This window comes from Musca vetustissima, unplaced genomic scaffold (genome assembly GCF_032173495.1).
Source record: "Musca vetustissima isolate MV318-11 ecotype Yass unplaced genomic scaffold, APGP_CSIRO_Mvet_v1 utg4715, whole genome shotgun sequence".
Taxonomy (NCBI): domain Eukaryota; kingdom Metazoa; phylum Arthropoda; class Insecta; order Diptera; family Muscidae; genus Musca; species Musca vetustissima.
The window spans coordinates 819-104,022 of NW_026874466.1; the positions used below are offsets into that span (position 1 = coordinate 819).

At 32.5% G+C, this 103,204-nt stretch overlaps 3 protein-coding genes across 3 annotated transcripts; 2 read left to right on the top strand and 1 right to left on the bottom strand.

Annotated features, from left to right (window-relative positions):
- The first annotated feature begins 22,065 nt into the window (after positions 1–22,065).
- Positions 22,066–23,562, top strand: LOC133333836 (uncharacterized). Its single transcript, XM_061542150.1, has 3 exons — positions 22,066–22,107; positions 22,294–22,908; positions 23,374–23,562. The coding sequence occupies exons 1-3, from the start codon at positions 22,066–22,068 to the stop codon at positions 23,560–23,562; spliced, it is 846 nt and encodes a 281-aa protein (XP_061398134.1).
- Positions 23,563–25,075: 1,513 nt separating this feature from the next.
- On the bottom strand, positions 25,076–50,340 carry LOC133333846 (uncharacterized). The gene is made up of 5 exons (XM_061542160.1): positions 50,164–50,340; positions 44,395–44,676; positions 44,201–44,317; positions 25,800–26,053; positions 25,076–25,740 (listed from the first exon to the last, which is right to left on the bottom strand). Exons 2-5 carry the CDS (start codon positions 44,570–44,572, stop codon positions 25,120–25,122), a joined length of 1,170 nt encoding a protein of 389 aa, XP_061398144.1. The 5' UTR covers positions 44,573–44,676; positions 50,164–50,340; the 3' UTR covers positions 25,076–25,119.
- Positions 50,341–65,146: 14,806 nt separating this feature from the next.
- Positions 65,147–100,627, top strand: LOC133333857 (protein WBSCR14 homolog). Its single transcript, XM_061542170.1, has 15 exons — positions 65,147–65,528; positions 66,303–66,409; positions 77,238–77,311; positions 81,410–81,526; positions 94,945–95,077; positions 95,147–95,233; positions 95,391–95,480; positions 95,542–96,061; positions 96,126–97,435; positions 97,515–97,924; positions 97,992–98,234; positions 98,297–98,424; positions 98,492–98,615; positions 99,228–99,357; positions 100,489–100,627. The coding sequence occupies exons 1-15, from the start codon at positions 65,185–65,187 to the stop codon at positions 100,620–100,622; spliced, it is 3,951 nt and encodes a 1,316-aa protein (XP_061398154.1). The 5' UTR covers positions 65,147–65,184; the 3' UTR covers positions 100,623–100,627.
- The last annotated feature ends 2,577 nt before the right edge of the window (positions 100,628–103,204 follow it).

A 103,204-nucleotide genomic window follows, 5' to 3' on the forward strand; every position in this document is an offset into this window, starting at 1 on the left:
TAATGGCAACACTTTTTAATTTGGAATTCATCTATCAATTTCAAATTATTTGAAAAATAAATTCCATAACATTTTATGCATGTCGAATGGCATATTTTTAAAAAATAATATATACTTTCTGCAAATAAATATCTTCCTTTTCATTGCTCTTAAGATATAACCATACATACAAAATATATTTATTTATATTTAGACTGAAAACTTCAAGGTAATAAACGTTTTGTAATTATTGCCACTGAACACGTGTTGTGCGTACATTTCAAAGGAGGATATTTTCATTTAAATTTTGTCAAAAGTAAAATTATGAAAAAATTGGAATCATATGTCTGCATGAGACTACCTTGTGTAATTATGCCAATTGTGAGGATTTATTTGACATATATGCGAAGGGTGCAAGTATATTTTATACCCGAGTATTTTTTTACACCCTAACAACAACAGTTGTTTGATTTTGAGATTTGTCAAGTGGCAAATTATACTCAGTTCTTGTTGTGTTGAGTCGTTTTAAACGGCATATAGATTAGAACTTTTTACGGGGTTAATCTGCTTTATAAGGATGTATTTGACATATACGCAAATGAATTGACAATTGAAAACCACTGGGTTAACGAAATCCGGTTAAATGTAAACGTACTATTAGATCGTTCACCTTATTTTCGTGGAAACGAGTATTGTTTATGGTATTGCAAATGTTTCTGTACAATGTTAGGAAAAAGCTTCATACATTGTAATAAAAATAAAATGCTTTAAAAGTTTTACGTTTAAAAGTAAAACTTTTAAAGCTCAAAATTATTTATTTAATTTTACCAAATCAATTTCATAAAAAATTAAGCAAAAGTAGGCTCAAGTTAACGGCAAAATGATTCTTCTGAAATCAAAACATTTAAATCAAAAACATGCGTATAACACAATCAAGTTCATAATCCACTAGTTATTACTTTTTCTTCGTTCCGATCGTTGTGTTTACGCTCTCGAAAAGCATAAGGCAAGTGGCTGAGTAGTAACAATACTTGATGGGCAGAGAACAAGAGAGCAAGAAAAGAAATTTAATCGAGTCGATGAATCAATCCACGAAAATGTTTGACGTGTGTGGTACGGTGATCACACCGATTTGGCTGTGCGCACACCAATCGAAAGAAATTAAAAATTTTTAATTTTTCGTTGTTGTTCAAATAATTAATATTAACGGTCGGTTACAATCCCAGTAATTCTTAAAAACTACCAAATAAATTCCCAAATACCCTAACTATTTGTTCTAAAACTTGTAATAGAATGTCGAAACTATTTCTGCCTAACTTCAGTCATATTTTATACATCCGTAATTTTTTAGAATATATCTGTCTTGTTGTAAATCCACATTCATACTGGTAAGACGTACTCCAAATAAAAGAAGTCATATTCCAAACAACCTGATTCTGCCTTGTGATTTCTTTCGTCTATTGTTTCTTTCCATTTCATTGCTGGAACTCCGTTCTATATTTTTGGTGGAGACGAAAAACAAAAGCAATTTTAAAGTAATTAACTCCTGACTTTGCATCGCCTCATCTGGTGTTCCATTTCGATTGCAGTTCCTTGGCACAGCCACATTCAGACGAACATTTTGGTCCAATTCGAGCCGGATCAATAGAGTGGCTATCACAAGAAGTTGCGCGCATTACTCTCTCATATTTCAAATTCCACAATTCCTCAAGCAGCAGTACTCCATAATACAAAGCAGGTTGGTTTGCATTGTTTTTTGTTTCCCAGTTATTATTTGTTATTGGAAGAGCGAAGAGTGAGTTGAGTCTAATTACAACGTGGTTACTTCGAGAAAATTGTATACAACCTCAACAATCAAAAGCGCCAAAAATATACAATTATTAGAACACTACGCAAGTTTCATAAAATATGTGATAAAAATCGTATCAAGACAAGGGATATTTATAACCTAAAGAGCGTCGAAAATCAAGGTATGGTACGGATATCGTCATCCTGAGATTGGAAAGGTACACAGTAAGTTGAAATTTAGACTTATGTCGTGAACCAATTTTATCATCGTCATCATACACACATTTTGTCCACATATTCATCTTCTGTTAATTATATTCAACGACGGTTATGTTTATATGCATTGGACACTTCCCCACGTGTTCATTATCAAAGCCTATGTTAACTATATGTAATTAACATAATACCCTGCCATTTCTCTTACAAACAATGTATGTATGACACCTTTCAATTCACAGCATGCGTGTGCCTTCGCCTCTCTTATATAGATAGTGCATGGCTGTCTCTATTCCATTTCCAACGTTCCTTATTCTCCCTCCTACCCTCCGTTAACAAAAATCCCTCCATAACCTATTAATTCTTTTTTTTCAATTCCCTTTTATACTCTCAATTCTCACAACGTCTTACACATTTAACCCTCCTATTTTTATGATTACTTAATGTTATTAGTAAATACGTTTGTAGTAGAGTGAGGAATTCAACATCATTCGTTATCAGGCATACATAAACAGGTTGACCATACAAGGGTTAACCTCATGACTGAAGCTCACTTCATTTTATATTTGCACTTAGAGCTCTCTGAGCGAGATAATGCAACAACAATAAAAAAACTCAAGTTCTCTTTAAAAGAGTGTCATAAACAGTTTCAAGTTCTCCAACGCTTTTCAGAGATTTCAAGAAACATAATAAAGTCATTGACCGCAATCAAATAATTGTATCGATCAGCTGTTTTATGACGTCACTCGTCAGTTAAATACCTACAACGATCATTACACTCAAGCTTAAAAGTTTTCTGACGTAAATTTTTAAAATTTATAGGCCTTTATGTTTTAATAACCATCGATGATAATACATCACAGTCCGTAACTATAGCATAAAGAGATAAGTTTATTTCTCCTTGCATCTGCAGAAAATTTAAAGACACCAACGAGTATTCGCATTTTCATATTTGATTCTATCAATCGTCTATAGTGTGTGGATCTCTCCGAATTTCCGTTCTTTTAACTTTTGTTCACTAGTCCAATCATGTCTTTGGAAAAGTTTATACGGCTCTCCGACCGATTAGTTGAGTTTGAGGCTGGTCTGAACGACAAACAGTCTCCTCCCATCTCTCAATATGTCCTCGAAACCCACAAAGAGGAAGTAAGGGATATTTGGGGGCGCCTCAAGCAAGCATACGAGCAATGTCTCCTTGATGCGGAACTCGAAGCTAACGACGATCTTCAAGAAGAAGGGTCTAGGGCGGACGATAGTCAGTCAGCATCCGAAATAGAGACAATAAAATCCAAATATCGCAGCGCTTATGCAACATATTGCCGTTGTATAACCCATGTGGGTGAAATGTCTCGCGATTTATCTACTCCTTCTATACCAATTCCAGCTCAACAACATGGGTTCAAACTTCCACCATGTGAGATTCCAACTTTCAGCGGTGACTATCCCTCATGGCCGTCATTTCGGGATATGTTTACCGCTGTTTGTATTAATAACCCTAGACTTAGTTCTGTGGAAAAATTATTTCATTTAAACCAAAGGACAAAAGGGGAGCCCAATGATATCGTCCAAAAGGTCCCTCTTACCAATGAAAATTTTGAATTGGCCTGGAAGAATTTATGTTCACGTTATGAAAATAAGAGGGTACTAGTAAACATCCAGTTGAAAAATTTATTCGGTCTTCCTGTCATTCAAAATGAAACTAGCACATCACTTAAGAATCTTCAACGTGATATGAACTCATGCATATCACTCTTGAAATTGTATGAGATTGACGTGAGATGCTGGGACCCTATTTTCACATTTGTTTGCTCCAATCGTCTTCCTGACGTCACACTGACCTTGTGGGAACAGACATTAACGGACAAAGCTAGTATTCCAAAATGGTCAGAACTTGACTCATTCCTGACCAACCGCCATAGAACGCTAGAGTCTGTTTCCGAAATACGACGTAAAACATCATCGGGTAACAATTACTCACAAAAACCATCCTCCATAAAAAATAGTCCAAAAACCATCAACTCGTTCCAAAATAATGTGGTTGACTCTAAATGTAAACTATGCCCAAAAGAATCCCACGTAATACGGAAATGTCCAAAATTTTTACAAATGGACATTAACCAAAGAATAACCGAAATTAAGAAATTCAACCTTTGTCTAAACTGTCTTTCAAAGACACATACAATTAAAAATTGCCCCAGCAAGTTTTCCTGTTACAAGTGTTCTAAGCGACATAATACGCTAATTCACCGTGAAACAGAAAACGTGAAACCAAAGAATTGTAGTACCCCCTCGGCGCAATTACAAACTCATCTTCCAATGCCTTCAACCATACAGCCAATACAGTCCACTACCACAGGAAGTGAGTTCGTTCAAAGCTGCTTTGCTAGCCATTCTCAAGGGATACTACTCGGTACTGCAGTCGTGAAGATAATTCACAATGGGTTAACATATAACGCTAGAGCATTGGTAGATTCTGGTTCTCAAGGCTCCTTTATATCCGAAAAGTTATTTCATTCTCTTAAACTTCCTTTCAAACGGACTTCAGCCCAAATATCGGGTTTGAACAACACCATCAGCGCAGCAGTCCAAAAGGAATGTAATTTTCTTTTAACTTCCACCATAGACGAAAAATTCAAAATTTCCGCAAATGCTTTAGTGGTTCCACATCTTTCGAGTAGCCTTCCATCAAAAACGGTAGATCCTGAGTCGCTTAAAGACTTGCCTGACATTCCTCTGGCAGACCCTCGGTTTTACGAATGTTCAAATATAGATGTCCTCCTTCCTCCTTATCATGCTCTCTGGTATAAAACATCGAGTTTGCGGTTCTCTCATGGCACAGGAGACGGTTTTCGGCTGGATCCTTACAGGACCCATCCCTTTAAAATCCATCCGAACCTTTTCTACCATTGTCTCATATTTCAATGAAATCGCTTTGGACAAGCAGATTTCACGCTTTTGGGAGGTGGAAGACCTTCCAAAGAAGACTTTTCTTTCTCGTCAGATCAAGAGAATTTGTATAAAACCACTACAACAAGAGGTGTAGACGGCAGATATATTGTGAGTCTTCCATTTAAGGATACCATTCAGGAAATTGGTAATTCAAGAATGAATGCTATGGCACAGTTTTTTAGAAACGAGACCCGTCTCTTAAACTCTCCCGATTTCAAGAACGAATACGACGATGTCCTTGAAGAGTTCATACATCTAAATCATATGTCCAAAGTTATACCCACTAATGAAAGTGAACATTCCATATCCTATTATTTACCACATCATGCTGTCATAAAGCCTGATAGCACTACAAGAAAAGTTCGTGTTGTTTTCAATGCATCAGCTCCTAGTTCCACTGGGCTTAGTCTAAACGACTTTCTCCATACGGGTCCCACATTACAGAATGATATTGTTGTATTGATCCTTAGATGGAGACATTTCCCTTGTGTATTTAATGGAGACATAACTAAAATGTATAGGCAAATATTAGTCAAACCTGAGCATACCCCCTTCCAACGCATAATTTATCGAAAACATCCTCAAGAATATATTCAAGATTTTGAACTTAAAACAGATACGTTCGGGGTAAATTGTGCTCCTTATCTAGTCATCCGAACAATCCTGCAACTAGCGGACGATGTCGAATCCCAATATCTATTAGCCTCTGATATTTTGCGAAATTCTATGTATGTAGATGATGCCAGGAATCAGCATACCAGAGCGTTAAGTTCAGCTGGATTTTCGATGCGAAAATGGACCTCCAATACAAGGGAAATTCTTGCCGATGTTTCTTCTAATCTAATTTTATATGATGGTTACCTGGAATTTAACTCCAAAAGCACCGCTAAGACATTGGGAATCCGTTGGAACGCATCAACCGATTCCTTTTTCTTTTCCGTAGCACAATTTAGTGAAACATGTAGTCATACAAAACGAAATGTTTTGTCCCAGACTTCGAAATTATTTGATCCGGCTGGTTGGCTAGCACCCTGCATAGTCATGCAGAAGATCTGGGTTGAAGGTACGGATTGAGATGAAGAGATTTCTCACGAGTCCCTATTACAGTGGAAATCTATCTTAGCTCTGTACCCACAAATAAATGCTATGCAAATTCCAAGATGGTTTAACTATTCTCCAAATTGCAAGATCCAATTTCACGTTTTTAATGATGCGCCCGAAAAGGCAACAGTGTTTCTACACACTTAGTTTGCAGGAAAACCAAAATTGCCCCTATAAGGACCATATCCATACCACGACTAGAACTCTGTGGAGCTTCTTTGCTAGCTGAAATGATCGATAATTTCGTTCATCAACCGCATATCCCAAAGTATTCATTATATTGCTGGACTGATTCAACGATTGTATTATCATGGCTATCAAAACCACCTTGTTTTAGGACAACCTTCGTGGCAAATAGGGTTTCCAAGATTATAAATGTTTTAAATCCGTCAAACTGGTATCACGTACGTTCTGAACAAAATCCTGCCGACTTAGCCTGCCGTGGGGTCAGTCCTCCAGACTTATTAATGAATTCATTATGGTGGGCCTGAATGGCTTCAAAGCACTGAAGAAAACTGGCCTAAAGTGGCAAATATCAAACCCATTGAACATGAAATCGAAAGAAAGACTATTAAAGTACATCTGACTTATTTTTCCAATTTTGATGACATCCTTGAAAGATTTTCCTCGCTCCCAAGAGCGGTTCGTGTGGTGGCATACATTTACCGCATCTTTCACTATACCCATCCCAAATTTCGCCACAATCAAAAATCTAATTATACGACTATATCTTCTTTCGAAGTACGAAATATTCAACAGAAGCTAATTATAATGACACAGAAAGCTTATTTCCAGAAGAATTTGGGGCTTTAGAAGTAAAAAACGAATTGACGACTTTCAGTTCACTCCTCATAACAATAAAAATAAAGTTATCATAGAGTTTAAAGAAATTACTAAAAAGTTTTACCTCAAATTTTGCGAAGTCTTGAGAGCAAAAATTAATTTTAAAAATGAAATGTTATTATGGTTTACCAAGTTTACGGCAGAACAAGTTGTTTCGAGAAAAACTTCCATTAATAGTAAACATGTTTCTAAACGAGAATAAAACCAGTGAGCGGAGCAGTGTAGTTGGACGGTGCCGACCATATGATACCCTACACAACTTCCACGAAAATCTAACTTTCTGTGGTACTATATTCTGAGCTTGGACTATAAATCGCGATATTTGCACCCTCTTGACCGACTAGAGGTCAACAAATATTACTTATATTCAGTAAAGCTCTTCCAATTACTTGTCGAGATTCCTTTCACCGTGGGTTCTGTTGTGATGTTTGGCTTTCAATTGTGGCCTATAGATCGACTCGAAAAACGCAAAAAATAAGTTTTCGGTTCACTTCATCCCAATTTTTTATATGTGATCATCACCGAAAATTATAGGGGTTGTCCTTGACCATATCTGGATACTCATGGAAAATTTTAAAGCGATCAGGTCTATATTTCTGGTCTATAGTGTGTAATTGGTTACTAAATAATATATGATAATATATATTTAAGTGTATCTCCCACATTCGAGTACATACGAAAATATAATTGGTATCAATTTAAAGGTCAACCACTCCTCTTGGATATTTTATCAACTTCTGGGGTCTATGTCCTTCAGGGGTAAATATAAACGCTATATAAAGGAACAGATTACATATTTGCTTGAAATCCTATCTAAACGAAGGATTTACTGAAGTCATCTAATTCGTGCTGCTACGATTTCAAAATGTTTTTCTTAATTGATTATTTTTATTTCCACCTAAAACTAAAAACGAAAACAACAGACGTATAAGTACGTAGTACAAATGAATTTGTATGTTCTATTTTGTTAATTTTTATGTGTTTATCTTCTATATATGTATGTAAAAATTAATTCTTCATGATTGTTTTTGTTAATTGTTAATAATAATAAAATTTTATTAAAAATATATAAAATGTACAATCTGACTGAAAAAAATACACTTTTTATTGAAAGCCAGTACAATTTGGATAATTTCATTTCGCATCCCTGCTTTGGCGACTAGATAGAATATCCAAAGTTCATTTGGGTTCCGACAATCGTGTAAGGGTAGTAGAAGTTGCCACAGAAAGAGGTAGTATATCGAGACCCATTACTAAACTGGTCGTGCTCCCAATTAACGACTCTTCAAACAACAAATATGCGAACCATAGCTACGTGTGTAGACTATGTAGACATACCCATCCACCTCGGAGATGTAGACGATTCCTTGACATGAGTGCTATAGATAATCTCCAAACCGTTAACATGTATGGATACTACCGTAACTGTTTGGCTCACACGCACTCACAAGGAACCTGCTTTACTACCACCGGATGTAAGTATTGTAAGAGGCCCCATCACTCGTTGCTACATACCAACCACAAATTGGAAAGTCGAAACAAGCATGACAATAGTAGGGATAAGTAAATCGTCTTTCGACTAATCGATTAATCGACTTTTTGTATTGAAAAGTCTAAAGGGCTAAGCAGAATGCTCGCGTTGAGCCATCCGTCGCGTTATATGTTATCGAAAATACAACAAACACAAGGAAACGATATGCGTTTGTGTTATCGTTTCCTTGTGGTTGTTGTTTTTTTGATAACACATAACGCAAAGTGGCTCAACGCGAGCATCCTGCTTAGCCCTTAAAAGTCGAAGTCGACTTTTGATCTTTGAGAAAATCACAAAGTCGACTTTTCAAGATCGACTTTCGACTTTCTTCTGAAATACTTGGTTTATTATCACAAAGCCGAAATTACCCAAAAATTGCACTTTCCGGAACTTTACATTATCTATTCACAATAATTCATATAAAAAATCAAATTTTTAGTCAATTTTGCAGAAGTCAGTAAATGAATTCTTTAAAACAAGCTTTTCTTATTTTTCATTTAAACATTTTACATTTAAGAAAGATTTATTATATGCATATGTACGCTTATAAGAAACAACTTTCTTATATCCGATAATTTTATATAAAAAACGCATATAAGAAAGAAATCTCCGTTTTTTTGAGTTTCTTATATCCGATATCTACTGTATATACCTTATGAACAATATGGATCAAAAAATTTAGATATTTGTTACATTGCATTTTATTGACAAGTCCGGATCAGGGATGCGAAATGAAATTATTGAAATTGTACAGGCTTTCAATAAAATGTGTACTTTTTTCAGGCCGATTGTACTTTTTATATATTTTTAATAAACATTTTATTGTTATTATCAATTAATAAAAACATACATAAACCAGTGAGCGGAGCAGTATAGTCGGACGGGGCCGACCATATGATACCCTAGACTACTTCCATGAAAATCTAACTTTCTGGGTTTCTATATTCTGATCTTGGCAATATTTCGCGATATTTCCACCCTCTTGACCGACTAGAGGTCAACAAATATTACTTATAATTAGTACAGATTCTCTTCAAGGTGGGTTGTGGCCTATAGATCGACTCGAAAAAACATCAAAAATAAGTTTTCGGTCTAAAAATTATAATCTGATCATCACCGAAAATTATAGCCGTTGTAGTTGACCATACCTGGATCCTCATGGAAAATTTAAAAGCGATCAGAGCTATATTTCTGCCATCTAGTGTGGTAATGGGTTACTGAATACCATATCAATACGTAACCAGCTGCAAATATTTAAGTGTATCTCCCACATCCGAGTACATACGACAATATTATTGGTATCAATTCAAAGGTCAACCACTCCTCTTGGATATACTATCAACTTCAGGGGTAAATTTATACGCCATAGAATACAAATTTTGTCATTTTTCACACAAAAGTCGGGTCCATTTAATCCGCTAAATATTGACCGATCTTTATGAAAACAGGCATGCTTATTCTATGGCCCGATTCACTTCTCCATGTAATGTTCGGACCATAATATCGGCCTCTAGAGCGACCAGAAAAACCGACAAAAATTTAGTATTTGGTCCATTACATCCCCTAAATATTAACCGATCTTTACCAAAAACAATAGGGGCCTTCATTGGGCCGAACCTATCCTACATGCAACATTTCGTGAAGATTGACCCATAACTGTGGCCTGTATCGTGTATACAAATTATAATGGACAGACGGATGGACGGACACACATGTCTAGATCGGTATACTTAAAGGTGGGTCTAGGACCAATATTTCGCGGCGTTACAAACTTTTGGGGCTGCACAAAGCTATAAAACCCTGACAACATAGATGTGTAGGGTATAAAAATACAAACATAATATGAACACCTAAAAATTAACAACAACAAAAAAGTCTTATATATAATATGATCAATTAAATAAAACTTTTTTGCAGCATATTCGTATGTATCGTAAGAGCACGACTTCAACAAATCCTTCGTTTATATAAGATTTGACGCAGTCGTAACATTTAATCTGTTCCTTTCTTTGATTTTAATTATATTTTCATATGAAAATGCCCTTTCCACATTTGATAGTTTCTACATGCATTCAGGCATCCTCAGACCGCATTTCTAAATTGATATTATTTGAAATTTTTAGTACTTGTTGTAAGAACAAAAATAACAGTTTGTAAAAAGGATTTTCAAACCCTTGAAATAATAGAATTGAACATTAACTTTTGTAAATCAGCTCCGAAATCAATGAGTGTAAAATAATATTGAAGTGATTCCCACTGCCCAAAATCATTTCAATAGCTTCTTGACGTAAACGCCATCGTTTATAAATAACATGAATATCTGTACCGAAATATTCCTGAAACTTTGAAAAATCACTCCTCTCATAGAACTGTTACAGAAACTATAATTAATAGTTTTACTGAATATATCAATCTGATCGGAATACTGAATTTTAAATCGGCATAGGACACTAAGTTTAAACTGTAGCATATTGATCTATTCGTAACTACAGCGGTGGATGGTGATTCACTTCATATTGTATGTTTAAGCACTTATAATAATTTTATGTGAAAATAATTTGATACAATTTAAAAATAGTGCTAAATAAGTCATTGGGGTGCTATTGTATTTTTGACTTCCAAATAGTGCTAAAATTAGTACAATTGTACCAACTTTTGCATCCCTGGTCCGGATTAAAAACTTAATATGTCTGTATGTCAAATATTGTGAATTACATAAATTGGCAACACATATATTTACCTTATTTAGTGATCCCTAAGTTGATCATTTACAATATGATGTATATGTAAATAATGTTAAAGTAACCATTAGACACATAAGTAATTATTAGAATAAACTGGATTTAGAATTATCTGGAATAAGCAACTAGGAGATAAAAGAATTTGAAACCGTAGTTCGTTGTCTCAGTTATAAAGTTTTCTCAGTTACAAAAGTTGTCTCAGTTATAAGTAAAAGCTCTCAGTTGTTAACGTGTGTCTCAGTCTGTAAAGTATTGTTGTCTCAGTTGATAAGTGCTGTGAATAAAGTTTGACAAAGTGTGTTTTAATTTTTCTGTGGACATCAGTGGACATTTTTTAAAGGAAATTTTCAACATTGTAACATATTTATATGCAATTATGAATATAATCTTTAGAAAATATACATTTTATTTTTCAAACCATTGAATTTATTTAATTTATTTTTCAAACCATTTGAAATTGATAGATGAATTCCAAATTAAAAATGGTTGCCAATATTAATTTCTCAAATGAGACTACCTTCTGTAATTATGCCAAGATTCAACATATGCATCCTAACCAGTGCTGCCAAAATTTTGTTGAGAAAAAAATGCTGGATTTTTTTTTTTTTTTTTTTGAAAAAAAAAATCTAGAATGTTGTAAAATTTAAAAAAAGTACTTAAACAAATAATGACATCTGTACTTCTGAATTATGCATTACACCCTCTTACTACTAATTCTTTTGCAACCTAATTTGTTGTAATTTGATATGTGGGGTTATCCATTTTTTATTTTTGATTCAAATCATCTTCCTAAAAAGTATCGGTCCACATTTTGCCAATTTTTTTGAAATGAAGCCAAAAACACCGGCAATTGTAAAAAAACAACAAAAAATAACAATGCAAAAAAAGTGCTAGGATATATGGGAGCTATAACCAAATCTGAACCGACTTTCACGAAACTTAGCACATATCATTCTAAACTTTATTTATTACGATATGTTTGGTGCTCCATTAACATAAAATCGGACGGAAATATATATGGAGCTATATATAAATCCGAACCGATTTTATCGATTAACACAATTAACACACATCATTTTATACTTAATTCAGTACGCTATGCTAAATTTCGTGGAAATCGAAAGGTATATAGAGTCTTTGATGCACATATCTATATCTGAACCGATTTTTCCCAATTTCAATAGGTTTCGTCCTTGGGCTGAGTTTTATCTAATTCGGATCATAAATGAGACCTATATTTTGTTCACAATTTAACATGGACAGACGGACGGACGGACTTTCATGAATCGACTCAGAAAGTGATTCTACACACACACAATTAGCCATGTGTCTATCTCGTTTCCTTTTTCCCGTTACATACATATGCACAAAGCCATAGTACCCTGTGCCACAGTGTGGTGAAACAATAATATAATTGATATAATATTTTTTTTTAATTCGTGTGCATACTAATGTATTGTACTATAAGGAACTTAAAGCACGTATAAACTGTGATAATTGATAAAATATTTTTTTAATTCGTGTGCATACTAATGAATTGTACTATAAGGAACTTAAAGCACGTATAAACTGTGATAAACTGCTTCATTATGATTAATTTGGCATTTATGTACGCTTAATAGATCTTGATATCGCGGCAATTGCGCTTTTAAGTACTTCAGTTCTGTATTTTTGCAACTTTTTTTCTTTTGCGATATTTGCGTTTATTTTTATATCTCTCATTATTTATAAATGATTTTCCCAGTCACATATGTTAATGTATACAGATGATTTAAAGATTTTCCATTCAGTTAATAATAATACAAAACCAACAAATATTACAAGCTGATCTAAATAGTTTCAATAAATGGTGCGATATAAATTTATTAGAACGAAATATGAAATGCAAACATATGTAATTTTTTAGGATAAACAGGATTAAAACTATGTGTTAATTACATGATCGGAGAGTTGAATATTTTGATTCTATGACTGATCTAGGAATTCATTTAGATAATCGTTTCGATTTTAGAGAAAATATCTCCCTTTTGATCTGTTAGGATTATAAATAATTAGGATTTATTAAGCGATGATGCAAAGAATTTGCTAGTCCCTTAGTTATAAAGCATATATATATATATATATATATATATATATTTTGTTCGCTGTATTTTAGAATATGGATCCGTCTTATACAATTCATTCAAATTCTATATAATCGGCACAAACGCAATTTCTTTTATTTTTTTTGCGATGATGTGGTCCTGCTGGATTGGGGTAAGTTTCTAACGACAATTGCAGACATCTTGGAGGGTGCACTTTCAATCCTTTCTAATTGGGCTTGCACCAAAGGTCTTGGTGTAAACCCCACTAAAACCGAACTGGTGCTCTTCACTAGGAAACGCAAGATTTCTAGTTTCCGTCTGCCATCACTTGGAGGAGTGACTTTAACCCTTTCTGAAGAAGCTAAGTATCTTGGCACCATCTTAGACCGCAAATTATTGTGGAATAGGAATGTTGAGGAACGCTCTAAGAAGGGATAGATGGCACTCTATTCATCCATAGGCAAGAGCTGGGGATTGAGACCCGAAATTATACACTGGCTGAATACGACGATCGTGTCGCTCATACTTACCTAAAGTTGGCTTGTTTGGTGGCAGGGGGCTAACAAAAATATGCTGCTGACAAAATTGAGCTTAGTACAGCGATCGGCTTCAATCCTAATCACCGGAGCATTAAGAAGTACACCAGGCAGCCTTGAACGCATTTTTGAATCTCCAACCATTGAATATTCTAATTAAATTCCTGGCTGCCAGGTGTTCCCTGAGACTCCGGGAAACGGATGCCTTGAAATCGCTGAACTATGGTCATGCCAGCATCCTAAATATAACGCCCCTTAAGGGGAAAAGTCATATCAGTGACTATATTCCCCCTCATAGGGACTTTAATGGCATCAAAGTTGAATTTCCTAGTAGGGAATCCTGGACTAGTGGCTCCTTACCTCTGTCAGGTCTGTCAATCTTTACAGACGGGTCTAAGATGGAGGAAGGCACTGGCGCAGGCGTTTACTGTAGGGAATTAGGAATATACAACTCATATAAACTTAACAATAACTGTAGCGTTTTTCAAGCAGAGATTCTTGCAATCACAAAAGCAGCCGAGATATTAAAAGCACTTAATGCCGACATCACGGGACCGGCGACTATAAACTCGAAAGCAGTTCATGATTGTAAGTCCGCTTTGAATGATATACGACAGATAGTTGGTTTATGTTGGGTTCCAGGACATAACGACATTGAAGGGAATGAGATAGCCGACGAGCTTGCTCGAGGGGGCTCACAGTCGTCCAATCTTCTGATTGAGAGATCTGTGAAACCTCCCATCAGCTATTTCATTGGCAGAATCCGTGCGTTCCATTGCGAGGTAGTTGGTAACAGATGGCTAAGGGAACCTGTTTGCAGAATCTCAAAATCTATCTGGCCTGAATTCTCTCGAAAAAGAACGTCTTCGCTGTTGAAACACAATAAGAGGGTGATCGAAATCGTTGTGGGGATTATAACAGGTCACTGCAAAATTAGATCTCTCACTTCTAAGTGGGACTCCAGTGGAGAGGATTGCTGTCGTCTATGTGAGGACGAAGAAGAACTGGAAACAATTGAACACATCCTCTGCAAATGTCCATCGCTGATTAGCAGATGACACAAACAGTTTGGAAGATATGAAATTGATAATCTATTCTTCTTCTCCAAAATAGACCCATACTGAATTCTAGGCTTTGTCAAAAATTTGACTTGGCTAAAATAACCTCTCTTCCGCTCCTTTTCTCTCACTATCTTTTCTCCCTGCTCTTCCACTCTCTCTTTTCTTTACAGGTATATATACATAAAGGATGATCACAATGGACATAGTCTCCGAGTGGACGGTTGTCACAACAACCTTACATCCCTAACCTAACCTAAGGCCATCTCGAAACTATCAGCTACTACAAATAAAGTATTTTTCTACTAACTGCTGACCTCTTCCCGTACTGCAAGAATCTACTACTTTTTACTTCGATAACGAATTTTCCTTTATGCCATCGAAAGAAAATAGTAAAATCTAGTAGATTCTTGCAGTACCGGAACAGAACACGAAAATTAACTTTAACTATTCAAACAAACAAACACATTACATTCAAAACACAACACCTGCCTTGATAAGAGAGTATAGATGTTTTACTCTCACATTTTGCCCTCCCAGCCATGGTTTCCAAACGCTCCAACGTATCAATATTATTGGAAACCCCGCAAACACACACACACTCACCTCATCACCTTCTTAGAATCCTCTCTAAAAGAACAATTAAAACATATTAGTTATGGTAACAAAATCAACACATATTACATTTATTCTTATAATATAAGCCTTAAAACTAAAAAACCTGTCTTGGATTCTTCAACCCCAGATCACTCAGTATATCAATGAAACAAAAACAAATTCGATATTACAATTTCCTCTTTGAAACGCTAGAGATTCTTTTAAATAACACTTTAAAAACTACTCATCAAGTCCCTATTATAAATGAGCTCGTTTATAATGGTTGAATAGGCCAATCCGGCGTTAAAACTACATATGACGAATCCCTAGTCTTCCTTCAGAGAATTATATGATCTTTAAACACTTAAAAACAATCTGGAGTCAAATCACAAATCCTTACAAATTCAAATAAAAAGTTGACATACACAAGGACAACACAAGATACACTTAAATAATTTGTCTTATAATAATTATCAAGATTAACGAATTTTAAAAATATTTCTTTGGGAATCCCTTTAAGGGTAAAGGCATGGGTTTATTCCCAACTCATTGTAGGTATTAAAATTTATCGCTTTCTTATTTTTCTTTTGATATGCTTCCAGATAACCGCCTATCTTAGCTGAGTAGCACCGTTACCTCTGTTCCGGCCAAAAAATAAAGGAGGATTTAGATTACCATCGGCCACACAATATTTGGTTTATGTTGCTGCTGGCAAAAGCAAGGCCACACATCCACATACACAACACAAACGGCTCGTTGGAGATCCAAAAAAAATAATCACTGACCTCCTCTTGGGAATACCGGAGGCCAGTAGCAGATTGGTGTTGGCGTTTTTCTGGGGAACCTACCAAAAAATATCTCCCATTTATACTCATATCAAATCACCTCATTATAAGAAAACTCACGGTAATTTTTTGATTCCACCGGTTAACAAAAATATCATTAAATAAAAACGTTTACACATATATTGACTGTCGCTGTCTTTTTTTGGTATTTATTTGGATTTTTCTCAACAGTTTTGTGGTGCACTCAGACCTGTGACGGTTAATCCTAGACTAGAGCTATAATCTTGCTCCTACCCTTATTTATAGAGTCTACATTTTCCTCCATTTTCATCAATTTTCCAATAAGTTTTTAGGAAAATACATTTAATGGCGAATGTTGCACTAAATGGCTACCCTTTTTCAGTGTTGATAAAAACGCAGTAATAAGTACACTGAACACAGCCTTATTTTTTTATTGATGTGGCTACACTGTTCGTTTCCTCAGTCTCTTCAGTCCGGGTTTCACATGCAGAGCGCGCGCGTCAAATAATTTATTGGTGATTTTTAATTTAAAGAAAATATATATTTTTGGCGGAGTCCACCAATCCCTTTTATTGGCCCAAACGAGTGGCTGTGTTTCAACCGTTGCAGGCGAAACATTTTGAATAGCGCCGCCCTAGAAAAAAGGAGTCATTCATCCCACCCACGCAACACAGTTATAAGTAAAAGCTCTCAGTTGTTAACGTGTGTCTCAGTCTGTAAAGTATTGTTGTCTCAGTTGATAAGTGCTGTGAATAAAGTTTGACAAAGTGTGTTTTAATTTTTCTGTGGACATCAGTGGACATTTTTTAAAGGGAATTTTCAACATTGTAACATATTTATATGCAATTATGAATATAATCTTTAGAAAATATACATTTTTTAATTTTTTAAGAAATAGGCCAATCGACATGCATAAAATTTTATGGAATTTATTTTTCAAACCATTTGAAATTGATAGATGAATTCCAAATTAAAAATGGTTGCCAATATTAATTTCTCAAATGAGACTACCTTCTGTAATTATGCCAAGATTCAACATATGCATCCTAACCAGTGCTGCCAAAATTTTGTTGAGAAAAAAATGCTGGATTTTTTTTTTTTTTTTTTTTTGAAAAAAAAATCTAGAATGTTGTAAAATTTAAAAAAAAGTACTTAAACAAATAATGACATCTGTACTTCTGAATTATGCATTACACCCTCTTACTACTAATTCTTTTGCAACCTAATTTGTTGTAATTTGATATGTGGGGTTATCCATTTTTTATTTTTGATTCAAATCATCTTCCTAAAAAGTATCGGTCCACATTTTGGCAATTTTTTTGAAATGAAGCCAAAAACACCGGCAATTGTAAAAAAAACCAACAAAAAATAACAATGCAAAAAAAGTGCTAGGATATATGGGAGCTATAACCAAATCTGAACCGACTTTCACGAAACTTAGCACATATCATTCTAAACTTTATTTATTACGATATGTTTGGTGCTCCATAAACATAAAATCGGACGGAAATATATATGGAGCTATATATAAATCCGAACCGATTTTATCGACAATTAACACACATCATTTTATACTTCATTCAGTACGCTATGCTAAATTTCGTGCAAATCGAAAGGTATATAGAGTCTTTGATGCACAACATACATATATATGGGTGCTATATCTATATCTGAACCGATTTTTCCCAATTTCAATAGGTTTCGTCCTTGGGCTGAGTTTTATCTAATTCGGATCATAAATGAGACCTATATTTTGTTCACAATTTAACATGGACAGACGGACGGACGGACTTTCATGAATCGACTCAGAAAGTGATTCTACACACACACAATTAGCCATGTGTCTATCTCGTTTCCTTTTTCCCGTTACATACATATGCACAAAGCCATAGTACCCTGTGCCACAGTGTGGTGAAACAATAATATAATTGATATAATATTTTTTTTTTAATTCGTGTGCATACTAATGTATTGTACTATAAGGAACTTAAAGCACGTATAAACTGTGATAATTGATAAAATATTTTTTTAATTCGTGTGCATACTAATGAATTGTACTATAAGGAACTTAAAGCACGTATAAACTGTGATAAACTGCTTCATTATGATTAATTTGGCATTTATGTACGCTTAATAGATCTTGATATCGCGGCAATTACGCTTTTAAGTACTTCAGTTCTGTATTTTTGCAACTTTTTTTCTTTTGCGATATTTGCGTTTATTTTTATATCTCTCATTATTTATAAATGATTTTCCCAGTCACATATGTTAATGTATACAGATGATTTAAAGATTTTCCATTCAGTTAATAATAATACAAAACCAACAAATATTACAAGCTGATCTAAATAGTTTCAATAAATGGTGCGATATAAATTTATTAGAACGAAATATGAAATGCAAACATATGTAATTTTTTAGGATAAACAGGATTAAAACTATGTATTAATTACATGATCGGAGAGTTGAATATTTTGATTCTATGACTGATCTAGGAATTCATTTAGATAATCGTTTCGATTTTAGAGAAAATATCTCCCTTTTGATCTGTTAGGATTATAAATAATTAGGATTTATTAAGCGATGATGCAAAGAATTTGCTAGTCCCTTAGTTATAAAGCATATATATATATATATATATATATATATTTTGTTCGCTGTATTTTAGAATATGGATCCGTCTTATACAATTCATTCAAATTCTATATAATCGGCACAAACGCAATTTCTTTTATTTTTTTTGCGATGATGTGGTCCTGCTGGATTGGGGTAAGTTTCTAACGACAATTGCAGACATCTTGGAGGGTGCACTTTCAATCCTTTCTAATTGGGCTTGCACCAAAGGTCTTGGTGTAAACCCCACTAAAACCGAACTGGTGCTCTTCACTAGGAAACGCAAGATTTCTAGTTTCCGTCTGCCATCACTTGGAGGAGTGACTTTAACCCTTTCTGAAGAAGCTAAGTATCTTGGCACCATCTTAGACCGCAAATTATTGTGGAATAGGAATGTTGAGGAACGCTCTAAGAAGGGATAGATGGCACTCTATTCATCCATAGGCAAGAGCTGGGGATTGAGACCCGAAATTATACACTGGCTGAATACGACGATCGTGTCGCTCATACTTACCTAAAGTTGGCTTGTTTGGTGGCAGGGGGCTAACAAAAATATGCTGCTGACAAAATTGAGCTTAGTACAGCGATCGGCTTCAATCCTAATCACCGGAGCATTAAGAAGTACACCAGGCAGCCTTGAACGCATTTTTGAATCTCCAACCATTGAATATTCTAATTAAATTCCTGGCTGCCAGGTGTTCCCTGAGACTCCGGGAAACGGATGCCTTGAAATCGCTGAACTATGGTCATGCCAGCATCCTAAATATAACGCCCCTTAAGGGGAAAAGTCATATCAGTGACTATATTCCCCCTCATAGGGACTTTAATGGCATCAAAGTTGAATTTCCTAGTAGGGAATCCTGGACTAGTGGCTCCTTACCTCTGTCAGGTCTGTCAATCTTTACAGACGGGTCTAAGATGGAGGAAGGCACTGGCGCAGGCGTTTACTGTAGGGAATTAGGAATATACAACTCATATAAACTTAACAATAACTGTAGCGTTTTTCAAGCAGAGATTCTTGCAATCACAAAAGCAGCCGAGATATTAAAAGCACTTAATGCCGACATCACGGGACCGGCGACTATAAACTCGAAAGCAGTTCATGATTGTAAGTCCGCTTTGAATGATATACGACAGATAGTTGGTTTATGTTGGGTTCCAGGACATAACGACATTGAAGGGAATGAGATAGCCGACGAGCTTGCTCGAGGGGGCTCACAGTCGTCCAATCTTCTGATTGAGAGATCTGTGAAACCTCCCATCAGCTATTTCATTGGCAGAATCCGTGCGTTCCATTGCGAGGTAGTTGGTAACAGATGGCTAAGGGAACCTGTTTGCAGAATCTCAAAATCTATCTGGCCTGAATTCTCTCGAAAAAGAACGTCTTCGCTGTTGAAACACAATAAGAGGGTGATCGAAATCGTTGTGGGGATTATAACAGGTCACTGCAAAATTAGATCTCTCACTTCTAAGTGGGACTCCAGTGGAGAGGATTGCTGTCGTCTATGTGAGGACGAAGAAGAACTGGAAACAATTGAACACATCCTCTGCAAATGTCCATCGCTGATTAGCAGATGACACAAACAGTTTGGAAGATATGAAATTGATAATCTATTCTTCTTCTCCAAAATAGACCCATACTGAATTCTAGGCTTTGTCAAAAATTTGACTTGGCTAAAATAACCTCTCTTCCGCTCCTTTTCTCTCACTATCTTTTCTCCCTGCTCTTCCACTCTCTCTTTTCTTTACAGGTATATATACATAAAGGATGATCACAATGGACATAGTCTCCGAGTGGACGGTTGTCACAACAACCTTACATCCCTAACCTAACCTAAGGCCATCTCGAAACTATCAGCTACTACAAATAAAGTATTTTTCTACTAACTGCTGACCTCTTCCCGTACTGCAAGAATCTACTACTTTTTACTTCGATAACGAATTTTCCTTTATGCCATCGAAAGAAAATAGTAAAATCTAGTAGATTCTTGCAGTACCGGAACAGACCGTATGCAAATAATGACCCCCTTCGCCGCCTGTTTGTTGAATTTAATAAATTATACAATATTTTCGATCTTTCTGATAGTTGTAATATCGTAAAAAGAAAAATTATATTACATTTAAATACCTAATATAATAATACTATTTATTGTATTTTAAATGTTTGTAGTTTTTAGTTTAGTCTGTAAGGATTTTTGTAATCTATAGACTTAATAATAATAAAAACTCTGATTCGGTCACATAATTAGAGTTATATATATAGTGTTTTAATTGACCTTTTTCATATACCATATATCTAAATTAAGATATTTTCAATGATATTTTTTATTAATATTCCCTTTAGCATTATAAATCAATTTGTTTTAATATATTTTTTTTTTAACATTGTGATATTTTTTCCCAAATAGATCAGTACTTATAGCCTTTTTCACCCTTGTACTTTCTCACGAATACTTGACAATTTCCGAGGAGAACATAATCTCCTCGCATAGCGTAATCAAAGAGATTATGTTAAGTATTGGAATCTGTCCATTAGCGTGTTTCAAAATATATGGTGGAAAATCGGCTAACCACATACGAGTATTCATTACAATTTTGTTGTGCAGTCCGTCTTATTAAAGGTCTATCGATAGATGAGAACATTAATCTGCTACGCGCAAAATCGTTACAATGTAAAAAGAAATTCTGTAGGTTATCCTTAATATCTTATTTCTTCTGTTAATTTGTTGATTTTAAAGATTTTGCGGTAAGCCGATTTTGACATACACCTATACTTTTGATACTGTCCAATCTTCTTTGTTTCTATTAAGAAGGAAAGATTGGAAGCCATTTCTTCCATTCGCATTATTCTAGTTACAAAAATGAAGAAAATATACATATGTTTTAAATTAGTAAAAAAAATATGACTTCGAAAATCGTGTTTGAGAACTTTCTTTACAAATAAAATAGCTTAAAATCATATGATTGGTTATATTCATTTAAAATATATTTCGAATAACAAAAAATAACGTTATTGTCCGGAATAGCACTGCCATATAAAAATTCCAATTTCCAAATACAAGTGTGTTTCAACGTTTCGGACATGAATACAACCATGTTTCAAAAGTGACTATTTGTTGGTATGACTGGGTGGATGCGACAACAGCTGACTACTGTGTTTTGTTTTTTATTGAAATATTCCAGAATTTAAAACAAATGCTCAATCTCCCAAATCAGAGTAAAAATGCAGCAATCGAATGAAGTATCACCTTGCAATGATGTAAAGGTAATTTCCTTCGATAAAATTCAAACATCTTTTCGAAAATGGCCAGATCCATAGGTAGGGCAAATTGAAGTGATCCAAAAATTATTCTTACAATAGAACAACGCATTAAAAACAATTCATGGACCATTTATAATATTACTATTATACGAAATACTTTCACAAACGTTCATACATATATTTTTACAGATAAGGAATCCACCCGATGAAACTAATATTTTGGATTTGAATGACGACTGCTTGCTGGAAATTTTCAAATACTTGACTGTTCAGGAGACCTTTGATGTTTTACACAAATTGGGAAATCGCATTGATAGTATTGCTCTAAAACGCATCGCCCGACTCAAGTCTCTCAGTTTTAGTCTTAGAGACCCTCCAGAGTTCACACCGTATCAACTAAAAGTAATTGGCAAAACTTTAAAGACACTAAGAGTCACCGTGGGCTATTCACTAGATACTGATAAGTTCATTTCCATGTATCTGAATCCATTGTGTTTTCATGGATCTATCCAGGATTTAACACTGAATTATGTACAATTCAATGATGCTTATCAGCATTGCGTTTTGAGGTTAGCACCACATTTGCAACATTTGGATTTAAATTTTTGTCAACTAACTGATGAATTATTACAACCAATTGTGGAAAAATGTACCCGATTGGAAACACTTTCGATTATCGGCAACTATGAGTGGAAGGGCAAATCTTTGTATCACATTAATTCACCAAATATGAAATGCATAACACTGGAATTAAATGATATGTGCAACGATGAAGTGGACGCATTTAAAGCCAGGAGGGGACAGGTGTGTCTGAAAGTGTACGATAAAGGTCGTAACACGTTTCGAACTATTATCAAGGGATTTGAAATAAATACCCTTATATTTTCCCTTTAATATTTACATAATTTATAATTGTTTAGATAATAAAATCCGATATTTAATCTTAATATAATACTATAAATATATTTATTAATGAATTATATGGGAGAAACTTCAAACACATTTTATGTGGATGTAGCATTAGGTCAGTAAAACAAAACATTAAAATGATTTTTGATAGGGACATTTTTATAATATCCAGAACCATTGACATTAAAAATAGGAGATGGTCATATCGGTCAGCGTTTTTGATATATCCTATTTTCAATCGTTCGAGGGATAATAAAACTACATTTAAATATAAGTATATTTTTCTTATAAATGTGCTATCTATGCAGCCATCTTTTTTGTTGTTTCTCCCATAATTTTAAAATAATGTCACGCTAATAGTTCCCGAATCGTTTACATTCACAAACCCTGGAGGAAAATAAAGATCTGCCAGCAAGCGCCATGTTCCTACTTCTCATCATATCGCAAACGGAGAGGATGATGGGGAAGTGGTGCGAACCAAGAGAAATTACCGGTTGCCAGGAACATGTGCTTGGTGATGTTGTCCATGGTGATGTTGAAGCAGCTTGATGAACCAGGAGTAGAGTACCGAAGTAAAATCCTCAACTTGTCATTAGTCACGCTAATAGTTCCCGATGCCTGGAAAATGGGCAGGGTGCTCCCGCTCCAGGTAAAGATGCCAGCTAAAGTGAGTCATACAGGCCGATCTCACTTTTGCCGCCAGTAGCTAAGACACTTGAGGCACTGGTACTCCCTAGTATTCGTTAATGCCACTTAGTTGCTGATCATTAACATGGGTTCCGAAAGCAGCACAGTACAACGACAGCTTTGCACGCCATTTCCACACATATAACGGAAAGACTCAAGAACAGGCCGTGTAGCAGGACAGTTATGGTGGTGCTGGACCTATCAAAGGCTTTTGATACCGTAAGTCATGCCAAACTGTTCGAGTACGTCGAGAGAACAACCTTCCAGCCAAGTTTGAAGCGTTTGATCGTGAATTATATGTGTGGACGCCAGTCGTACGTGGAATTCAGAGACAGGAAGTCGAAGGCTCGAAGAGTTAAACAGGGAGTTCCCCAGGAAGGGGTGACATTTGCGGAACTGTTTAGCCTCCACCTTTCTGAAATTCAACGCCAACCGTAACATACGCAGATGATTGTACGATCACGGCGCCAGGAACCAAAACTGACATTTGCTAGAGGCTGAACCACTATATCGTGGATTTTGCAGATTTTTTCCGGGCGAGGAATATGGAAATATTCGCCACTAACGGCCACACTGTTTACAACATGGACAGCGGAGATGCGGCTATCTTTAATTCGAGAATATCGTGTGAATACAATCCTAGGCGATCGCCCGCCTATGATAGCTGCAGAAGAGCAGCAGCTGCCACGACAAGCCAAAGTGATCTTGGTACAATTAAGATCAGGATGGGCACGAATTGACGGCGCGGTCAAAAATATCTGCCCGGCTTGTGGTTATGTTCCACATGACAACTACTAAAAAAATATCTCAGGAGTGCATGTTTTACTTTCTATAAAATTGTCTAACTGTAAATATCTGTAAAATATTCAGATCAAATTGATAGAAAACATCATTGCAAAACAATTTCAACAATACCATACGTAATAACATTAAAACACCAACATTCGTATGTGTAAACCCTTTATTTATTTATAAAATGAATATGAAACATATTTTCTGATGTAAAAATGAATTTTCTTACAGATTTCTTTCAATAGGGTTTCTATCGAATAAAAGATGTTCCACGAGCATGTAAGGTCTATTCTATCGAACTGGCAAAATAAATTCAATGATCTTTAAAAATTGATCATGTCATCGGTGCCAAGTTAGATAAAATAAACAAATAACATTTTTAACATCGATTAAATACGCTTCGGACATTTGTATTGAATAATAAAAGAAGTCATAGAGAAAAATATAAAAATTTCGGGACATGTGACATCATAAATATAAAACTACGAAGAACATTTTGCAAACGACATGCATATATAAGTAAATTTAAAAAATCTTAACGTAAAAATAAACATAAAATAAAAAGTTGTATGAGAATGGAGATTTGATTTCCAGGAGACTGTACTGCAACAATAGAAGTGTGAGGATTTACAATTTCTTATTCAAATAGAATTCTTTAATGAGCGTTTTCAAATATTTAGCTTCGCGTTTACGCTCAGCCAACTGACTTTTGAGCTCCTCGTGGCGTTTTGTCAATTCTTGTTCCTCCATGAGAATTTGTTCCATTTCCAACTTCTTCTTTTGACGATAACGAGTAGCCGCATTCTTATTCTGTTCTTTCTTCCTGATCTTGCGATCCTCAACACCACGGCCATAGGGGCGAGTTCTTTTTTTGACCGGTAATGGTGACGATGCACCGCTTGATGTCTCACTGAAGTTTTCAGCTGACAGTTGTTGCAGTGGCGAACAACTGCCTGAAGATGGTAGCCATTCGTCGTCGGTGTATTCTAAGTGGGATGGAGCTGAAATTGATGATTGTGTTTCGCTATCCTCAAAATATTTGTCGGCAGCAGATTTCAAAATGTCATCAATTAGTTGTGTATTGAATTCAATGTCATCCTCAGAGCTTGCATCTGTCGTTGCAGTTTCTTGGTGATTGGACGAACTGTTATTCCAGTTAGCAAAGGTAAATTGTTGTGTTTGCGGAATTGGTGAAGTTGGTTCGGAACCACTCAAATGATTTTGCTGTAAAACATCATTTATCTGAAAGTAATGGAAAGCACATAAAATATTGTTTTCTAAATTTTATTATTTAATGCCAATCTTACGTCTATTGGTATTTGATTGGCTGCTGTCACCGCATCCAAATTGGTTGGCGATGACGATGTTGGTATTGGCGACGAAGCTGCTGTTTGAGGCGGCGAACTTGGCGGCGTTAATTGTGTTAAAACCGAAGCATTATGATTGGCAAAACTGAAGTGATGTACTTCGGTTGGAGTTTGTACCTTTATCGCCTGAATGGGATTGACGACAGGGCTTTCGATTGAATTATCCAATAAAGGAGTTGGCGAATAAAAGTTTTCTGTAAAGTACACAAAAGAATCACAGTAAGTTAGAAAAGGTTTTAAATATATATATATATAACTATGCTATCAATATGGGATTTTTATGAAAGTACAATTACAACAAGGTAAGACAAATAAAAGATTCATTTGAGTTATTACTAAATTAATGAGTTATTACTAAAAATAAATTAGTGATCCGATTTTGCAAGATTATCGCGCGTAAAACTGTGTTGTGCTTATTAATTGTGAAACCTCATTATGTTTTCTAGTTTGAAATTTGGGCATGTTAATTGCCCAAATTTCAAATCATTAACCTGTCTATCGAATCATTCCGGAAGGAACCAATACTGCACTGACAAAAATAATTTGTGCATTTCCCTTGCAAAAACTACAACTTTTTGTGTCTGTTTATAAGTAAATATGACGGAAATAGAACCCACCTAAGGACTTTTTTAGGTGAACTTTTTACCAGAATTGACAAGTGTTGATTTGGATTTACAAATGAAGTTAGACATAAATCGTAATTAAATATATAACATCTTCATTTCAATGCATCAATTATTATAATTATTAGTCTACTGTAAATTTAGAAATTAATATATTCTGTTCAGAGAAATTAATACACTGCGTATCATAACTATAGACGCACCCCTAATTCAATTGGTATGTTAGTTGAGAAATAAAATGGACCCATTAAGTTATTGTTCACAATAAAACGATCAAAAACACATATTCTTCAACAAAAATAATTAATTTATTCTTTATGGTTTCGCCGAATTCTGCACTTTCAAAATTGCTGGTGCTGCATAACTATAGACGCACTTTTACAAAATTAATTTTTTAATACTTAAATAAAATAACTTTTATAAATAATGGGTAGGGCCTTCCCTTATTTTGAATAAGTTCAAAAATTTTATCCATCACACTGTTGATCAAAATTATTCGCAAGTCTTCATCGATTGACCGCCTTTCATCGAAAATCACTTCTTGGAGGTAAAATACAGTTTGGTATTGGAGGTTTTCTGCATAGACACGATGAGTCAAGATTCCACACATGTTCTCGATCGGATTCCTTATGGGTCCATTTTATTTCTCAACTAACATACCAATTGAATTAAGGGTGCGTCTATAGTTATGATAGGCAGTGTATATTCGATATTAATGATATATTCCTCCCCGACTTCGTATCATGGAAAGCTTAGTAACACATGCATAAACAAATGTATTTGTTGTTCTCCTTTTGTAATATATACTACATCGAATACAGTAGTGGGCATTCGTTTGAGCGCATATGATTTTTTTGAGATTTCCCTATGAAAACATATTATTATATATATATTTTTTTTTTAAATTAAATGGTGAATTTATTTAAAGTATCGAATATCAAATACAAACCAAAAATGTTTTTATACACTTTTTTAAATAACTAAAAAAAGGCATATTTTGTAAAAAATAAAAAAAAACTTAGTCCTGATTTATATTAGGCGAGTATACTTGCGGCAATTATTATCGTTCCCTTTTGAACTTGCTTCATGCGTCTATACAAGGCAATTCGGTGTCGAAAGTATTTCTTTTTTCATTTGATGTCAATAGTTTTTTTCACATTTAAATAAATATAAAATGTCAACAAATACGAAATACACAAAACGAATTGCCAGAAAATTGTTGGTACGAGCAATTTTTTCCATTTCTATTCCCCTTGCCCCTCTCTCCTATAGTCAAAGACTTGCCACAAGTAAACTCGCCTAATCTAAATTGGGACTTAGACTAGAGTGGATACAAAATATTTGTAAGCTGTATGTCAGGAAGTAATTCAAAAAAGAAAAATTAAAAAGAATAATAAATTATTCATATTTTTTGTATAAATGGGATCGGTTAACTATCATATTGTACGGAGATAAATATCATGAATTCTATATGGAAATATTTTCTTTCTACTACAAAAATTTTAAAATTAATAAATCATTCAGAGTGCCAACAAGGACAATTCCAATTTTACTTTAAGAGATAAAGGACGAATTCAAAAGAAACCAGCTAAATATCGATATTCCGACAACAAAATTAGGAGATTTTTTCAGCTATATGTTACAATATGTAACATACATTTCAAGGTATTTAGAGTCTACTCCTTAAATAAGATGGACTAAACTAATGACCAAGCTACGTGTAAGGAACGCTTACAAGTAAAATTTGTGGAATTCGATAAATACGTATGACATGGACAAATAAATTATAAATTATTATATTTTCTGACGAGAATAAGTTGTTTTTGGAAGGACCAAATTATTATAGTTGTAACATAAACGATATGTGTAAAAAAACATATGGTAAGATCGAAGCCGAACTTCTGGGGGGAAGTCATATGGTATGCGCTTCATATTCATACGAATATAAGCTTCCACTTTGTGATGTGTCTACCAAAATAGATTCTGAAATGTGTATTTAATTATTTGTTTGTAAATTACCTTAAATATACTGTGAAGGAATGCTGGTAGTTATCAGCATAAATGCTGTCCAACATTTTGTATACTCTATGTTAAACCGTATTCTATCTGTTCCCTAAAATAGCGATGGACATGCTGATTATTAATTTAATGGCAACGATATTTTGAAGTTTGTTTTTAACGTAAATTTATTTTAATTTTTGGTCTTGGAGGCTTATGTACTATTGAATGGAATAAATAAATGAGCTGCGCTCCTTCCGCTCAAAAAGTATATGAAAAATGTTTTTGGTTTGTATTTCATATTCGATGCCTTAAATAAATTCACCATTTTGTTAAAAAAAAATATATATAATAAAAATGTGTTTCCTAGTAAAATCTCAGAAACATCATATGCGCTCAAACAAATATCCACTACTGTATAAACGTAAAGTTCAATTAAACATTTGACATAATCAAATTCGGTTGTGTGGGCATAAGTCCTTACTGTTTGATCAAACACATATACATAAAATAGGATGAATATTTGTGTAACAATTTGTGTCCCCCGATTATCCTTTTCGGGAAAAAATACTACCTAAATTGATTATATATATAAATTAGGTGCAACTACAACAAAACGTTCAACCTTCAGATGAATGATAAATTTTGAGACCGACAGGAATAATATTTAATTGAAAATATGTTTTTACATTTTATAGGTGTGGTTATGATAATTTGATAACTATACAACATTCTAAACTGATTTTCCACATTGATCCAAACCCTGTAGCGCTATATATATGCATGTATATTTTAAGTTGATGCTTGTTTTGCACAGATTTAAAATTAAATCAATAATTATTTTAAAAATACAAAACCAGATTTCCAATAAAGAAACTTTACTTGTCTTGATTTTATTTAAAAAAATGCAGCACGCAACTCGTGATCAAGCTTTTAAATAATCTATGGATGAACAATGTACTCCAATCAAATGTATGTATTTGTTTATAAATATCGGTCGGAGGACAAAACTTTAACGACGTAAGCGGCGTATTCAGCCAAGAAACCGAGATTAAAAGGTTATCGCAAATGCATTGGCCCCATTACAACAAACAAAATGCGTATTTGCATAACCCGCATTCACAAAAAAATCACAGCCGCTATGGATGCTGACCATAACAATTCGAATGTTTTATTGCAAATACTATGAACGGCGTACAGTTTGTCGAAGGTCAGTTTGAAAGCAATAATTTATAATTTTGATTTGACGATTATTCCAGTAAACCTAATCAAATTGCAATTACTAAATGAATAACATCCTGGTATTCCAATACATTGTCACCTATGATTTTGAAGAAAACATCGAGGAAGTCAAATGTTGCACTGATTCGGTTGTAAAAAGGCTAGGACATAATGATATTTAGAGTGCATGAAATTTTAAAAGTTCTGATTGTAATGTTTCTCGACATATAAATTCATTGTTGACATCAAGTTAAATTTCCTTATATTTAACAGCCCATGGTATCAAGGTGTATTTAATAAGGTGTATGCATCAGATACAACTACAAATATTTTACAAAAACAACATTGTTCTTATAGAAATTAAATTGTCATGCTGACAATAAGTTTTTGACAAAAATAAACAAAAACAATTATTAATTTATTTTTGTCAAGAACTATTCTTTTAGGAATTATTAATGAATTTGAGTATTCTTGGGTTATTGGCGGTATTAAGCGAATGAAAAATAAAGTTTAAGAACTGGTCGCGATTAATTTTAAATTTCCCACATGCAGCCCATGGCTCCTTGTGATGTTGTTTATATATCTATTTTATATATGGAGTGGCTTCAAATTTTGCCTTCTTAAAGAAAATTGTATGTCCTTCAATTTCAATCCCCGGCCAAAGACTAAATCATGTAAATTGTGTTAACCGTATAAAATCTTTCTATAGGAGTATTTAACATCCGCCGAGGATTGTGACAAGCACCAAGGGACCGATTCCAATATAGGCTAACATAATCTCCTCGATTTCATGAGTAGCTGGGATTAATGGACAGATTTCCACACATAGCATAAAATATGTGGACCAATCGGCGAACGGGTTATAACTGATTTAAGCATAGGTTTCCTTTCCGTCCGCCTCTATGAAAGTATTTTCTTTAATTTTTATTATTAAAAAATACTACATTTAAGGGTCGTACCTAAATTCATGCGTATGCGTACAAATTTATTCACCTCAAAAGTTAAATACACGTATTTCAATGAATGTTACCCAAATACGCATTGCGTATAAAAATACAAGTTGAAAATTTTCAACATTGACAATGCGCATTTTTGAATTTTTTGTTTTATGAAAATAGAATTTCAGTCATTGAAAAACATTTTTCTCTATACATGTAAACATTTTTCGATCAATTAAAAACATATTTTCATCCATTTTCGCCGTTTTCAATAGGCACAGATGCAAAGTCCTTGCGTATTTGGGTAATACGGACCTCTAACATACCCTATAAAGGTGAGAAGGTGAGTATTTTTGTACGGAGCGCAATAAATTAGGTACGACCCTAAAGACCATTTTTGAAATCGAAATGTAATATTGAAAATGTTTTTGACAATTTACTTTACAAACAAAAAGGAAAAAAAGTTTGAAACCATATGATTGCCACTTACGCCTTATTAAATACGCCTTGCATGTATAATAATAGAAGGTAACAGCAAGTGTTGTTGTACAACAAACGATACAACAACCACATGGAAATTTGTTGTTGTATATTATACTAGTGTCAACGTCATTTGACAGAAAAAATGTAAAAAAAAATAAACAAATTATATTTATTTTGAAAATGTAATATTTTCGAATCCTCGAAAGAAAATTTGAAAAACATGAATGAAAATCTATCAAATTTATATTTCTATCGCTTCCACAACTTTCGTATAATTGAACCATTGCCATTTATATGTGAAACACATATGGAAATGCTGGGAATTGCGAGTTATTCCATGAAGAAAGATTTGCTTCCTCAAACTTTCCCAGCAGGCACATTTAATAAAGAACAATTTTAAATTGTATGCGTTCCTAATTTTCCTGTTGGGTGATTATTAAAAACATAATTTGTCAAATTCATATTGACACTAGTATTACGTTGGAAATAAATCAGCTGGGATTTGCCGTTACCTTTTATAATTGTACCATGAGCCCTACCTAAAATTCAACTAGCTCGTTCGACGTTTTTACCACAAAAATAGACCACATGTATTTATATGAATGTTACCGAAATACGTCGAACGTACAAAATTTCAAGTTGAACAATTTCAACTTTGACAGAACGTATTTTTAATTTTTTCTTTTGTTGAAAATAAAAACAAAACATTCAGAAAGTATAAAATTTCGAATGGGAACTTAAAATATTTGGATTAATTTAATAAATTTTCAATTTTGTTTTGCGGTTTTTATTATTCGCTTGAAGATATGGATTCGACGTATTTGGGTAATACGACCGTACACAACATTTTGCCACTATGGCAAAATGTTGTGTACGGAAGTTAAATATTTTTGTACGTCCCGTTGGATTTTAGGTAACGTTATAACATATTGAATATATATAGATATAACAAAATGTTAGATATAAGGACATTGAACGATGTTGACAATGAGTTTATACTATGTCGAGAAAATTTAAGAACATGAACTTTTAGGCAAAAAAAAATACGAGTATGCCCTTTTTTTATCCGAATCAATGCAGAATAAATCATGTGACCTCTTGATCTTGTGAAGTAATTGACGCCTTTCCAAAATAAAGAGTTTTGTAGCTATCGCCCGAACAAAATTTTAATAATATCTTTGAGTCGCAGCAAGATTTGGCTAATTTAGCAAAGAATGTCAAACTTGACGTCAGTACCTCCACTGACTTCGATGTCGAAAAGATACGACAATTTTTAAACACCTATAAGCTACTAAAAACTTTCAATTAAATTGAAAAAATCTATCTTTTTAGGAAAACGTCGTAACCGACTTCCGGGACGATGACCTGAATACCACAGCAAAAAAAAGTAAAAACGAATATCACACAAAAAATATATAAATTAAATATTTATACTATTATGTTAGGATCATAATTTGCAATAAAAATAATTATCTCCAAAATAAGAAAAATATATACGAAAATGAGATCTCGTACCAAATACTCTCACGCAAACAATTTAAGAGCGTTTGATAACACAAGAGAGAATTAGGCTACTGCTCTTTGTTACTATTTAATAAATAAATTAACATTTCATTGTATATAAACATTTCAGTTAAAAAGAACACACAAAATAAATAAATTGATAAGAAATCATCGTTTAATAATATTGAGGTCAATGAAAATGTCAATTTCTCTTCTTCTTTTTCTTTTGGGATTTTTCAGAAGAACGTAAAAAAAATCCCGTCATATGGGAGAAAATGTATAAAAAAGTTGATGTTTTAAAATACGTTTTATTGGCATTATTGGGAAAACAACATATTTAATAGAAAGTATAAATATTACACGGTAGCAATAATAATATCTTTGCGTTGCATAAATTTTTTATTGCAAATTTTAGAACGGAACAGATATAAATGTTTTCTAACTACTACCGAGTTGTGACTGTTAATTCGCAAATCACTTATTTATTGCTCCTTTAGTATGCCTGCCTGTGTACAATTTTCCAAATAATTCTATGAATATAGTACACATAAATCAAGTTGATTTTATTAAAATTGGCATTTGTCGAAAAAGCTCATTTGTAACTTGCTCGAACTTTTTACCACCTGTTTTTCAATTTTTTTTCTCCCTCTAATTGCAGTGACAACAGGTAACCGGTTGTTCGGAAAAATGCTTTACTTTAGTTTTGATTTAGAATTCAAAAAAGCAGATCGGGTGGGTTCTACATCAACATTCTGCAATTTGCATACTTGTTTGTTGTTTTGATACATTTACAAATAAATATGACACCAATGCCATCAGTTATAAACCAACATAGACATGTTCGTAGTATATATTAATAGGTGTGTTCGTGTACAGAGTAAAATGTATACGAATTATTTCTGGATATTGATCCTTTACGCAAAAGCCTGTAAAAGAGGGTGAAGCAGATTTAATATGTAGTTGTGTTTACCGAATACCATTTGCTAATTAGTCGACTATTTCTGGCAATATGTGAACCTTTTTTTTTTAAATTTTAAGTAAAAATTGCATTATTCAAATTTCTAATTTTTTATTTCAAATTGCTCAACATATATTAAATCCTGTTGTCAATTTTTCCTGCACTTTCCGCAATACTATATAATTTTTAATGGAAAAGTAAACGAATACACCTTATGTGGTTTCGAAGGAAAAGTGATATAAAATGTGTTCTTATGTTAGACGTGGAATAAAAAATCGCATTGGAAACTAATCAATTTAGATAGTATGAAATAAGCATGTTCATTGCTGGTATAATACGCCAACAACGAGCATGCTTTTAATTAACAATAACAGAATTATACCGCCAGAGTATTATTTACTATTCGACACTGAAACCACTGTGCTTAGAAAATCAGTTTTAGGTTTTTATTTGCATTTTAAATTTACTATTTGTTTTCGAATTGTTATGGTTGCAGGAATAACAAGAAAATGGGCCACTTACAGTTAAGTTCAAAAATTAAACTCGCATAGCATATTTGAAATGCATAAAACATAAATCAAATCTTAAAAATTCCATCCATTTATGCATCACAATGATCAATAAAGAAAATCATAATTCGTGTAATGATAAAAAATAATAGTATTAAATCAGTTCGCATAACTGTTATGTCTGAAACTGTACACGCTACTACCGTGATAGTAGTGCAGAATATTTTATTAATTAATTTCTGAGTTTTTATTTCTATTTAGCTTTTATGGTGTTGTTTACATTCACACAACTATCACTAAATTGCTTATTGTTTTTAAGTGAAGTGAGGGAAAAACGGAAGCTGTATGTGACGACGAAGATTTTGTAGTTCTGACTTATGAGCTAAAAAGGCTCTGCAGACATTTTTTTGTTTTATTAACGATTTAAAAGTGTGATTGAAATAAAATTATTGTTTAATTCGGGAAAAACACATTTACATTGTGGTCTAACTTATTTTAAAAGTAAACTTTAATCACAAATTGTCACATAGTCTAGTTTGTCAATACAATAAGTAATAACATATCTTCTCTATACATCTGATATAACAAATACATGGTGATATTATTGTCAGACTAGATAAACTGAATTGTGGCGCAGTTCACTCAGGTAACATGCAGCGATACCTCAATATTTTCACCGCTCAAGAATTATTTAACCGACAATGATCTTTCAATATATACGGATCTAAGATGAAATGATTCATATATGCAGATGGACACATGGTTATAATGTACATAGATAATCATTCTGTACTTAAAAGCTTACTTCCAAACCACTGCAATATAACCGATATAATTCTCGACAGCTCCAAAGTAGTCTGTGAATTCTAATATATATCTGACCATTCTTCAATTTCCTGTCTCATTTAACCTGAAACGGCACAAAACCCATCTGACAAAAAGAAAATATTTTGGCTCATGGGTGAACACTGGAACCAAATTCCTAAAATTCATTCCCCTCATTGGAAACATAACCAGTAACAGCACTTCAACTAACCAAGCTTTACCACCATGATGAACTCAATGGATCATAGCACGACTTCGCCTATTTAAAAAAAACTCTTTTAACACGATTTAATGTAGAAATTTTGTATTCTCAATTAACGAATGTTTGCTATATAGAAAAATATTCCATCATAAATTGTATTTTTGATTATATTAGAAATGTTATTCTCATGTAGGTGTGGTGTAGTAGGAAAGCCTGTTTTAATATAAAATTTATTATGAATATTTGTTTTTGGAAAAATAAAAATACAAACACACACACAATACTTCAATAACAATAAAACCGGACAAACAGCCTTTGTTGCTCTGAAATTGTAACAGCAATGCAGCTGCACACATTCTATTTAATGATGCAGATAACGTTGTTTAGCTTCTACTGTTGCCACAACAACAGATGCGAGTTGCTATGCCTATTTTAGTATGATTAATAAACAAGAACACTTTACACAACTCAAAGTTTATAGGATTATCAGCTGAAATAGGTGGGACAGGTCATAAACACATTGGGTGATATCAACATTTTACTCGAGAGTGGAGTAAAGAGCCTTCAAAACTCTATTTATATAAACTAAAAAGTTCATATTTGCATATTATTGTTCCTAACGGCAATTTGTAAATGCATCCCCCAACATACAATTGAGAGACCGACAAATTGAAAATATTTTGTAATAATATTGATGTATAAAGTGTTCTTCTAAAGGGTTCGGTGGTTCAACTCATTATCTCGAAAAATAACTAGACAAACAGGCAAAATCTCAAATAGTTTCTAAAATCATTATTTGTATTTTGCTGTATTTGTTTCTTGCCATTTAAGTTTAAATATGTATAAAATATTGATTCATATTGGAAAACTGGAGGCAGAGGACAGAACTTGTTATGTGATAATGTTTTTGATTTTTGATACTTATTAAAAATGTATGCTATAATTCTAAAGTTTTTGAATATATTTCTAAAAGTTAGTGAAAAACTCAAATTGAGTCGAGTTCTATTTTAATGATTTTCTTTTTCATGACGGTGATATTTTAATATTCAACTACGATCAAATTAACAGTTTCTTGGTATTTATAATCGTAATAAAATTATTTAATAGTAATATTTCTTATTAAACTCTAATTGGAATGGAAGGACATGTTTTACTAACCATAAGCATAAGGTAACATAAATGTATTCATATTTGCAGCAGCGGCGTTGTTGTCGAATTGTTGCAGATTTGTTTTTTACGAATGAACGAACGAACGAACGAGAGTTTTAACAAAAAATTAAAAATAATAATAATATAATATTAAAATTTTAAAAATATAACAAAGAAATAAACAAAAATATAGAGATATATGAATGTTTATATGAGGAATAATGGAAAAACAAAATTCGAATGTAAAAAATGTAAAATATTTACAATTACAAAAGAACAGAATTAATAATATCGTCGATATTAAAAACACTTAAAAATAATAATAATAATAAAAATAATAATTGACAAGACAACTGAGAATTGAGTATAAAAATCACAGAATTTTTTGTATGATGAATTTTGTTGTTTTGGTAAATTAACCTTGAGTAAATTGCCAGTGGTGGTGTTAGACACGAATTACGATTTATTATTGTTGTTGTTTATTTATTTTTGTTCGTTTAACAGTGGGATTTGTTTTGTTCTGAATTGTGGTTGTTGCTAATGTTGTATTTACTTATTCGGCAATGTGAAGCATTAGATAATAATAGTAATAAGTATTGTTAGATATGTATATATATAAAAAAAATAACAAAAAATAGTTATAAGAAAATTAAATGTCTTTGAACAAAACTGTTTATGTTTAGTAGCAGACAAAAACAAAATTGCTAACTTTTGTTGTTGGGAAGCTTGGGTTGGTTTTTGGCAATATAAGTCGCGTTGCCGTTACCGTAACCGTAACCGTGCAATCAGTTCTTGTTGATGGTTATGTTGTTGGTTGGTTGGGTGGTTATTGGGGGAGGCGAGTTGGTGTCTGCTGCTACCGCTACTGCAAAATATTTAACGCCGCTTCACCAGTTTTTGCGAGTTGAACACAATTTCGCGGTTCCAAGTATAACGGTATCCACAGTGAGGTATCATGCTCACGGTGACTTTGTTAAGGTTGAACACTTTGTCGGCGTCGTTTTCGCTTTCGTAGATAATAACAGGTGCGTAAGACAAACGACGATAACGCGACAGTTTGACTTAACTACTTAACGACAACGATAAGTAACCAGACAATCCGTGGATTTACATTAAACGATGCTCTCTAACGGAACAATTCTCGGCAGGATAATTGTTTAGGGCCCGTGAAGCACTGCATATAAGATATCCGAAGAGGGTTTGTTTTTTATTTTAAGCCGACTTAACTGTTGTTTTGTTTTTCTATTTCTATCTGTTTGTTATAGTTTTTGTCGTTGTTGATTATTTGTTTATATAAAATAACAACAGAATCACTTTGGACGAAATAGTCGTCACACAAAAACACGCGCGCCTGCACAAAAAATTATTTCTATACGACGACGAAATCTCCAACAGCGAAGGTACTACTTTTCTTTTTATTTCTGTAGCAGTTTATTGTTGCTTTTGTTCCGAGTAAGGTGTTCGGTTATTAAAATCCAGAGTTGCTAAACGCTCAATTCAAAACGATTCCGAACCAAATTAAGAGCAAACAGCACGAACGATCGTAAGATTGAAACTGAACTCGTGCCGGAATGTTGTCTTTGATTTTGAACGGGCAAAAACAACAAATTATTCACACAAATACATGGATGAATGAATGGCCGTCTGGCACCAAAAGCAATAACAAAAGCTCGCTTAGAGATTGGAATATTAGTGATAAAATCTCCCTTCGCTCGCAGCTAACTAAAGGCAGCATTGGCAGCAGTAGTTTGTCTTGTCAGCTGTGTCGGATAGTTGTTTCTACACTAACAACTACGACTACTACTAATTACTTAAATGATCGAGCATCACACCATGACCACCAGCAACAAGTAGTAGTATAAACTATTTCAATTCTCGATGTTGCATACAATCTCTCAATAGGTGTATATTCAATGTGTCTATGTTTTGCATGCATATGTTCGTTGTGCCACACTCAACACAATAATATTGATTAGAAATTTATTTTAATAATATAAACATAAGTATGAATGTGTGTATAAATCAAAAAAAAAATGTTGATACATTTTCTGCTGGTATTTGTGACATAGACAAACGTTGTTAGTAACAATGAAGAGAAAAAAGAGAGATAGAAAGAAAGAAATCTCAAAAAAAAAAAAAAAAAAAATGGCAAAAATGTAAAAAAAATCCGATACTATATTCTGAATCATAAAATTATTATGTACGAAAATGTAAAACAAAAAAGGTTTTGTTTTTGCTACCTTATTAAATATGACTTTGTTTAGTTATAAAATAAGAAAAATATTAGTCTACTTCAAATTCAAATACGAAAACAATGTTTTCTGTGATCACGACATCATTTCGTGAAAATATGATTATTCTCAGATTTGTTTTGAGAATAAATAATAAAAATGTTAATTAATGCTTTGTTAGATTATATTAAATTTTTGTCAATGGGTAAATAACTTTCCTACTTATCATTGAATTAAATTTTGCAAAATAAAGAGGCATATAGAAAAAAAAAAAACAAATTTATAATAATAAGAAGAATGTGTAAACATTTCATAACACCTATAATCATTGTTTATGTCATAAATAATGTAATGCAATTAGATTCCATAATAACTTATATTCATAGGGAGAGCGAGTGGGAGAAATAGACATTTTATAAAAACGACAAAAGATTTACATTCAAACGCAAAAAACGAATAGAGCAATAATATATTTTTTTTCTACTGAAAAACAAAGAATACAAGCTTGCATCTCATAATTAAAATGAATGTACTCAGTGGATTCGATTGCTCTCGACGGACGTCTCAATGCATATTGCTCTCGACGGACGTCATTAGTATTATGGTTTTATTATTTCAACCGATGTAACACCGACACTAATTAAAAAACACATTTTGTCCTTTCTTCAACCGGTCTAAATAACCTGAGTTTTGTGGGTTACAAAAGGCAGCTCTGTCTGCCTCTTGCTAAATATACATTAATAACACATTAAAATGAGTTGAGGAAATTACATTTAAACCTCCAAAAATATGTGCCTGTTTCAACGTTGTACCACACCAGGCAAAATATAACATATTTGTGCAAACCAAGCAGAAGTCATCAAAAGTTAAGATAACAATATACACAGCTCTAAAAATAAAAATGTAAATTTGGATATGCATTTTTGTAATACAGAAATAAGTTTGTACCAGTAACCAGCATATTTTGTATTTATGCTCAAATAAACAAAAAAAGTATAACTATTTTCATACTTAGTTATACTATTTTTTTACATTGAATGAAAATTTCATCAATCTAATTTGAATTTTTTATGGGGCTTTTTAACATGTCCATTTAAAAAGATTTGTAACTATTTATATTAAATTGAACTACTCTTCATCCGGATATTTTTTCTAAAATGTAAAGATTGAACATTCTTCATAGGATTTTTTTTAATTGTTAAGAAAAATTATTTCTTATGTGTTTACTTTTAATAGTATATGAAATGTCCGTAAAATGAATAGAAATATAAAAATGATATAATAATGACTTTTAGTCAAATGGTAATTTTTCACTTGCAGTATACATCTCTTTCCTAGCAAGAGTATACATCATATCTCAACTGATATTTTCTTTTGGAACCATTTGGAGGGCTTGCCGGCTACAAGATTGAATTATATAGCATATCCATACGTGGAAGAAAGTGAGTACAAAAACACTTAAAGAGGATTATATGTCGCAGCCGCAAAGATGGTGTATGGGACACATAAACACATATCAGTCGAATAGTAATAGATATTATTACTATAATATTCGAGAAAACTACAAAAAATATTTTATCGACATGAACAACAAAGAATAACAATTTTTTGAGAAAAAAAATTTAAAGAAATATTTTAGTACAATTTTGGTGGAATTATAGTTTTAGCAGGTTCGCTCACAAGAGAAAGTGAAAATAGTGATGCACCCACATCCCTTCATAAAACATGTCTGAAATTTGAAAAAAAAACGAAAACGCCGTTCATCGACATTCGAACCCATGACTTGTTTTCATTTTTAATTGATCAATTTAATTAAGTCACAGTTTTCAAATTTACAACAATCCAGAAGAAAACGTTGTTTTCTTCATTTAAAATGTAATGTTGTTATCACAGCAGCAGTAACAACAAACACAACAATAATCACACCAATCAAAGCAGGAAAAAGTTGAAAGTCTGGTTAAATCGGTCGTATACTCTCGGTTAAGTTCGTCTGTTCTCGTCTGTTTGGCTCATCGGTCTGTCCGAGTGTCTCTTGAGATAGTATTATCAGTTCACCACATGCAAAAACAAAGCAATACAAAAAAAAAAAACACGCATACAAACAAGTCGACTATACACAAGCAAATGTTTAATTTGCTACTCTTCGAATGCGATACATATTTCAATTGAAAACCAATACACAAAACAAATACAACAAAAATGTTGATATGCAAATAAAACTGTATTGTCATGAGTAGAGGAGATATATATATATATATATATATATTGATTTCTAAACCAATTCTACGAAATGTCGAAAATGCACCTAAAATTGAAGCACGCACGAAATCGTCACTTTTATTTCTTTTATTATACAAGTTCATTGACCTCTGACTTGCTACGTCCTTGACAGAATGCTAAATACCAATAACATCCAAGAATGTATTTATTATAAGATATATGTTACTTTTATCAGCATCTTATGAAAAATAAGCTCCCTCATAACAGTCCCTAGACAACGGACATGAATAAAATATACAAAGTTTGAAATCATTTGCACCCAAAACAAATCGTTCAGTCTGCTGCCAGACAAAACAATAGTAAACAAACATTAATTTGTTGTTGTATCTTTGCTTCTATTATTGTCAATGAGTGTTGCTAAGTATGCAGTAAAACAAAATAAGAAAAAACACAATTCCCATTTTTTATTCAAATCACGTTTAAGCAGACGACTAGAGGCACAGTGCAAAAAAATATTCGCTCCATGCAATGTTTGTTTATGTAATTGCTAATATGTGTGTGTTGATGTGATTTCATTGAATTTATTAACAAAAACTTAATCAATATTGTAGTGTCCAGACAGAGCGCATGAAATCGATTGATATGTTGCTAATTATAGGAGTCTTCATCTTTCTTTCCTCTCTTATGGCTGTGGGCAGTGTGTGACATATTGTATTTGTAACTTTAGATTTCATAGAAATAAAACATTTTTTTGTGTATATGAATATAACAAAACAATAGCAATAATTTATACAAATATTTTTGTCATATTAAATCTACTTGTAACCCAATAAATTGATGTTAAAATGCTATCTAATTGTAGGATTTCTCATTTTAAGCTACTGGTAATAAAATAAATTGTATAATTATCACAACTTAAACTGATTTAAAGATACCCTGAATGCAAACATAATAACAATATCTCTATGAATGCAGACGTCCAAAGTCCAACGTTTGCTTGTGCATAACTTGTTTAGGTATGCAATAAAAAATATTTGAAATCACACAATAATATTCTAAATAAGATTAAAAAATTCATTTGTATAATAGTCTTCCAATATTTATTTGACAATATATACGTCCTACATTAGGATCCGCTGTTATATGGTGCATACACCAATAGTGGTAGAGTGTAACAACATTTTATCGATTGAATAAATTAAACAATTTACATTTAAAGTCATTTTTTGAATGCATTGAAACTATTTTCTAATGATGGTTACTTTCATACCCATATAAGATCCAAACTTCCCAATCTTTAGTTATGCCATATGTTATGTACGGACTTGAAGTGGAACTAATTCTTTCAATAAACGCAAGATTCTGTCCTTGTTTTAAAGCATTTTATGATTTTTATATGGAAATCGTGCTCGTGCAAGTATGATTCCTTTTGTTATTTGTTTCTTTGATGTTCATTTGATAATTATTTGAATCTAAGATATATCAATTTTTATACCAGGAGGTAAAATATGGCGCAACTGTTCTGATCAACAAAATTAAAATTATAAATAGTAGTAGGAATATTCAAATACTTCTTCAAATTAGATAAGGAGACCAGATTTTGGAAATAAAAATAGATGGCATCAAGAAATAACTATACAATTTATTTGAAAATAGATAAGATCAAGAAAAAAAATATAAATTTACTTGAATTCAATATTTTTCTTTTTAATATTTTACAGAGCCAATTTGTAAAATAAATTAAAATAGTAATATAAATATACAGTGAGTGTAATAAGTATTTTGCCTCAATACAAATTTGACAAAATTCTAATATATACGCCTAAAGCCAGCATACTAAAGATGTAAAATGAATTATGTATGATGGGATATGTTTGTGGACATATTTAGATCTTATTTCTGCAAGAATCACTGCGAAAGACCTATTGGTCTCGAAGATATCGGCCAAAATCTATACCAACCAAAAAATGATTATCACAAAAAAGTATTTTGCTTTTTATTAACATTTTTGAAAAAATCATTATATAAGAACACGCTTTGTCTTTTTATAGTTACCATTGCGGGCAAACACATACTAAAAGCGATTTGGCGACGATTCCAATAAACCACTGCATTTTTTCGAGACCAATAGGACTTTCGCAGTGATTCTTGCAGAAATAAGATCTAAATATGTCCACAAACATATCGCATCACACATAATTCATTTTACATCTTTAGTATGCTGGCTTTAGGCGTATATTTATTTATTTATTCATTCATTCAGTACAAGTTCAATATATGCCTAAGAATAATTCAATATTAATAATAAATTCAAAATTTATACATTTATTATTTACATATTAGAATTTTGTCAAATTTGTATTGAGGCAAAATACTTATTACACTCACTGTATGTATATTGTATATTGCTCTGTTCACATACCAGTAGGAATCTTGTACTAATCGAAATTGTTTTAGATTTCTCTTTATATATTTCGAAAGGTAAAAGTGAAAACACTAGATTCTAAAACCGACAATAGTGTGTCGAAATTTCATAAAGCTTGCAATAAGAAAATAAGTAAACATTTTAAGCACAGCAAAATATTTCCTATATGATTTGACAGACAAAACAAAATCTCACAAATAGATGACAGATAGAGAACATAACTTTTATAGATGACAGCCAGTTAAAATAGATGATTGTCCTCTAAAAAAGAGGACGTAAGGACACCTTATATTAGAGCGATCGTTTGCAGTTCGTGTAGCGAGATTGTGGGACATACATAGTAATCTAAGTGACTTTTCCATTCATCCAAATACTTTAAAAAAATCGAAGTCGCTAATAATTTTTATTTATGATTAGTTTATGATTTTTTTTTATTTTAAGAGACTGTGTGTTAGGCTCTAGATTTAAGTTTGTTATTAATATATAGTTTTAAATATTATTTTCTTAAATGCTTTTCTAATGTATATCTTATCAACAGGGTTGTCCATTAGGACATTGGTTGATTGTTAATAAATAAATAAAATAAATATAGTAATGGTACATTTTCATAGTATTGGATTTAGTAAATCCAGTGACAATTGCCGCCAGTAAAATTGCCTAATGTATTTTTGTTATATATCAAATACATCCCGAAAAAAATTCTAATAAACATGCTGTTTAAAGCCGGCTAAATTTGATGAAAATTAATAATCGAATTTCATTCAGATGTTTGTAAATTGGTTACAAAATCTACATTTAAATTTAAAAATGCCTAAAAGTATGCTCTTTTATTTTGCAGTCATTTTGCAGTTCTGCTTTTTTACGGTATATGAAAAAAATATTTCTGCAGGTCCTTCACCCGACCTGAGAAAATGATGATTTAAATATATTGATGTTATGTTTTTGACTCTATAATATTTAGATATCTATATCTAGATATATGTATATCTGTTTCGTTCACCATTTGGTAATTATTAGTAAAAATCATTAATGGGTATGTCTGTGCTGATAACATACCTTCTTTTAAATCGTAAAACTCCATTATTAAATCTTCATCATCTGGCAATGCTTCGACCAAGTCGACATCATGATGTTTTAATTCAAAGTCAATTTGAGAGGGAAATATGACCATGTCTATGCAATAAGAGAAAATTAAAAATTAAATATTTTTGGAAGTTGTAATAAATAATTGGTATGCTGCACACACTGACCGTTTGCAAAATGTTCATCAGGGGCGAGCCAATTCTCACTAAGATCTTCACATACGGGAAGTAGCTCGCCATTGGGAGGCGAAATTGGTTCCATTTTGCCTTCCCAATACAGATCCTGAGGCAATGCTAATGATTCCATGGTTGTCATATTGTTCATGTCCGTTGATGAAGTTGTCATTAAATTTATAAGATGTTTCAGATATTGATGTTAATGTAAGATGTAAATACAAGGGGTCTTGTCCTAATAAGACGCTTTCCGAAGCTTTGGGAGCCATGGCGGCCCTGAAATGATACGAATAAATTGAAATATATATTATAGATATATAGTAATATTTTACAATAAACCATTTCTTATCTAATTGGTTTTTGATGCATAGTTTTTTTATGTTCGAGTTAAGATTATTGATCGATTTAAATTGGTTGGTTGGTTAAATGTTAGTGGTACATCCAGCACATTGAGCACTGGACCTATGTAATAATTATTGCGAAATTGCATTTGCGAATGACATTTGCTATAGATTCAATTAATGTAGCTGTGGTCGAAGTCTACGAATTGTTCTCCACAACACATCTTCAAAGTTTTAAATTTTGTAGACGTATTCAATATTCAAAGAATTAAAAGCAAAAGAAATAATAAAGACTGACAATTAACTTTTGGTATTCTACGATCCGAAAGCAGGGTCCCACTAGAACAAAGATTGTAACATCAGTCCGCTTGCATTGCTTTATTAGGTCTGCCAAAAAAATTTACATATATGGACATGTATAAGTATATGGACATTTCCGGGAAAAGGGAAAAAAGTTAAAAAGCATGGTACAATTATAAAAGGTAACAGCAAACCCCAGCTGATTTGATTCAAAAGGAATACTAGTGTCATATGAATATGACAAATTATGTTTTTAACAGCCCTGCCTGCGTATAAAAATATAAGGTTGAAATTTTTCAACAATAAAAATGCGTATTTTTTTAAATAGAATTCCAATCATTGAAAAATTTAATTAAGAAAATGTTTTCATCCATTTTCTTCGTTTTCAATTGACACACAAGTAAATAAGGTCCTTGCGTATTTGGGTAAAACGGACGTTCAACAAACCATATAAGGGTTAGAAGATTGATATTTTATTACGCAACGCACTGAATTTAGGTACAGGCCTTAAATGTCCTCCTTTATTCAATTTACTCCATCTGCCTGCTGGGGAATTTTAAAGCAGTAAATATTTCTTCATAGAATAATTCGCAATTTCCAGCATTTTAATATGTGTTACGCATATAACTGTTAATGACTTAATTAGAGAAGTATTAGAGGAAAGCGATAGAAATCAAAATTTGAAAGATTTTCATTCATGTTTTACATTTTACATTTATAAAATAAATAAAATGTAACTCTTTGTTTAGATTCTTCTTATTTTGTTATACCATGCTAAATAAGTAAAGTAATTCTTCTTAGCTAAATTTCTAAAGTAATGTATATAAATGTAGATACTACAGAAATAACCAGAAAGGAAAGTTGAAATCAGACGGGGCCGACCCTTTCAAGACTTTATCCTGTCGATAGAACAGGCATAGAATCTTTGAAGTACCATTGACATGCAATAGTACGAAAGTAAATATGCGATCTGACAGACTTGCTACTATTTACTATTCATTCTAGACTCAATTACCTACGCTGCACAAAATTTCATGTGGCAGCTATATCAAAACGGTTTTATCAAAACATTATACACTTTATTCTAGTCCCAATTGAGTACATTCACAAATTTTCGTCTCCATAACATAATATATACCCTGTACCACAAACTTTTCTGTAATCGTAACCTTCAAATTGTACGAATTCTACCATCAGAATTATTTTTGATTCTTGTAAAAATGAATATAGAGAATAATTTAAAATGATTTTTCTGTCGATTTTTGAATTTGGTTTTCTTGATATTGGACTTAAATTTTTCCGAAAGAATGTACTGTATCTCCCGAAGTCAAGGATGTGGCGATGTCAAATTTTGTGCATATCCTATTTAGGATAGTTGCATTAAATCTGTGAACAGAAATTTGTTCTAAGATTGCGGAAAAAATCGGGGCTCAAAGGGTTAAATAGTATTCATTATTTACAATTACTATATATATTACTATCAGTAATATGAACGTCCGCCGCAAATACTCATCAAGAAAATACAAATGTATGTCAATACACCATGAATACAACCTTGAAGTGTTAACAGTACAATTTTAAGCTAGTTTCATATTCAGAGTTTACTACAATCTTTTAGCCAAAAAAACCTAGCACGTCTAAATAATCAAGAAATACGTGCGTTAAACGACTCGAAAAGATACTGTTAAAATGACAAATAAAGCAATGCAAGCGAAAAAGTTTAAAATTATTGTTGAAAGTGTCAGATGTTTTACTACCTATCACTCTGGATAAGTAAAACGCATAAAAATATGTTTTAAGGGAAGTTTTTTTAGCACCTCAAAATATTGGTCCCTGAACCATATATTGATATGCCGATCGTCATATAGCTGTTATATATAATTTAGCATAGAGTTTGGTATTTCGAAACATTTATAAGGTATAAATGTACCAAACACTTATTTTTATTTTATTTATTTTATGATATATGAAACAAGAACTCTTAACTCAAAATGCCGGCATCATTGTTGGAACCCACTGCTATTTGAAAGTGTTAATAAAATATTTATTTTGTAGAAAAATAAAAAACAAACCTAATATCAACTATAACGGATAAAATATATAATCGTTCTATTTGTTTTTATACCGATTTATACACCATGAGACGAAAAATAGCTTAGGCTAGGAATTCAAGATAAGGCTATATTGATGAAATCAATGAATCGTTAATAAGACGTAGGGTAAACGCACCTAATTCCGGCATGTACCAATAGTCGGCATCTGTTTTATATAACTTCAAATAACTAAAAAAATCCTATAACTAAATATGAAAAATACCTTGAAAAATCTTCAATAACAGTACAATATATCTCTGTATAAAACTTCGTCGAGCTAAGTTCATTTATTCAGTCAAAAATTGGCATTTGGTCAATGAGGTTTATCAACATTATCGATAATTCATGTTTCTTAGTGGTCATAACTATTTCAAAAGACTTGTAACTATACTAAAATTATATTTTTTCACAAGGATCTTCTTCATAATAGTAAAGAACATAGTGGAGAATACTTTAGAATTTAAAATCATTAAAAAATATTTCTAATAATGATATTTTTATCGATGCCGACCTTAGGAACAACAAATATTAAGGTTTTCCTATAGTCGGCATATGGGTGAATAATAAGCACCTTTTCGATCATTTTGGCTCAAAATGGGAACAAATGTTAAAAAAGTCCTCTAAATAACGATTATATTATAAAAATAAGTTTGAGTGTTTTTATATAATAGAAGACACGATTTTAATCTCAAATTCTTTTAACCTCTGAAATGCCTTATTTAGCCATGCCGAGAATTGGATAACAGGTTCCCAATGTCGGCACCATGTTTAATAATTGTAAGATTTTAATAATATTATTTTTTATAACTTTTTCAAACAACACTGATGGAAACGTCCCATAGTAATAATTTATTATTGCAAATAGCAGAAAACCCGATTAAACTATTCAGAACCAGTGTCCTCTTTTTTTGGTGAAGGATTTTGTTTTCTGTTCTTCAACTCGGCGACAACAACTTCAAATTCCTATTATTCACCATTTCATGAATAATTCATATCCAGTTCGCATAGCACGCTTATTCAATTATTTGCCTAATGAGTTGAAAGATTTTAGCATTACCCCGGCTACATACTCTAAACGTCTTCTTAGACATTTCGATTAGTTTCTTTTTAGAATCATCGATAGTCCATTATATGCACTATAATTTTTAGCGCAAAGCGGTTATTTATTTTTTTCATATCAGTTTTAAAACATAAGATATTTGAAGTTTTTGATCTCATTTATTATTTTTTTTTTTGTATCTTATTAAGTTACTTTAATTTTTTTTGTTCTAAGTTTTTTTGGACATTTCTCAATGTCCATGTTTTTAGAGTAGTGCCATATATCAACGATTTTGCATAATGTATTCATAATAATTGGCCAAATAAGGCTTTGTGTACATGTAAGAGTTTAAATAAATAATAAAAAATAAAATATATAATTTTTGTTTTACTAAAATGTGACATGCCGACTATTGGAACATAACATGCCGACAATTGAAAAAATGTGCCGAAGCACTATTTTACATAATTATTAATTTAATCTACTTTAATACAAATTTGTATTCCATCGGGGAGTAAACAACATTTCGAAACAGATGAACCTAAATACAATATTGTGGAAAATATGCACTTGGAATGGTGAAACGTTTAAAAAGCCAAAATTTTTAAAGTGCCGACTATTGGTGCACTTACCCTATATTATAGTTTTCTGTCTAACATAAGTTTTAGCTCTGCAAAAAATTGTTGACCTGTTCGACTATACTACATTGCTAGCTGATTTTATCATAAATAGATGGTGAAGTTTATTTATTAATAAAAACGAATATTTTCTATGAGACGTTTAGACACATTGAAGTTTAACATAACTTTTGCCCAAGTGACGTTCACTTTATTATATGAAGGTGATATTATATTATGGGCCACAAAAAATAACCTATCTAACAAAGTTGTTGCTAAAAATTAGTAAATACATGTCTATGAAATCATTCACAAGAAACCCATATGGTAAAAACAAAACAAAAATAACAACTGCCGCCGCCGACGGTGTTAAAAATAACAACAACAAAACCTGTTGATAACAAACAGCTACAGACAGAGAAGGCTGATAAGAAGAAATTTAGTATTGAACTTGAATGTTTAAATATTTTGCGAAAGGCCCTTTCCCCCAAGCAGAGATACCACTACAACAAAGTAAACAAAGGCATGTGTTCACTCCATTGAAACGAAGTAGTGGCAAATTTGTGTTATATAAAGAACACATTAACCCTTCCAGAATAACAACAACACCGTATAACCACTATAATAGTATATGGACAATTAAAGCGAATGACGGAGCATTTTGGTAACAGTTCGGCCAAGTTAACACACATACATACTACGTACATGTCCCCACTCAATACGCAGCAAGCCACAACAATAAAACAGAATCCAACAAACATCAAACGGGTTGATAACAATTGCAATGTGTTGACATTCATTGTCATAGTGACTGAATGGGAATGTATGTATATTTCTATGTATGTATATAGGGTATATAGGTTAGCAATCAAAACAAAAGTTGAAAAACAACCTGTGCGGACAAATTTGGACAAAATAAACGAAACACACAAACTGTGTATTAGTTTAACCAACGACTTGATAGTTTGAAAAGCACTGGTTGCACATGCTATTGCGTCAGTCATCCGCTTGCCACAGCTTTCCCTCATGCTACGCAGCCATACACGTTGCCCAACAACTGCCACACATGTTGATGTTTTATCTTTCCACGAAATAGGACTGAAAGCAAATTGAATTTCACCAGAATTTCTCCTTACCCCTATCGAACTCGACGATCCGACAAATACCCACATATACGATTTGTTGAAGAAGCCAACAACACAAATACCAACTCGCTCATACACATACGCAACAACAAATTCGTAATCGTGTTATGCCAGCTACAGCAACACACGAAAATATTTATTTGGCAAAAATAACTTCTGCGCTTGGATACGGAAATATTCATGCAAAAATTGATTGAGAATGCTGCACTGCCATGGAACGATACTTACACTTTTGTTATAATCATTTTCGTAGAATGTTTTAAATTTTTGGGGCACTGGTGCCTTTTTTGTTTGCTTTGTGGCAAAATCCGACTATATATCCATTTTCACCGAAATATAAATGCAAAAAACACGGGTAAATATTCAATCTTTTTACGTTTCATTGGGGAAAATGACTGAGGAATCAAAATAGCGAATAGCTGTGTTGAACCGAAATTTTGATTCACGTCAGTGATGGGAATGGCGTACTATTGTTACTTCATTTTGTACACACACCCGTCACTGTTATACGAGACTAAATCAACGCGCATAACGCAAAGGCAACTCACACTATAGCAAATGTGTACTTTTTTAATATAAAGCTAGTAAAAGAGAAACATTTCAAAATCGCTCTCAGAGTACAAACTAATTTGAAAAGTTCGGGACCGCAAATCTAGTAAATATGCCACAATTAGATGACAATACTTCAAAATCAACATAACAGCCAATCAGAAGTAGGCATTTATGTTTACCAGTTTTACTCCGCCAAATTTCTCGAGTAAAAAGTTTACAAAGAGAACGCCATTTTGTATTGTGCTCTCTTAAATTTGATTCAATGTTTTACAAGTTTTGTGGGTTCAGGAACGGGTTTCGAGTAAAAAGTAGCAAAACTTGTAAAATTAGTAGATTCTTTTAGGTTCTGGAACGGAACTATAAACTTCATATTGCTTGAGTCATGATGCAATAATAAGGTGATGTATCATGGTACAATTATAAAAGGTAACAGCAAATCCCAGCTGATTTGATTCCAACGTAATACTCGTGTCAATATGAATTTGACAAATTATGTTTTTAAAAATCAGCCAACAGGAAAATTGGGAACGCATACAATTTGAAATTGTTCTTTATTAAATGTGCTCCCGTATTCAATTTACTCAATCTGCCTACTGGGAAAGTTTGAGAAAGCAAATCTTTCTTCAAGGAATTACTCGCTATTCCCAGAATTTTCATATGTGTTACACATATATATGGCAATGGCTCAATTAAAGGAAAGATGTGGAAGCGATAGAAATATAAATTTGATAGATTTTCATTCATGTTTTTCAATTTTTATTTTGAGGATTCGAAAATATTTCATTTTCAAAATAAAAATAATTTGATGATAGTTTGTTTGTTTACATTTTTCTGTCAAATGAGTTGACACTAGTAGAACTTACAACAACAAATTTCCATGTGGTTGTTGTATCGTTTTTTGTACAACAACACTTGCTGTTACCTTCTATTATTATACCATGGTGATGTATCAAAACAAAAGCCAATGTTTTTGTCACGATTATCTGTCCAATTTTTTCTTATAATATTTCACATGGTTGGTAACATTGCACATTGAATTCAAGTAGATATTACGCACTTTGACAGTTAATCGAGACATCAGCTGCTCTAAATGGACTACCTATTTATTGTGCCATGGGTTAAGTTATACAATACAGATACTAGCCACAATAAATTCGTTCTTTATCACAAACAGCTGATTATCAGATAAACAGTCAAAATACATAAATATCTAAAATATCCACTCCCCTTTGTTCACCCATCTTTTTAATCCCATGCTCGTTAAGGGATAATAAAAAAATGCCTGGTGCCCACGAATTCGGAAAGGTTTATTGGAAAAAAAAATCGAAAGGAACATTCGAGTATCTTAACGAATTCTAAAATTTTAGGAAGAAAAGCACGGAAATTTTGAGGGAATTTTCAATTTTCTGAACAATTTCTAAAGAAACATTCAAAAGTGGACAGATTTTTAGTCAAGTTTTTCAATATTATTTTGAGGATTTAAAAATGTTACATTTTTAAAATAAATAAAATTTTTATTTATCGAATTTATTTGATGGTCATTTTGAATGAATACCATGGGCAGTTATAAGGTCGAACGGTAAGACCTAATTATAAGGTCGAACCTAAGACTAATAAAAACTGAGACTGATGAAAAAACATTTTATATTTTTGTTGTTTATTTTATTTATTTCGCTATTTATTAGTAGCGAAAGTATGGTATTGTCCACCAAGGCAGGGAAGCCTATTTCCCCTCCGAAGCTATTATAGCTTAGTTACAAAACACTTTATACCCAAATGTCACATGTAACAAATACTTAAGTTACCAGCGATACCACCTCACTGAGAAGATTGTTGGTACCTTACTTTGTGGTTAACAAGGCATTTGCAGACAAATGCATACTTTTCCCACTTTCCTAACTATTAACACTTGGCATAAGTACAGAAGGTAGTCTCACTTGAGAATTTGATGATGGAAACCCTTTTTAATATGGAATTCACAATACGACGGGGCGTACAGAAAATACGACGGGGCGTGCAGAAAAAAATTAACTTCCCCACTTTTGCAAAATGTTGTGTACGGCCGTATTACCGAAATACGTCGTATCCACATCTTCAAGCGAATAAAACCAACCGCAAAAGAAAATTGAAAATTTATTAAATTTATTCAAAAATATAAGGTTCACATTCGAAATTTCTTATTTTCTGAATGTTTTGTTTTTATTTTCAACAAAAGAAAAAAATACGTTCTGTCAAAGTTGAAATTACATGTGTGCTGTGGTGAAAAACGTCGAACGAGCTAGTTTAAATTTAGGTAGGACTTGAAATAATATGAAAAATAAATTCCATAAAATAAATTCAAAATAATTTGAAATATACACCTAATTCTGTTTTTACACGAATTTGAAATAACACGAGTAAATACGAAAAAATATTTCTATTGTTACACGACATAATTTGAAATAACACGAATAAAAAAAACAAAATTACTTTTGCTCAAACATCCCTGCCTTAATTAGAGTAACAATCCTGCATGGCATGAATTTCTGATATGGCAACATTTTATGCCATGTTCTGACGGCCATTCGAACAACGTAGTTCGCTCTCAGAATTACCTATATGAATTAACCCGTTCATACAACACTATTCTTAATTTATGTCATCAGAGTTTTTTTATTTCAAACTTTTTGTTTCTTGTTTCACACCAAAATTGTAACATATTTGCGTGAACCACATATGGATCTAAATAGAAAAAATAATTCTCTTTCTCCTGACTATAATATCAACCCCTATCTCTTTACTTTTAATTCATGTTTTCCATTTTTTCTGAAAATATTGTTGTTTTCAATACATTTTTTTATTTTCTCAACTCAAATGTCACATTTAAAAAATGGGAGAATTTTTGTTTGGGTTTCCCCACTTTTGTTTCTCGTTTTGTACGCTAATTGGAACCAAGGGGAAAGAAATGCATATTGCATTATGTAGACAACAAAATTTACATCCTTCTGCATATATAAAAACTAGAATTTTGGTTACTTTTCATTCATCATTTTCAATTTTACTGAAAAAGTTTGAAAAATTTAAAAAATTTTTCAATCTGTCAAAATTAATTTATTTTCGATAAATGCTCTCAATTGTTAGAGATGGGACAAAATTCTTGGTGATTCAGAGAGTGATTCGAATTGAACAACGTACAAAAGTCGGTGTTCGCGCAGACAATTTTGTATGGGGAACTAAGTAATTACTTCATAATTAAGGGTCGAACAACGAATGAGAGAGCGAACAACGCTCATCTGTACATGGCATTATATAATTCTGGTGTGTGTTCTGAGTTATGTCTATGTATGCGTAATTTCTGTTTTACGGGAAATGCGGGATTCCCCGAATTATTGAAAAAGTAAAAATGTACATAATGTATTGTACACACAATTTAGTTCCTATTTGACAATTTTAATTGAAAGATCGTTAGTTTTGGCTGATTTTTAACAGTGATGGCAGTGATATTGTAGTCTTTCGCAAACGTTTTCGTTTATTATCAGACAGTGACAATAAATAAAATTGTTTAATGTTTAAATTTTTCTTATGGTTGTACTTCATGCTATTTAAGTTTTTTGGCAATGAATTTCTGGTATTATTTTTTTTATGAAATCTAAATTTTAATTTATTTTATTATAATTTAGTTTATTTAATAAATTAAAACGAAAATAAATTCTTAAAATAACTACAACAATATTTTTTTATATTATTTAGTCTAATTTTGAATTGAATCAGTGCAGAAACAATTTCTACTTTTTGCACTGAGAGGTTTACATTGGAATAGTGACTTTTTATTGCCTTCTTACACTAGCAGGTTAAAATTAATTCGATTGCCTACATTAAAAAGTAGACGTATTATGTTGAACACTATGATGGTAATTAAAATACTAAACGGTAATATACCCTCAGACTTCTTATTTCATCCATTAGAGTAAATGCTCCTTTTCGATCCAGTAGATATTATGGGAGATCCACTTAGGGAAATATGTATTGATTTCAATTCCGTGTATTCTAAAGTAGACTTTTGCATGAATATAGATATTGTTACGTTCTTGGACTTTACTTATTCCCGTGTAGACGTTGTTTTATTTCCCGATACAGTTCGTACCAAATAAAACGCGGGTTCGTTCTGATTACGATTATTACAATGATTTTATTCACACAACTTTACTTTGCACTTTACTTTACACGACGGTTTCAATTCGCGATCTGATTCACAACTGACTCATTGCCTTTCCATTTCCCCTATTTATATGACCCTTGCTTGTAGCTACAGAAGTTTCTAGACGATCTGGTAACACCTAGATCACGAACAATCTACCAATGCAACAAACACACATACAAACTTACATTGAGTAAACAATAACAACAACACATACAAACTTACATTGAGTAAACAATAACAACAACACATATACAGGTGAGGGGGTAACAAAGAAAGAGGAATTAAGCGATCATCAATGATGACGTTTAACAAGAATTGTACGTCAACAAAAAAATAGACAATGAAAGAGGAAATGGAAGGATGTAGAAAAATCTATACAGTAGTTGTTGTTGTGAAGTTATTCAAATAAACTGCGTAGTAGAAATTTACGTTACAATTCAAATTCTTAAATTAACGGAATTCATCTAATGTAACTTAAATCTAAATTTATATTCGTAACAATATAATAAAATCTTATATAATTGTATTTTTAAATGAATAATACAACTTAGTAACAAACTGGCTGTTGATGGAGTTGGCAACCCTGTTCGAGCGAAGTCGAGTTTTTTGATCGTTTCGTTAATCCTAAGGGAAAAAATAATATTTTGCTGTTTATAAACAATAAAAAATTCTATAAACTAGATACATTTGTAACACAACGAACAGTGTTCATAATAATATTCGAGAATGCCAAAAACAAGTAGAAGAAGTAACATTAATAAAAAAGTGATATGCAGTGTTTGCAAATTAAATATCGAAGAGAGCGAAGAAAGCATAGAATGCGATAAGTGCAACAAAACTCTTCATGTTGTTTGTACTCGGTTGAACAAGCGAGAATTTACATACTTACTCTCCCACGAAGAAGAAGAATTTGTGTGTGATAAATGTGAGCCAAAAAACAATAATAACAACAACACGTCGTTAACTGCTGAACTGACAGCTATGAAAGTAGAATTGAAGAGTGAGTTGACTGCCATGAGAGAGACTATGGAATTTATGGCAAAGCAATACGATGAAATTTTGAAAGGTGTTGCAGAAAATAAGAAGAAAATAGAAAAGATTGAAAAGGAGAACAAGACGTTAAGATCCGAGTTGAACATAGCCAATGCATCGATAAAATATTTAAATGATCAAAGGGTGAAAAATGATTGCTTGATAACTGGTGTGAAAGGAGATGGTGGAACAGCTGTTGATGTTGTTGTTAAACTATCGAATGATGCTGGTGTTGAAATACAAAAGGATAATATTGATGATGCTTATTTTCTTAAAAATAAGAAATCCATTGTTGTTAAATTCAACTCAAAAAAAGCAAAATCAGAATTAATGGCTGTTAAACCAAAATTAAGAGAAAATGAGGAAATGAAAAACATATTTATAAATGACTTTTTAAGCCGTGAAACATTAAACCTTTTCAAGTACGCCAAATCACTGAAGAATGTTGGGTACCGTGCTGTTTATACCACTGGAAATAGGGTGTTTACAAAAATGAATGAATTTTCGAAACCCAGGCTTTTAAAAACACAGGATGAAGTTGACAAGCTTTTAGCAGACGCAACGACGTATAAGGCACAATTGAGACGTTCGCGAGCAGCGCAATCTGTAGAGGATCTATCAGATAATGAATATGAGTCACCATCATAAGTCTTGTATATTATTTGAATTACAGCTGAATTATTTTATTTTTTACATTAATGAATTTTTATTATTCTAATATTAATGAATTCAATTCAAGTAACTTAAATAAATCATCTTTAGATATATTATCGATAAATATCAGAAGCATTTCTTCTATTGCAAAATTCGATAAATTCAAATCACTCGTTGCTAAGTTTTCTGTTTTACCGGCAATCATATCTGTGCAAGAAACTTGGATTAAAAAAGACATTGCTCAAATATATCATTTGCCAGGCTTTAATTCGGTACACTGTTGTCGTTCGGATGGTTTTGGTGGTACATCGGTTTACATACGTGAAAATATAAGATTTATTGAAATAGATTGTAATAGTGGCGATTTTATAGACTCAATTGTTATAAAATTGCAAAGTATACAATCAGATGACAAACCGGTTATTCTAATATCATATTATAGATCCCCGAAGTGCAATTTACATAATTTTGAACGATTCGTGGAGAATTGCCTTTTGTTATATGGTAGAGATCCCACAATCATTGTCGGTGATTCAAATATTGATATCAATCAAACATTTGTATCCTCTGATATTTTTTATGTTTTATCATGTTACGATTTCAAAAACTGTCATAATTTGATAACTCGGCCAGTAAGTAACACATGTATAGATCATGTTTATTGCAATATTTTGAAGCCAATGAAAGTATCGTCAATTGAGTGCAGTATATCTGACCACAATATAATATATGTACAGATTGACATCAATGTACAATTGAATGATGTTGTCCAATGTAAATATTTTGTCTGTGATTATGAAAAGTTATCGACATATCTTTCTACTGAACTTGATTTACTTGTAAACACTGGGAATACTTCACATGACGTTTTAAATTTAATTAGTTGCATAAAATCTGGCATTGAGTTTTCTTCTAAGGAGAAAAACAAATCGACATTATTAAAAAATAAATTGAATCCATGGATAAATACAAACTTACAAAAATTGATCACATACAAGAATCGGCTCTTGAAACGAAGGAAAAGATATCCTAATGATATTGGACTTAAAGAGCGACTGAAAAGATTTAGTAAAGTTATAAAACGTGCTTATGGAGATTCAAGGAACAATTACTATGCAACAAACCTAGAAATATTAAAAAACGATCCAAAGAAAACATGGAGGTTTCTAAATGATACACTTGGTAGGACATCTTATCATCTGCATAACATAAAAGATTTGAATGGTTTTATTATAGAAGACGATGCCAACAAAGTAGAGATTCTGAACAGATTTTTTATAAATTCTGTGCAAAATTTGAAAGACGAAATCGAAATATTACCAAGGGACCACTTTAATTACCTTAGAACTTTAAATGAAGTTAACCACATGTTCCGTTTTAAGTCCATAACAAATGCAGAAATGTGTGATGTATTATCTAAAATATCACTTGGGAAATCATGTGGTTATGACAATATATCACCTAAAGTTTTAAAAGAATGTAAAATGGTTCTTATGCCATATCTTACAACAATTTTTAACAATATTATACTTAGTAATGAGTATCCAAATGCACTAAAGATTCACAAGATCATACCTATACCTAAAATTGGAAATAATAACTCAATTACGAACTTTCGTCCTATTTCTGTGTTATCGGTGATAAACAATATATTTGAAAGGATTTTATATAATCAAATAGCCGAATATTTTTATCGGAACAATTTAATTAATTCAAACCAATATGGATTCCGTAAAGGTAGTGGTACTGAGGAGGCCGTTATTAATGTTTTGAATTATGTTTGCAAAGCGATTGATGAAGGTTATTGTGTTGCTGGCATTTTTTATGATTTGTCCAGGGCTTTCGATATGATCGACCATAATATTTTACTGCAGAAGTTGCGATTCTATGGGATGAATGATACCAGTATATTGCTTTTGGAGTCTTATTTAGGAAATAGGAAACAATTTGTGGAGATCAGTCAGTGTAGAAGCCAAATGTTGCACGTTCAATATGGTGTACCTCAAGGAAGCATTTTAGGTCCAATATTGTTTATCATATACATCAATGATCTTGTAAATTTACAGTTAAGTGGTCGTTTGTTCACGTATGCTGATGATATTTGTATTTTTTATCCATATAAATCAGAGACGGTCGTTAAATGTTATATGGAAAGAGATGCTGCTCTTATTCTTGAATATATGAGGCTCAATAAATTGTATATAAATGATAAAAAAAACAAAGCTAATCCGATTTAGGCCACATGGAAATTTTGAATCTAGCTTCAATATTAACATAGGCAGCAAACTTGTACGGGAAGTACATGAAATAATGTATCTTGGCCTACTGTTACAATCAAATCTTTCTTGGGATAAGCACATAAGCCATTTGAAAACAAAAATTTCACCGGCACTTGGTCTACTTTACAAATTCAAATACAAATTTAACCAAGAAACTAAATATCTTATTTACCAAACATTAATACAAAGTCATTTAAAATACATGGCTATAATTTATGCTCATAAAAACAATGTTAACCTCATATCCTTGCAACGTTTACAAAATAGAGCTTTAAAACTAGTCGCAAACCTGCCAATTTTACACTCAACACTAAGTCTTTTTAAAAATACATTTAAATCTTTATTACCAGTTTATGGCCTTTACAAATATCAAATTATGATTTATGTTTTTAAATGTTTAAATAATATTGGATTCCATACAATTGACTTTATGCAAAATCAAAGCTATTTCAACACTCGTAACAATTCAAATCTTCGTGTTGCTCTATGTCGCACCGAAACCACCAAACAGAGAATAGAATATGCTGGAAGTAGAGAATATAATGATTTACCTCAATATGTGAAATCTTGTAGCTCCCTTTCATCTTTTAAAAAAGCTTTAAAGCAATACTTATTAATTCATATCGAAGAAATGTTTGCATAAAATATTTGCAAAATGAAATGCTATTGATATATATTTGTGTCTTTGTTTCAATATATACCTACATCTATGTATAATTTGCCAACTAAGCCTCTAAATGCCCATTGGCGCTGAGGCGCATTGTAACTTGTTTATAAGTATATATGAAATATAATAAATAAAAAAAAAAATTAGATTTCTGTAGCTAGTTTTCTATCCCTTCTCATTCTCATATGGTGTGTACGCGATCCCTACGAATGGGGAGGTCGCCTCCTCGGTCGGCAGGGGCGAGAAAGTGAGGCATGGGAACGTTCGATAAGAAAATAAAAAAGTGGGCCTATGTGTCAAATAACCACAACAACTTGTTCCATATGTTTTTTTTATTTTGTCAACGAAGAAAAAATTCATATCTATGTACGTTGTGGGCTATAATGTCAGAATATATAAAAACAAATGCAACAAGTTCTATTTATTTGACATATATTTAAATTTTTACTAAAAACGGGAGGTACAAGTTGAGTTTAGGGGCTCATCAAGTATTTTCATGAAGGAGGTTCATACTTATGGACCTCTGAAATTCCGAAATTACTGTGCTAATAACTTCGCCATTTATGGACCGATGAAGGTAATATTTGTATGGTTGTTAAGCGTACACATTATATTTTCACTTAAATTTGTTTAAATTAAAAATAATTAGACCATGGATTAAAGACTTTCTCCTGTGGACAGGCGGAAAATTCGGCTAATACATCAACATATTTTTAAACTAAATTTTCTCATTAGACGGCCCTTAGCCGGTCATTCAAGACTTTCTCCTATGGACAGATCTAAATCCGGCTACGCGACTAAAAGATCCTTTCATATCAAAATTTAAGACTTTTTCGGCTACGCTATCGAAAATTTATTTTAAATACACATGTTTTTCTTAATAAGCGCCAATATTACCATAATCGGTCCATAAATGACCAAGTTATGAGCATATGAATTCCGGAACTTCAGAGGTCCATGTCTCCACTAAAGTCGTATATTTTCGTGATCCGGGAAAAGATCTAAACTTAACTAAAGTCCATTTACTTTGTACTGGATTTAGAAAATACATAGAGGAGGTTAGCCCTGGCGTTTTATTTACCATATCGCTGGCGTAACTTGTAGAGGCAATAAGTCCCTTTTTGACAATTTTTGGGGAGAGACAAAAACTTTTTTTGAATAAAAGCATCTCTAAATGCAATTTGTTTTTGTATTGTATTTTATTTGTGTAAAGGCAAAATGGAAAAAATAAGTATTACAGTACGTTTACATTTAACCGGATTTCGTTAACCCAGTGGGTTTCAATTGTCATTTCCTTTGCATACATGTCAAATAAATCCTCATAAAGTAGGTTAACCCGGTAAAAAGTTCTAATGAGCGCCTTTTCTGTTCCAAAGTTTTTCTGTTTTCATGGAATTAGGTCTTTTCCTTACTACTTGTCTCTTATTATATTTTTTAATTACTGCAATAAATGTGGATTTTTGTTGATTTTTACATGCTATTTTATTTAAAAGAGTAAAGATCGTTTTGGAATTCAACAATATCAATAAAAACAAGTTAAAACATCGTTAAGTTCGCCCGAGTCGAACTCTCCACCATGAGTTGCACAGTCAAATACTTAAAATCGGTCGGGACTATTATATGGTTGTTATGCCATGATAAATTACTGCCAAAAGAAAATGAAATATCAAAATACAGGCTATTGGAAATTTGGGCTGGGACCCCATGCATAACGTTATTTGGGCTGGGACCCCATGCATAACGTTATATGGGGTTACCCTAAAAAGGAGACCAATATTGATAATGTTTTGTTGGAAGGTGTGCTACACCGTAAGTACCTAAAATACCAAATTAGCGTTTCCTTGTGGTTGCATAGCCGTTTTTTTACATGATGTTAATCCAGCAACGTGTGTTGAATTGATCTTAGCGCGTTTACTAATCAATACAAAACAACATTAAAAATGAGATAACTGTATTTTTATTTTTTTAAATCGATGTGTTTTGCCTTATTTTACATAAATGTATCAAAATTTCAATTTCTAGGAAAATGGACTTGTTGCCTTTACAAGTTAAACCAGCGATATATGCAATGTATAGCATTACTAAATCCAGTAAAATGTTAATGTTTTATTATGAACTTTATCATTCAAAACAACACAAGTTGGTGACTGAGCAATGTGAACTAGGTGAACTAGAGATTCGAATGCGATGATAATCGTCCCCATCGTTCATTTTACAGAGTCGTTCATTTAAACTGGTTCATTTCGGGACGACACAACTCGTAGAGACTGTCAAGACAATGAAATAAAAAAGTAATAATATTTTATTATTAATTACGTGAACAAAAAGGATTCGGGCTGCAAAGTGGTGCATATGAAATATAGTGTAAATGAACGAAACGCTGAAAACGGTTAAAGGTTGCATCGATAGTCGCCTATCAATTGCACCTCGGTTCGGGCAATGATTTTGGTGTGGTGTGGTGTTAACAAACAGCAAGAGAAGCCCAAAACAATTGTAAAGTGTGGAAGCATGGAAGTAGGAAAAAACACGTTCTTATTTCAACAATTTGGAGTATTTTCGAATCAAAACAAATGAATGTTGCCAGCGATGCTACGCGTATGGAAATCGAGACGCCAGCATATCATTTATTTGGATAGTTCTCCATGTATGTCGCCTCTGCGAGCTCGTTCGAGCAGCAGTGGCACGTCTGTTATTAGTAGCGCTGACGTCGCTTTGTTATCAATTATAATTTTCCAACTCGATTGGACAAGCGATGAGGAATTGAAAGAATTGAAATAGAAACAAAGACAGAATGGTGACTGCATTAGCCAACGACCCAGTCAATATACAAAAGTACATGGGAAAACAAATTGATTAAAGTGCCAATGAAATTCGAGCAAAACAATAATAGTGAGCGTACGAGAGTATAAACAGGCTGCATAAAAAGAATCATACAAAACAAAGAGCAAAGGTAGAAGCAGTCGAGCCCACTTCTTGGGTACAATGTGAGCGCGAGTAATAAATAGTGCAGGCTGAATGCATGTAAAGTCGTCGTCGACATACATACATACATGCTGTTCGGGACATAATGGAAATATTCGTATAGCAGTCGTATATTTTTTGTTTTTATTTTGACTTGGTGTGTAGTAGCTGTGGTCGGTTGTTGTTTTATTTTTGTTTTGTTGTTATTATTGCTATTATGATGTGTTGTGTCAATGCCCCCATTGGTTTGGTTTTGTTGTTGCAAAGGATAGCAATTTTGTTGTTGTTGTTAATTGCCCTATGTTTTTGTTTTCGATTAGAAGGAATTGCAGGTGAATAGGCACATATATTAATTTTTTATCATCATAATTTCAATGGCGGTGTGTATCTCAAAAGTATGTTTACAATGAAAAATATAAATTTAGAGCTTGGTATTATTAAAAAAAGGTTTATATATCTGGTCCATTATATGATCTGTAGAGTTTCTGATTTGTTTGTACCAGAGACGAAATAAAAAGATAGATAAAAAATCGTCAAAACTTGCTTGAGGACGAAAATTTACACTTGCAACTAAATTGAATCAAGAATGATGTTTAATGTAGATCGATATTTAGATACAGTCTATATATAATTTCACCCGATTCCGCGTAAATAATGGACCCGGTTTGCTACGTCCGTTCGATCAACCCAGATTATGATCGATTAGGCAAATGGTATTAGATCAGAATTAAATGTAGCCTATAAAAATGTATTTTTTTCTAAAACTAGTTATCATTATGGTCAAATTTGAAACAAAAAAGGAACGCTTCGAAAGTACAATCTTATCTTTTTATATTTTATAAGAGCAACATACTAGGATTGATTTGTGTATATGTACAAATGTAACACTAAATAGGTATATTTCTGGTAGGGTAAACTCACCTAATTCCGACATGTAAATGTAAATTAACTTGAAATGTTACACTTAACATGCTACATGTGTTGCCTTTCCATGTATCAATTTGAAAATAATATTATTCTAACAATTTAAGAGATATTTGAGAAAATACTTGAATTTGATGTTAATGTGGTATAGTATAATTTTCACTTCCAATTGATAACTTATGTAATTTATTGTTTTTTGTGAATGCGAATTAGCTCAAGATTTATGTCTGTTAAGATTTTTAACGGATACGGAACTTGAACTGTAATTTTTATTATATAATAATGTCTACACATGGCAATATTTAGTTTTTGTAATGAGATTTTGTCTTGTGCTGGCTTTTTTTTCATGCAGACTCAATGTATACCACATTACCTGCACTTGTGTTTACTGAATAAACGTATAGTTTTTTTCATAGATTAGTAAATATGTGGTCAATCGCGCATATTATTTGATTTTTAGTACTTACTAATTATTTTAATGCTTTAATAATAAAGATTAAAATACATCTTTAAACAAAAAATTATTTTTAAACCGAAAAATTTAATTTTTGCTACTGGTTCTCAACCTGAGTTAAATAAATTAAACAGATCATTGCTATCTTATTTTTTTGAGAACAGTAAACTATAGAACATGTTTTAATTATTCTAAAATTTAAATTTATAATTTAAGTTTGTAAAATAAAAGCTATTTTTAGGTTTTTATTGTAATGTCCTGCACTGTATATCGTACGCGTGTTTCGGCAATCTTTATAAATATGATTTTTAATTCTTTAAAGAAATATAAAATTAATTATATATACATATTAAAAAATACTGTATAAATAGAAGTTGTTTATTCGTATTGAAAAAATACAAGCAAAAAAAAAAAAAAAACGCTGAGAAAAGTGACTCCACTCAGCTACACTTGAGATATATATTTTTGTGAAGTTGATCGACATTGTCAACGATACTTATATTTTTATATGTACTGCTATAACACAAACAAATAATAACAGTCTCTAAAGTGTTTTTATTTTTGTCTTCCTTCTTTCTTTCTACTAACGATTCAAGATAGTGAAACCTCTTATATTGATAAGCCCAATAAAACAATGTAAAGAGAAATAATTAACCACTCGTAAAACGCTGAAAAGAGTACAAAAAAGAATTGACAACAAAATAAACAAAAACAGAGAGATTTTTTTCTTAAATATTACAAACCCAAAAATAAATTGAATAAAGTGCAAAACATTGTGGAAACAACCCGAGAAGGAGACAAACGACGTAGTGTCAAATAATCGTTGATCGCCATCGTACAACGGAGAGAACAAATTCTAGTTAATGTTGACTAGTAAAAGACGTTAACGTTCATTCGTTCATTGCTGATTGTGAAATGGAAAAGATATCATCGCAAATGTTAAGGAATTTAAATATCAGTAGCAACAGCAACAATAAAAACACACACTATAGACGGTCGCACATTACATACACACACGCTAGTAGTGCTAATGCTAATAAAGATTTATCTTTGAAAAGGCAAAAACAACAAGAGCACATCAGCCGAGTGGCTTTAAATCGTAATCGCGTTTGTGGTTGTAGGAAGCGTGTTAACTCCAATATTGCCTTATCGCCCACAAGTATAACGATGTCAGTGACGATAACCTCTTGATTTGTGTACTGTCCTATAGGCTTCGATTTTGAATTGTTCGGTTCACAATTATCGGATGTAAGATCCTTCCAATTAATAAATTGATCGGTCGAATGCCAGTAAACTGTCAACGAGCGAACTGTATTATCCTATTTCTACTAGTCTGACCAACAGCGGTTTAATGTGTATCTCCAACTGAAATAAGTGTATACGAGTGTGTAATATGATGTTGAATATGTCGAATAAACTTAACAATTTTCAACATATCACTGGGAGTGCTGGGAGTACAACAGCCTCCTCGTCAGCTATGGGTATGCCGGCCATGTCGTCAACGGCATCTGTAACAGCTTCACACAATGCACTGTCGGCTCCGAACATGTTTTCGCAAGATTCTAACTCGTCGATAAATTCCAACTCTGCATCGGGCAAAGCTGAACGAGAGTCGATACATTCGGGCCAGTTCATGGTGTCGACATTTGAAGCTGAAGAAGCCCAAGATGATCTCGACGATAGTGAAGTTAAAATGCTCGATCCCGAGGATCCAAGTCTATCGAAACCCGATGAACCCAATACATGTATGGAAGTGCAGCTGTATGTACCGCGCAAGGTGGCCCAACAGAATCGATATGGTGGCAATGAATCGGCTGGACTAATAACATCGCATCTAGAGATTGAGACTTCACTAACCAAACTCTTCAAATGTATGAATTTAGCTTACAGGTAAGTGTATCAAGTTATGTGGGCGACTCTTAATGTATGTCTTTAAAACACGTGCACGTAAAAATATAACTTCTAACTTGTTAGTAAAATGTAATTCCATTTAAAAAAAAATATTCTTTATCAAAATTATATAAAAAAACCTTCTTTCTACAGTCTACATTTCTTTTTTTGATCATAGAACAGTCACATAAAAAATGTTAATTTTGAGTACATATTGGACTATGGCTAGCGGTCATGCATTAATAACGTGATATGAATAGTATTTTATGTTTTTTTCCTTTCAGTTAGTTTCGCATGCTTTTAAAACATGATAAGACAATATATTTTGTAACTTTTGCCATTTGCCGAATTTCATTCATTTCTGATATATCAGCATAATTGTCTAGGGGATCGTATGACAGAGAAGTATCAATTTGTTGTTTTGAAAATGTTTGTCACTTTAAGTTTGCTCTTCTTGCAAATATGTTTAGACATTAAAAATATATATGTATGTACATATACCTATTAGGGATGTATTTCAATTTTATGCGTACAAATTAAAGATAATGTTGTGCATAATTATTAGAATTTTACTTTCGCAGTCATGCACAGGTTGAAAGTCATATTTATTACCTTACACGTGTATATATGTGAGTTATAAAATTATTATTTTTCGAATAATACAAAAAAAATGAAGAATTAAGAGTTATCGGATTAATTGTAATTCTCGAGATTCTATTATACTAACAGAATTAACCGAATATATATTAAAATCTCATATTTTTGTCGTTTTAGCCAAAAGCTTACATCTCCGAAATGGAATCATTTTAAGGGTGTTCGTTTACGTTGGAAAGATAAAATACGTTTAAACAATGTCATCTGGAGATGTTGGCATATGCAGTGTAAGTATATCTAAATATGTTTTCTACCAATCCGATATAAAATTTAGATGGAATCGATTTGTTAAGCTTCTAAATGTTGTTATATTTTGAGTAGTAGTAAGTGGTGTAGGAGTGTCAATTCGCTTCAAATTTTCTCAGTGCAGTAAGAAAGTGGCTCTAAAATATCAATTCATTATTTCAATTGCCTTCACACGAACTGTTGCAAGCATTGATTCTTTGAGGTAATTTTGGCACATTGTGGAACACATTTGTCAAGGGTCATAACTTGACAAATGTTGATGTTTAATTGCTCTAGAGTTGAATGTTTATCTGCATGGGCAGGGTCTTTCACCTAGCCTCATAAAAAATCTAATTGTGTCAAAACGTATTATATTGGTGGCCTGTTTATAATGCCACGGTTAGTAAATGTCTCTTGCAATATAGACATATTATCCCTAGTTGTGTGGCACCGTTTTGTTGAAACCACATATTCCCTAAATCGCATTCTTCAATAGCATGCAAAAAAGTCATTTATCAAATGACCATAACGCTTGACGGCGACATTCGTCGTTCTATCGTCGTTTTCGAAGAAGTTCATAAACAGAGTGAGAGGTAAAGTTAATGACAATAGCCTCACAAACATGGACTACTCTGATGTTAGTAAGTGGGAATTATCATAAAAATGCTCCTTCTCGGATCATAGGATGATACTCTTTTAGATTCCTACCTTTAGAGAAGAACAGAAGCCTTATAGGAACCCACGGAAGACGAACCGAAGTACCATCTCCGTTTATAGAGAACAATTCAAAAGATACAAAATAACTATTATAGAGTGTTCTGTGTGGAAATCTGTCAACAAAATAACATCACACTCCTATACTAAACAGCAAGTCTCCACTCAAACACCTTCTACTATCCCCTTTCCGTTTCCATTCCTTCTTTTTTTCAGGTACTTAGGGTGAGAACAATGGGTACAATGTCTCTGACTAATATGGCTGCTGGACTACTGGTGGCTAAACATCCTTTACCCTAACCTATGGTCTAATCACACCTTCGGACCAAAGACTTTTTCTGGATATAAATGCCGCACATCAATTACTTCAGAATTCTCAGCACCCCAAATACGAGACTTTTGTTTGTAGTAGGGTTTGATGACTTTTATGCGTTGTAATAGTACGTTTATATTGTACGGGATTTCGTTAACCCAGTGGGTTTCAATTGTCATTTCCATTGCATATATGCCAAACAAATCCTCATGAAGTAGGTTAATCCGGTAAAAAGTTCTAATGCCGTTTAAGATAGTTAAACGGCATTTACATTACAACTTTTTGCGGTGTTAATCTCGTCTATGAGGATTTATTTTACATATATTTAATGGAATTGAAAATTTAGATTTACTGGATTTAATAAATCCGGTACAATGTAAACGTAATATTAAGCGATCCATTTTCGTCAATGCCAGACTTTTAACTGAAAATAAAAAAATTAATTTTACAGCTTAGTTTGACATATGTCGAATTCCAGTCCCATACTTTTGAACCCGCGAAAGGGATAACTCTTTGTAAAATCATAAACTTCAATGATTTTGTCCGATTTTCGTAAGAATACGTATGTGGAAGTAACCAACCAAGTGGGTTTGATGACTTTTATGCGTTGTAATAGTACGTTTATATTGTACGGGATTTCGTTAACCCAGTGGGTTTCAATTGTCATTTCCATTGCATATATGCCAAACAAATCCTCATGAAGTAGGTTTATCCGGTAAAAAGTTCTAATGCCGTTTAAGATAGTTAAACGGCATTTACATTACAACTTTTTGCGGTGTTAATCTCGTCTATGAGGATTTATTTTACATATATTTAATGGAATTGAAAATTTAGATTTACTGGATATAATAAATCCGGTACAATGTAAACGTAATATTAAGAGATCTATTTTCGTCAATGCTAGACTTTTAACTGAAAATAAATAAATTAATTTTACAACTTAATTTGACATATGTCGAATTCAAGTCCCATACTTTTGAACCCGCGAAAGGGATAACTCTTTGTAAAATCATAAACTTCAATGATTTTGTCCGATTTTCGTAAGAATACGTATGTGGAAGTAACCAACCAAGTGGGTCTATCGCGATTAATGATAAGAAAATAACAATTAGATTTAACACGCTACGTTAGGAGATCTAGTAAAGACATAAGCCTTTCAGACCCAAAGACATTAATAATTTTTCTGGTGTTTTTGTAGAAAAATTAAAACAGGAGTCACATGTTAAGTTCGTTTCCAGTTTATTTTTATTTTATATATTCTAAGGGGATGACCATGGTACAATTATACAAGGTAAATGCAATACTCAGCTGATTTGACTCTATCGTAATCCTCGTGTCAAGTTCGGTATGATATTTTTGATTTATGTAGAACGACCTAGCAGGAAAATTTTGTACACATTATATTTGAAATAAAAAATACGATAATACAATTTGAGCTTGACAATGTATAGAAAGCCAAAAAAATACAACACCATGAATTGGCATGAGAATTTCAATTATATTAATTGAAAAGAGTACTAATCGCACCTTAACAATTTTACATTGTCAAATCAAAGAAATCGCAACAGAAGTTCGTTGCCCTTTGGTTTACAATTTACTTCAATTTCCCAATAGGAACAATTGAAGCAGGAAGTCCTTTTGTAATTAAAAATTCCTAATTTCAACGTTTTTTAACGTTTTTGTATGAAATCCATTTATATATGGTGGTAACATAATTAGAGAAAAGTCCTGCAAGCGATAGAATTATAAATTTGCAAGATATTCATTCATGTTTTTGAATTTAATTCTGAAAATTCAAAAATATTTCATTTTGAAAATAAATTAAATTTATTGATATTTCGTATGTTTTGTTTACATTTGTCGACATATCAAACTGACACTAGTGTTACACACAATCACAATTTTCTATGTGGTTGTTGTTGAATTGTATTTGTTGTAGCTTGGCAGCTACCTTGTATAATTGTACCATGGGGGATGACAAAGCAATATTAAACCAATAACAATTAATGAACAGACCCATGCATCCTTAAAACTTTTCAAATTAAATTGATTAAGCTGGTTTAGAAAGGGATAAACACATATACAAAATATGAACTTTAAATCACGTTTATATACCTGTTGCAAATGTTTTGTCCGATACTGTACATTTATAGGCATAAATTGATTCTTCTGATTCTCTACAATATTGACTTGTTATTTCCGGTTAGATGACAATGAAAATAATTGCAATTCTGAAAAACTACACACCTATTATAGTGCACCTATATTTATTAACCATTCATTCGTTTCTTTGTTTGTTTTATTCTATTTTTATTGTTGTCATTATATATTTGATAACTTTTTTATTCTTAAAGTAAACGCCATTCAACAATTGAGATAGTTATGTTTACACGGCATTTTTAATTCGCCATTGTTTTCATTTCAGTTTGATGAAATTCATTGCACGCTTTTAGATAAACAATCTAACGAGAATAATATATTTTTTTAATTATAAACTGTAAAATTTTTTTATTTCTTGTAGAAGGTATTTGTGAAAGTATACTCGTTTTCTCTAATATAAGGCAATATGAGTAATTTGTTATGGTCAATATTTTTGTTCAATTAGTGGCAATTCTCTAATCTTTTTTAATAGATTCTTTATTTTCGTCTGAAAGTTCAAAGACAGACATTTAAGTGGACCCCCCATTCTCGGGGTCAAAATTTTTGTCGATATCATTCGAATCTACACTAATTACAAAATTTCAAATGAAAATCTCAAGAACTCTTGAAGATGTAGCCGAATTATTGTGTCAGCATCAAGTGACGGCTGAAGGGCTTCTCAAACTTTAAATGCGTTTTTCTCTAAACATTTTTTGCGAATGGCGGGCACGATAACTCAAAAACTAACAACCCAATCGATTTCAAATTTTTACACGTTCCTCTGTGAGTGTATAGCTATCGTATGAACTAGGATAAAGCCAATCTGTAAAGATCTTCTTTATTTTTTAATTTGGGTTTTGGTAAAAAATCGGCGATTTTCCAATTTTTTTTCAAAGGTCCACCATTTTGTTAATTTTAGAGCGAAGTCAATAATCCTAGTTCATACGAGAGCCAGACATGTACTCTTTCTAACAGCGTTGGAATTTTCGGATTCCGATGTTCCAGTGTGGAGTTATCATGCCCGCCATCAAAAATAAGGACTTTTCTTTAATTACAAAAAACAACAACAAAAAAATAACAAAAATTTTTTGTAAATTATTTTTCTTCTATTTTAAATCTTCAATTATATATGTGTAAAGTTACAAACCTTAACAAGCATTGGTATTGATTTACCAGCCCATTGAAAATCTTTAAAAATTAAAATCGAGAATGGGGGGTTCCCTTAAATAAAACAGGCAACACAGTTTTTACTAAAGCAGATTGCTATGTCCGCTATAGCTATAAGGAATTAACTGATCAGCATATTCTTTTGGGGGGATAATTAAAAAAAGAATGGATTTTATATATATATATATATATATCCCACAAAAACGTCAACCACATAGGTGAAAAATCAATTCGTTAAGAGAATTTTTTTTTCTCAAAAAAATTAAATGTCAATATAATCTTGAATAACCCCTCATAGCTGTTAAAAATAATCCTCAATTTTTCGCAGAAATTTCATATCGAAACTGATATCCAATTTTTAAAGGGAAACTTTTGTAGCGCGTGCGTACGCTAAATTTTGCTTAATATATCCGAAATTTACAAAAAAAATGAGTAGGTATTGTGAAAGGCGTAAAACTATTTAATAAAAATTGCAAAAAAATTCGGAAACAAAGTTTTCTTAACTAAACAAACGATTATATTTCGCACTCTGTAACAGTGCGTGACATGGAATTCGTGATATATTATCGCTCATTTACTGCAAGACAGGCATAACTCAAAAAACGTGATTTTCGAGTTAATGATCCAAGGCTATCAAGCCCATTAATGAACAGAATTACAATATACATCGTACAAAATTAACTTTACCTTAAAATATAAAACTACTCCACGTAGCATAAATAATATTAAAACTATTTGTAAATATAAAAAATCAAAACTATCTTCCTATAAATTCATAATAATGGAGGACAAGAGCCCTTACTAACCGCTCTTTGACAAAAAGTGGCAAAGATAAATCAGTTCCATAAAGATATCTTAAAGACCAATTAATTAATTTGCTAGTGGTGACCCATTCATTATGCAGACAGGCATATAAGCATGTCGTTGTGCAGATTACTTTCGGTGTTAAATTTCGTTCGGATCATATAGTCTAAATAGCAATAAGAGCCGAAAATTTTGTAACGATTGGCACGAAAGTGTGACAATTTTAATATTAAACAATATGTAGACCCCTGTATATATTAAAACTTTGAACTCCGATTATTTTCATATGCCCATAGAACTTTTTGTGTGAATAGATTTAATGCAACTATCGTAAATGGAATGTGGACAAAATTTGACTTCTCTATATCATTGTTTTCGGGAGATACAGTACAAAAGCAAAAGTAAAATTGACAACAAATATTTTAATACATTCTTTTACATTTACAAAAATGGAATTAATAATTAAGGGTACAATTCGAATACACAACTATTTAAATAACATGTATACCCAAATATTGGTACTGTACAAGTTTTCGTCATAAAATTTTCAGTGAAAAGGTCAAATTTCTCCGGTCTATGCCAAAGACATAAAATTATGAAGATTGATACGTCGACAAATTCCAATAGATGGATTTTTCTTGTTGTTAAACTTTTTAAGCGCTATATCGCAAGCTTAAAAATAAAAACAATTTTTGTTTGGTTTTTTATTCTTTTTTTTCATAAACTATTTTGTCAAAATGCATTTTGCTCGAGTCTTTAAGGTTTCCATGTCTATGTCTTTCCGGAACAAAAAAAAAAAATGCAAGTTTGGTAATTTTTCATACAAAAGTCTTGGTCGAATTGATCCCTTAAATATTGATCGATCTTCATCAAAGTAGCCATACGGTTTTGTTGAGCAGATTCCGCCCGAGCAAAGAGAATATGACAGAAAAACAGTCCATTCATCTCCTTAACATTACCCGATAAGAGTCGCCTTTGGCCTGATCGAAACCTATGTGCACTTTTTATTTTATTACAAATAATAATCGACAGGTGATCGATTGTAACGCAATATTTCGTGGCGTTACAAACATTTGGAGCACCACAAACATATAATACCCTCACAACATAGCTTTGTAGGGTATAAATATCTAAGTTCTTGATATTTCTGGCAAATTCCCTTTTAATAATACGAAACAACTTTTTGTTTTGCATCAGTAGATAATTACGTTTGACATCAAAATGTAAGGTTACTAGGGGAAGTAAAACTCTAAATCTACACATTTTGCACATTTGCCGCTATAATACAATTTGTAGTAAGCTGTCGTTCATTTGGTTGGATTTTTATTAATTTTTGTTCAAAATCTATTTCGTATTAATATAACTAATTTCCCTCGTACGGCGGTTAATAAGTGCCTGCTCTGCGTTTTCTAATGACACAAATAAAATCATGAAATTAACCAGTAGATGTTGATTCACTACTGTCATGACGTCTGAGCCACTTAATTATGTCTAAAGGTAGGTTAAATGACCATGAATTTACCCGCTAATATCAGTAGAAATTTCCGTGCACATTCGTTGTCTATCGGAGCATTAACTCGGCAACAGTTTATCACGTTTGGCATGGAACAGCTTTTGTCTGTTCGAACCTGCAAAAACAGTATCATCACTTTTTATAAGAGCTGCAGATAGTAAAATACAGATAATGTTTGAGAGTGTTAAATGCAGGGATCACGCCTGTCTGCTTGGGGCCGACCACTTTACCCGAAAAGGGCGACAGAAGTACGCGTTGTCGATAAACTGAAGATATGGAGCATTTTTATACTGGCCGAAGATATTTGAAATTACTTAAACGGTTGCTGGCATTGCGGTCTCAGTTAGTATTACTGTTACATTTCTCAATTATTGAGACGTATTTTTATTAGATACGCTGTTGTGCGCATTCACCGAGGTGTTCGTTAATGTTTTTTTGTGTTATGTTTTTCGTAGTCGGTTGTTGTTTGTTGAGAAAGTCTTTATAAAAACAGAACAAGTAAAAAGGTCTAGTAAAAAGAAAGCGAAAACCGTGTATATTCGTGTGTGTATTCCTCTTTGTCGGCGGTGATCGTGTTTAGCGAATTTTTTGTTTGCCCCACCGGCTGGGTAGCTGCGTGCAGTGAGATTTAAATGTTATGTTTACATATTTTTTTGGCAAAAGGGAAAATGTATTATGATAACACTATCACAATGGAAAATTTAATTCTTTGCACATTCTATAAATTGTATGGAACCAACACATAGCCTGCCAGCCGTCTTATCACAATTGTATGTTTGTACGATTTTTCGTCTATCATCATATCTTAATTTTATTTGATATGTCGTATTTTAAAAATATCAGCAGATTTATTTTAATAAGAACATTTTTAATTCCCCAAACGTTTAAGGTACTTCACTGGCAAAATATTTTGAAATATATTTAGATCATTTCGAAAGTTATAGACGTTCCTGTTTATTTTTTTTAGCAAAAAAGCTTTTGATTTCTGCATCAAGACCTGATTATGGACGACACATATTAAAAGAAAAAATTTAAAAATTCAAACTTTTGGTAAAGTTATGAACTCTTCAATATAGAGAAGAGGGCAAAAACTTTGTACAGTCCAAATTATTTATATCGCTTCGAATTCGAATTGTACGAATTCTGCCATCATAATAATAATATAGAGAATAAGTTAAAATGATCTTTCCGTCGATTTAGCATTTGATTTTCTTGATATTGAACTTTTATTTTTCATGGAAGGGCATACTGTATCTCCCGAATGCAAGGATGTAGCGATGTCAAATTTTGTTCATATCCTATTTAGTATAGTTGCATTAAATCTGAGGCCTCTATCCATGATCATTTTGCTTCGACTGAGGTTTCATTTAAGTACATTTTTATTATTGGGTTTTTATTTCATATTTGTGTAAATTTTTACAAATAATTGTTGATGTCTAGTCGTTCTATCAATTTCTGGTCCATTCCCACCTTTATTTTTTATACAATGGCTGACTTTCCCAATGTTAGGTTTACAGCGCGAATTTTTGCCAATTTAAATAGATTTTACAGGATTTTGTTTATTTTGGTTTTCTTTAAATGGTTCATCAGATTTCATTTGCTAACATGAATATACCTATATTTTTATAAAAACGAAATTAAAAAATGAAAAAATATATATATATATTTACGTGTTCCCTTCAATTTTTTTAATTTTTGCATAACATAATGTCGGCAGCAAAATTGCGATAACAGAGGCATGTTTATAATAATAATAAAAACGCTAATAAGCGGAAACTGTGTATAAAATGTTAAAAAAGTAAAGATATAGACTCAACATTTTATTCCATATATGTTTCCAATTTATATAAGTCTCTGTAATCTAGTCTTTAAGTGATATGGAGTTTTTAAATAAGTGCTGCTCTGTAAGCGATTATCCACTCAATTCATGCTGTTTCTATACACGACAATCTTTCTACAAGACCTAAAATTTCTCCCAAACATAAATCATGTACGATATAGTCCATATACCGGCCTATTCCTCATCGTAATTGTTAGATTATCTATATATATAAAAGAGCTTAGTGTTAAGTGAGTGAGTGATTGACTGACAGATCATCGCCCAGACGGAACGGCTAAAGCTAGAAGCTGTTGTTGTTGGTGTGTAGGCGTGAGATAAGGCTGGGTTTTTGGAGATTCGTACTAGAAGGGTACGAAAAGTACTAAAATGTACCAAATATGGTACCCTTTGTATTAGGCGAACGGGAAGAGCTAGAGTTCTGAATTTGGAATGTGGGTCACTGATGGAAAGTTAAAAAGATGTTAAAAAGGGTTTTTGGAAATTCGACCTATAAGTGTACTAAAAGTACCAAATTTAGTTCTAATTCTACATATATATATATATAGCTAAAATCTTGAAATTTTATATAGAATACAGGTTGGGAAGTGGTGTTGATGTATAGAAATGGTTTAAGATTTTCGTACTTATGTTTTTTAAAAAGTACTAAATGGTACTAAATTTGGTACTATTTGCATTTCGTTGAGTGTATATAGATGGAATCCTGAAAATCGGAATTAGGAATAGTTGGAATACAAGGTTGAGGTAGCTTTAAAAAATCATACCTTTGTGTACGAAAAGTACTTAATGGTACTAAATTTGGTGCAGGTTGGATTTCAGTTCACATATAGAGCTGGAGTCTTGAAATTGGGAATTAAAATGACAGTTGCAGTGTAGAATTGAGGTAGTTTTGGAAATTCGCACTTATTGGTACGAAAAGTACTAAATCGTACTAAATATAGTACAATTTGGATTTTGCTTAAACGGATGAGCTTAAAACCTGAAATTTGGAATTCTGATTACTGTTGCAGATTGAGCTATAGAGACATCTGTGAAAATTCGTATTTGTGTGTACGAAAAGTACTAAACGGCACTAGGTATGGTACAATTTGGGTACGAAAAGCACAAAATTTGGTACAAATTGGACATTGGTGAACGGGTAGAATTCGAATCCCGAAAGTTGCAACTTAGGTTACTGTGGGAGTGTAGATTTGATAAAGTTTGGAATATGGGTACGAAAAGTACAGAATGGTACCAAATCTGGTACAATTTGGTTTTTGATGAACAGACTGAGCTGGAATTCTTACTTACGATTACTATTTGAAATAAGGATTGAGGTATATTTGGAAATTCGTACTTATGAGTACGAATTGATTTGTACGAATAGTAAATAGAATTGCAAATTCACTAAATTTCGATTTCGGCAACGGAATCACATTATATGCATAGAATCACATTCTATGTCGATTTATGCATGTCCGTCTGTCTGTTCTTCTGTCTGTCCATGTTAAATTGTAAACAAAGTACAGGTCGCATTTATGATCCGAATTGGATGAAATTTGACATACGTCACATATTTGGCCCAAGGACGAACCCTATTGAAATTGGGAAAAATCTGTTCAAATTTGATATAGTTCCCATATATATTTTAGTCCGATTTTAGGTAAATAGTGCACCAAACTCCCTATATATCCTTCGATTTACACGAAATTAGGCACAGCGGGCTGATTACGTCTAGAACGATGTGTGTTAAACATAGTGAAAAACGGTTCCGATTTAGATATAGCTCCCATATATAACTTCGTCCGATTTAATGTAAATGGCGTACCAAAGTCCCTATATCTTTCGACTTGCACGAAATTTTGCATGGGGTACTTTACCACTTTCCTTACTGGTTTTAATCTGTTTAATGGAAGTAAGAGAGATTTAGGAAAATAGTGCTTATGTGTATGAAGTTAGTACTCTTCATACACATAAGCATCGCAAACTATAGTACTACAAATTTACAGTATTTACTATACCATATGAAATATTTTTTGTATTCCCTTTCCGCATACGAAGTAGCGGGCACTTTGCTAGTAATACATATTATAAAACTTTAATTATTAAAAATGTTATTCGATTTGAAAATATATGTTTTTGTACCATAGGAATATCTTAATATTAAGTTTATAATTTAAAAAGGTTCCATTCAGTTTAAATTTTTCTACTATTTCTACCATTTTGTAACAACTTACAAAATTTCACTTATTGTTTAAAAGCAGTACGAACCGGAAAGAAAAAGGCTCATTTAATTCAATTAAAAGGTGTTTAGTGTAAAAAGTTTTTGGGTTTTTTTTATTAATGGTGTCATATTCTTTTCAGTTATTCTTAAACGCAAGACACCGGTTTGCCAGTTTGCCTCGCCGTTGGACGTCGATATTCACAGTAATCCCCAAGTAAGTATTCTGAATAATAGTGTATTGTAACAAATTATATTTTTATTCGTACTATTTAAATTTGGTTTCCAAAACATAATATAACTCCTTCTCTCGTAATTATATGGGCGTCTGAGAAATTGGAATCCTTTCAATATTTCATTACGTATATGCATACTTTTGACCGTACATTGTGTAAATAAATTCAAGAAAATTGGGAAAAGAAAACTAGTAAAAATGTTGTAAGCTTATCGATTTTTCAATGCCTCTAGATAAAACTAAATTAACTTTTTGTCTGTGAGTAAGTGATCGATAACTAGGATCTCAAACTATTTTTGGGTGCGGAACATTTTTGATCGTATCAAAACATATTATATTTCCAACAAAATCTCTATTTTGGGAGCCTATCTATCAAAATTAGATGTATTATATTTTTTGTTATTTTTAGTATACTTATGTTCGTTCTTCTTGGCAACAAATAATAACAACAATATTCTCCCAATTAACTGATTACACAGTTTGTTTTTGTTGTTGCTCTTCCAGCAATTTCTTCGTCTAGCTGTTTTTGTAGAACTCTTTAAAACGTGATTGGCGACATGTGAACTTACGGGTTCTTTTCTATAAAATTTGTTTGTATTACCTGCCGTCCATTCTTTTAGTGCGTGATTCTACAACAGACATGATTATCTTTGTTTTTGCAGATTGGGCCCACAAAAATGTTAACAATATGAATTCTGCTGTTTCACGTTTATGTTAAATTTTTTGTCGCGTTGTGTTTTGCCGTCTCACAGATGATAAACATTTCAATTCACGTGATGATTAGAAATATTTCTTCATATGCTTTGAAAACAACTTTTTTGGCCTACGACCGGCAGTTTTTGCGATTAAGTTTCGCTGTAGAAAGTTTGGCCGTGACCGTTGTGAAAAAATTGGAACAGTTAAAGAATGATTTGGTTTCTACCGTATGTGCATTTCTACGGTATGTGCAAATTATACAATATACGAATGTCGGCCAAATTACGTACATATAAAAATGGAATTTGAACAGAAAACAAATTATTGTCGGGTTCTAAACAACCAAAAATAAAAACAATTCTATGCTAAAAATTTGACATAAATGTTGCGATAGACTATAATGCTAACAATAAATAAAGAATAAAAAAATAATGTCATTGTATGTATTGCATGGTACACGATGACGCAATAAGAAGATGCAATATGAGCATGTTCTAAAATCCTTATTATGTTGATTTTAATAAATATATAATCATAATTTTATATTTCAATTCTAACTTCAACCTCAGAACGGTTGCCTTGTTTCATCGTGATTATAAGTTTATATCTGTGTATAGTTTATGTATGTGTCCATATGTATATTTTTGGTTGATGCGCGCAAAAGTTATAGAGATTTTAATTTTAAAATTACCCCATTAATATTATAATAAAAAAAAGTTGCACATTTTCGCGAAATATGAGAAAAATAGTAAAAATATAGGAGATTATGTATATTTTGCGAAATTTCATTTGACGGCATTGAAGTACATAAAAACTCGTAAAACGCGAATTATCTCCAAAAAGTCCAAAAGTCTTTAACGCGCAATCGATTTCGGTATGCTTCCTAAAAAATAGATAGATCTATAATTATTTCAATGAGATCCATCGAGAACCATAGATGACCCAGGTCAACCATTTTTGGGATAAATTGGGTACACCTCTCTTTCTTTTTTTTTTTTTTTGCCAAAAATATATGGCAAGCCAGTTCCCGCCGTTCTTGCAGATGGTTTTTTACGAAGAGGATTTTATTTTATTCGGAATTTAACAAATCTTACTGATCGCGGGTACCCATATGAATCAAACGGCAGATATAAAAATTTCAAAAAAAAAAAAAAAAAAAAGGTTATGTATATATATATATATATATATGGGGTTCTTGAGCGCGTTATTCAACCGAAATCTCTGTAATTTGGTGTTTTGTAGTAGTATATGGTAACAAATCTCTCATTCCAATGATTAATATACGCCCCTTTTTAGGGGTAGTCCCCATATTACACCCTTTTTTTATATTAAAATAGTTATCCGATTTGCTTCGCGTTTTGGGATTGGTTCTAAGACTCTGTTTTAATAATAATTATTGTAATCATACTACCTACGAGATAAACTAGAACGTAATAAACTATATCGGCCCGCATTTAGGCCTAACCCGCATTCGTAAGGGAATTTATATTTGAACCTATCAAATTAACCTACATCAGTTGTCAATTAGGCATAGCACCTCATATAATGATAACTCGATGTAATTAATATTGATCCCGCTTTAGGTATAGCCTCCAGATTTTTTTCTGCATTGACTATTTTCATATTGAACCAGCACCTTCCACCCAACCCCCCGAAAAAAAACCTGTGTACGTTGGTGATGACCTCAATAACTGTACCCACCCTACCATACGTCGTAAATATCGGTCCACTATTTGGGGTTTTTAGGAAAAATCCCCATTAAATATTTGCTGAAATTTGTTTTGGTGTTTTTGTATACATAAATCGGTTTGTAGAATTGCCAGTATAGGTCCACTTTTTGGTATGTTCCATACAATAATAAACTTTGGAAGTCAAACGACAGATCAATAAATCCAAAACTAATCAATTTTTCTCATGTACATTAATAATTTCGGAGTAATAAAGGAGTGAACCTCAGCTATGTTAAAAAATTGCCAATATTAAATGGTGTACCAAAGTCCCTATATCTTTCGACTTGCACGAAATTTTGCATGGGGTACTTTACCACTTTCCTTACTGGTTTTAATCTGTTTAATGGAAGTAAGAGAGATTTAGGAAAATAGTGCTTATGTGTATGAAGTTAGTACTCTTCATACACATAAGCATCGCAAACTATAGTACTACAAATTTACAGTATTTACGATACCATATGAAATATTTTTTGTATTCCCTTTCCGCATACGAAGTAGCGGGCACTTTGCTAGTAATACATATAAAACTTTAATTATTAAAAATGTTATTCGATTTGAAAATATATGTTTTTGTATGTTCGGAGTAATAAAGGAGTGAACCTCGGCTTCAGCTATGTTAAAAAATTGCCAATATTGCCTATATATATATATATGTTTTACATGTATTGACTAAAATCATTCATTGTGGTGACCTCATTTCTTTCAATCTTCCTTTCAGTGTTAATAACAAAATATTAATTTTTCTGATGATTTTCGCCATATTGGTTTGTTATCCAATAATTATCAGATACAGTCTACTTACTACGTCTTACCTCAAAAACCAATAGATTGCGTATTCAATATAAATCAGATGAGTTCATCATATTTTGCAAAACACCATTACGTCGATGAGCGTCTAGCAAAAATACAAATTAGTTCTCAAATATAAATATTTCTGATATCAGAATAAATCCATGAAATTGGTCGTTAAGATATTGTCTGATCCTTTGAATATTTATTGCGCTATACAGGTATCATTTTTAAATATCAATTGTATTTTCAACATTAGGCGAATACACATTCTGAACTCGTAATATTATTAATTAGTTGTTAGACTTATAGCAATTTGTTCACAACTTTGTTTGATTAATTTGATACATATAGATATTATGGTCAAAGGCATAAACGCGTAGACTTGTTCAGAGGCATGTCAATATTAAACGCCCATTCAGCATCCCTATAGACACAGTCGAATACGTTTATATTTTTCATAAAGTGAATTTTTTATAAAGAACTGTTTTTTCGTTCCCAGCTATGAGTTTTAATTAATTTAAATTTGGTTATAACGAACTTGATTAATACATAACCATGACAATCCTCATAATTGTTCATTTTTACGCAAGGTTGAGAATATTTACCAAAAAATTACAGTTTTTATACTGTTTTTACTTTTACTTGTTTAAGTTTTACGAACGACTTCCTCTATAGCGAACAAATTTACTTGATTCCTATAAGTTCGCTATAATTATTGAAATACTATAATTACAATATAGAGAAATTCTATCCGTTTTAAATCCTTTTTTACTTGTATCATAACCCAAATTAATACTGTCTCAATGTAGTATTTTTTGCAAAATAATTTTTATTTTAACAAAATTTTAATTTTTCTTTGCAGAGTGTCGTACTTGAGGGAAAGTATTGGAAACGCCAATTAGCTGTTATAAAAGCCGAGTACAGAAAATGGAGAAGAAATTACAAGTCCAAGGTTACGGGATGTCTTATGTACGATGTTGTAAGTAATTTTAACTATAAATATAACGAATACAAATCAAACAAAATACATTTGTATTGACATTGTAAATGATTTAAATTTATTAACTGGCATTCTGATGGAGGCCTTTGGTACTGCTTTCAAGCTCTTTAAATTGCACCAACACAACCATATATGTGAACACTGTAGTAAATAGCTGAAACAAAGATTTGTAATTAGAGAATTGTGTGTTTATTTTTATTTATTCTTGGGGAAGTACCTTGAAGAGTGTGCTCTTATCCAATGAAAAGAAACCATATGCTGTTAGAATAGGTTTATGCCGAAGATTTTTCAGTAGAAATTTATCAATCTGTAATTGAATAACAAATAATATATAATTATAATGAAATAGGAATATTTAATAAATTGGTAGTTTAATTTTAATAATGAAGTTGTGATTTTTCAATATGGAAAAAGTATTTGTCAAGAGAAAATAGATTAATCATTTTATCTAACAACAGCGAGTTTCTGTAAAACGTAACATAATTAATCAAATTGAAATGGGGTTAATTTTCAGAATCGAATATATTTTGATTCCGATAGTGACAAAGTTAAAAATGTAGACTTATCCTTGCCTAGTAATCATTTCGTAAAAATATCCAAACATACACCACCCGTTGACCCGGTAGAAATAAGTTTTCAACTTTATATTTTTATACGCAATGCGTATTTGAATAACATTCTTAGAAATTCATGTATTTAACTTTTGAGGCGAATAATATTTTTTTCCAAAAAGAACGAGTTTTAATGGAATTCACTTGAATTCGTTTGTTTAATTATGTAAAATTCGAAATGAACGAAACAGGTTGTTAGTTTAAAATTTTTTATTTTTTAACAAAAAATGCTGCAAAGTTTTATTTCTATGGAGATATTAATGGCAGTAAATGTGCATGAAATATAACTTACAATTTTATTAACACGGTTGTCTTCTAAATAGGCTTTTGATAAAAGACTTGCAGTTTTATTAGCCTGTAGATGACGATATGAAAAATCAAATATTAGAAACATGTGTTAATTGTTGAAGTAAAGCATATGGTAAATGTTTGTCGCCAACGCTTGTCGTTCACGTGCTGAGATTAATCAAATAAAATTATATACGTGCTTTTTTACTTGTAAAAATTACGACTGTCCTCTTAGCCGGTTATAAATAATTACATTTCACAAAGTCTATAATACGTTTTATAGAACTCGGATAGTCTACGATCCGAGTCTTACTTTGCCAACGTCTGTTACCACAGCTGTGCATTGTGTAAAATCGCGTGTTTGCATGTTTTCGATATCCACTTACAATTTCACATGAAAGATCTATAACAATTTACATAAAAATTACCTCTTGGTCTATGTTATTCACCCATAATACATTACTGTAGATAATAATTGGTGGAAATGAATATAATGCCATGGGTGCCAATACCATAAATATCAAAGGACCCAAGTCAATATATTTAACATTGATTGTGACGGTGCTAATAAATAGAAACGACGAAATACATATCAGTATGTATAGCGATTGTATAAGCATTGCTAGGCCATATTGCAGGTTAAGCTTCCCCGTACACAAAACCAATAAATTGTTGCGCTCTTTCAAAATCTCGATAATATCATTTGATGAATGTCTCATTTTCAATTTGATTTTCAATTTTTTGTTATAAGACATCAAGAGTCTATTTAACATTAGTATCAAACACGTCAGACAGCATAGATAAATGGACGAGTATATAAAGTTTGTACACGTTAGCAAAATATTACACACGATCATGTCCCAGGACATAATTTGCATATAGATAGTGGACACCATCACATTCAAAAGAAATACCAACACCAATACCAGATACATCGAACACACGAATGTAATCATACTTTCTGCGTATCGTTTTTTGCCATAGTTTTGGGGGAAATTGTTCCTATAGATGGTTAGGATATTGTTAAATGTATCTACATTTTCAATGCGAAAGATATAGAATATTGCATTGAGGCTCATTTGATTTATACCGCTCTGCAATAGCTGCAGTATTGTCAGGCCACTACTCGTTTTACTGCCTTGGTAAAAATCAAAATAGTTATTGATGGCCGATATACAGACGAAAATGACAAGAAGTTCGCTCAGTATTATCACCAGGACGGTCACACGGAACATATAATTGACGTAATGCTTGGTCCCGACAAGTTTCCTTTCGTTTTTGTGGTAGACTGCCGGCATAATGCCCAGTAAACGCACAAATTTAAATAGAAAATTCAACAGATTGTCCATGGGTTGGGTTATATTAAACCACTTGGTTGGTCGACAGAAAACTAATTTTAGGCAGCACTGGTCTTTGTTGTTTCGTTTTCGGTAGTTGACTAATGTCATTGGTAATCGAAGAAAATATCTGCCTGACAATAACAATTCAATTAATTGAATTACTTTACTTGATTATTGTAATCTGTTTGTAATATCAATGTAATTGTTTATTTACTTTTTTGTTTGTACAGTCGAGTACGGTTATAGCGAACTAGTAGGGAGCAAACAAATTAGATCATTATAGAAGAAGTTCGTTATATCCAAGGTGAGACAAAACATAGGCTTCGTAGAATAAGTATGTATTCAGTTGTCAAAAGGGGCACAAAACCCCTTTTTGACAATTCTTAAGCTGCTTCTCTTTGGTGAACTTGGCATTACAGCTGATATTTTTTTAAAGGTTGCAAGCGTTAAAGTAAAAAAGGATCACAAAAATTTTTTGTGATAATCTAACAGTAGACAAAACTAATTCAATCCTAATGTTAGACAAAAAAGAAATAAACAGACTGATGGATATTCTTATGGGACATCTCGGTCTGAAGGCACATCAAGAAGACAACAAGATTTTTTTCGGTTTATTCGTTACTTCAATTTTTTTTGCTGTAGATAGAAGAATTATTTGGCCACAAAACGCCACACAAATGCTAGTTTGTTTTATACCTTTGTTTCACCAAATATACACAAGATTGGATGCGAGGGTAGCAGCAGTTCCAGAGCGTTTGGAAACAGTGAAATGCTAGAACATTTCTGCCAGCTTTTACAGGCATTTTAAAACAATTCTTTGATATGACACTATTCCCGGACTAACCGAACTGAGGGGTGCAAATGGGGAAGACTGAAGGACTTCTCTAAAAACATAGAATTCCTAGAATCATAGGGAGATCAAACCCAAGGCTTCCCTAATTCTAACTTTCTTTTCATCTCTAGAGCGCACAACAGGCCTCAACTGGTTTAAGTGTAATTGTGTCGGACATGACACCCACCTATCCATTGACTGGTCGGACAAATTTGAAAATTATTTATCTTAAGAGTACACCTTTTTAATATTCATGTTTTACTTACCATTTTATCAGCGCCTGTATTACTTCTGGAATATCTGGCCAAAATCTTTGCAGTTTTATTTGCCTAAAAAATATATATAGATTTTTTTAAATGAGTTCATCTTATGAAATAAAGTAAAGCTAATTACTAATTAAAATAATTGCTTAAATATATTCAACATAAATTGCATTCTTCTTTGAGTATTTGATATGTTTTATTCACCTGCTCATCGACTGTACATGACATGATTGCAATATATAATATTATCCAAGGTACACTCCAGTAAATTATTACAATAACGTTCAAAGCGAATATCCAATTATTTTCAAAGGTTAATTCCATTGTTACCGATATAAGATAAAACGGTCCCGACGGTGTCGAAAATATCATAAATGCGACAATCAACAATAATATCGGGCCAAATCGTTCGCTCAATTCCTTTTCACAAAAGCCTAATAATTTTTTACGATTCAACATTAATTCAGTCAAGTTAAATATTTTTACTTGGGATTGTTCTCGGGCTAACAGTTCGCCGATTTCATTATTTATATGTTGTAGGCAGCATTTGATAATTTTTATTATGGCAACATACACAAGGACTACTATGCCACAAAATAAAAACACCAGATTGCATATTAACTGATAGCATATACTGACTATAGTGCCCACCTTTGAGTACGTAAACGCTTGGTGATTATTCCATAGCTCGGTAGTGGATAGTAATATATACACCCAGAACCAGTGCCGTAGATTCCAGCCGTTGCAGTGATACTGTGAGAAATCTTCTTGGTACCTTAAAACTGTCTCAATTGTTTGCTGGAAACACATTTGACTCGGAATGAAGTAAAAGTAAATTATGGAAACTAGCACACAAGCCAATGCATAATTAATATTTAAATAAATATTTCCCGTTGAATTATAAAACTCAATATCGAATTCACTCTGAAATAGTAGCCAGTATAGAAAAAGAAACGCACATAATGCCTGAAGAAGTATTAGGGAAACGAACGAGTGCACTTTATTGTAAAATGTTCTGCTGCGAAAGTAAGCGCCTTTATTAGAATCGGCGAAATTAATACTGAATAAGCCGAACAATTTCAGAATCACAATAAAAGGTTTCAAGTCCAAGTCGCCGAACATGTTGTTATTAACTAATTGGCTATTTTATGGTAACGAACTAGTAGTAATTCGATTCACAATTATACTCAAAAAACACACACACATTGCTGGAAAAGGTGTGTGTGTTTGTGAGTAATGTGTGTGTGTTTGTGAGTTTTCAAGCAATGCTTTATTCATACAAACCAATTAATTACTTTTTGGGCTTTACAATTACTTTCCTTGTAATACAATTCAAATACATGGCCCCAAAATATTAGGTTGGGGTAAAGAAATCCATAATTTTTTATGAACTATAGGACTTTATTTATCATGCTTCGGAATGTCCGATTTGGGCACAGTTTTGTTGTATGATTTGTTGCCATTTTAAAGGTAACTTCATAATGCCTCTCTCATATAAGTACTGCTCTCTATTTGCAAAAAAAAAAACTCTTGTAGTCGATTTTCACAATCATCCCTAGAGACCCATTTTTTATCATAAAAGAAATCTTGCAATGCAAGAAAAATATGATAATCGCTTGGTGTCAAGTTCGGACTGAATGACGGATGCAATAAAACTTCCCACCAAGCTCCCGAAGTTTCTGGCGAGTCACTGTAGATGTGTGTGGCCTAGCGTTGTCCTATTGAAACATGACACCTCTCCTCTTTTGCCAATTTTGGCCGTTTCTGGTTAATTGTAAACGGTTTAATACAGTTTTATGCTCGATTTTTAGCTCCTGGACGATTTTACGACTGCTAACATGCCGGTCCAACTTCGATTATTTCTCCGATTTTATCGACATTTTCGACGATCGGCCTACCTGTGCGAGATGCATCTTTAACATCAACAATTCCTGAACGGATTCTACGGAACCAAAATTGCACATGATTGGCTATTACAGTATCGGAACCATAAACACCATTCACTATTTTAGCCGCTTGGCTTGCATTTTCGCCTTTGTCAATGAAAAACTGTAAAATGTACCGAATTTTCTCTTTGTTCACTTTCATTTTTAACATCCTGGAGCTCACAACTGAATGCACCAAACAAAAACAGCAAAATATTTTTTTTTACTGCGAAATGTCACCCTTCCAACGAGCATAAATCTGAAATCGTTTGATCGATACTTTACTAGAAAGCTATCAGTACAGCCATCTGCCGAACAAATAATCGATTTATTTTTCCTCAACCTAATATTTATAACATTCAATATAAAAAAACAATATCAAGAAAATCAGAAATGTATATATATATATATATATATATGTACTAGCTGCATATTAAATATAAGCCACATTAAAAATATGAATAGTCTATATATAAAAACAAATTAGTTGCATTTGTTTTTTTTTTTCAAACTTCATGGAAAAGGTGAAGTCAATACCAAGGATTTTAACCGAGCAATCATTTTCTATCACAAAAATATACAAAAAATAATCACGTAAAAGTCACTGTTTGTGAAATAATTTTATTATTTTGAATTCATTTATTTGATAACAATTATTTTTTCATACTGGAGACGTTCAAAATTGGATAATAATAAATTGTTTATTGTAAAATTACTAAATATGACTGTTTTATAAAAATGACGTTTCGAAAAAGATCGTTGAAACAAAAACCCACTTCTAAATGCTTGCTAGTTATGTATAAATGTGTTCTGTATCTGTATTGGTTCAGGAGCACAGAATGTAAGCGAACTCATGTATTTTGAAAATATTTGAGTGCATATTTTTAAAAACTGAAATAAAATAAGTTTTTAGATTCATTCCACTTTAGGGAACTTGATATTTAAACAAACCGCACCAATGGGATGAGCTTAAAAAATATTTGAACCTAGTTTGTATATAGTTTTGAAAGAAATAACAACTCAATAGACATCAGCGTATCTCTATGTTGAGATGAGCGGTAAGATGCCTTTATTTCAAATATATATACACAACTATTGATTATTTTGTTCGTTTATACAAGAATCAAAAATAATTCGAAGGCTACAATTTATAAATTTCGATTACGAAGCGATTTAAGTAATTTGGTACTGTACACATTTTGTACCCAACTATGCATTGAAAAGCGTATAACTTGACCAAATTTTTGAATTTTTCAGATTTTTCTTTTAATATGTGTCATCCATCAGTTCATATTTAATAATATTATATATATATATATATATATATACTAACTGCGTATTAAATATTAGTACTGTACACATATTTGTCAATATTGAAATAAATAATAATAATGGAAATAATAAATAATCTTCGCATTAAGAAATACAAAATAATTAATGGATTGGCCCAATTTTTGTTCGGACAAAACTAAAGCAACTATACAGTACAAACAGATGAGCTTTAAAATTTAGTTATTTTTACCATTATTACTAAGTTTTGGTTTTTCTACACCTATTTCGGTTCTCATAGATTCAATTTTGACTTATTGTCAAAATACATCTATAAAAATTAGTAGAAACAAATACAGTACTCCGAAGAAACAGCCAATTACCAGAGTTTGTGAAAATAATTTATCACAGAAAATGATTTCGGAGAAATATTCCATGAATAAATCATAGATAAATCATTTTCTGAAAATAATCGGAAAGCGAGATTGCCTTTGGCAAAACTTATACCAATGGGAATCCGACTCAGTGGAGAAGTTTTATGCTCTCGGATGAATTCACCTGTTTCTATATGAAGAAGTTGCCAGATCGAAACAAAATTAGGCTAAGAACTTTCCGAATTGCCCTCGTAGATAGCAAAATCAATAGAGTTTCACAAACAAACAGACATAACCTCTTCCCAAAAGTTCAGGATGCAAGAAAAGGTATACCCAAGGATCAAATTGAGCATTTTATTGATGCAATGCCTAGTAGGTGTGCTGCTGTAATGAAAAATAATGAATATGCTGGCGATTATCAAAATTCAAAAGTTGATTTAGTTTTGACCATTCAAAAATTGAGTTAATTCAGTTTTCCGTAGAATATTTTTTTAAAATAAATTTTGCGTTTATATTTTTTGTTTTTAAATATGAATAAATTACATACTTATTTCTGAAAAAAACTTCACTATAACTTTATTTAAAAAAAAAAAATACAGGTCATTTATTCAATTTGCAATTCCAGTTGCTTTTCATATTCACCAGTGTATGTGATCCCATACCATTGTTATTGGAAGAGAGAATTCACATTTACCAACTTACTTCTTGTGTCACATTACTGTTCAAAAGTCCAACTATCAAAAATATACAAATTGGTATCATCCACATTGTCGTTTGTATTTGGTACAAGTAATTCGTTTCTGAATTCGTTATTGTCAATTCATAGACATCCCATATCGATTCATTGACTAGTGTTATTGCACTAATCAATATTGCAACGCCATATACACTGTTAACATCCTGACACACGGCATAGGTTATTTCGTCATATAAATTAAACAAATCATGTAGGTGCTTCAAATCGGTGTCACTCCACTCAAATTCTCCATGCAACAAAATCTGCTCACACTGTTGCGATATCCATTTCAGAATGTTTGATATCGACATTACTATGTAGATATAGACATATGAAATCAATGTAATTGTCAGCCAACAATATGTAAAGGTGGTCCATATTAAGAGAGATGATCCGTTAAGTCCCACCCTCTGTAGAGATAGCATAATTATCAGATTAACAAAATATATGATTACAGATGCTATAAATGGCATCAACAGGTTTTTGATATGGCCGGGAAATATGTCTGTATCGACCGCTGAATAATTTCGATTCCACTTTCTGCACAATTCCAATAAACGGAGATTGTTGTGTTGATTAAAAATTAGCCATAATCTCAGTACGGTATGAGATACAAATATCGTCTGCATTGCAAGGTAATTGTAATAGTGTTCGGTGTCCACGAAATCACCAATTAGAATATATTTTCGATTGAGATAGGTAGCTACCAATGAACCGACTAATGCAAAATAAATGCATACATGGGAAAAATAATAAAAGAAGCTTCCTTTAATTAAATAACGGATATTGATTGCATCAAATTGAACCGCCATTAAACCCGAGTATCTCAGTATCTTGTAAAACACACAAATTGTTTGCCTCATTTTTTACTTATTTTTTTATTTTTGACTATATTCACTACTGTTGTCTCCTTTCACAATTACATAGTTGTCCAAGGTATGAACGCGACCAAGAAACTAACTTCCTAAATGTGAGTGCTTCCTTTTAAAATTAACATTTTAATTAATTATTCGAGTAGAGAGAAGCGAAGGGCTGGCTACACCATGGTGTGTGTTGACTTTGACAAGAAAATGGATATTTGTTTAAATACAAGTTCTTTATAGCGTCGTCCTTTTCACATTTCAAGTCAAATTAACTCGTTTTTCGGTCTTGTTAAAATGATTGATCTGTGGGTTATACAACATAACCATGAATCGGACATTTCCGTAACTACAAATTTTGTAATTTTCCAAAATGTATTGGTGCAGAAAAACTGACAATCTCTAAATGTAAATGGACAGATGTATTAAAACACATGGCTAGATCTACTCTGCTAGTCGAATAAATCTAGCTGGATATATCAAGAATATATCTCAGTACATAGTTGTATGGGGTATAACAACTCTTGAACTGTCCTTTTACACTCATAAATAATCAATAAATTATATATTTTACATTATTCCTAGGTATCGGAATACAATTTCATTGTAATTACGATATGTAAAATGTATATCGTTAATTACACATTTGTTACAAATATTCATTTCATTTACTTACTTCTTCGGAAACGTTGCTATTCAAGAGTCCGACAATCAAAAATATTGAAATTGGTAACATCCACATAGTCGTTTGTATTTGATAAAAATAACTGGTTTCCGATGGTAATATGGCCAGTTCATAGGCATCCCATATCGGTTCATTGATAAGTGTAACCGCACTAATCAATATTGCAATACCATAAACACGGTTAACATTATGACATACTATACGTGTTATGTCGTTATACAAATTCAACAAGTCCTTCAGCTGTGGCAATTCTGTGGTACTCCATTCATCTGCTACACCATGCACAAACAACTCCTCACAACTTTGTGCAATCCATTTCAAAATATTTGATATTGTCATAACTATGAAAATATAGACATATGAAAGTAGGGTAATCGAGAGACAGCAATAAGTGAAGACTGACCACGTGAGAGCGGCAGATGTATTAAGACCTTCTCTCTGCTCGTATAGCACTATGATCAGGTTAGCTAAATGCACAATTGCAGATGCTATAAATGTCTTTAGCAAATTTCTGGGATAAGTAGGCAAGTCTGCTATTATATAATATTGATTCCATTTCCGACACTGCTCCAACAATTTCAAATTGCTGTGTTGATTACGAATTAGCCACAATCTGAGTACGACATGAGACACAAATGTCAGTTGCATGGCAATGAAATTGTAATAATGTTCCGTGTCAATGTAGTTGCCAATTAAAATGTATCTGCGATTGAGATATGTTGCAAACAATGAGCCGACCAACGTGATTTGAATGCTTGCATAAAATATCCAATAGACGACACTTCCTTTAACAACATATTTATCCTGTTCACCATTGAAATGCAGATTTACGAAACCGAACACTTTTAGTAGCTTGTAGAATATAATAACTTCTTGTGGCATTGTGGCATTATCAATGGTTTTCACATTCACAATGAACCCGGGTGTAAAAGCTGGGCGTCAAGGTAACCAATAAACTAATTTCTTTAATATATTGAATGAAATGTTCAATAAATTACCTAAGCAAATGACTTTCTTACAATACTATCAAATTTAGCTACTCACAGTGGGAGAGAAGTTGCCGAAATATACATTAAACATGTCACGACAGCCCGTTCATGTTTTGACATTTTGAATTCTCAATTGAAACGACCCTTGGAAAACATTGTTACATTGTATTTATTGTCCATGGCACAATAAAGAAAAGGAAGATTAAGTTTACGTAATTAAAAAAAGAACTCCACTGCAATGTCTTAGTTCGTATGTTATTTTAGAAGTTTATTTGATTTGTTTTTACAATATTGGGTTGCTAACATAATTAAAAAACCAGTGAGCGGAGTAGTATAGTCGGACGGGGCCGACCATATGATACCCTACACAACCTGTAAATATATATGTGTAACTCCAACATCCGAGTACATACGACAATAACCATGATTGTTAGCACCATACCTTAAGTACTTTCAAATTATAACCACATTTTGAAATATCCTAGATTTAGTTATTTTCTAACCGAATTGGCTGCAAAATAACATTCTGGTTATAAATTGTATTGACGGAATTTAAATAACTTTTTAACTTTTGTTATATCTTCCGCCTTAAGGTTAGAGAGTATATGCACATTGGCAAATGTCTTTAGGCCAAAACCATTTCAGACTATTTAGATTCTTTGTTTGTCTTGCTGGTATCCATAGGAGAATAGCAAAATGTATCCGAAATTTGCACATCGCAATATTATTATTTTTTATTTTATATTTTATATTTATTTTATATTTTATATTTTAATAGTTTAACATTTTCCAAACTTGAAAATTTTATATGAATCGAATCGAGTATACAATTTGGTCCAAATGTTACACACCATAATATTTAAACTTACAATAGATTTAGTACAAATGTGGTAAGTTTACTAAAATTTTTGCGTAAAATGTTTATCAAAATTATAAATTGACAGCATAATTGAGCGAAACCGACACGTCGCTCGGCAATACCGATTGATACTTTCTAAGTCGTTTTCGTATACATTTACCTCTTCCGTTACTCTGCTATGCACTAATCCAATGCCTAGTATTATCAGAATGGGCAACATCCACATAGACGTTTGGAACTCAATCAGATGTTTAGATTCAAAGTTAGGTTCCATCATTTGAAAGACATTCCATATCGACTCGTTGATTATCACGATCATGCAAAGCATTAACGAAATGCCATATACTTTGTTTACATCCTTCGCTACAACATGAGTGATATTACCACTCGAATAGATCAATTTTTGAAGGCGATAAATATCTTCGTCCGATAATGTAAAATCACCGTACAAGAGAATTCCTTCCAATTGGTTTGAGATCGCCTTCAAAATGCCAGAAAGCGTCATTACAATAAGACACCAAATACTCAAAACGAGAACGGTTGTCACATAACAATAGGTGAATACAATCCAAAAGATACAAAAAGCCACGGAACATACATTATGGATGATTAAATTATAAATGACCACCATGATATTGGCAAAATACACAATTGCAGCTAAAATGAATGCTACCAATATTTTCTTCGGATACTGTGGATCTGGATAAACATTCTCCCGAGGCAAATAACACTTTATACCGTTCTTACAGAACTCCAACAATTTCAAGTTCAAATTTTGATTATAAATCAACCAGAATCGGAGAATGATGTGAGACATAAAAGTGGCCTCCACAAGTATGTAGTTGTAGTAGTGTTCCGTGGCAACGGACTCAGCTAGCAAAATTGAGTCTCGAATTACATATGCCAATATAAATGCTCCGAGTAACGTCCCCTGGATACATATATGATAAATTGTGTAGGCTATACTATTCGTAATTTTATATTGTCCATTTAAGTCACATACAGCCATTAAACCCGAATATTTCAATAATTTATAAAATATTTCAATTTCCTTAGACATCTCGAGTTAATGCTATCGTTTTATATTCGGAACCAAATAACTTAATACTAATCCTATATTCAGTCTGCAAAAAGTACCAGTGTTTAAAAAGTGTATTTAATAAATGTAATTTATTAATTTGTTATTCAGTACACATCACTCATTCGCGCTGCAAAACCGGCATTAATCAAAAAATCGATTTTGCAGAATTTACATTTTAAGTTTTCAATTGACTCACACCCTCTAAGGAGCAGACATGACGTCTGATATGGCGAACAACTCGTCATCATTAGCTCAAAAATCACGATTATTGATTTATGCCGGTCTTGCAGCGAATAAGCGATATGACAAATTGAAAATTGTATTTGTATGACTTAATCCCAATGGAATTATTTAATGTTTGGAGCATTGAGGCATGGTGTTTGAAAAATGAGCAACTTTTGGGATGAAATAGCATGCGGTTGTATTTTGCTAATAACATATTTTCAACAAATTGTAACTGGATAGAATTTATACAGTTGTGTACTGAGAATTTATAAATTCTGAGAATTAATAAAGTCTATAAAGTCAGGAGGCGAATTCATTTATTAGTTTTTCTTTGGTGTCAACCTTAATTGGTGAGATACAAACCAAAACTGGATAAAATTGTAAGCGGAAATTTTTTATTAGAACCAAGGCCTAAATAATGTCGGCCAATAAGCGAATTCATAGAGAAAACTTAAGTTTAACGTCATTTTTTTACCGAGGCGAAAACTAATTGTTTCACCTTTAAATAAAAAAACAGAACACAATTTATAATTTTGTAAGATAATTTCTCCTCAATACTCAGCTGTGCTTTGCTTACTGTCCGACCTTATATAGGCCTTGATTACAAATATAATATTTTTTATTATATTTATTCTTCAAACAATAAATTTTGAAAGACTACATAGACTTCAAGTGGTCTTATCTGTTTACCTTTTCCATAAACATAAACTGAAAACACATTTTCTGTTAAATATTTTTTTTATTTATGCCGTTCTTGCAAATGAGGATGTACCGAACATCCCCAAAATGCCGATTATTCCCATTTGCAATTAATAACATCCGAGATGTGTTAGCACTGTCTTAGCAAAATTTCAGATATTGCATATCTATTGTAATTTCATGAATAAAACGACGTCAATTCAATATTCGGATTCTACTGCCATTTTCTATCATTAGGTGTATTAAAGGGTACATAGCAAAAATTAAAAAAAAAAAATATTAGATCGCTTAGTAACTAGCTACGTTTTGTATTCATTTCATTTTCTAAAATCACGACCTTTGTTACCTTATCTCTTCACAGAAAAGCGAATTCGACTTCCTAGAATGGCCCTACTTAAATGACAAGAGTTTGATGATATCTGATGATTGGACCAGCGATACTTTATTTTCTGCTATAAATGGTCCTTTTCCTTTTCCAGATTCACGAGAAATTGGTAAGTGATTTATTAGCTATTACCTGTAGACAATATGTTAAAGTTTTCACTTCGCCCATTTTACAACAGCACGAGAAGCAGGCAACGCCGATTTTATACAACCTAGTTTAGGACCATTACAACCGAATCTAGATGACATTGATTTAACATTTGCGGGTATGTTACACATAGTCACAATTAGTTTTTATTTTTTGTCATATCAAATGAAAGGAAATTATTCGATTTTTACATCATATATTGTTTGTATATTCATAAACTTGTTTATAAAGTCCATAACAATTCCTAACATTTTGGTATTTTTTCTATTACATAGAATTGTTAAACTCACGCTTACCTCCAGTACCGGAAGAGGGTACCGATGACATGATCAAGAATGTCGATTATAACTTTTCATCAATAATGGGTAATTGCTACAGCAATTTCGATTTATTTGGAACCTTGCAAATAATAAATATTAATTATAGGATCAGAACAAATGGAATCTAGCAATATGATGGATGTGTCCTCGTCCAATGTTGTCGGCGGCATGGCAAATGTGAGTGAAGATGCCAACATGATTGAATTGAACACCCCCATGAATACCTTGGGTTACTCCGATCTAGAACAACAATTTGCTGCACGAGGCGCTAGTAACAATGTCCAAATGCTGGCAGCATCAGACAATCGATCAAATCAAAACGCTTTACAAGCATTGAATACTGAATATGCAATAATGGGCAGTACGCAAAATGCTGGTGCCCTGATTATGCCGCAAGGAAATACCCAAACACAGCAGCAACAGCAGCAGCAGCAACAAATTGAAGCTTATGATAATTCAGGTGCTTCTAGCGGAACATCAAATTCTCTGGGTTTGGTAGAAAGTAGTAATGTGATCAGTAGCAGTAGTAGTAGCACTATAATGGGCGGACGCCAAAGCAGTAGTAACAGTAATGACTTTCCTGTGAAAAAAGGACGAATATCAAAAAATTCTCAACGACCGTTTAGGTAAGTTTTAAAAACAAAATTACAGTAAACGCTAAATGTTAATCGGCAATAAATACAATTTTAGACGCGAACCTCATAATTATGACAAAGCCCAACCAACCATGCATCAGACCAATATATACCAGCAAATGTTAGCCGAACATCAGAAGATGCTTATGACCAACAATTCACTTCAACTTCAAGCAACAGCAGCTTATCAGCCAGCGAATCAGCAGCGCCAGCATCAGCAGGCACTTCAAAATTCTGGCAATTCTTTTACACAATCAAACCAACAGTATACTACGAATTTATTGAACAACAACTCTACGAATTTTGTTTCTTCGGAAAATGTGGTCAGCAACAGTGGTAATTCTGGTAGTAGTAGTGGTGTGGTATCCGGTGGAAACCCGATGAATCCAAATTCTAATATAAATACTGGGACTTACGGAATGATTGGTACATCGGCTAACCAAATAAGTGACAATACTCAAGCGGGCAACAGTAACATGCTGCATAATATAAAAATCGAAGGTGCTTCGTCGGATGTTCGAAATATGTTCAATTTAAGTCAGGCCTCGGACAACTTTCTAGGTGGCAATCAATACAAGCCCTATACACACACTGGTAGCTTTAAGAAGTCGGCATCAACTGGAACATATATAAATGTACGCGGTACAGCTCCGGCAAATCAGCATTACTATATGCAACAACAGGGACAGAATCCCCCTGGAAATATGCCTGGCGCCACTTTGCACGCACAATCCTTACCACCGACATTAGGTTTGCATTTGCCTAACTTGACGAATGCTCTTCAGCAACCGCAAACTCCGCAAGCGCTACAACATTCTGCACAACTTTCACCACCAAATATGCAGCAAACACTCCAACAGTCTAGTCATCGTATAATACCTGCACAGATGAGTATGGATCAACAGCCCCAGCAGCCATCTGCACAATCAAATATTCAGAATATATTGTCCACACATCAACACCAGCACCAACAAACCCAGCAGCAGCAGCAACAGCCTTCAATTGGTCAATCTATATCTACGAGTAATACAATGCCAAAAGAAATATATCGTTCGAATAGCTTGCCGTTGAATGCAACACTGGCGAAAATTGATCCACGTCTTGGTCAGCAAGAGGGTAATTTTATAGTACCCAAAAGTCATGTTGTAAAATCTAATAAAACTCGCTCTCGAAGCAACTCGATTCATCAACACATGATACAGTCTTCCACATCAGCGTCGAATACAATGGTTGGTGTTAGTTCCAGTGGATCGGGAGTAAGTGTGATAAACAGTAATTATCTTGGTATGGGGTTAAATGCGCAGTTACAAAGTGCTACCAGCGACCCTATGCTCAATAGTGCATTGGCGCAGCTATTAACAACAAGTAAGTAAATTCATTGACAATATTTGGAATTCGAAATGAGAAAATAAAATATGACCTCCATGAAATTTATTGCATATAGATTCTCGGATGCCGTCATTAAGTAAACAACAAAGTGTATCTACTAGTGCCATATCGACAATGCCAAATAATGTTGTAACCCAACAGACGACACCAACTATGCCAACGCCTCCAACAAATGTACAAAATAAAGGAAGTCCCAGATCAGGTGCTGGGAATAAATCCAACTTATATATGTCCCCAACACAACAACAACAGCAACAACAGCCTATCCCATCGCCACCGTCGCCTTCTATAATCAATAGTTCTGCGTCAATTATACAACAGCAGCAATGTAAACAGTTGGTTCAACCGCAGCAACAACAGCATCAAAATCTTCATCATCAGAATGTACATAAATCACCCAAGAAGTCGGCCTCATTGCCAGCACCTGTGGCCCCCTCAATGCTTAGTAGTCCGCCTGCCAGTAAAGTAAGTTGTAATCAGAAAAAAAAAACAAAAACGTTAACGTCGATTATTAACCCTATTTCCCGTATAGATGTTAAGTTTTCCCTTGACGGCGAGCTCGCAAAACACATGCTCGGCTAACATAAGTTTATCGCCGGAATCATTTCATGACCAAGATTCTCCTTTGTCGCCCACTCACAGTTTAAAGTATCCACGAGATAGCCAACGTCGCGCTGGCCACATTCATGCAGAACAAAAGAGGCGTTACAACATAAAAAATGGTTTTGATCAATTACACGATCTGATACCACAACTCCAGCAAAATAATGCTAAGGTTAGTTTTATCAGTAAAATAAACAAAAAAAAGAAAATAAATTATTCCAAAATCTATTGCAGTTAAGTAAAGCAGCAATGTTGCAGAAGGGTGCAGAGCATATCAAACATTTGCGTAACGAACGAAATATACTCAAAGAACGCATGGATGCTTTGCGCATGGAACGTGATGCACTTAACAACTCACTGACGTAAGTCATAATCTTGGTTCTTATAATATATTTGATGGTACTAAAATTTATGACTTACCCTTAACAGGCACCTTCATTCGAGTTTACCAGCAAATGGAGCACCCGTTACACGACAGGGTACCGAGCATGTCCGACAGTTATATGAACAATATGTGCGTACACGTACACAAGAAAATTGGAAATTTTGGATTGTAAGTAGAAACCACATTTTATAAAAAAAACACATTGTAAAATCAAAAAATATATTTTAAATTTTTTTATTTGAAAGTTATTTTAACGACTTTAGCATAAAAAACAAGCGCCAAATTTGTTCAAATCGATTCGAATTTATATAGTAATAATTGCATTCGATATTTATATTTATTAAATATCAATACATGGGAAGCCCAATAGAGCCAAAATGTATTGCGATGATAACATTGTGTTCTGAAAAATATATATAATTATTATTTGAATGAAACAATTTTGAAACATTTTGATAAATGCAAAGCTACACAAGAAATCAATATTGACGATGTCAATATATTTTGAAAATTGCAGTACATTCATTACTAATGTATTCTATGAAAAACTGGTGACTTTTTCGGAATGACACACACATTTAGCACATTTTATTATTGAATCTCAGTACAAAAAGATGAATATTATTTATTTTATTAAAAAAGTGTGATTTTATAAAAAAAATTAGCATTTCTTGATATTTGTATAAGAATATTTAATATTTTTAATTATTTTTAAAATAACTATAAAGAAAATGTTTTGATGCGTTGTTAATTAAATTTTACTCAAATTTTATTTTTCAGCTTGGCCTAATATTGGAACCTTTACTATCATCTTATACATCTACTGTCTCCAGTGCTAGTCTTGATGAATTAAGACGTACAGCCTTCCTGTGGGTAGATCAGCACTGTTCACTAATTGATCTAAGACCCGGTAAGCACGTAATAAAGTAATATAGAAGAAATCATTTCTATAAATGCTCTCAACAACAGTCAATAGTTTTTTCCTTAAATTATAATATATTAAGTAGCAAATAAAGATTTTATTAAGGTACATGTATACAAAGATACAAGTCTTCAATGTTGTAATGCACGTCTATTTGTCAGCCGTTTGAAAATCGTAAAAATGTTAAATCTTGAATAGTGTGTCCCCTTAAGAAAGCTTAATCCCCCTTTTTTAAATTAAAAAACAAAAAAAAGATGTTTAATGTGGATAACCATCGCATTGATTACTTGTAGCACCCCTATTGCTTTTACACAATGGGCAGAGGTGACACAGGTTAGCCGACCCCTCTGTCGTGGAAACGACTACAGTTTTGTAGATAGGTTTGTTGTTTTATGAAGTGATAAATAATTCCCTGGGAAAATATCCTTAGTAAAAAATTAAACAAGTGAACAGTTTAAATGAATGTAGTCGCGACGTCAATTTTAAGGTTAAATTTATGTTTTTAGAATTTCAAAATATGACTTTCAGGAAATCGCTGTTCATTGCAATTTTTGTAATGTAAATATAATTTTAATTATAAGATTTCTAGACAGCAAGATGGCAAACTATTATGCTAACAATGAAAAAGTTTATAATTTAGTTTAAATTACTTTTATCCTACAAACATATATAGTGAGGTTATAAAATGTTTGCATTAATTTTAACACGTTGAAATATCGGTCATGCATTTTGGCCTACTGTTATATCTCTATTATCTACTGTTATATCTCTACCGTAAAGAAATTTGGATAATGTTCTTCTTGATCTACCTGTCAAACATATGATCTGTCGCAAGGGGCTGTGGACAACCACTAATCATGATGATGTTGTCCACTTATGAATAATTTAAATTTTAATACAGTTACCGGTAGTTGCTAGTTCATCAAAGGAAAGCTCTTGACATATCAGTTATAAAAGCGTACGAGTATCAGAAATACTTACAGTGGTGTATATAATATTAATTATGGGGCGGAAATATGGCGTAACGATATTTAGCTTTGTATTTTATTTGTTTCGGTTATAGCTGCTGTTTTCCTACTGATTTTTTACTTAAATTTATTTCTTTTTATCATTTTGCAGCTGTTTCTAATAAATTAAAGTACCTATCAATGAAGACCGATATTTTGTCTGATCCACCGTCAACCCTACGAGATGAAGTTGCAAAAGCGGTCAACAATACAAGTGGTAAACATCCGAATTTACATGGAACATAAGATTTATAAAATTTTTTACTATCTATTGAAGTTTTTGTTATATTTGTTTTGTTTTTTTTTATTATTTTATTTTTAATTGTCTATTTCATAGAAAATGTATAGAAATTAAGAAAAGACGAGTGATATATTCAAATAATTTTTGAAAATATAAATTCTTTAGTTTCGTTGTCTTTTTGTTTGTTTTTTTTTTTTTTTTTAATTTTAAAAAAAGAAAATATTCACATTTCGTAAATGTGTATACAAGCCTTGTACAAATTGTTTATTTTTGTATTCAATAAAAAATGGTTAAAACTAAAATAACATGTGCCTAAATTGTAACAGTAGTTAATCTAAAACCATTGTAATAATAAAGAGAAAAACAAAGAATTTGCTAAAACATTTGAGTTTTTCTTCGGGTTACTCCGTTCGAAGAAATAAACACAGTGTTAATATTGTTATAATATAGTATATTTCTTTTTATTATTTATTGTTTGACCTTAAATCTATAAAGCTTAATTTAGTTCAACAATTGTTTTGCTAATTCGTAAAAACATATCATATTTTTTCTTTTGTCTCATTTATAAATATTAAGGCAGAATTATTTTAAAGCATATTTGTTTCATCGTGTTGTTTTCTATATATTTGTTAGTTCGATTTCACACAACCCTTACAAAATCATTATTACTTAAAACTAATTGCTTTCATTAAAAAAGTGGACCTTTTGTTATCTGCAGTTGGATATTTTCATTAGTTATAGTTTTATTAACTAATTAAAATAAAAATTATGATTTCGAAAAAAGGTACACTCATGGACATGCATAAATATTTTGACTCTCTTAAAAAATTGGACTATTGTTAGGTTTTTTGTTTTAAATTAGTCTATATGACTCTGATCTAGATGTAGGAACTCAAAATTATATATACATTAAAATAATATATATTTAAATCCATGCTTAAATGATAATCTATCTAAAACAATCATAGTAAATTCGTTATAGCTTTCGAATGGGTTAAGCTTTTTTAGTTATTTTTTTATTGGGATCATATTTAGGTGTTCCTCTACCCCTCTGCCCTAGACAACATGGGGCCATCAGGGCGACTCGTTGAAATCAGAAACTACCGTGGTTTTCCTTTGGTATACAGGGACTAAAACAATTATTATTGACAATTATTCACATTTTATGGGTTTAGAGATTGTGATTGTCGCATTTTTAACATTATTTAATCAGCCTTATTCTGGATATTCGCTGGGAGATATCTCGCATGCACAAAAATTTTCGCTTTCACATTCTCGCCTTATTCTGAATGAATAGGGAGACGCAAAAAATGCGAGATGCGGATTCGAGTTTTCGAAAATGGTGGCTGAAAAAAAGATTCGTGTTGCCATATTATAATTTAAGTTGTAATGTGTGTTGCCATATTGTATTTTAATTGTGTAATATTTTTCAATATTTTATTTATTGATTATTTTATTAAAAATTGTTACATGTTATTGTTGTTTAAACTTGGGAATTTTCATCGTCTTCTGACGAGGAAATTTTAAATAATGACGTAACAATTAATCCTGATGATACTCCTCGAACTTCTTCAAGATCAAACAAGGGTATACCGCCTAAAAAGTATGGGTACAAAATTTGCGTTGAAGAAGATCCAACAAATTTTGGAGAGGCTATATCCAGATCGGACGGCAAGAGATGGTTGATGGCTATGGAAGAGGAGATGAGGGCATTGCATGAAAACAAAACGTGGGACTTGGTGGAGTTGCCACGTGATGGCAAATTAGTCGGCTGTAAATGGGTCTTCAAAGTTAAACATAAATTTAATGGTGAGAAGGAGTACAGAGCTAGACTGGTCGCAAAGGGATTTTCCCAAAAATACGGCGAAAACTACGACGAAGTTTTTGCTCCAATTGTAAAGCAAGCAACATTTAGAAGCTTATTGGCCATCGCAAGCTATAGAAATATGAAAGTTCGTCACGTTGACGTGAAAACGGCGTTTCTTTATGGTGATTTGGACACCGATATATATTTGAAACAACCTGAAGGTTTTATTATACCTGGAAAAGAAAATTATGTTTGTAAATTAAACCGAAGCCTCTATGGACTGAAACAGTCGGCAAGATGTTGGAATCTTCGTATCAACAAAATCCTAATTGATTCTGGATTCAGAAGGGGAAAGGCTGAACCCTGTTTATATGTTAAAAGTGATACGAACTCAATCACATACGTTCTGATTTACGTCGATGACATTATTGTTGCATCTAAGACTGATGAGCAAATTGAAGATGTTTTACGTACTCTGAAATCCCACTTTGCAATAACGGAATTGGGTGATTTAAGACTCTATTTGGGGATAGAAGTGAGCTACAATAATGGTTTATATTATTTGTCACAAGAACGTTACATTGAAAAAATATTAAATGAGTTTGATCTTCAAGATGTTAAGCCTTCTTCTATACCCATGGATCCTGGATATTTGAAGGAAACTACGAATAATTTGCTTGAAAACAATATCTTATACCGGAAGGCTATCGGATCGCTGCTGTATATCTCTAACAATACACGTCCAGATATTGCAGTTGCCGTTTCAATATTATCTCGGAA

Bases quoted from the DNA above. Each gene is read 5' to 3' on its own strand.
- LOC133333846 (XM_061542160.1), bottom strand. From the start codon at position 44,572: ATGACAACTTCATCAACGGACATGAACAATATGACAACCATGGAATCA. The intron at 26,054-44,200 runs GTATGTTATCAG...TGTACTTTACAG, and splicing joins GTTTTACGATTTAAAAGAAG to AAAACTTTTATTCGCCAACT. The intron at 25,741-25,799 runs GTAAGATTGGCA...GCTTTCCATTAC, and splicing joins CCAATCAAATACCAATAGAC to TTTCAGATAAATGATGTTTT.
- LOC133333857 (XM_061542170.1), top strand. From the start codon at position 65,185: ATGTTTTCGCAAGATTCTAACTCGTCGATAAATTCCAACTCTGCATCG. The intron at 77,312-81,409 runs GTAAGTATTCTG...TTTTCTTTGCAG, and splicing joins ATATTCACAGTAATCCCCAA to AGTGTCGTACTTGAGGGAAA. The intron at 98,425-98,491 runs GTAAGTCATAAT...TACCCTTAACAG, and splicing joins GCACTTAACAACTCACTGAC to GCACCTTCATTCGAGTTTAC.
- LOC133333836 (XM_061542150.1), top strand. From the start codon at position 22,066: ATGCAGCAATCGAATGAAGTATCACCTTGCAATGATGTAAAG. The intron at 22,108-22,293 runs GTAATTTCCTTC...ATATTTTTACAG, and splicing joins CACCTTGCAATGATGTAAAG to ATAAGGAATCCACCCGATGA. The intron at 22,909-23,373 runs GTGTGTCTGAAA...TCACGCTAATAG, and splicing joins TTAAAGCCAGGAGGGGACAG to TTCCCGAATCGTTTACATTC.